This window comes from Myodes glareolus, chromosome 14 (assembly GCF_982192425.1).
Source record: "Myodes glareolus chromosome 14, mMyoGla1.1, whole genome shotgun sequence".
Lineage (NCBI taxonomy): Eukaryota > Metazoa > Chordata > Mammalia > Rodentia > Cricetidae > Myodes > Myodes glareolus.
The window spans coordinates 16,990,420-17,134,598 of record NC_142039.1 but is presented as its reverse complement, the minus strand read 5'-3'; the positions used below and the strand labels follow the sequence as shown (position 1 = coordinate 17,134,598).

General features: G+C 44.2%; 2 protein-coding genes and 1 long non-coding RNA gene across 5 annotated transcripts in view; 2 read left to right on the top strand and 1 right to left on the bottom strand.

The window, feature by feature from the left end:
* The window catches only part of Camk1d (calcium/calmodulin dependent protein kinase ID), a 407,618-nt gene extending 406,386 nt beyond the window's left edge, over positions 1-1,232 (top strand). For all 3 annotated transcript variants that reach the window (XM_087896387.1, XM_087896388.1, XM_087896386.1), the window contains exon 11: positions 1-1,232. This exon is cut by the window's left edge and continues 5,013 nt beyond it. The gene's annotated coding sequence lies outside the window, so the exon portion shown is untranslated.
* Positions 1,233-45,550: 44,318 nt separating this feature from the next.
* Ccdc3 (coiled-coil domain containing 3) lies at positions 45,551-143,428 on the bottom strand. The gene is made up of 3 exons (XM_085699087.2): positions 142,866-143,428; positions 139,569-139,740; positions 45,551-47,604 (listed from the first exon to the last, which is right to left on the bottom strand). Exons 1-3 carry the CDS (start codon positions 143,237-143,239, stop codon positions 47,332-47,334), a joined length of 819 nt encoding a protein of 272 aa, XP_085555213.1. The 5' UTR covers positions 143,240-143,428; the 3' UTR covers positions 45,551-47,331.
* LOC148119763 (uncharacterized) lies at positions 112,987-118,187 on the top strand. Its single transcript, XR_015734816.1, has 2 exons — positions 112,987-113,990; positions 116,896-118,187. It is a non-coding gene; the product is annotated as an uncharacterized LOC148119763 (long non-coding RNA).
* Positions 143,429-144,179: the final 751 nt, after the last annotated feature.

The following is a 144,179-nucleotide window of genomic DNA, read 5'->3' as shown; positions in this document are numbered from 1 at the left end:
GGCCTGCCCTCTGCCAGCAGCCAAAGTCTTCACAATCAGCAGGGAAGACTTAGCCCTGTGTAGACTTCCCTGTAAGCCCAGTGGGAGCAGCTCAGCTTGCGGCTTTAGGGGCTCCACTTTTGCAAACCCAAAGGCTGTGCATTTGGAAGCCAAACATTCAGTTCAGCATGTGGCTCCAAAGTCTGGTTTCGTGGACAAAGCAAACTGTGGAATGGCTTCTCTGTGTCTGTTTTTCTCTAAGCCAAAGGGACAAACAATTGCATTGACTCCTTGTACTAAAGCCGCTTCTGCATTCTCCATACCTGTTTTTAACCTTCTTGTCTCTGGGGAATTTGTTATATAATTATCATGTCCTCTGATGATTTATCAAACTATGTTACTTACAGGTGATTTTATTTTTCTTATGGATGGAGAGACATGTTCGAGACTTTAGTCAAAGACATTACTCAAAAGTCCCAAATACTAATTAACTAGCTTCTCAATGGGAAAAATCTTCATTTGAACAGACAAGGGTTCTGAGGCCCTCTGGGATAACCCTGCACCTTGGAGAACAAAGCCCTGGGGGGCAGAGCTGGAAGTTGGGTTACAAAAGAGATGAAGGAGGGACCAGAGCATTAGCTCAGATGTTTGTCCCACACCACAGAAGCTGTGATTCTCCCCGCAAGGCACTTGGCCATTTCTGAGCAACATAAGACACTGTCCAGTATCACATCAGCGTCTTGCGTTTGAAAGACTGCATGTTTCAGAGAGCATTTATCTTAGTCCAACATTCAAATGAGAAGATACCAAAGGTGCATTCTTTCCAGAACATCCATTGGAACAATGTCTAAATTGGCTTCTGTGGCAATCTATGATGTGATTGGCCTTCATCCAGCTCTCTCCCAACAGTGGGCATGTTTTCCCAACAGCTTCCACCGTCAAACCCAGGAGCAACCCAACTCACTATTACCAGGCTTGCAATTGGTTTGATTTTTTTCATACATGCTTGTCCAAAAAAAAAATTTTTTAAAAACGAGCAAAAGAAGGGAAACTGCATTTATCCATGCATGTAATAAACTCTGCAAGAAGTTTAACCCCCATAGGTTTGCGGCACTGCAAAATTGTTCATGGGTCTATGTAGCAAATGATTCTCTGCCTTGACAATCATGTATACATATCAATTTCTATCATAATGATAATGAGATTGATGACTTCTTGTTTTCCTCCAATAAAGAGAATTAATCACCTTTCGATGTAGGTGGTCTGCTTCCTGTGTCACGAATAGTGTATTATTGCATTTCAACATTTCCTTCTCCCTTTTTTCTCTGATTTGAGGGTGAGTGGGTGAGTTATTTACTTGTTGGTTGTTTGGCAGTGGTGTGGATGGAACTGAAGTCGTGCACACATTAAGCAAATCCTCTGTACTGCTGAGCTTTAAGTTTAGATTTAAGGGAAAGAGCCTGAGTTGAGAGTCTGAAAGCTCATGAGATCACAGAGATGTTTCCCATCACTTGCCCAACAAGCAATTGGAAGGAAGTAGCCATGAGGTGGAAGGGTTGTTGCCAGGTTCAATACTGTCTAGACAAGAAAGCTCTGCCCCCTCCCCCACCCCTTTTCTGCTGTAGAAGCTGGCTGGAGGGGTGCCCAGGAACTCAGGTCATATCAATTAGGTATTCATAAAATGTTTGGCAGAAAAGTCAACAATGATTTCCAGGAAGTCCTTCTGAGCAGAGGTAGCTTGGCAGTGCCAGGTTTGACCCATCTGTCCACATCCTTCTACATCCTCAGTCTGACTTGTCGTTATCATTGCCCAAAGGAAGATTCTTGTTTCAACAGAAGGCTGGCTGATAGCTGTTTTGGGATGGAGTGTTTTTTTTTGTTTTTGTTTTTGTTTTTTGTTTTGTTTTGTTTTGTTTTTTGAAAAGTGTTTGGAGAGAAAAATTACTTCATAGTCCATAGGATATACTATGGCAATCAGATCTGACATCAGATAAGTCTTCTAATCCAGTGGTTCTCAACCTTTGGATCACAACCCTTTCACAGGAGTTATATATCAAATATCCTGTATATCAGATATTTACATTATGATTCATGACAATAGCAAAATTAAAATTAGAAATTAGCCATGAAAATAATTTTGTGTTTGGGGGTCACCACAACATGAGGAACTGTATTAAAGTATGCAGCTTTAGGAAGGTTGAGAACCACTGCTCTAATCCCAATAGTAAATGGTTTTGTAGAGTTGGAAAAAATAAATTGAGCTTGTGTTATAAAAATATAGAATTTTGGTACTAGAAAGATGGCTCAGAGGTTAAGAGCACTTGTTATTTTTTTAGAGGACACAGTTTGATTCTTAGCACCCACACGGTAGTGCAAGGTCCTCCATTACTCCAGTTGAGGGTATCTGGCACCCTTGTCTGGTTTCCGAGAGCATCAGTACAAGGACATACATGCAGGCAAAACACACAGTACAAGGACGTACATGCAGGCAAAATGCCATACACATAAAATATTTAATAAAAAGAAATATAGAATTGCCCTGCACAGCTAGGACCACATGACGATACCGTGGCCTTAGTGAGAAAAAAGCTCTGGGCCAAGAAGACATAGAGAGTGTACTACTGTGTGGCCCTTGTTAGTTTGTTCTCACTTTCTTATCCCTGCTGAAGAGCTATATAAATGCGAAGGAACCTTTGTGAGTGAATAGGTGATGATACAGAAAACTTTATGGGATAAAAAAATTTAGGCATACTATAGTTTTTGTTACTGCTGTTGTGTTTGTTTGTTTGTTGTTTGAGACAGGGTCTCACTATATAGCTCTGGCTGGCCTGGAACTCTCCCTGCAGACCAGGCCTCTGCCTACTGAGTGCTGAAATTAAAGGTGAGAAGAGTATACTATTTTTGAAGGACTAATATTATATTTATTATTTATTTGTGTGCTGCACACACACACACACACTCATGTGCACGTGCCATGCCATACCATGTGTGGAAGTCACAGGGCATCTTTCAGCAGTCACTTTATTTCATGGGGCATGGGGATCAAACTCAATTCACCAAGCTTGGTGGCATGCACTTTTACCCACTGAGTCATCTCGTCAGTCCAAAGGTAGGACTCATGAACTGACCATCACTGAAGTCTAGTGCAGTGGATGTATAGGAATATACAACTAACCACTATGGAAGGCCAGTGTGTCCTAAGCCTGTGAAGCTGAAATATTCAAACTCCAGCCCGTGTCACTTCAGCCATGTTGAGGAGCAATCCAACACTTCTCTTCTCCAGAGCCAAGCTCCCCGTGATGCCAAAGAGGTTCAGCACATACAAAAGTCCACATCAAAGTTCCTGGTTTAATTTCATTTTTTCCTTCAGGCAAATGTCAGGCCTGTGAATTCTTACATGAATAAAAACCTATTTAAGAGCTGACTTTAAAAACAATCACAAGAAATGAACAAAAAACTCCTACAGAGTTGGCAAGAAGTGGGTACAAATGGCGTGCTCCCAAAGCCTCCTGGATTCTCTGCTCCCAAGGGGGAGCATGGCTACAGCAAATACTTTGCTTCATGGACAATGATTGTTAAATCAGTGTCCTTAATCACCTTTCGGGTTGAACCATTTTTCCTGTGTGGTTGTGGTCTTCATGTGTGAATATACTTGGTCTGCCCAGAAATCTCCAACAGGATCTAGCAAGAATGTGCCACACCTCATCTTCTTACATATTTCAGCACAAAGCCAAGCTCATATCCCAAGAGGAATAAGAGATAGTTTGCCCCAGACCAAATATATATGAGTGATCATGGTCAGGAACATAGATTTAGGTCGCCCCAAATACCATGTTCCAATGTGGTAATAGTTTCATGAAGCTATTATAGTAACAGAACAGAGTTATAAATCCTAGCTCTTTAAAAATGCATTGGTGGACTAATTGTCATTGCTGAACCTTCATCCAGTAACTGATGGAAGCAGATGCAGAGATTCACCACTAAGCACTGGGCCAAGTTCCCAGAGCCCAGCCAAAGATAGGAAGAAGGGACTACATGAGCAAAGGGGTCAAATCATAATGGGAAACTCAGAGAGACAGCTGACCCAAGCTAGTGGGAGCTCACTGACTCTGGACTGATAGTTGGGGAACCCGCATAGGACTGAACTAGGCCCTCTAAATGTAGGTGATAGTTCTGTGGCTTGGATATTCTTGGGGTCACTGGCAGTGGGACCAGGATTTATCCCCAGTGCATGAATTGGCATATTGGAGCTCCTTCCCTATGAAGGGTTACCTTGCTCAACTATGATACAGTTGGCAGGGAGGTTGTTTCTGCCTCAACTTTGTAGACTCACCATGGGAGGCCTCACCCTTTCCAAGAAGTGAATGGGGGTTGGGGGAAAATGGGGAAGGAGAGGGAGGAAGGATGGGAGGAGGAGCTGTAGTTGGTATGTTAAATTAAAAAAAAAAAACTTTTAAATAAAAAATTTAAGAAATTACATAGGTGGAAGCATCAGGTCACTGGGTTACAGAAAAGTGAGAAACACATTATATACATCAGATGCTATGCTAGTGACATTCTTAGCCTTTAGTTGACAGAAACTAGGCGTTGCTTGTGCATTCCGGTAGACACAATGGTAGTCAAACATAGACGATGGGCAGTAACATCTATTAAATGTCTATTACAAGGGGTAAAGGTTGCCCCCAATAATTTGGTGATGGAACTGCAACATATTTTTGTGTTGAAATATGTAAGAAGATGAGGCTTGACACATTCTTGCTAGATCCTGTTGGCGATCTCTGGGCAGACCAATGTATATTCAAATATTCCAGCTCTTCATAATCACAGACAATCAGCCAATGAAACTTGAGAATTTCTAATGCAGATTCACATTTTTTTACCCTGAAAACTTTAGTTCACACACACTTGTAAAACTTATGGGAGCACCAAGAATATATGTTGCCTGGTATTACAGAGAGAGACAGGCACACACACACACACACACACACACACAGACAGAGAGACAGAGATACAGAGAGAAAGAGGAGAGAATATTAATGAATCGTGTAATATATTCCAACCAAAGGACATAATGCAGACTGGTTCCCAGTCTTTCCAGTGCACCCATCTTGAAAAGGTATTGGCTTGAGTGAGCCCAGCGGAACTTGATGCATTAGGCCATAGGTGAGCTGTGGGCCAAGATTCACAAGGCTGGAAAAAGCTCAAAATCTAGCCAGGTTCCAGGGCAGGGCTGGGGTTGGGGTTACCTAGCCTCTTTTGTTCAAGATGTGAGCGCTGAAGTGGGCACTAGCCTTCCCAAGGCTCTCACCGAGGAGCTGGTACACAGAAAAACACTTTACAGCTCTCATTTGGCATCACACTGTTCAAAAATAGCCAGGCCTCTTTCCCTCACTTCACCGACACAAAGCCCAAGGAAACTAGCCTTTCACTCAGGTCTCTATGCAGCTGGGAAGTTGGATGTAGGGGCACTCAGAACCCACAATCCTCCAGTGAGGTGACCTATTTCTTCTCTAAGGCCCCCTCAGTGCTTTGTAAACAAATCCTGCCCTGAACTTTCAGTCACTTGCACATGTGTTCATTCTACACTTTTGAGCACCTACTGTATTCGCTGGACTCCTTCTGTTGTCAGCACAATCCTCTAAGCAGAACAACCCCCATCTTTGTAAAATCAGCATTGTGTGCTTCGATAAGGTCATCACAGCTGGGTTTGTTGACTGCCAGCATTCCCTACCATGGAGATAGTCATTGGACCCTCACTTGACTAGCCAGCTGCTCCTCATAGCCAGCTGTATGCACTTTTACCCTAATTGTGTGTGACTTTGCCGTCTTGGGGAAGGGCCAGCCTCTCCTGAGAAGAACTGTATGGATTATGAGCTCATCTTAATGTGGTTGCATGGGCAACTTGGACTCGTTCCAGAGAAACTTCATGGACCAGAAAAGAAAGGCATCTTTAATTCACAGGTTAGTACCTGTTTGCCGCCACTTCTTTGTTTCTTCCTTCTGCCTCACAGCCTGCCTCTCTTTCTTTCCTTTTTTTCTTTTCTTTCTTTCTTTTTTCCTTTCTTTCTTTTCTCTTTTTCTTTCTATCTGTCTTTCTTTGTTTCTTTATCTTTCTTTCTTTCTTTTTCCTTCTTTCCTTCCTTCCCATCTTCCCTCCTTACTAAGATTTAATTATCTGTATTTTGTATGTTCATTTGCACCATGAATATGCAGTGCCCATGGAGATCAGAAGATGGTATCAGTCCTCCAAGAAGTAGAGTTACCTGTGGTTGGAAGCTGCCATGAGAGTCCTGGAAACTGATTTGGGCCCTCTGCAGGAGCAGTAAGTGTGCTAGTGTGCTAGCCACTGAGCAGTTTCTCCAGCCCCTATTTTTTTAAGAAGATGTTCTCATGCATGTGTGTATGTGTATCTGTGTGTGTGTGTGTGTGTGTGTGTGTGTGTGTGTGTGTGGAGAGAGAGAGAGAGAGAGAGAGAGAGAGAGAGAGAGATCCTCTCTCTGAGTTAGAGTTACAGGTAGTTGTGAGAAGTGGGTGTCTAATCCCTTAAACTGGAGTTATAGGCAGATGTGAGTGCTGAGAACCATACTCGGTTCTCTCCAAGAACAGTACATGCTCTTAATCTCTGAGCCATCTCCCTCCTCTCCCCCCAATAATCTTTTTTTTTGCTTCAGCATTTCTTCTTCTTCTTCTTCTTCTTCTTCTTCTTCTTCTTCTTCTTCTTCTTCTTCTTCTTCTTCTTCTTCTTCTTCTTCTTCTTCTTTCTCCTCCTCCTCCTCCTTCTTCTCCTTCTTCTCTTTGAAATGCTGGGGTTTGACTCTAGAACTTCACATCACATATGCTAAGCAAGACCTCTACACACAGCTCTATCACCGGTCTCCTGTTTTTCTGTTTTAAGATGGAAGCTCACTAAGTTACCCAGGCTGTTCTTGATCTCACTCTGTAACCATGACTGAACCTGACATTGCCATCCTCCTGCCTCAGCCTCCCAAGTAGCCGGGGTAACAACCGCCCACCACAAGTCCAGCGCTGTATTTGTTCTCTTGCACATGTGTATCTAACCCTCCGTCCCTTGCTGGGCAGGCTCTTTGTTCCGCACACAGAGGGCTGAGTCAAGCACACTTAAGATTCTGAGCTGCCGGCCCAATCTGGCACTAATCATGCAGAAGAGTCCAGCAGCTACCTGTCTAATGAGGACCAGTAGTCCCCAACATAGCCTTGGAAGACAGTTAAGGTTTGTGGGTACCTGGCTCAAGGCATTTATCACCTGTCACTCCAGGAAGAACAAGTGTCCTCGAGACTAGGCCTTGCTAAGGACTTCCCAGAGGAGAGCCTGCTGCTCCCTTGGCAATGCTGCTGAGAGCAACTGTGATCTTCTCACTCACCATCGTCTGGGATCCAACTGAAAAGATGGTGGGTTGGTTAGCAGCTAGAGTGAGGCTGGAAGGCTTGTGTATCCAATATGCTCTCAGATAGTGATGTTGCTGCTACTCCCTGGAGAAGACGGAGCATATTCCAGGGAGCCTCTTCTGATGGCTCTCATGCCGAACCACAGAACCAAGTTACCTAAGGGGGCTGCTGGAGAAGTCTAAGGCCCAGTCATGAAAATCAGGGTTTCTGGCTATTTTCAAATGCAGCCAGGGTGGGACCATGGCTAATTGAGATGCAAGATAGGGCAGTTGCCTGGAAATGCCAGGGGCTCCAACTGTGCAAATCTAGACTATCAATGATACCCAGTCTTTCTCTAAAAGAGTCAGGATACATCCTAGCCAGCTATTGTTTCATCAGTAGAGCGATGTACATGCGATACGTGTATGTGTGTGTGTGTGTGTATGTGTACATACATATGCATATATATATATATATATATATATATATACATCCCACATGTAGAGGCTGTCTGGGAAATAGGTCCTGGCCTGATGAAGAATGGGCTACTGCTCAAGGTCAATGTCAGGCTAGTCTGAGTAGGGGTGAGCCCGATCTCATGCACATGCAGTGGGCTTACAGCATCAAAAGTACTTGACCATGAATATCATCCTGTCCTCCCCCCAGCCACACATGGCAAGTGGGACAACCACTATTCCTGTCTCAGGCATGAGGAAGCTGGGTCTCAGAGGAAGTGACATGTCAGGACCAGAGTTAGGCCTATCTGGCCGTTCTTCACAGAGGCCAGTGCAGTGTCCCCAACCCTACCCGACATATTTGAAGGTGACAGTAGAAACCCTAGAAGCCTAAAAGGAAAACTTAGAGAAAAGCAAGCTTCCACCAAGGCCCATTGAGTAGATGCAATACAGCCCATGAGCAGCTTAAAGCAGCAAGAGAAGGCGGCTGGCGGGTGTTTCTCTACTGTTTCCTCACCTCCTCTCGTGACAGGTTTTCTAGATCAACTCTCTGGCCGCCCACAAGCCCAGCATGAGCAGGTTAGAAACTTGGTGTTCTCTGTGCATCCCTCCACCTTTTCAGGTGAGACCACTCCCGTGCACAGCCATTTCCTATATGCAGGTGCTGCTTCAAGTACTAAAGATGCAGCAAAGAGCAATGTGCATGTGTGCGCGCGCGCGCACACACACACACACACACACACACACATACACACAAGCACAGATACACAGGGACACAGACAAATACACACACATAAACACACACAAAGAAAGACACGCTCATGTTCATGCTCGCACATGCACAGACACACACTCATGCTGTCACATATGAGTGCACACATCTGCCACACAGAACTATACACACAGACAGACACACACCTCTTCCTTGACTTTTCAGTACACCCTACCCTGTTTTATTTCAGAACTTTCAGTCCTTCAGGATTTGTCAGAATGTTTGGCACCATTAGAAACGCTAGATTTTCAAGCCTACCATTCAATACAAAGATTTCAGATTGGGGAGCCATCAAGTAAACATCCTGGACTCCAGAGACAAGGCTGCATGAAGCAACTTTTCCAGCATCGGATAGTCCATAAATCTTCCACGTTGCATACCACACAGAAGCCTAAATCAGTGTGCACTGGAGATTTCTGTTTAAATACCGTCTGGGATCACTGAGTGGCCAGACATTATCTAGTCCCGTCTCATCAGCAGCCAAGAGCGCCATATTTCTCATGGAGCCTTCCTCCAGCTCAGCCACTGAGAGAGGGTCTTGGAGCCCAAGGGATCCCATAGTTCTGGTCCTTGGTGTGCTACTAGCCAGCCACATGATCTTGGATGATTCATTCCAGCCTTTGTCTTTGTTTCCCATTTATACCTGATGCATTTGACAAGGAAACCTCTGGGGCATCTTTCAGTTCTTTAAAACTCTCCCACTATCACACAGAGAGAGCTCAAGCATTTCAGTAAAACGCCATAGGGTTCCAGTGCCCCTCGTGGATGCTGCCTTTGCCTGGGAAAAGGGAGGGGTTGCCAACTCAGGTGTAAATGGTTCAAATCCCAGGTAATATGGAAAATGTTGACAATTGAACCTGCAAATTTCAGGGTGTTTTGTCTTTTCCCTCTCCAAATCTGGATCCCAGCCCAGAGCAGGGAAGCCCAGGAGGTAAAATGGTTTGAGTCGTTGTGAAGTGCACATTTCCTGCTGCTTCTCTCCAAGTCTGTGTTAAATTAACAAGCTCAAATGGGAACATTAACAAAGATGACTCAGGCTCAGAGAATGTTGGGGGCACGACACTGGTTTTAAATAACAGCAGAAACAGGGCTTTTCTTGTCTGTTTGTTGACAAAAGGCAGCAAGAGATCATTAATCTAGTTCACTGGTCTCTAAACAATTGTTTTTTTAGTGTGTATGAGTGTTTTGCCCACATGTATGTGTGTGCACCACATGTGTGCCTGGTACCCACAGAGGTCAAAAGACTGTATTGGATCCCCTAGAACTGGAGCCACCATGTGGATTCTGGGAACTGTACCCGGCTCCTCATTGTCTAATAGTTCTGATGATGTATCCTGATGATAAATATTTTGAGCATACTCCAAATATATGAATATTTATATGTTTGATTATTATAGATGTATACTACTCTGGTGATTAGCATATGAAACATGCACAAAGAGAATTAAAATGACAAGATCAAGAAAAAATTAAATTTCCCAGAGATAAAACTTGATTAAGTTTTTATCTCCATGCAAGCTGGAAGGTTCTATTTTTTGTTCTTTTAATCTGTTTTAAAAGTTCGTTATAAAGCAACTTGAAATTATGATTCCATGTCTAATTTATCTAAATTCTTTGTTTTAACTGAAAAAGCTATGGGGTGTAAAAAATATATAGACCTAAATGGAAGGAGTGTACTGTTAGGATGGCTTATAATTAGGATTGTAACCCAGTGCGATTTGAACATGTAAAAGGCTGGAAGCAGAAAATGCTGTGGTGGTTTGAAAGAGAATGGCTCAAACGTTTATATACTTGGTCCCCAGTCCATAGAACTGTTGGGGAAGAATTAGAAGGTGTGTCTTTCTTGCAGTAGGGGTGTCATCAAGGTAGGCTCTGAGATTTTAAAAGATTTATACCATTCCCAGTGTACTCTCTCCCTATGGTTTGAGATACAATCTCTCAGCTGTTTCTGCTGCCATGACTTCACTCCTCCATCCTGAACGCTAACCCTCAGGAATTGTCAACCCAGCTGAACACTTTATCAGTTGCCTTGGCTGTGATGTTTTATCATAGCAATAGAAAAGTCACCAAGACAACTACCACCAGTCTTTTCTGTCCTGCCTACTGAGGATGTCTCTAAGTTATGCTGTTAAGCATATGTATACAATATTCTGTCTGTGTGTCTGCCTGCATGCCAGAAGAGGGCACCAGACCCCATTACAGATGGTTGTGAGCCACCATGTGGTTGCTGGGAATTGGACTCAGGACCCTTGGAAGAGCAGGCAATGCTCTTAACCTCTAAGCCATTTTTCCAGCCCCCTGCTGTTAAGCATATGTAATCTAATCAATATACAAAGAATCCCTCCTAAAGACACTATTCTCTAAATGTGTAAATATTAAGCCTAATGTTTCTATAAAGTCTAAGTAAAGACAAAAAATATTAATTCTCAGTATAATAGAGGCTGTCACATATAGGCTAAGGGCTTTCTCTTGGCTAAATCACTCCAAAGAGGCTGGAATTTCTTACTGCTATAAGAATGGTCTGAATCTCTTAGAGAATGTAGTGCCTTTCTGTAGAGCTCAGCCCATCTTCTATTGAAGTTAGATGATCAAGAAAGCACAGTGCAAAATCTTCTCAGATAATTGTGCATTTTATTTATCAAAGTGGAATCCATACAGAGTGAAGTGGTGTGAATGGTGGCAAATGTTATGTTAACCATAGGGCTTTATGGTGAGGCAGGCGTTAGAAAATTCTGAGCTGTGTTAGTTTGAATAAGAACGGCCCCCCCATAGGATAACCTATTTGTGCTTAGTCACCAGGGTAGCACTGGTGGAAAGGAGTCTAAGGATTAGGAGGTGTAGCCTTGTTGGAGGAAGTGTGTCTCTGGGGGTGGGCTTTCAGTTTTCTAAAACCCATGAGAGGTGCAGGCGCTCCCTGTGTCTCTGTCTCTGTCTCGCTCAGTCTCTGTCTCTCTCTCCCTCTCTCTCGGTTTGGGGATCAGGATAAAGCTCTCAGCTACCTCTCCAGCACCACACCTCCTGCCGCCATGCTCTCTGCCATGATGATAATGAACTGTGCCTCTGAAAATGTAAGCAAACCCCCAGCTAAACGTTTTCTTATGTAAGAGTAGCCATGGCCATGGTGTCTTTTCATAGCGCTAGAACACTGACTAAGACAAAAGTCTTTAAATAGTTCCAGTTTGCATACTGATTGATGCTTGTGACCTTCTAATGTAAAGGGCAAATACAGAGAAATGTAAATAAAGCACTTACTACATTGAGAACCATTGGCATCTCAGGGCAACTGAGGCACTAGCACCTCCCTTCTTGAAGGGCTTCCTAAAGTCAACAGGTTCAATGATAACTGAGCTTCTTGTTCTAGTGTTGATTGATTGGGTGTGTCTGGGGTGGGGCCTGAGTGTTTGCCTTCCAGAAAGCCCCCAAGAGTCATAGATACTGCTATTCTAAGACCTTAGACCCAAGGTTTCAAGGCAGCATGTATGTATTTCCCACAGGAGCTCGAGTCTTCTTGAAGTTTAATGACACCGCCAACAGGTGTAGAATCCAGAGAGAGGCTGGCAACAGTGAGCTACAGACAAACCGCAGGAACTATGAGTTGCCACAAATTATCACCAGCTCAGCCATCCAACCAACAACACCTCAGTGTTAGTTCCAGCCAAATCAGAGCATTAGTCAATCCCTCCCCTACAAGGACAGTCAGAGAAGCAGTGGTCATGGGCACCACAGCGCCCCCTGTAGGCAGGAGGGAACTCCAGAGGCGATATACAAAGCCCAGTGGACCGTCTGGCTCAAGTGATAACTGAATAAATGCAGGAGTCGTGGGGTGAAGTGTCCCCTCTTCTGTTGGTACACACCCTACCCCTGTGACTCTTCCTGGAAGGGAAATTCCCTTTGTGTCTTGGCCTTCTGTGGCTGACAAGTAGATCACAGTGCTGGAAAGGATTCATTCCAACTTCATCCTGCCCAGAGAAGGTAAGAACCAAGGGCCGCGGGAGGCAGCCAAGGCTTTCTCTATGGTTGACTGGGGCTCCTCCCAGTTTACTTGGTTAAGGGAGTCCTCCTTGGTGATCTTTGGCCACCCCAGTAAAACTATGAAGAAGTTCACATGCTATGTTGTTTCAAACACGTGTGTGTGTGTGTGTGTGTGTGTGTGTGTGTGTGTGTGTGTGTGTGTGTATGAGATGAGATAAGATCAGCCTGCCCTCTACAGGGTCTGCCCTTATAGAATTCCCCTACATCAGTAGTTCTCAATCTTCCTAATGCTGCGACCCTTTAATACAGTTCCTCATGTTCTGGTGACCACCAACATAAACTTATTTTTATCGCTACTTCGTCACTGTAATTAATAAATCATAATGTAAATACCTGGTATTTCCAATGGTCTTAGCTGACTCCTGTGGAAGGGTCATTTGACTCCCAAAGGGGTCGCGACCTTCAGGTAAGAATCACTGCCCTGAATAGGAACACCGAAAGGCCCTGGGATAGAGAAGCTGCGGGAGTTAAGTCTGGTTAAAGCTGGGGGGTTGTTCTAACCCTTGTCATCTAAACGTGTACAGGAAGAATGAGATGACAGTGAAACCATTCCGAAGGTAGCTGTGGATTGGCTCCTGGTATCTTTGAAAGCATCCTCCTGAGGATTCACACTGGCACTGACTAGCTAGGGGACTATGTTAGGAAGGGACTAGGGGAATGTCTCCATTTAGGATAAGCAGCAGTTTGCCCTTGCTTCCTCTTCACCCTAGTTACTTTGCTACCCGACTGATCTCTAGAGAGTAACTCGGAAGGACATGGAAACTAAGGCAGCGACTTCTTGGCACTCCAATGGTGCACCCTTGGTGTATGCGGTCAGGAGTAAGTCAACTATTAGAAGAAACGATGAATCACGAATTAATGAGTCAGGGAGGGGAAGGATGATAGTGCCCCCCAGCTGGTCAGCCTCATTGCTGATCACAGACCCCTGATGAATACATGTGATTCCCACTGGATGCCTTCATTCATGACCCCTTCCCCAATAACCGAAGACCTGAGGCACCATTTGTCCTAGCTCAGGTTCATGCCCCGTCTACTCAAATTCTGCTCTTTCTCTGGCTGCTCATTCAAGCCTTTAAAATTTAAAGATTTCTTTTAATTTATTTATTGAGGGCAGCGTGTGTCATGGCACAAGTGTGAAGGTCAAATGACAACTTCTGTCCATTCTCCTGCTCCATATATGGGCTCTGATCTCTTTATCTCCTGGTATCTGGGAGCTTGATGATGTTCATTTCCATGGTGGCCTGGGTGGAGCTGCCTTTGGAGGCATAGACATGTTATCTCGTGAAGGTTGTTCATAATTACCAATATGAATCAAATTGTACCCAACTATGTTAAAAAAAAAAAAAAAGAATTGGGAACTGGAAGCATAAGACCAATCAGTTGTAGGTACCCAGGTTTCTTTGCAGGGCCGTTTTACCTCTGGCTCCCTGGCTTTTCTGCTCTTGCACCGGCCTGAGGGTTTAGCTTAGAAAGAACTTGGCCCTCTTTTGTTATGGTAATTCCACCTGTAAACAAGGTTCCAGCCGCCTCAGGGCCTCAGGCTCCTGCCACCGCTGCTGCTCCTGGCCTTGGGCGCCAGCACCTGTCATCCTCTTCCACTGCTCCTGATGGGAGGGGGCTTTGCCCTTTTGCCCCCTAGCCCCCTAGTATATATACCCGACTTGAGTTTAATAAAGTTGCCATTTACTCTTTGGTGAATGAGCAAGGTGTCTTTGTATCTGTGTGTTTCAACCCTTAGGATATTCATCCATTCTCATGGGCTTGGTTCGGGAAAGCGCGCGCCTGTTCCAAGGTCTGGGTATTCACAGGAAAGTGCAGGCAACAATCAGTGAGGTGAACTGGGATATGCCTGGACCCATGAATAAAGTGAGTCTGAGAACTTGGAGGAACAGATGTTCACATGTATGGCTCTCAGCCCCCTGGAATGTGAATGTGTTTGGCACCCCTGGAAAGGAAATGCTACTAGCTTGCCTATGCATCATTAAGTCCCACCCACCCCGAACATACATGCTTTCTGCCTTCAGTGTCAGACATGCCAGGGCCCCCAGCAGTCTCAGGTTAGCTTCAAGGGCAGAGAGCCAATTTTAATCAGTCGTAGTTCCAGGTGCTTCCTTTCAGGCAGCCAGCTGTTGGTTTCTGCTACATCTTGGACTCTAGGGGGAGGACAGAAATGTTATAGACATAATCAGGAAGTAGCAGTGTCCCCTCAAAGTGGAGGACGAGCTACAGCAGAGGCTGCGGGGGTAGGAAGGTTAGGTGAGCCTGGCTTGAGGTGGGGAAGGGACCACTACCTTCCCAAGGCACTGGAACTGTGGTAGGGATTTTGAGAGTCTGGGGAGAGTCCACTATACGGGGGATGAAGTCCAGAGTAGAATCTCAGAATTAGGACATGGAGCCAACAGGGCTGGGTTCTAGCAGAATCCACAGAAGTGGGGAACTGGCTTTCTATGTAGAGTGATAGCAAGAAAGAGACTGCTTGCAGCCATCCTAGAAATCCATCTAATGCATATGTATTCCCTGCCTCCTGCTAAGTTTCTTCATGGGGATTCTTTGGTGCTGGGAGCATGGGCTGAGCTCAGCTGCAGGAAACTCAGTCTCACTGCCCGTTGCTGTGTTTATTCTGGCCACTATCACTAAGAGCCTGAGTGGCCTCTGTGTCTGCTTCCTTATGGCCGAGATACCTGCTCATGATATGGCCCTGTGGAAGCATGCCTGAAGTTGAAGTTCACTGGGAACCAGCAAGGTGGCCCAGCTGTCAGCCTGTTTCTGAGCTAATTCCCCTTTGGGGGTGATTTGCTTGCTCTTGGTAGTTGAAGAAGGCTTTTTAAAAAAATCTTATCTCCTTTGGCTTGACTGAGGTGTCTTAAGGGACTAGCTGCACACTGAACTCTCCTGATTGGGTCTTCTATTTTCATTTGTCTGGAGTATTATGTGTATAAGGGAGAGGATTGTGAGCAAACATACGCCTACTATGTCCTCCAGAGGGGAGGTATGCTTCCTGCCCATCTCAAACACATGCCCATCTATTCAATCTAAGTTACCAGTTACTGTGGTGTGTGTGTGTGTGTGTGTGTGTGTGTGTGTGTGTGTGTGAAGTTGGAAACATCTCAAGGCTCTTTCAGAGGATCTGCATAGGTGGTCAGAGATCTAACAGGAGACCATGGACTCCTTGCCTAGGCTCTGCCTTCCTGCATGTAGAAGAGATGAAGATGTCACTCATTCTGTCTTATGAATGAATGGCCAGTTCTGTTCCCAATTTCTGACCACAGAAATCTATAGGATATGCCCCATATGGTTAAACTTTCTGCTCCCATGTTTCTCCATTGACTTCTAGATTGTTTGACTGGAGCATACATTTCTACAAAGGCGGGAGGTTCCTTCTTCTACTCCACAGGGTCCTCCTTTGTTGGATATTTTGTTACTAGAAGGATGACAAAGGAGTCTGTATTGTTCCCAGTTACTATTTATCAGCATTCTGTTCAATATAGCTCTCAAACAGGGACTATATTCAGTCACAGCCTTTATACAACAAATTGCCTGTTTCCCACTTTAAGAAACTGACTTGAGAGAATAAAGTGAAAGCCTGGGTTAGGGTGTGTATTTTGGGTTTATGGAGCTCTCCTGGTAAATCGTTCCCTACTTCCCACTGATCTCCCTCCAATGCACAGTGGCTCTGAAATGACCTCCTGTTGTTTGGAATATCAAGTAGAAGTCTGCACAGGATACCTGAGGGTTGGTTTCAGCACATCCTTACACCTACACCTTAGTGCGCCACAGTTATGTTAGACACAATGTAATAGAAACATCAACCAGCCGCAAGTTGTAACATTTAGAAGTACTCTCAGGCAAGAACAAAAAAGAGCTCCAGAAAGGGAAATTCTAAAAGTAAAGAATGCAGTTCCCACTCCGAAGATAGCTTAGATTGGTTCTAACATCGGGGGATGAAACTGAAGCAGAATTTACAGTTTGTTATCTTTTGGTGCCCGGGAGCTTGATGATGTTCATTTCCATGGTGGCCTGGGTAGAGCTGCCTTTGGAGGCATAGACATGTTATCTCGTGAAGGTTGTTTATCTCATAATTACCAATATGAATCAAATTGTACCCGACTATGTAAAAAAAAAAAAAGAATTGGGAGCTGGAAGCATAAGACCAAGAAAAATCAGTGAGGTGAACTGGGATGTGTCTGGACTCATGAACAAAGTGAGCCTGAGAACTTGGAGGAACAGATGTCTACAGTGTATGGCTCTCAGCCCCCTGGAATGTGGAGTCTCACTCATGGACTCTCTGCTTCAGCGTTCTGATAATCATCTACCATAAAACAGCTTTCCCAATCTTGAGTTTTTCCACACCCTTTCTGTCTCACTAGCAACTCAAAATAAGCCACAGCTCTAAAGGATCGGTGGGCAAAGAACAGAGCCCTTTGTTTGCCTGTTTAGACTCTTGGATGTCCCAACCCTTGGTTCTTGAAACAACTGAGTCAAATCACTGGAGAATAGACCTCCTCTGAGTCCACATCTTGCCCACTCGCATATGAAATCAATATTTTTCAGTCAAGCTTCCATGTGGCAGGTTTATGGGATGATATTAACCTCTTATTAAACCCAGTTTTTTTTTTCAGACTTATACTTTAAATAATACTAATTCACAATGAAATTTTTTTAGTAACCAAACTCCCTTTCTGTCTAGGGCAGTCCTGAAGACATAAGGAAGTGTGTCTCTCTCACGGGCTTACAAGTATTGTTACCAGAGTTCTAGAGGTTAGAGGTCAGACTCAAGGAGTTCCAACATTTTAGGTCCAGTCACCCTGTCCAAAGAAAGCAAACAAAACCAATGATGAAAACACAGGAAGGGCTTTATCTTAGTTACCGTTCTGTTGCTATGAAGAGACACCATGACTATGGCATTTGTACGAGAGAAAGCATTTAATTAGGGCTGCCTTACAGTTTCAGAGGCTTAGTTCACTATTATCATGGTGGGCAGTATGGTGGCAGGCATGGTGCTGGAGACATAGTTGAGAGCTACATCCTGATTCACAGGCAGAGAGAGAGAGAGAGAGAGAGAGAGAGAGAGAGAGAGAGAGAGAGAGCATCAGCTGGTGCCTGGACCTGACATGGGCTTTTAAGACCTCCAGCAAGGCCACACCTCCTAATCCTTCTAATCCTATCAAACAGTTCTACTTCCTGGTGTCCAAGCACTCAAATATATGAGCCTACAGGGGACATTCTTATTCAAACCACCACAGGTGTTAATCAAAATGCCCATTTGGGGAGGATGGAAACTAAGCATTTAAGTACATCTTCAGGGTACTAAAGGTACCATAGAAGGTACCATAGAGGAAAATTGGGGTGTAGGATGAGAAGCATGCAAAATCAAGTAGTCTTCTCCAGAATATGTTCTGGTTGATTAATATCTCAATCCTGTTTATACAAAATGACCCCAAAGAGAGCCTTATTGTTTGGTGGGGGGGGGGGGGTCGAGGATGGGGAGATTCCCATGAGATGATGGCTCCCAGCTGAAGGAATCACAGTGGTGTGATGACCTGTCTGTGAAGTCCTACTGTTCCTGGGGTCCGAGGGGGTTTAGGACAATGACTGGAGACACTCAGAAAGCTTTCTTAGACTCTGCTAAAATTGGCATAAAATGTCTCAGCTATTTTTACCTTTGTGCCTTCAACCTTGAAGGGGAATGGGTGAAGTCAGGTTGTCACTAATTTCTGTATCAACATCGCGATTGACATGGCTACAAGCACTTAATCTAGAGTTCCAGTCATAGCAAAGGAGACACGTGGCATAAAGGCCTAGATGCCAGGCTTCCGTCCTGCTGTTAGTCACCGTGGGCACCCATGTGAGGAGTCAGACGCTTTTTTTTTAATAAGCAAAATAGCTTCTGTGTGCCTGTTTGAAATTACCTGAAGAAGTCAACTCCAAGTCCAAAATTTCCCCATGGAAACTGAAATTTGTTAAATTTTATAATGAGTCCACGATCATTTTAGTATACATGATATTAAAATTACTTACAAGCCAGGAGGTGATGGCCCACACCTTTAATCCCAGTACTTGGGAGGCAGAGGCAAGCGAATCTCTGTGAGTTTGAAACCAGCCTGGTCTACAGAGTGAGTTCCCATACAGCTAAGGCTACACAGAGAAACTATGTCTTGAAAAAAAACAAAAATAAAGAACAAAATTGTTTCCCACCAGGAAAACAGAATGAGTAAAAGTGACACCTTATCTTACAGTCATAAATCTATGTAAACATGCAGATTGAAATTCACAATGGAGACACAGTTGTGACTGGTAATTACTACAGGCTAGTCCTCAGCATACTGCCAAGGAGGAGGCAAGGAGTTCCATTTGGGTGGAAGTTGACAAGAAGGCAAGGCTTCTAATCCTCTCCATCCCTGCCTCTTGAAAAGTATTCACCAAGAACAGTAAATATGAATGACTCATAAGATTCTTAATTTTAATGTCAATTCAATGATTTTCATTATCAATGGAGAACATCAAACACTTCACATTTCTTACAACCAGCTGTCTTTCACAAGTGACATCCCATTTTTTCTTTATTATTAAAGGAATGTTTTTATGTTTAGATGTTGACATTTTGCTTTATTTTATTTTGTTCATTCATTTTTTGCCTTGAAACTTTTGAGAGCATTTATCCTTGAAAAAAAAATAATCTTTTTACTATGCCAATATAGTAAATCATATGGTTATTTCAAATGTGTTATTAGTGGTGGGTTGATAAAATCATTCTTTGGGAGAAAAAAAAATCATCTGCCATGTGTGTTTGTCAATTTCTGTTCCATATCTGGCTGATGTTGAGCATTCAACAGAACTTCACCATGGCAGAGCTAGGAATAGTTGAACACGGGAGGGGGTTATGATTTGGTATAAGCCTGTTTTTACAGAATGCAACACACCACTGATTTAATACACGCAAAAAGAACACATACAAGAATACATTTTTTTAAAAAAAAATCACATAGTACTAGACAGGTCCAAAATAGAACATTACCTGCAGTGAGGCCACTGCATACCCTCTACCATTTTGGATCCCTCTCCCTCTCATTAGAGTTAGCCACTGTCCTCAGATTTAGGATACACTTACCTTTCTATTGCTTATGTTTGTCCCGTACAAGTATGCACATTCTTGTTTAAATTGGTCTGTTGTGAACTCTGTACTGATGAAATCGTGCTCTGTGACTTCTTCTGCTATTTTGTAAAACGTAACATCATCAAGTTTCTCTGTGCTGTTGCCTGTAGCTCTCGTTCATTCACTTTCACTGCTGAATAGTATTGCAACCTGGGAATATTCCCAGGAATGTACTGGAGCCAGCTCTCCCAGATTGAGAACTGATGGTTAAATGTTCATGGGTTCTATAATCTAATTGATGGAATATTGAGAGCTTGAAATTGGTCCTGGAGGGAGTATTTACACCACGGAAATTGGCAGATGCTATGAATTAGAGCTTTTGTCTCTGGTGTTAAACATCTTGACAGTTTACCAGTAACTATGTTAACATTTTTGTCTCTTCTACAGTACATGGGAGTTTGGTTTAGTTCCAATTTCTATCTATGAACATCCTATTCCATGTGTGCTGGTAGAATGGGTTCCAATTTCTAAGGGATGCATATATGTCCCTTTAGACGTTAAACTTTAGACTTTCACTAGACAACTGGTTGTAAACTTATACTTCATTATGTCTCAAATATCAAAGTTGTGTTTTCCCAATTCCTAAAGATATTGAACATTTTTACTTGGGTTGTTTGCCCATCAGTCTTTTCTAACCTTATTTTATAATGATGTAAATCTATAAAATAAGATGCACTCAGAGAGTAAGTTTTTAATTGCTTACTTCCTCCACAGTCTTACTATTACTATTTCCTATATAGGTACTATTTTAGGTGTTAAATATTATGAATAAAAAAGTCAAAAGTCACCATCCTTGTTTTAATGTGATGTGTTTATGGTTCTATATAAACATGGAATAACACAGAGACCATTTGGGGAGGTAGTAGTACATGCCTCTAATAACTAGACTTGAGAAATAGAGATAGGAGAATCAGGAACTCAAAGCCATCCTCAGCTGCACAATGAGTTTGAGGCAGCCTGGGTTACCTGAGACCCTACATCCAAATAGGCAAAGCCAATGTCACAAACATGAAATAGAAACTATAACAAACCTAAAGATTTGCTTTGTAGAGATATTTTACTCACGTTTCATGTCACGTCTTTGGTTTTATGGGATTAATTAGGAAGCTTGTTTTTATTTTCTCGATATGTGGATTATAGAGTAAGAAGATGAAGCAGGGTGGAAGGAGACAGACTGGTCTACCTGCCAGAGAAGGTGTTGTGTAGTTCTCAACATGGGAATCACCAGAGCTCCCCATTTCACCCAAACTGAAAATCACCATCAGAACCTATAGAGGAAGCACACCACCCAGCTGGCAAACCCTCCTACAAACAGATAGAATGTATAGGGCAACATAACCTATCAGTGACTGCATCTTGACTCTGGCAGCCCAGACCTACAACTCCTAGCTTGAAAAGGAGTTCCAATAAATGCTTATTGGAACTAAAGAGCGCTTGGGATATGAGATAGATGCCAGAATTCTGTGCATCATTTAGTCACCTGGGAATAAAATGCACAGCAGAAAGTATAATTCCTACTTCAGATGCTGCCTCTGACACAGCTCCTCTGTTCTTTTTTGAGCAGCTCCCAATTCCCAAGGCCCGTATCTCATGCCTTAGTGTAGCTGCCAGCGGGGAGGGGAGAGAGGCCATCTGGAGACAGACAGCTCAGTGAGGGAGGGATCTGGGGCCATCTTGGCGTGGTGCCTGTTTCTATATCATCTCTCCTGTGCCTGCCTTGTTGCACCAGAAGTCCCTCCACTTAGAAACTAAGTGGTAGATGGGGAAGTCGCTACTTTGGAGACCTCTCCAATTGGAGCATGTTGCTCTGGTGGAGCAGCTGGATCTCATTAGAAAGAAGGAAGACCGGCCACAGGCCTTGCCTTGGTTAACAAGGTTTCTATGGCCGTGAGAAGACACCATGGCCAAAAGCAACATGGGAAGCAAAGAGCTTATTTCAATTTTACTGCTGTAGTCCATCACCCAGGAAGTCAACCAGAGGCAGGAGCTGATGCCGAGACCTTGGAGCGCTGCCTACTGGCTTGCTCGGCATGCTTTCTTAGACAGCCCAGAAGCACCTGCCCAGTGGTGGCACCTCCCCATTGGGCTGGACTCTTCACAGCAGACACTAATTAAGAAAACGCACCGCAGACTTGCCTACAAGGAAATCTTATGGAGGCCTTTTTTTTTTTTTCAACTGAGAGTCCCTCTTCCCAAATGACTGTGACTTGTGTCAAATTAACAATAAACCAACCAGGGCAGGCTTTCAGGGAACTCAACAGACACCAACAATCATTTTGTTGCCTTTCTTCGTATATTGCTTTCTGACATACACAGTATCTAAGTGGATGTACTACAGAGAACAACTTCTTGCTCTTTATCCTTCTCTTTCTAATCTGTTTAAAGCCTCTTAACAAATCCTGGTTCTTGGTTCCTCTTACTGCTCTATCTATGTATGTCTGGGAATCCATATCTAGCTCCATCTTAGAAGAGCTGTAACTGATGATTCTCAACAACCACAAGAGCTTCCTGTTACCTCCCAGCCTGAGAATCCCCAGAACCTATAGAGGAAGCATACCTCGCAGCTGGCAAGCGTTCCAACAAACAGAATACATTCTATCAGCGATTGTGTCTTGACTCTGGCAGCTCAGACCTCTAACTCCTAGCTGGAAAAGGAGCCTTCTATAAATGCCTATTCAAATTGAAGAGCATTTGGGGTATGAGATGGAAGCCAGAATTCTGAGACATCATTCGGTCACCACTCCTGGTGGTACACCCCAATAGACAGACCTCCCCACTACATGGTGGAATCCTTCCTGTAGACTGAGAGCAGGCCTCCCTGTACTGGAAGACAATGACACACACACAGTAGAGAAGGAGAGGATGGGGAAGAGGAGGATGAAGGAGAGAGAGAGAGAGAGAGAGAGAGAGAGTAAGAGACAGTGAGCCCCATCCTTTACCTTTCACCTTGTATGATAAAGAAGAGGTCCCCAGGTTGATGGGTGTGGTGATGTAGAACAGAGCTGAAGCCATCTTTGAGAAAGTCACCAAGATGATCTAGCATGTTCAAAGTGAATCAGAAGATGGGACCAGCATCAGAACATAACCTTTCAGGAGCTCTTAGGGGAATGGGTGTGTCAATTCATGGATTTTCATAGGGTTTTCCATTCTGGAAGCTTTCTGAAAGGAAAGGCTATGTTATTTTATTTCTATGAATGGACAGCCCTGGGACACTTAGAGGTATCCAAAATATAGAACTCTTCCTCAGAATAAGGCTACATTTTTATTATTCATATATCAGGTGGCACAAATCTTTGGGGGATTATTTTTTCCTCTGCTAAAGATTGAGTCCAAGGCCTTTTGCACACTAGGCTAACACTCTACCACTAAGATGTATCTCCATCTCTTTTATCACTTCTTGTTTATAGACAGGGTCTCACAAAGTTGTCCAGGATGGCCTTGAGCTTGCTCTGAAATCTAAACAAAACTTGAACTTGTGATCCTCTTGCTTCAGCCTCCAGAGTAGCTGATATTACAGGCCCAATGAAGATTTTATACATTGAGATGTTGCAAGTGAGCATGATCAGCTTCTGTGTAGTAAAGGGCATGATGGGTAAAGGAAACCTCAGCAGACCCCTGTCCACGGAGTACCCCTGTCCACTGCGGACCCCTGTCCTCTGCAGACTCCTGTCTACTAGACACCATGCTCTCAACATACAAATGTCCTTTCCTTGGCTTTCAATGCTGCCATTGACTCCTTTCAAGTCATTGGTCCTATGTCACTTCATGATTGCAACCACTGGAAACTGGCTTAGTCTTTGGTGCCTTGCTTCTCTTTGCATCAGCCTAAAAGTGTCCCCTCTGCAGTCACCTTGCAGTTACTTCACTGCCAAGAGATCAGGACTTGACTTTTCCCCTGTGGCTCTTCTCCCAGTTGTATTCTCTCCTAAGGAGAGAGCTTGGCTCGTCACACAGCAAGGGCTGTCAAGTGGACACTACTGGGAGTTTCTGCCACAATCGAAATACAGCACTTGAATGTGGACATCGAGGAAGAATAGAGCAGTGGGACTTGGTGAGGGCAAGGTCATCATGTAACATGAGCTCTTAATAACAAAGCCTGGAGTCAGATATAGGGGGAAATGCTGAGAGATCCGAGAGACAAAGAGGCAAAACCAGGGCCACCTTACCTCTCAACTTCCCAGCCAAAAAGAGACTGAGTTCCTGTCTCCTTCCACCTTACCACTTCATCTCTCTGCTCACCATATCACTTCCTGTCTATCTGTACAGACCGCCAGACTTCTATGGTTAGCTAGTAGCTAGTTCCACCCTCTGGTCTTCAGGCAAGTTTTGTTTGTACAAAAAAGATATCAGCACACCATCAGACACCTGGGGGAGAAAGGAAGGAGGTGCCATCTCTGTCCTGAGGTCATGGTATATAACATAATATTAGACAGGGTACTCCTACTTTTCTATCAGAGGTCCACAGTTAAAAGGCTCAAAGTGTCTGTTCCCATCTTGCTGGACCATTGCCAAGAAGAGGCCTTGCTGAAGCTTGCGTGTGAAATGTCCTCCATGGCTTATGTGTTGAGAGACTAGAATTTCCAACCCGGGAGGGCTAGTTGAGAAACTTCTGAAAACTTTGGGATGTAGGAGCTTAGTTGGTAGAAGTTGAAGGTTGGCATTGAAGGTCACAGTCCCTTTCTCATTCTCGGTTCTCTTTCTAGCATAAGGGGAGCATTCCCCTCCTCCAAAGAATTCCATCACCCTTGCAGTCTGCTCTCCCATGGTCCCAGAGTCAACAGACGAGGACTTGGGGCTGATATCTCTTCGAAACCCTGAGCTAAAATACATCTTTCTCTTTTTAATTTATTCTTCCAGGTGGTTTGGTCACAATAACTGCATCACTCAAAGGCTGAGGCTTTCGTCCACTCCCTTCACTTCAGATTTCATCCCAAATAAAAGAAAAATGACTAGGGGAGAAGCCATGGCTGTGGTCAGTATCGTGGGGAAAACAGTAATCCTGGTGACAGACTGACTGTCGGGGCCAGCGGGAGAGGTGCCTCCCCTTTGTGGGGGCCAAGGGATAAAGAAGGGGGAACAATGGGAAGCCTTTGCCTTGGGCTGCATCAGGACCTTCCCTGGTTCAGCTAATCTGACCAGCAGGAAGCACCAGACTGAACAGAGATGGTGTTTGGCAAAAGCAGCTACGAGTCTGGTGGGCCATGGGGAGCAGAGCTAGTTCACAGCCAGCTTGAAGCTGAGAACAGACAGAAGAACCTCAAACCTTAGCATCTGCCAAGCTTGGCAGGTTCTCAGTGCTGCTGGCAGCCCCCACTGGAAATCTGTTTACCCCAAGAACGAGGCATTCGACAAGCCTTGCCGTGGAAGGCAGCCACAAGTCTCAGTTTAAATGCTGCGGTTAGAGGAAGACACGAAGCTGATCCAGCAGAACTGGAGGGTGCTGGGGCAATGGAGAATCCAAGACAGACATTTGGGTCTGGGGTAAAACCTGTTCAGTTTACACAGAAGTTATTCCAGGGAGAAGCCATCTGCAGTTAGAGTTTTAGGGAGGTAGTTGCGGGCTTAAAATTATGCTTGAAACTAGAAATTTGATCTTTCTTTGCTTTTTCCCCCCTAGTTTTCTCTTTATTTGAATAACATATAGTCTATGTAGAGAAATTTCTGGAGAGGCAAGTTCTTGGTTGTTGTTTTCTATTCCAGTGATTTAAACTAGTGCCTTATGTGAGCTGTCCTCTACTACTGATATTGTGAGTCAGGACATTGCACAGGCTGGCTTCAAGTTTGCTCTGTAGGCCAGAAATGTCTTGAATGTATAATCATCCTGTGTCATCCTCCCAAGCAACTGAGATTGGTGTATGCCATTGTGTCCAGTTAGGTGCATATAATTTCTCAGTGTTTTTCTTAGAAATGTCTGTTTCTGCTACATGAGTGGGGAGAGTAAATATATAATATATTTTTAGACAAAGCCAATAGCATATACAAGGCATATATATGTAGTATATATGTACATATAGAAAATATTGTGTGTGTGTGTGTGTGTGTGTGTGTGTGTGTGTGTGTGTGTGTGTAATTGGGAAGGAAGGTCTGCTTGTTGGTTCCCGGCCACCCAGCTAGCTTATACCCAAAATAATCACACAGAAGCTGTATTAATTAAATCACTGCTTGGCCCATTAGTTTTAGCTTCTTATTAGCTAACTCTTATATTAACCTAACTCATTTCTAGTAATCTGTATATCACCACGTGGCTGTGGCTTACCAGGTAAAGTTCACAGCATCTATCTCCAGTGTCTCCATGGCTTCTCTCTGACTCCACTCTTCTTTCTCCCAGCATACAGCCTAGCTTTCCCTGCCTACCTAAGTTCTGCCTTGCTATCGGTCCAAAGCAGTTTCTTTATTCATTAATGGTAATCAGAGAACACAGAGGGGACTCCCACATTACCTCCCCTTTTCTGTTTAAATAAAAAGGAAGGTTTTAACTTTAACATAGTAAAATTACATATAACAAAACAGTTACCAAGCAAGAATTACAGTTACAATATTTATATCTACTTTATATTTTATCATAACTAAGGAAAACTACAACTATAACTATAAATTCTTCAACTCCATCAAAGACTCCAGAAGGATATAATATTACCTAAGTAAATAGGAAGTACATTTTAAGCAACTTCCAAAATTCTAGAATCGACAGAGACATCTCGCTACCTGGACAGTCCTCCCAAAGTTCTTCTGTACCATTGGGGCTTCCATCTTCAGCCTACAGGCCCATAGTATCCAATAGACTTTTCCACAAAGCAGGAAATTTCAAAGATAGTTCTGCCTATACTGGCAGTTTGTCCATCACTTTCTTCTGTGTCCTGTAGAATGTCTAGAAGACTGTTTCATGAAGCAGGAACCCTGAAGGATCATTTATCTGTGGGTCCTGCATGTCCAGTTTATCAAGCAGTTCAGGCAAGAGCAGTTTCTTGCCCAGATAGCTAACCAACTCCATAAGGAGCCTCTTCAATGCCCATCTTTCTCTTGAAGTAGGTTGTGGTGCCAGGAGCAGATGTGTCTCATTGTCATCAAAAGTCCTAATTTCTTAAATCATTTCAAATGCCATATTCTGAAGGTCTCTGAAAGATTTGAAGAATACATATCTAACTGAACTATATCTCTATACCTCTAGAAAATCTAACTAACTAATCTAACTAAGCTTGACTATTACAGATAATTATCTATTAACCTATATTTCTTAATTATACATTACATTTTCAAATGAGCTGCACAAACACAATACCTTAATCAAGAGCAGAAATATACATATAACAAAATTGACCTTAAATTTGTATTTAAACAAAGATTCATACCAATGCAAATCTCTACAGCATATCCCCCTTTAAATATAAACAAACATTTGTAAACAATATTTGGGAATTTGGGCGTAGTATTCTAGACTACTTCCTGCTGATTTTGGGTGCTGTTAGTCAGGTCTTTTATGGTGTATCCTGTGTGCTAGGTTCATCTCAGTCAGCAGTTGGGCGAAGTAATTTTTTGAGGGTATTTACAGTGACCTTTAAAGAGGTTATGGTCTATCAAATCATGTTAGTCTGGAAACAATCCACAGGTTCTCATCCTCTGTGGAAACAAAAGAAGAACCTCTTTTCCAAAGCAGCATATCCTTAGATCAAATTTTGAAGACAAAATACCTTTAAAGTATATATGTTGATTACTTAGCTCCTTCACAGTCAAAAATTCAAAGAAAACACAATAATACACAAGATCCAGACTCTCTGTGAATTTTCCATCTTTATGTGGCTCATTTTTATTTACTCAGTTTAATCTAAAACTCTCTATAATATGTCTCTTTAAAGACTTTATTTTTTTAATAAACCATTTACTTTATAACTCTCTATACTCATTTTATTCTTTCTTTTAAGCTTACATACATTTATCCAACACTGTGACCCATTTAGAGGTCTTTATGTCTGAATCTGTCCTGTGCATCTGTAATTATTTACTGTTCAGGAGCGTGCTTCTTAAATCTTAAGCTGCAGCATTACTAGGTCAAATATGGTATTCCCTGCTTGCCCCACCCAGTCCAGCATGGCAGAGCCACTCATGCCTCTGAGAGCCATGCACACCGCCCCACTTTAAGGCACACAGCCAGTCCACATTGCCATCAAGCAGACACAGCACGCTGCTCACAAACTTCATCGAAATGCGCCATCTCTTGAAAGAGCCAGAGGTCACACTGGCAGCATGGCCCAGAAACCTGGCATTTCAAAATGGCACAGCTTTTCTGCTACCACTGAGTCAGAAAAACTTCCCTTAAAGGGGCCATGCCTCTGCTTGTTTCTAGCAAACAGAGCCCATCCAAAAAAAAAAATGTTGCTAGCAAATCATGCTTAACTTTGTTCTTTTGTTTCTAGAATTAACTTTTAAGCTTTCTCAGGTTTCATGTGGATGTTGTTACCCACCTCTGTTGAAGGGAGATTCTACTTGTTGGTTCCCATACACCTGGCTACCTTAGACCCAACATAATCACACAGAAACTGTATTAATTAAATCACTGCTTGGCCCATTAGCTCTAGGTTCTTATAAGCTAACTCTTACATATTAATTTAACCCATTTCTATGAATCTGTGTATCACCACGTAGCAGTGGCTTACTGGCATAGTTTCAGCATGTCTGACTCTTGCAGCAGTTCAATGGCTTCTCGCTGACTCCACCCTTCTTTCTCTCAGCATTCTGTTTAGTTTTCCCCACTTAGTTCTGTTCCCCTATAGCTCTGCTACAGGCCCAAAGCAGTTCCTTTATTCATTAACCAATAAAAGCAACACATATACAGAAGGTCCTCCCATACCATATATACAAATATATGTACATATAGAATATATTATTTATGTAAGTATATACATCACACACACACACACACATGTAATCTGTATTAGTTACATTTTGTATCTCTGTGACCAAATATTTGACAAAAGCAGCCTAAGGAAGGACGGGTTTATGCTGGTGCATAGACTAGAATGTATAGTGGAGACGCTGTTGTGTCTGGGATCAGCTTAGTCCAGGGTGGTATTAGCTGGCACTGGGACCCTGGGACCTGCTTTTCTCAGATCTCTAAGAACCAGGAAGCTGAGTTCCAAATGAGAGTCAGGACTTAGCAGTAACCTCTAGCCTTGCTTCTGTATTAAGTATGAGAGAGATAGACCTCATCTCCCAAGAGTTCACAACCTTTCAAAACAGTACCAAAACACCTTAGCCCATGGGAGACATTTAACATTCAAAACCTAAGGTATTGCTTCATGCAATAATAGAGAAGAACCCCAGCTGCAGGCTGCAAGTTGAGGACAATCTGTGATATGGTTTAAAATCTCAAGCATTGATGGAAGAGATTTCTAGATCTTAAAGACTGAGAACCAGGAATGTCAGGAAATTGACAACCCAGCTAAAGGCAGACAAACTTGGAATGCCTCCTTCCTTTTGAATGGCTCCTGCTCACATTGAGAGAACATTTGCTTTTCTCAGTCTCACCAAGTCAAATGCTATCTCTTCTATAAACACCCTCACAGACACCTCAGAAACAACACCATGGCTACCCTATACCTACAGTCCAGTCCGGTTGACACATAAAATTTAACATCACAATAAATAATAGATTGTGATCACAGTATGCTGGTAAACTAACAATCCATAGACTTTGTGGGGGGATAAAAGCCACAGTTTGCAGCTTTTGCTGGCTTCTGTGGTGTAAATTTTCTCACCATGTTGCTTTCAAGCTTTAAGCTCCCAAGGAAGTCAATACAGTGTTCAGTGTAGAAGACCACGATTATAGCTTACAAAGCATTCAATTTGTGCTGGTGAGACCATGTACTGAGAAGTCTGGAGGCCACTGGAGGCTAGGTTGTGCTGGTGTGCTGACTTCTACAGAAACCATGAAGGAGCGCTTTGGTTTACTACCATAGAAAGCACCGTCATTCTAGACACTTAAGTCAAGGACAGAATGTCAGTAAAACTAAGTTCTCGTTTCATGTCTAAACAAAGCTGGAGTCTCATTTTCTAAAACACAATTTGATTGGTTTTTCTGTCACTTGTAACCAAGAAGTCATGATTGAGATAGTTTCATACACATGTGTGTGCATATAGATATGCTATGTATATACATACATTCTGTCCCTATTAATCTGGCAGGTGTCTGTCATATAGAAAATGCTTAGTGTTCTCTCTTTCTGTTCACCCCTCAATGTTCTTTCCGTGTTGCCATCAGCAGCTCACCAGTTCTTTAGGAAAGGATTCAAATAGCTAACTGAGAAAATGTTTGTGTTGGGCGGGAGGCACCTCGGAGCTGGGTGTTAAGTGATTGTCCCCAGCGTCCAAGGAACAAGCATTGAGAATGCTACATCTCTACATGATTGTGACACGGAGATCTCTACCTGCCTGATTTGTGTATTGCAATGCCTGGGTACCTAGGGAGAGCTCCCCAAACAGCCACTGCTTTTAGTAGTCCAGTAAACGTGATGACTGAGACGATCCTTCAGAATCAGAATGTTAGCTCAGTTATTTCCTAGCTATGTGGATGGGGTCAAGTTAACCTTTATTTTTCTCTTCTGTAAAACAGGATTCTAAGCTGGGCAGTGGTGGTGCACACCTTTAATCCCAGGACTTGGGAGGCAGCAGCCGGGTCTCTGTAAGTTTGAGGCCAGCCTGGTCTACAAGAGCTAGTTCCAGGACAGGTTCCAAAGCTACAGAGAAACCCTGTCTTGAAAAACCAAAACAATAAAACAAAAACAAAAAACAGGATTCTATTTTGTTTTTATATGATATGCGCTCTGGGCCAGCTGAAAAGTTTCAAAACGATGACAGAGGAAAAACTAGCCAGAGCCTGGTGCACATATACAGTTGCCCAGGGCCTCATCCTGGTGAGGCCTCCTCCAAATGGGCCCTGAAGCGTCAAAGTCACTGGGAGTAATTTTACATTTATGTGATATGTAGCTTCCAACCTGAGTAGTTCCCTTCTTTAATGGTCCTGAACATCTTTTAAACAACGTGGGAATTATAGCCATGATTATTCTACTTTATTCTTTCTCCACCCACAGTTCCCTTTAAAGGAAAGATCTCCTTAGGAATATCAACAAGGCCAGTTGCCCCAGATTCAGACTGTTAAACTTTTAATTTAGTTCTGCTGTGAGAAGGACCAAATGTCTCCCAGAAGCTCTCTGATGGCTGAGCAAGTGTTAATCTTTGGAGAAACTTTTTTCTTCTCTACATGCCTTGATGTTTGCTGTTCATGAAATATTGCACTTTTGAATTAAGTCATTGCAGGCTAATTCTGACCAGAAGGGGCCTCCTAGAAAGTCGTGTCCTGTGTCTTCCCTTTACTGCTGAGTTTCTCTGTATAATGTAGAGTCCAGTTCTGCTGGGGGTTCCATGTCTTCTGTGAGAAGAACTTGGACTTTAGGAGTGTGCTCTTTCTTCTCTGCTATGTTTTCTTTACTTTCAAGGATAGTTAAACAAATGGTAGATAAGGCTTCCTGGTTCTTACACAAGCTTCCCAACTTAGGTTCATTGAAATTGTCTTACGGAAATAGTGGAGATCAGTAAAGAGGGGTAAGAAGAAGATAAATATGATTTTTGATGAATCTGAAGTCATCACATTGGGCACAAGTCATCTGAAAATCCTCCCTGGGAATGGACCCCATATAAGACCAATCTGAGACCCCATGGCCAAGCACCTATAAGTAGCCATGCATATTAGAGGCTCTTTATATACGTGGTCTCACAGTCCCTGATACAATACAGGGTAGCTATTATTTCTCTCTCACAGATTTTATTCTAGGGTTTAGTATGACTTGGATAAATGTCCCCCTAAAGTACACATGTTCAAGGCTTTGTCATTGAGAGGAACCATTGAAATGTGGGATCTAATGAGAGGGCCTTAGATTAGCAGAGGTGTATATTTGATTGGAGTGAAAGATTCTAGTCCATTTGTCTTAACTCCTTTGCTAGTGCTGTGCTAATGTACCATAACCAAACCAACTTATAGAAGAAAGAGTTTATTGGGCTTACAGTTTCACAGAGTGAACCTATGGACATCACAATGGGAATATGGCAACAGTCAGGCAGACATGGCCCTAGAACAGTAACTGAGAGCTTACGTTTGATCCATAAGCACAATGTAAAGAGAAAACTAATTGGGAATGGTATAGGCTATTGTAACATCAAAGTCACACACCTCCCTCAGTGATACACCTCCTATACAACAAGGCCACACCTCCTTACCCTTCCCAAACAATTCCACCAACTGGGAGCCAAGCATTCAAATATGTGGACCTATGGGGGCCATTCTTATTATTCAAGCTACCACAACCTTCTTCCTCACTTTGATTCCTGGCTTATGAAATGAATGACTTTTCAAACTTCGCCACATGCTTCTGTGGCATTATTGAGCTACCTCATTAGAAACCTAATGCTATTAGGGTCATAGGACCTTGGATTAGAAGCTCCAAAACAATAAAGTATAAATAAAATGTCCCATAGACCATATATTTGAGTGCTTTGTCACCAGGAAGTGGAGTATTGGAAGGATTAGGAGGTGGCCTTGTTGGAGAAACCATGTCACTGGAGGTGAGCTTTGAGGTTTCAGAAGCTCATGCTAGGTCCCTTCTCCCTCTCCATCTGCCTGCAGGTTAGGGTGTTGCTCTCAGCTACGGCTCCAGTGCTAAGAATGCCACCATGGCCCCACCAGGATGGTAATGGACCTCTGAAACTTTAAGCCAGTCCCCAATTAAATGTTTCCCTTTATAAGAGTTACTTCGGTTATGGTGTCTCTGTCACAGCCAAACAACAGTGACTAAGACACCAAGACAATCTTCTTTCTCTTTATAAATTAATTATCTCAGGATTCTGTCAGAGTAATAGAAAGCTGAACAGCACAAAGGCTGCCAGCCCCCAAATCTTGCCCTTTCTGTACTGTCCTTGTCGACTTCTCCTCCAGCCCCGAGATGACAGCTGGAAGACAGGGCTGCTCAGAAAACCATCATTTCTGCAAGTGGAAGTCACACAACTGCTCATTTTACCGTATTTATCACTTGACGGCTTGGCTAAAGTCAAGGGGGGTGGGGTCGTGGAATAAGCAAATCTCTGGGAGAAAATCTCAGCTCTGACACGTCTCGGTGTATGATCTTGGGATGATAGTAATGACTGCCTGTACTAAATTGTGCCCCTCCTTTCGGATCTGTCTTACGTTGAAGCTCTGTTCCTCACAGAGCGCTGCTGTGAGGGACTTTGGCAGATAATTAGTGTGACATGGGTGAGCTGTGACTGACTTTATTAGAAGGAAGAGGTGACAGTAGACATCTCCACTCTCTGCACTTGCCTTTAGGAAAAGCCACGCCGGGACTCCGTGAGAAGCTGACTCTCTGTGAGCTGGAACTAATGCCACCCGCCCCAGAAATCAAGCTTTCAGTGCCTTGATCTGGGCTTCCCAGCATCCCAAACTGTGGAGAAATCAGTTTCTATTGTTCAAGTCTCACAGTCTGTGATCTCTTGTTATGGCAACCCAAGTAAACTAACATAATCAAGAATGCCTTTGTCAACAGTTTACATGCATCAACTATTCAATGTTTATTACAATAGTTTATTACAGTCACACGTGCATTACAAATGAGAAGTCTGAAGTTTGGAGAAGACACATACCTTAATAATAAAAGTTGTATACACACACACATACTCGCACACGTGCACGCATGCACACACACAGTGAAGCACACGTGGAAAGGCTGTCCTGGCACGAGAGACTGGGGTTATGGCACATAGAGAGGCAGAAGGATGCTTCCTGGGGTGAAAGAAATATTCCGTATCTTGTTTTACATCTTGGTGGTGTCTCTACAGGTGTCAAAATTCATCAAACTATGCACTAAAATAAGGGTTATATAATTTATAACTCAAAATGATTACAAAGTTAAACCACTTTTTTCAATGAATAAAAGAGACACAAAGCTGAACCAGAACACTTGACTCTCGCTTCCATAGTCACCACATTTTCACTGTGTGATAGTGTTTATGTCATACAGCCTTCAGGTCTTCAGGTCTCTCAGGTTCCAGTTTCGCATCTGGAAAATGGCTCTCACGCTTTCTTTTTTTTTCTCTTTTGAGTTTCTGAAAGAAGATTCATGTAGCTCAGGCTAGCCTCAACCTTGCTAGGTAGCTGAGGATGGCCTTGAACTCTTGATCCACCTACCTCTATCTCCCAAGCTATTTTCTTTATATATATATATATATATATATATAAATATATATATATATATATATAAGCATTACAAAAATAGTTCATTTATGCATTCCTGTAATGAGTATGCAATGAGCACCTGCTGCATGTCATGTCTGATCAGGTAGACAGTGGGGAACTGCCATCTGGGAAATATAGGAAAAAACAAAACCATCAGAGCCCCTGGACCCTGGAGCTGATTGTCTGGGGAGGGAGGGAGAAGATGCTCTGAGTTAAAGGAAAGTAATGTAGTCGGCTGGGTGGCAACCAGAAACTCTCAGAGGAAGATTCCCAAGTTTTAAAGTAGGAAGAAAAGGAATCCCTGTGAAGATCAAATGGAGAAGGGCTCCAAGCAGAAGGAATATTGGGTGCAAAGGTTTTGAGGTGGCAACAAGTTGGGGTGTTCGCCTGGTATGCATGAGACCCTGGGTTCTAATCCCTATGTCACAAAAAGGATGTTAATAAAAAAGGTGGACAAAGCACAGGACACGGTCATCAGGCGGCACAGAGGCAGGCACTCGCTGGATCCTGGGTGCTGCTTGCTTCAGTCACGGAGTGCCATGGTTGATGTAACAGGTTCATGGGCCAGAAACAGATGGAGCCACTCCAGCTTCCCACCGAGCTCCTGAAACGGAAGACTTCTGTAAGCCTTGTGAGTTGTTCTCATGAGGGATGTCATGGCTAGCAAGCTGAAAATTTCTGGGGCAATTTGCCAGCTGTCTGGTTTTAAATCTCGTCCCTTCGGTGGAAAATGAAATTGAGAACAAATTTCAGAATTCTAATTGGAATCTGTCCCCTACAGGGAGAAGTCTATTTTTATGTTCTAATACAATACCCTAGAGAATTCTGGGAACCCAGCCTGTGTCCACATTCCGTGCCAGGGGCTAAAGTGAGGAGGAGGCACTAGCTTGCCTCGCAAGGAGGAAGCCTGCAGTACCCCTCAGGTCTCCATTTCTCACCGAGGTTTAGCCTCCCAATAGAAAGAGCAGACACCCTGGATCCAGCTGAGAAGGAAGAGAGGTGAATGAAAGAAAAACTATACACGGAAGTTGAAGCAGGGAAGACTTTTGTTCTTTTGCCATTATGAGCTTCCATCTATTCTGAAGAAAACTGATTAATGTGTGAGACTTAGTCTGTGGGGGGTGTTGAGAGGAAACCCTAGCACAGTGCTCACTTGGTATAGCAGGTGAGTTTGTGGGTTGAGAGAAATGATGTATTCCGGGAGATGCAAGGAGGTCATGTTAGATGTTTGGCTCTTTGGGAAGAGAAAAACCTGTCTTCCCTGCACCCAACAGTGTGATAAAGTGCTAGAAACATTTGGACGCATTCATCATGTTTCAGAAGGAAAAGCCGAGGAGAGGCGGGCTAGTCAATTCCAGCTGGAGGTTAAGGGAAATGGTGTCTCCCCGAGCCCGAAGCCTTATCAGTACTTGATTATTAGAGTCACAAAATGAAAGTCCAACTCCCTGGTACTTGGTGTCTGACACCGAAATGATTTAAATGAGTTGAACTCGGAGAGTTGCCTTCAGAGGTATAGAATACATCTTTGTGAAATGTGTCTTGAGTTTCTCGTGTGCTCCGACTTTTACCACCACTAGCACCTCAGAAACAAAGGGCAGGCTATCCGGCCCCCGCAAAGTTCCACGAGAAAAGGGGGAAGTTGTCAGTGCCGTGTGGTTGGAAAATGTACAACTGCAGCCAATTTTCAAAGAGAAGTAGGTTCTATGCAACAGGAGTTATGGTCGCGGCAGAATGTTTGAGTATTTTTCCTGAGTTGAAATTCAGTCCTAGCTTCTTAATTCCCACATGATACAAGCCCCAAGTGGACCATTAGTCATGTTCAGTCATGGTGTGAAGATGAGGCGGGACTTCTGGGTTCTCTGTCTCCTACTGATGATTGAGATGAAGGATGGATAACAAGAACATTCTGTAGTGGGTCGGGGAGATGGCTCCGTTGGAAAGTGCTTGTCTTGGGACCACGAGAACCTGAGCTGATTCCTAGAACCCATGGAGAAAACGTCCATGCATAGTGGTGCACACTGGTAATTCAGGCGCCGGAAGGCAGAGATGGGCAGATCCCTGGGGCTCACTAGCTAGCCAACTTAGCTTACTCAATAAGTACCATGCCATCAAAAGACTGTCAAGGAAGGAAGGAAAGAAAAAAGGAGGAAGGGAAAGGAAGGGAGAAGAAAGGAAGGAAAGGGGAGGGGAGGGGAGCGAAGGGAGGAAAAAAGAAAGGAAGGAAAGGGGTGAATGGCATCTGATTTATGACACCTGAACCTGTCCTCTGACCTCTACACAATGGCCACTTGTATGTACATGCATCTGCACACGTGTGTGTGCCCCTACACGTGTATATACACACAGAAGAAAATTCCATAATGATAGCAGGATGAATGTTCTATCCAATTACTAATGCTCTAGAGCAAAATAAGAAAAACATAGGAAGAATAGGATTTTTTTTTAAAAAAAAAAGCATTTCTCTCCAGTTGACATGCTGTGTTCCCCTCTGAAGTCCCCTGTGGTATATCATTCTTGGCAAACAGACAAATGGAATAGATCTGAAAGATTTATGCCTCTGGGACATTGAGCGAGTTACCTGAACGGGAGCTGTGGAAGAACCAGGCTTGTGCCATGCTTCTGAAAGCTTTCCACATGGCCTTGGGCTGGTTAACCCAGAGATTTGCAACAGCTTGCCTCTTCCAAGCTAAACACTGGGCTCTGAGTTATTAACTCCAACTAAAGTAACTGCCTTGAGGAATCCAAGGCAAAATGAAACTTACAAAGGAAAAGACCTTTAAATGCAGCATGCAAATAACACTGTGGGATTCGGGGAAAGCTCCTGTTTGGAAAGTATGCATGCATCTGAGAAAATTGTAATAAAATCATTCCTTTTGATATGTCTTAAAGGGCCATGCTGAAGGTAATATAAATTTGAAGATGGTTGGTTGGCTGATTGATTGACTTTAAACTTACTTATGGGAGGACAAGTACTGTGACATTAAATTACCTCCAGAGCCTCGCAGCAAAAACAAAGGCGTGGGGACGTCTGGAGTCTCAGTTTTATGCTGCTAGCTGGTGTGGAAGATGGATGACAAGAAAATAAATTGTGGCATGTCCCAAGGATAGCCCTTTGCCAATAAAGCATTCTTTCTATCACTGGAAATTTCTTCATGAAACTTGGGAAACCAGTAGATGGAAGGTGTCATGGACCACATGCTTGTGTCTCTTGAGATATCAGAGATTGACACCCTCATCCATTCCGTGGTGTTTCAATGAAAAGGTAGGTGCAGGGTGGAAGAACTGGCTCAGCCATTAAGGGCACTGACTGCTCTTGCAGAAGACCTGGGTTTGATTCCCAGCACCCATACTGCAGCTCATAAACATTTGTAACTCCAGTTCCAGGGGATCTGACCTCTTCTGCTGGCCTCCGTGGGTAGCAAGCATGCACATGATATACGTTCATACTTGCACACATACGTACATACATATGGGCAAAACACACATACATAAAAAAATGATTCTAAAAAGAAAAATGATGGAAGGAAGGAAGAAAAAAGAGATGGAGTATAGGGATAGGTGTCAGCAGAAAGTAGTTTCCAAACCAATAGCGTGTGAATTCGGTACCAGCTTCCAAATCAGTCACTGCTTTGATGTGAGACATCTACGTTCCAGAACTGTAAGAGATCAACGCTGTTTGCGGCATCCTGCTAGGGCTCTGTGTGATGCTATATAAGCTGTCTAAGACAGGACTATTTAAAGAAGGGGTGTACGTACAAATTGAATTTCATCAGTAGAATCCAGAGAATTAGGAATTTCCCCAAAATTTCTCTGTGTTTTCATTTGAGTTCTATAAACTCCCCTTTGGATGTTAGACTGGACCTCAGAGACAGTGGATGACTTAGTGTTCCCATGGCTTTTGAGCATCTCCAAGGGTGGCAGTTGTCCTTCATAAAATGCCCAAGCCAGGTGTGGGGGTGGTACACAAGTGTCTGGGGGAAGTGCTGTCCTTTCTGTAGGATGTGGTTTTTTACTACTGAGTTATTAGAGCACAGTTGGGCAGGCTCAGTCTAAGATGGTGCCTACACTTTCTCAGCTCCTGGCGTGTGTGTCCATGTGTGCTGTCTTTCCTTTGTATGTATGTGCTGAAGGAAGAGCTATGAATTGTTTCTAATCTGAAGTGTATTGCAGAGATGATGGGAGTTCACTTCCTCCCTAGATGTAAATCGCGTCTCGTTTGTATATGTTCTCCATTGCCCTCTAAGCTTGTATGTTTGATGTTTGAGAGGCCCATCTGGCAAGAGCATAAGGTCAGCTATTTAGCCAGAGAGGCTTTAGTTCAACACACTTCAAGAAACTAAATCATGTACATTTGTTAGTTTTATGTTGCTGTGACCAAGTTCTTCAACATAAACAGCATAAAGAAGGAAAGATTATTCTGACTCACGCTAAGAGTTCAGGCTATCATGGGGCCTGAGGACAGGCTTGGTGCAGCATCTCGGTCCACATCCTGGCAGATGAGGAAGCTGAGACAGTGACAGGCGGGCCCAGGGGTAATATTTCTCCAAGGACTGGCCTCAGTGACCAACTTATTCCAGCAATGCTCTACCTCCCAAAGATTCCAGAACCTTCTACCTGCTGGAGGCCAACTGTTCAAAATATGAGCCTATAAGGAATGGGGACATTTCAGATTCAGAAGATAAGATCTGCCAACAGTCATGTGAACTGAAATAGAACCTTCCCCAGAAGCCTTCAGACAATACCTTGACTTTGACTCCATCAAGGGCAGACCTTGGCAGAGAACACCACTGAGCTATCCCTAGACACTGAACTGTAGCTAAAAAGCAGCAAATAGTCATTCGTTTACACTACTGAGTTTCTGGCAATTTATTACACGGCCATGGGTAGCTAACATGTCAGTCTATAGTACTTATATTTAGATCATTTTAGAAATACTCAGAGCTTTTAAATACCCAGAGAGTTTCTTATCAAGAGGACCTCTAAATTATTATCTCCCAGAATGAAGTGTTTGTTCTGAAAACAAAAAACCTCATTCACCCTCAGCACAGTAATTTCTTGACCCTGGATGCTTATCACCCCCATGCAGAAGGTATTGTGTTATTCTCAGTGTGGAAGCTGGGCCCCTAAGCTGGTTAGGAAGGTACTTCTGTTTGCAGCGCCTAGGTGTCCCCAAGTGGGCAGCCAGGGTGGAGATCCCTTCACTTAGGGTCATATTACATCATTGTCTGGCACTTTGCTGGTGGTAGTTTTGTCCTCTTTTCCCGAGTCTGGAAATGTTGACATCCACTCCCAGGGTGCCCAGCTTCACAATTAAGACATGATTTTAATAATAACAAAAAAAAGCTCTGTTTCTGTGTCTGGTTTAAATTTTCCCATTTTTACTGGACAGGAAGACACAAAATGCCAAGTCATGTGGCTCATGCCCAGCCATCTGGCAACTAGAGATTCATCTCGCAGGGACAGGGGAGAGAGCCAACTCATGAACCCTTAATAGGAAGCAGAATTCGCTGAAAAACTCAGATAACTGAAGGTTCATTTCACTTCCTTTTAGGGGCCTCTTCCAGGATTCCTTAGTAAAAGCCAAAGAACTCCCCTGCCCCGCCAGATAAACCTAGGTAAACCCGCCTGGATAAACCAACTAGGCTTTTACCCTTTTGCCTTGTGAAGCCTCTGGTGACGACACCAACCAGATTTACAGATGCCAAGGGAAGAGCAGCAAGAACAGGATGTGAGAAGGAAAACAGGAGCTTTTGAAGTCTGCCCCACCCCTACCCTGAGAAAATTAGTGCCAAGGCAACCAAGAGGTGACTTTCAAATCTCCTCTATAGTTATACAAGATGGCAGCTGATGGCGCTTGCTTACCGGTGTTTGCACCATCCTTGCCTTTGGGAAAGCTGGGGGCTGGAGGGAGACTGAATAGTGATGCACAGAACAAGTAACTTCAGGTGGTGGCCACGCAGCCGCTGGGTGTAGGATTCTCAGGATCTGAATTTAAAACGCCCCCTCCCACAGGTGAATACGTTGGCTGTTGGTCCCATGGAGACTATGGAGGAAGCAGTTAACAGATTCCACCGGCAGAGGGAGGGTGAAGAAAGACTTCTGGCATTAAGGATTTGTGATACTTACTTCTTGCACAGTGGTATAAATTGCGAATACCACTACTGAACTGGGTTCTCACAAAACCTGCCTTCTTAACCATTTGTATTGTATCTTTTTTTTTTTAAATTTTTTTTTTTAAAAAAAATAATATTTAGCAAAACTTTCCAAATGGCTCGGCAAGACTATCCCAAGACTTCTAAATCACTACTCATTTCAAAACTAAAAATGTAGGTAACTATAACGGTTGCTATGGAGATTGAGAACAAGTTTGAAACACAAATGGGATTTTCTCCGTGATGGACAAAGAGAGACCAAAGGGGCAGGGATAGAGAATATATGATCTAGTCAAAGACACTGGGTTCTGGGAGGCGGCTTAGGGTGAACTATCTTGAGGGGGAGGTGCTAGTCTTGATTGTCAGCTTACTTAGATGTTGAAGCAGGGTGGAAACACATCTCTGGTTGTGTCTGTAAGGGGGTGTTTACCTTAGGTTAACTTCGTTGCAAAGACAGCTTCCCCCCACCCCCACCCCGTGCATGGAAGCCTTCTACCAGCTAGGGGCCGGAACTAAATAAAAGGAGAAAGCGTGTGCACTCCAGCAGGTCCTCATGTTACCTCCCAACTGCGGATGCCGTACAACCAGCTGCCTCCGGCTCCCGCTAACATGCCTTCCCTGGCATGGTGGGCTGTACCCCTGAACGGCCATGTCTTCCCTGGCATGCTGAGCTGTATCCCCAAAGTGCCATGTCTTCCATGACATGCTGGGCTGTACCCCCAAACTGCCATGCCTTCCCTGACATAGTGGACTGTACCCTCGAACTGCCATGTCTTCCCTGGCATGCTAGGCTGTCCCTCAAATTGTGAGCCAGAATGAGGTGTATTGCCTTAAGCCTCTCTTGCCAGGTATTTCATAACAGCAATAAGGAAAATGACAAATACAGAGGGAGACAAGGCAGAAGGAGCTGAGCGAATTGGTTTTTGTTGAGGTATAATACATATATACAACACATACATACATATATGTAATTGAGTTTTGTTTCACCTTCACAATATTGTGCAAACATCATTATTGATTGTAAAACTTTCTTTTCTGACATTGAGGATGACCCTGGAACTTCAGGCATGCTAACTGCCACAGCTATACCCACAGCATCCAGAACATTGTTATCCCTTGAAAGGAATGCTGAAGCCATTCTTTCTCCATTCATCCCAGCACCTGGCAATCATCAATCTACTTCCTGTCCTTTTTCCTTCTGGAACCAGAACTCATGTGTGTGCTGGTCTGCCTGAGGACACCTATAAATCTCTTAGGCCCTACTTACTTTCCCCATTATTTTTAATTTCTCTATTTGTGCCTGGACAACTAATCTCAATAGATTTATCTTTATTTTTCCTCTGCTTCTGTTACTAAATCCTCTTGCAGCATCTTGATTTCAATTATTGCACTTTTCAATTCTAGATTTCATACTAAATACTTCTTAATAATTTGATGTTTCTGTTCTGTCTAGCAGGATATTGACTTCTTGGTGTTTTTGCTGTTGTTGTTTTATTGTTTATCTACTTTAGTACTCGTAAATAATAGAAAATTCAGGTTTTTCTCTTACCTTTCCTGATATAAACGGTCTTAGACCCAAGGCTCAGGAAATCATTGTGGACATTTTGGCAATGTAGACAGAGTGTCTGCTTTAACTGCCTACTCAAGAGCTAGGAAAAGTAAGCTCAGAATGGGTTCAAAGACCAGCGAGACCTGCTTTGAGATGGAGTCACAGACCAGTAGACCTACTACTACTACACCACAGCACTAGAAACTCTTATCTATGAGCACTTTGGCTTCTGTCTCAGCGTCAGTTCAGCATAAGTAATGTAACACCACAGTGGCCGAAGGTTTCCATGCTCTGTCCACACTGACACTAAGAAGTACCCACAGCTCCCTTTGTACAAGTCTAGGAAAACTAAGACTATATTACAGTGTTACTATGGGACTTTGTTCCAACAGGGTCCGTGACCTCTGTTTATTCAGAATCAGTTTAAGTGCTATGACTCCCTGAAAGTAGAGACGAAAAGCAGACTTTTGCTTGCTAGATCTAGGTTCCTTGATGCTAGTTACAGTGATCAGTCTGATGTTTACTGGTTGGACCGTCGTTTTCATCTGTGCAATCTCACAACCACCCATTTGGCTCTGATTCCTTTTACAGATAACATGCTCCCTTTGTCTCTCGAAGCTCAGTACACTCTGTGTTTTCTGTGCCATAGGGAGTATTTCCCACCGGTTTCTCTCATCTGGAGATCAGAGGATGCCTACTGCTGCACTTCCCAGGGATGCCGGAACTCAACACTTTCAAAAGGAAATGTGTTCCAGATCTTAAACAAAAGTAAAATAACAATTTTTAAATCATAAATGGGTTTTAAGTACAAACTTAGCTACTTAGTAACACTAATCAATTTTTTGAAGATGTATCAATTTTTATTTCATCTATATGGAAGTTTCTTTTGCACGTAGTCTGTGCACCACATGTATGCAGTGCCCATGGAAGTCAATAGAGGGCACCAGATCCCCAGTTTGTGAGCCGCCATGAGGGTGCTGGGAATTGAACCTAGAACCTCTAAAAGAACAGCCAGTGCTCTTAACGGCTGAGCCACCTCTCCAGCCCCCGACACTAGTCACATTCTCAGAGCTAGCAGCTTCCACCATTCCCATTACAGAAGATGGTTCTGTTGGAAACCACTGGCCTAGACTTGCATAACTACACATATGACATTTGTTAATGGCAGTTTTGCTCTCATTAGAATTTCTCAGTTTAAGCATTGGTTGGTGAAAGCGAGTATAGCTGTTTAACAGTGGTCAGGGAGATGGGAAGAAGGTATAAAAAAGGAAGAAGAAAGTCTTGGTAATAAGTTGTGGATCATGTCAAGTGTTTCCTTTTGATGATTTCATAAATGGGGGAGATAAATGTGGGTAAAAGCGGCCTTGGCCATCTTCTTGCCAGTCCTCACAGGCTGAGGAGGCCATGAGAAGTAGAAAGTGCAAGTCAGCACTTACAGATTTCACTGGGGATTCAAGCGCAGGACCAAGATAATGATTTCAGGGAGTATCAGGGCCACCGTGGACCACTCTTGTGCTTGGGGCTGGCATGCTTCTTTCTGGCTTTTGTCATGGTGTGAATAAATCTGAGAACATCGAGAAGATAAAGACATGAGCTCCCAATAATAAAGGTCTGTGGTTAAAGGGAATGTTGGAATCAGACATTTTAGTCTGTTTTCTGCTGCTATAACAAAATACCTGATAAAATACCTGTGATTCATTAATAGAGGACTATTTATCACATGGTCTGGAGACTAGAAAGTCAAAGGACTTGGTACTATTATCTAGTGGCAATCATAACGGGTAGAGGGCATCACATATTGAGCAATGCAATAGTACCAGCTCAGGTCTCTCTCTTCCTGGATAGCTGCTAATACCATCTTGATAGGTATCATCTCATCAACTCCTAATTATCTCCCAAAAGTCCTACCTTCAACTTGAGAACCTGAGATTGTTTTCAACAGATATGAAGTCATCACAGGGAAAGGGCATCGTAAAGACCCTGCATGTGGCAGTAGAAGCAGGCTTCTCCCCTTGATGGAGGGAGTGGGGAAGGGTGCAAACCTACAGGGTGTGAGTAAAGAACTGAGGGAACACACCAGGGCTGTATTTTCTCTATAACCTGGAGGGACAGCCAACTACTTTGTGTGGAAGAAAGGGAGATGCTAAGATATTTTTTAAAAATCAAAAGACATAGGGTAGGTAGAAAAGAAGGGCCAAAGATTCATATGGGGATCAATAAGAAAATTATATGCAATCCTACCAAATAGTCTCTTTCCAACAAAGTTGATTATGTCATATCCATGCACAAAATTATTGACTTGTGACATTCATATGCATGTGTAGCACATGCATACAAGTATCATGTACTCTGATTATAGTCACCTTTCCCTCATTTCTCTTCTTGTCTGATAAACTTCCTTATTGCGACACACACTGAACCTTTCTGGCAAATGTTGATAATAAAAAGTAGAAGAATAAGAAGGGATTAAATGAGTATGAGGACTGTGCTGCATCCAGTTCTCCTGCCAATCTCAGGGTGAGGGGACAGGACTGTCCCGTTTACGGATGAGCAGGTACAGCGCGAAGAGAAGGTAGAAATGAGGACTTGTCTAACCACCCGCACAATTGTGCCCCTTGAACCGTTTATTACTTGAAACCTTAGATTCCTGTTGGAGAACAGCAATTGAGCTTTCTACTCTATAAAATTATGAAGACTATTAAGTGAAATAGTCTGTAAGAAGGAACCTAATAATGCTGGGGTGCTTAGTGTTTCTAGGGGGAGGGATGTGGGTTGGGGTCTTGCTACACAGCCCAGGCTGGCCTCAAACTTAGGATTCTCCTGCTTCTGCCTCCCAACTGTAGGATTACAGGTGTGTGCCACCACCACAATTAGGGTGCTTGATTTTTTTTAGCAAAAAGCAAACAAACAAACAAAAACCCCTCATAGACTATAAATTGTTGTTGATTCTGCCATTTGATTGAAAGTCGTTGTGATTTGAGTTTGCAATCTTTCTCTTCAAAGTTAGATAACTCTTGTGCTCCAGATGCCAGGATTCTAGTTACTTCTACCAGGTGGGGTCATAATGTTCAATATATCCCAGTGTTTAAAACAGTGTTCGAAAGGAGTAAATAACACAGCAGAGACGGAGTCCTGAATGGGAATCCGCCAAAGACATTGACTCTCGGCATACTGTGGAGCTATGGAAGTCTCATTCCTACACTTGCTACCATTCACACCTTGCCAGTGGGACATTCCTGGGGACTGTCGTTTAAAGATTCGAGAGTCTACCTGCTTCTTACTTACTGTGTGACTTTGGAAAAGACAGTTCATCTTCTGGTACCTTAAAGGGAAATGAGACACTAGCCTGCATTTCATGGAAGGTTCCAGAACAGAATGGAAAAAGGGTGTCATGTTCTGAGTGATGCTTGGAGCCATCCTTTTATGTAACATTAAACATTACACTCATATGAGTGACAGGTGGTCAGGGCTCTGGCAAGATGACAAGGCAGAAGATTATGGGACCTGGGGAAGTCTCCTTTAGCAAGACTTCGGTACATGTCTGAAGACATTGATTAATGATATCTCCTGTCCCGGGTGAGCGGCAGAGCAGGAGCACAGGCGTGCTGAGAGATGGGAACCCAAGGGGAGGGATACTCAGGTCACATCCATCAAGGGCGCAGGCGCGCAGGCTTGAACAGTCCTCAGTGTCCGGGGCTCACTCCCAGATGTCTCCCCAAAGTCTCTAAATCACTTTTCCAAGCCGAAGCTGGAAATCACGAAACCTCCCTGATCCAAAGACACGCTCATTGTCTCACTGCTGTTGGAACCACGGCGCATGTTTATTGGGAAAGCAGAACATAACGCATCTTGGCTTCCACAGTTCTCTGAGTCCTGGCTCTGTCATCTCTAAGCTTGCCATGCTCTTGGGAGGCAACAGAACCTCTTTATTTAGATGTTCCCAGGGAGAATTAATGAGAAGGCACACCTATGTAGCAAATTAGGAACAGCACTGTTAAAGGGGCTGAGGGTGGAGGAAGATTGGTCCCAGAATAGAAGTTCCCATCATGCCCAGTCCAGCCAAGGGCACTGTATGCTCAGACAATACAAGGTACTTCTCACAGAGGTGCCCTGTCTTCCAAAAAGCACAAGGATAGCAGTGTGACATGACAGCAATGGGCACTTTATCAGCCTCATGCGTCTGGAGTGGGCTTTGGGTGGTAGACACTAGAGAGCCAAAGGATTCTCTCTATTGAGAGGACAACATGGGAGGGCATTTGGTCTGGAGGGCCATCAGCAGGAGAGAAGAAGCAGCAGCCACTCAGCCGACTTCTGAATAGCACAGCTGAGACACGATCCATCTTAAGTGGGAAGGGCAGTGAGCGCGTTCTTATTGAACTGCCTCGAAGTTCTTTCCAAAGAGAGCTTTTTGTTAAAGAGTTGATTATAAGAAAGTGCACTGTTACACAAATACTTCTATCAGGGCATGCACAGACCTTTCGTGGGGAACCCGGAGGGGAGTATGTTTGTGTTTCTGGGATAGGTGTTTGGAGGTTGTGTGGAAGCTTGGGTTGGAATACCTAGACAACACCCTTTGGGATCCTGGGTGGGAAGACGGCCCTTACTGAATCCCACCAGGCAGGGAGATGAATTTGCAGAGCGGACAATCTCAGTGTGTTGGGGTTATTGACCATGAACTCAAAAGGCATGGCAGGCTGAGCAAACCAAGTTAAGACTCTACAGTGTCTGAGATAAATTCCAATTTGGGAACAAGGGTTGAAAACATCCTTACATGTCCATTAAAAGAGGCCTGGTTCAAACGTACAGTAGGGCCGAGTTTTATCTAACAAGCACAAGATACTAGCTTGACTCCCAGCGTCATGAAACAGCGTGTCCACAAAATCAATTACTCTTTAGACTAAAGCAGCCTGGGGTATCATGTCAGCCCTGGAGGACTGGGGTTGGATGACTGATATAATTTACCTTTACCAATTACCAGCCGCTCAGTTCCCTACTCAGTTCCCTTGCCTGTGATGAACTCATTAAGTCTTAACATGCCATGAGTGAAATTCTGACTGGAATCGGGGTCCCTACACATTTGCATGTGGGCACCCTGCTTCTAAAACTGTGGACAAATGCAGCAGGACATTCTGGAAGGCTCTGTAAAATGGTGTCTCTTCAAAATGCAGGCTTGTGCCAGCTCTGGTTGCTGAGACTCACACTGACTCTCTTCTGAAATAAAAAGAGTCCCGTGATATCTTCGTGTACGTTCTCCTCTAGAATGTTCTCTCCACAATGAAGAGACTCTTGAGGCTGAAGGCCAGACTCAAGATGGCCCAGAACTCGGGGATCCTACTGCTTTAAGGTATTTGTGCGGCACCAGGACAGAAAAAGGACACGCCCTACAATAAGGTCTGAAGCCGAGTGGCCAGTAAGGCCCAGCACCCAATGGGAAAGAAAGTAAGACTTGTCATTTTACCCAGTTAGACTCCACCAAATGCCTAATGGGTATCTCCTATACTGTTTGAAATGCGTGTACGGAACCCGCATTTATTCCCTCAGGGGACAGACAAGGCAGGCCTGCATCCTCCTGCACACGCTACCCGTGCAGGTAGGGGGCGCGCGGGGGCTCCCGGCGCAGGGCATTGAGGTGCTGTTGAGCCCCTGCGCCCGCCAGCTTCTCATTGAGTTTTTGATTGACCAGCTCCAGGTGGCGGCTGTTCTTCCGCGCCTGCCTCAGAGACCTCTTGACCTTCTTCACCCGCTCTCGGAGCTGCCTGTTGCGCTTCTCCAGGGTGGCCACCTTCTGCTGCAGCTTCTTGACGTGGTCCTCTTCCTCAAACAGGGCCTTCTGCACCGAGGAGCACATGAGCTGGGGGCAGAAACACAGCGCAGAGGGAGAGACAGATGAGTCTTGGAGCTATAACACGGGCAATGGCCGTCTCCCTCCACCCAGGAGTCCCACCTGACCTCACATACAAACAGAACCCCCACTTTCCTCTTCCTTATAAGATTTTGCCTTTAAATTATAGTCTAAGTATTTGTCACTGGCGGCAGGAAGGAATGAACTTCCTGTAACTCAGCAGGCCTATGCAAGGATATGAGATAGTTCCCAGGGGAGGAGCCATGATTGTCTCTTGAGCAATCGAACAGGTGCTTAACCTTGCTGGCGAAGATAAAAGCAATTTAAAGCCATGGCTTTATTTTCCACAGATTGGCGGATAGTAGGGGGGCCTCAGGCATATAGCTCTGCATTCAAGCTGCATCAAGCCCTCTTTTCACATCTTAGACTGAGTCAGGATTTGGGGCAACAGCACTCTACTGGACAATGTGTAGACCCTCATAAGGAGCAGTTGGACTCCGTCAAAGTAAAAACTGTGTCTCCTTTGGCCTAGTAATCCTGAGACTTCATCTCACAGAAATGTGTTCACACGTGCAAACTTCCAGGCATACAAACATACGTTAGCATTGTTATTTATTTTGTTTTGGGGGTGTTGATTAAACCCAGTGGTCTCAGAACACGCTAGACATGTGCCTGGCCCCTGAGCTGGGCGGAGTAATAGAAACCTGCAATCCCAGCGTTTGGGAGGCTGAAACAGAAGGGTCGCCATCAATCCAAGGCAAGAGTGGCTATTCAGGAAACTCTGTCTCCAAAAGGTATTTGGAAAAATGTAAAACCAAATAAAAAAAATTTCAAGGGTTGAAAGCATCTTTAAAGGTCCATCAAAAGAGATCTGGCGGGGCTGGAGAGATGGCTCAGCAGTTAAGAGCACTGGCTGTTCTTCTAAAAGACCCAAGTTCAAATCCCAGCACCCACAAGGCAGTTCACAACTGTCTGTAACTCCAGTTCCAGGGGATCTGGTACCTTCATACCAATGCACATAAAATAAAGTTAAATAAATTATTAAAAAATTTTAAAAAAAAGAGAGATCTGGCTCGGAAGTGTAGCAGGGTTGAGAGGGAAGCTTCATGGTAGACTTGCCTAGCACAAGATACTCAGTCTGACCCACAGCATCATGAGGAAGAAGAAGAAAGCAAATCATTAAATGATGGAAAAGCTTTATTGCTTGCATCTTTAACGGAATGCTGTGGCTCCATAGGAAGCCAGCTGAAGCCAGACCTCAGCCATGGTGTTAATACAGAAAGTGCAGCGCAGAATGATGTGGGCATTGGGATATGAAGGCCGTAGAATCTGGTCTCCACGTGTCCCCAGGCTTACACGTGTGTCTGCTCTCTCTGAGGGAATGCACAGGGAACCGGTGATGGCTGTATCCTGGTAGTAAAGGGGGCAGAAGTGTGTAAAGACTGAGCTTTTCCTTTCTGTGTACTTCGTGAGTCTTGTGCTATAAGCTAGATTCCACTCTCACAGGGAGATAAGAGGTCCTTCTCACCACTATCAGCTACCTGCTTCCTCCTGTCCTCCACTAGCGAGAGCTGTACTACAGACAAAGGTTTGAGCATCACTGTCCTCTGATTAGAAACAATCTTCTGTAGCTGCAGGATCTGTGTCTGTGGGTTCCTCCTCATCAGATTCAACCAACCACGTATCAAAAATAGAAAAATAAAATCCAGAAAATTCCCCCAAATCAAATTTTCATGTACCAGACTCTGAATCCACATGAATGGGCCTTAGGTGTCCCCAGTAGCCTGACACCCTCTCTCAGACCCTTAGGCTATCTATAACGCCTGTCTTTGAAGATATGGTCCCCTTGCTTCCGTTGTGCACTTCGTAAGGACACCTCTGCAAGTGCGGCTGGAGCAGGTACAGACGGTTTACCTGCTGTCATCAGAAACTGCTGGGGTGCAGCAACGGTTTACACCTGCAGTGTTAGGTATTCTGCACAATCCAGGAGTGGTCATAGGCAAACACTGCGGGTCTGTGCAACTACTGTGCCACCTTACACTGTACAGAAGGAACTTCGGCATCTGCAGATTTTGGCGTCTGAGGAAGGATCCCAGGACCAGTGTCCATCACATGTTGAGGGGGGACTGTGTTTATCTAGCCCCAGCCACCTGCACTGGAGTACATCAGTACAGTTAAATGCAGTTTTAAGGCCAGCTGCCCTGCTTTCTCCCTTTGCCCTTTCTGCTCCTAAATGCTCTCACATCGGGCAAGCTTCTTGAACTCAGTGTAGTGGACTCTGCATTGCTCCACTCTGGCTTTGGGACTGGAAGGTCTGTCCCCAGCTTCTTAGAGTGTTACAAGAGGACAGTCCTCCATTGTCTTTGCTGAACCCTGCCCTGGTTTGCCTCCCCTTTGCTGGGGGCATTTGTAGTTAATAACGAGGCGTGACACAGGATTAAGAAATCCAGGGCCCCTCATCTCTTGGAACATCTCTGAAGGAACATCTTAGCTTCACAGCGCCCCGTGAGCTAGACTAGGGCCCCAGGGAAGCTGGAATTACAGTTAGTTTCACCTTTCGCCGGGTCCTCGTTCCCTGCCCCCCCCCCACCTCTGCTTCTAATGCCAAGAGCATCCTCTAAAAATCACATCTCCTCTCCTCTCAAGCGCTCCCGCCCTTCAGGAAGCCTGACTGGCCACACAGAATTTTCTCATGTGTAGCATAAGATTAACCACGGGGTGGGAAGATTTAATGAGTTTTATTCAGACAATTCTTTGACTCATGGCTAGTACACAGTAAAAGTTCACTGACAGTCAGTAGTCCATGGTCAGACCCACCTACTCATCTCCAGTTTGTGCACCGCAGACCCGATCACAAACATGCTGGCTCCTGGTTCTTGCTCCAACACATTCCCCCCCCCCCCCCTTCACCTCAAAGTCTGTGCCATGGTTTCTCTTCTGCTAGGGTGCCATTCTCCCTGCACTTTTTCTTTTTTTTAAAGACGAGTCTCATGTAATGCAAGCTGGCTTCAGACTTACACTGCAGCCCAGGCTAGCCTTGAGTTCCTGATCTGCTGCCTCAGTGCCTGAGTGCTGGGATGCTAAGCCCCTGCCACCATGCCCAGCTGTCTGACAACCTCACAAGCCTTCTGTGGGTTCACTTTCATGTTGCTACCTATACCATACTCTCCTATAGTTATTCATACACGGGATGATGAGTTCAGTGCTCTTAGCAGATCACTATACTTCAAGACCTAACTCAACACTGGCCTTTGGGATTCTTGTTGCCTGGCTATTTTGGACATATATATATATATAAAAGTAATTGAGCCAGTGTTTCAAAATTACTTGTCATTTAATAGTTTGGGCTCCTGGAATGTCATGGCTGCAGGGAGACCACATATGCAATACTGCCCTCTCCTGGACAAAATGAGACAACCCCTACCACACACACATACATGCAGACACACTCAGAGGAAAGAGTGGGTAGAGGACCCTCCTTGAGGAACTCACTATTTCTATCATGCATGTGTGAGTAAGTAAGATCTATGTATTTTAAAATTCCATATAGTAGCTATAAAGCACTTTCAATCCACTTTTCTTATAGCATGGTCTAGGTATGTGTTATGGAAGATTCTTCAAGAACAGAATAAAAGAAGATAAAAAAAATACAAGAGATGGGGGAGGGAGGGAGAGAGAAAGAAGTCTTTCCGTTTCAATGGAATCCACTATTATGTACTTGACTATCACATCAAAAAGGAGTTGAAGGGATCAAGAGCGTGAGCAATCACCATGGACAAAGCTTTCCTGGATCACCAACATTCCTAGTCGGCATCCCTGCCCAGAGGGCAATAAACTCCCTATTCTGGAGAGTCCACGGCAAGAAGAGTTACAACTGTAACAAAATAACACAGCCAGCTACAACCGCCTTGACAATGACCTGAAGAAGCCAAGATGAGACCAAGAGGTACCAAGATGTGTCAGGGGTTAGTGGTGTATCATGACAATAGAGATAACAAGGTTAAATGTGTTCCTTAGTGAGCACATCACTGTGGTCCTCACAGCTTCTCCTTCCTCTGATAGGATCTAAGAGAGACGGCAAGGGACTCACAGAACTTGTCCAGTGTCGCCAGCAGCAAAGCCATAACCCAAGACTACTATCACAAAGGTCTCTCCTCCTCAGTTAATATGCCACGTGCACTGAGACAATGCCATGAAAGAACGCTATTATTTCATACATATAAAACCTAAAGTGGGCCTTCTGGATTCTGGCCATCAGCCCTCTACACACACACACACACACACACACACACACACACACACACACACACAGTGACACTTCTCCCCATTAAAAAGTGAGAACCCCTAGAGTAGAGCTATGCTTTTTAGATATATGTTTCTTTAAGAAAATCCTGTTTGGGAAATGCTTTCCAAATGAAATCAATCTCTTAAAATTTTCTGGGGGGAAGAAACCAAGCCACTCCATTTGCTCAATTAGCTTTGAGGGATTTTTCAGTAACCTGAGCTGCAGAGGGGAAATGCCGGGCTGGGCTGCAGCAGGTCCTTCAGATTCTCTTTGAAGAATTGAAAAGAAGGATCTTGGGGAAGAGGCCCGAAGCCAAAGATTCCCTGACTCTTCCTTGCAGAACCCCGTCACGTCCCCCAGGCTAACCTGGGGAAATGACTCTCTAGATGCCAAGCACCTCCACTTTGCCTGCAGCCAAATTTTATCTGGAAGTTTCCAAGTGGTGGAGAGGATCCCTGCTTCAGGGCAAGTAGGCAAACTGCCAGGAGGTGGAGGCTGCTTTCTTGTGTTTATCAACTAGGCTTATCTTTTAAGATGTCATTTTTTAAAGCTAAAGAAGTAACGAAATGATTGCAGATCAATTTTTGAAAAGATAAATAAGGGACCGAGCCTGGGCAGATGGTTTAGCTGGCACCCGTCAAACATGAAGGCCTGCTTCAGTTCCCAAGTAAAAACCTCACGGCAGATGTGCACACTTGTCACAGGAAAGCGAGCCACAGGATCATCCCTGAGTCTTGTTAGCCATCTAGCCTAGTCTACTTGGCAAGCCCCAGGTCTCACTAAGACTCAAAAGTGTGTGGGGCCAGCCAGGTGACTCAGCAGGTAAAGGCACCTGCCACCAAAAGCCTGGCAACCCGAGTTTAATCTCCAGGCCCCACACGGTGGAAGCAGAGAAGCAACTCCTGCAAATTGTCCTCTGACCTCTCCATGTGCACTATGGGGTGAATACTGTAGTTACACATCCATTATACAAATGTAAGAAATACATAACATATAGTAAGATGAAGAATAACTGAGGAAGGTATCTAATGTGGACCTCTGACCTCCACACACTTGTACACGTGTACACATGCCTCCCTCACACAAGCATGTATGCGTGTGTGTGTATATATATATATATAGTCACACAAAGAAATTAAAAAGTGGAAAATTTAAATTATCTGTGATTGCATATAGAGAAAGCCACTGCCGACATTTTACTGTATGCATTTCTAGGGTTGGGTTTATGGGTATAGGTAAGTGTATAAAGATTTTAAACAAAATTTGAATCATGTTGCCACTAGAATGGCTATTCTAATTTTTACTCTGGAATTTTATCATGAGTATTATTCAGATGTTGGTCTGGATACTGTTTTCACTGACTACCTCAATAGACATCAGTGTAGGTGGCACTGCGAGGTCCCCAGTAACTAGTCAGGGACCCTTTCTTCTAATAACCACAGACTGAGGAGAGGATAACGGGATTGCTGTTGATACATCCTTGAGGCCAAGTGATCTTAACGTGGCCATTTGGGTCACCCGCCTCCACTGACAGGTCTCTTGTCTGTACCTCAGTTGGATTTCTTCCTCTCTGATTGCCTCTCCTCCAGGAAGCCCAAGTTCTGTGAGAAGGTTCCACAGTCAAGAGGTTAAGGAAGGGTATCTATGTTATGGACTAGAATCACCCATCATTTCCAAACTTGTTCTGCTCAATTACACGCTTTCTTCTTCCCTCCCCTTCCTTCTCTTCCCCATCTTCCCAACCTCCTTTCTTCTCTTTTTCCTCCCTTCTTCCCCCTCACCTCTTCGTGTTTTCTCCCCAGCAAAAAAAAAAAAAAATTGCCATTCTGTATCTGAGCAGTGTGAGAGGTAGAAGTTTTCCTGGGTTACTTGGCAGCACGCTGGTAAGCTTTGTGTCTGGCCAAGCAAAAACAGTGCATTTGAGCATCACCATTTCATACTTGTGGGCATAACAAATGTGTCCTGAGAGTTCTTTCCTTCACAGCTGCTTTCAATTTAAACAACCACCTACAAGGACAAGACAACATGTACTTTCTGAAGTATAAAAAAACAAAAGGACTATCCAAAAGTAACAAGACAAATAGCTTGCCTTCTTAACACCTCATTCAAGTTCTTGGGATTCAAAATAAGAAGGAAGTGGAGGAGGATTACAAAAAAAAAAAAGGAGAGTAGTGGTAATCTAGCTATGACCTATCACAAAAATCTGGCCCCACATCAATAAAGTTTTATTGGAACACAGCTACAATTGTACGTTTTCATATTATCAGTGGCATTTACCACGCTACAATGACAGAGTTGAGTAGTTGTCACGAAGACCTTATGGTCCACAGGCTTAAGATGTTTACTATCTGGTTCTTCATAAGGCCGGGCAACAGGGGTCAGGAGGGACTCGACACAGATGTAGGTGAAAATGTGATAGTTAACCACTGGATGGGGTAGGAGGGAAGGTGGTCTACAGCCAAGGCATGAGGGAAGAGCAAAGAACAGATGAACAACTGAATCCGAGCCTGCCAGGGGCCTTGTATGCCTGCACCTCACCTCTCACTCATTTTCATACTGCCCTGAACACTGATGCAAGGTATCCGCAATCTTTGTCAGAAGGATCACTTCATTCCATCCCAGTGGATTGTGGTCGATTTTAAAAGTCCAGATGGAAAAGTAAACTTTATACAACTTGAAACCGTAGAAGGTCTAGAAACAGTAGACAGTAGAGGCCAGGATTGCTTCACCATGTGTGGTTCAGGGACTCAGCTGCCTGTGCCCAAATACCCACAGGTTCTCTTTGGCCCTTCTGTAATTCAACTGGAAATTTAGCCTTGCTGTAGCATCATATAACTCCCTTTAGAGAGACAGATGTGTGTGGAGGCAAGCAGGAAAGTCACATTAACTCAAAGTGATCCCCAAGCTGGGTGAAACCAACAGTTACTGGGGGAACACCCAAACCTCGGAAATGACAAGGAGAACAGTTCTTATGAGGACTCTCTGGAGGGAGAACTTGAGATGCCAATGACAGCACTTGACTTGGCAGTGGGTCCTTTGCTCCACCCAAAGTCAAAAGAGTCGCCTTCTCTGTGTTAGGAGCCCAACAGAAGCAAAAGCAGATGCCCCAGACAAGCGGTGGCTGGAAGGTGAGGTGCATGGGGAAGAGGAAGGTGGCTACAGGGTTAAGTCAAAGGCCATAGGAAAGAGTTTACATGTGGGTTCTCTCCCATTGGACAGAACTGCGTAGAGTCCCAGGCTCCCCACTTGGCCTGTCTGAGCTCATCCCAGGCCCCTTCCCCCATTATGCTTAGCTAAGGAAGGGGCCATCAAGCATCCCTGATAAAAGGGGATTTCACAGTGAGGCAAAACTGGAAGATTAAGGTAGCTAATATATCAAGTATTTGAGCTATGGCAGAGAGTAAACAGTACACTAAGCCTTTTTTATTCATGCATAGTTGACCCTCACTGATTGAAAGCTCTGATTAGCCACAGTAGGGTCTCTCAAACAAGCAGATCTTTGCACAGTATCCCTCACGCTTAGAAAAATCTCTCCTGACCCTCTCTCCCATCTTTGCACATGGGTAATATTCTTTGAGTTCCCCAAGTCTTCTTTCAGAGTCACCCCCTTCATGAGGCCTTGCTGGTTCCTCCAGGCAGAGCCCACGTGCATGCATTGTACCATTCTCTTCTGGTGTATCTGACTCTCCTGGGCTTTGAACCCCTTGAGTATAAGATCTTTGTATTCAGTCCTTAGTACATAGAGTACAAAAGACTAACGGGAGGAAAAGCTGCAAGTAGAAACAGAAACAAGCTCAAAGGTTTGAACATGAGCAACCAAGAAAATGATCTTTTGAGTGTCAAAACGGATCTACCAACATCCCTGTGAGTCCCTGATTTCCAAGAATAAGTTCAGTTTTGACCACTTAATCTGATTGTATCAGAATGAGCTTTTAGAAGACCTGAAATTAGTGAATTTTCTTTTTCTGGTCCCTCCCTGTCTTACTTGACTGGATTATTTTGTACATCCTCATGTCAAATCCTACAGAAGCAGAGCATGTTGCAAATGAGAAAAGTGTTTAAGGGGGGAGATGCTGAACTGCCTAAGACTCACTGCTCTAGTTAGCTTCAGCAGGCAACTTTACATAACACGGGGTCTTCTGAAGAAGCCTTCCACTGCAGAACTAGCCAGATCATATTGTTCCCATGCCTTCCTACTTTGATCCAATAGTTATTCATCATCTCTAGCTTTGTCCTATGACGAGAGTAAGCAGGCTTCTACGTATTCCCAGGGAGAAGCACATATTTTCTCTCTGCTGTGATGTGAAGAGGATTGGTAAGTGCTGGGTCATGGAATGCTGCTTCTGGCCCCAGCTGCTTTTCTAGACCCAGCAGGAGAAGGAAGTGCTGAAATCACAGATTCTTGGGAAAGAAGGCCACTCAGCTCTTTCCGCTGCGAGTGGAGAGGAGGCTCCCACCTGAACTGGGAAAGGGGTATTTTACATTTTTAGTGGCTTTCCAGGAACTCACCCCAAAAATTCAGCTTCATGGTAGATGGGACATGAATCTAGCTGCTGGAAGCCATCGGTGAACAGTTTTAGAAAGACATCTTCCAGCTCTTACTACCTCCTGAAATATCATAATCCTCCCTTAGCCAGTCATGTCAGCTAATGCTCTACCCATACAGAGGGTGTTCTACGCTACAGACTGGCTGATGTGGTGGACCCTTGAGAGGGAAAGTGTCATCCATGGACCTGGATTCTCAGGTTTGTAAAGACCTGATGGTTGATCTGGTGTATGTGTTTATGTACGTGTGTGCACGTGTGTGTGAGTGTGCATATGTGCATGCACGTAAAGCCTCTATAACACCTCATATTGCATGGGTGGAAGGGTCTGACGTAGCTTCTTCAAAACTACCAGATAACCTTGCTGCTATTGGAGTAAGACGGGCTTTCTTCATTCCTGCCCTGGTCCTTGGTGTACTGGCCCTGGATGAAAAGGCTGCACTGAGCCACCAGTGAAATCTTTAAGTTTTACATCTTGGACCACTGCTGATGCCTAAAATGATGCTCATGCTCTGACCTCACGACAGACACTCCTGATGCCAGGGTGTAACAGCAAGGCTATGGAAGGAGTCAGGCTGGACTGCAGACCAAGTGTCTACGGCACGAGCTCCACTGAGGAGCAGATTCTGGGGCAGAACCACGGGTCCTGCTCCGTCCCACTGAAGCCATTCGCCCACCCCACCGTTGATCTGATGCCAGTAGATAGCATTCAGCCTCCAGCTCTCCCACTGAGAGAGACAGCAGACTCTGCTTCTCCTCCCGTGGTTCCTGCATTTGCCTGGCACCCTCCTGGCTGGCTGGAAACCCCAGAGCTCCTGCCACCCACCGTACTGGCGCACGTTATGGGAATGTATGAGCTGAGAGCTTGCTCGTGTTTACTTCTCAGAGAACAGTGACTTTGTCCACATGGCTACATCCAGGGCCAGACTCAGCTGAGACTGTTTATCTGGAAGAATTTATCAAATTTAGACACAAGTTTTTATGCTCCTGAATTAAGACAGGTGGCCTTGGACCTGAAAGGGGCGAAGACCTATGTATGCCTCCTTAGGTTGGAAAGAGCAGGCAGTGGAATTTGTAAGACTTTGCTTCAAACGTGGGTTGGATACTTGCTGACTTCCTGAGTATTCTTCCTTTCCTCTTTCTTCTCCCCACCTTCTCCTCCCTACTCCTTGTCCCTCTCCTTCCCTTCCTTCCTTCTCCTTCTCCTACCTCTCTGTAGCATACGCATGCATTTGTGGCTATTTCCCCGTGTGTGGGCACATAGACATCAGAGGTCAATATTGCTCTCCACCTTACATTTGAGACAGTCTCTCTCAGTGAACTGAAGTTCAGTGGTTCAGCTGGGCTAGCTGCCAGCAAGTCTCAGAGATCCTCCTGTCTTCAGCCCCCCAGGATCAGAGTGTGCACCAACACGCCAGGTTCTTAGAGTGCTAGGGTTCAAGCTTGGGTCCTTGTGTCTACATAACACTCAGTTTACCAATGGAGTTATTAGCCAACCTTCCCCTGCCTTTCTTCAATCCGAGACTGTCCGGGGGAAAACAGAGCATCATGGAGAAGCCTGGAGGTCACTTACATGTTGACGTGGCTGTGGCAACACACTACCAGCCAGATTCAGTCAATAATTTTATGTCCCGGAATGAAATCTCAGTTGATAATTTATTTGGTAGAATTGTGATTGGAAAAGTTACAAATAACGGATGACTCAGAGACAGCGATAAATACTGCTGCCAATTCAAGGGCCTTCTTTCCGGGCCTGTGTTGGAGTCAGTCTTTGAAAACTGGAAAGCTTTAATAACAGGGAAAATTTCCATGTGGAAACCACTGGCTCAGAGGACTCTGCCCAGCGCGCAGCTTTGGCCAGATCCTTTGATGTGTACAAAGTGGGTATTGTCTGTCAGAGAAAAGTGAAAATGTAAATGAGTTTTAAAATGCCTTTGTTAACCTTCCTTCATATAAAATTCCAAGTTATTCCCCGTTCATCTTTAACAGTCACCGCTGTACCTTCCTTGCTGAGTAAAACGATCAGTTATCAAAGTATTGGAAACTGCTGGAAAACACAGGAAGTAAGTGATTTCACTATTCAAAGACAACTCTCATTTCTCTTAGTGTTTTTTTTAAACCTGGTTATAAATCAATTAGTATTTGTTGTTTATTTTTTTAAATGGTGCAGAGGTATAGCTCAGTCATAAATGACTTGCCCAGCAAATGTAATGCCTTGGGTTTGATCCCCAACATGCCAAAAAATATGAATTTTTATTAACAAATAAAATCATAAATATTTATGAATATTTGAAATATGTATATATTTTATAATGGCTAAATTAAGTTGTTAACATGCATGATCTCACATAATTTTAATAATGACAACATAAAACTTGGTATCAATTTTCTTCTTTAAAGATTTCTTCTGGTCATTTTTACCTATGCATACTTGTGTGGGTATGTGGCCACGAGCGCAGGTGCCCATGAAGGCTATAGGCATCAGAAGGGCCTGGAGCTAGAGTCATGGGTGGTTGTGAGCCACCCAGTGTGGATGCTGAGAACCAAACTCGGGTCCTCCGGAAGAACAGTAGCAGTTCTCATTTAACTTCCAGTCCCACTTAGAGCAAGTTTCAAATATATAATATACATGATATAATATGTATTTATAACTTTCGTAATATGTATGATATATTGATTAAGCATATCACATAATGGTCAATAGACCACTGAACTTTTATTCTTTCTATGTAACTGAAATTTTGTATCCTCCAAGCAGAGATCCCACCTTCCTCACCCTTGGCCTTTGGCACACACCGTCTTAGTCTCTGCTTCCAGGAGATTACTCATTTTATTTTATTTTATTCTATTCTATTTTATTTTATTTAGTTAAGGTTCTCTCCACATAGCCCTGGCTGTCCTGAGACTTACCACGTAGACCAGGCTCACTTTGAACTCACAGAGATTCACCCACTTCTGCCTCCCGTGTGCTAGAATTAAAGGCCTGTGCCACCACGCCCAGTGCTATCGTTCTTTTTAGATTTTTGTATGTAAGTACAGTCACAGGCCTGTTTTATTTCACCTTACATCAGTCCTTTCACACTCAGCTCGGTGATTGTAACTAACTTCATAGCTTGGTGATTGTAACTAACATAGCAGTGAGCGTGGAGCACAGATTCTCATTAATACACTTATTCCATGTCCTTCACACTCATACCATTTCATTTCAGATACGCAGTAGTGAGATTACTGGAACCTAGAATAGTTTTATTCTTGCCCCCCCCCTCCCCGGACCTTCCACACACTTTTCTACTACCTCAGTATTAATTTATAGCTAATTCTCACTAAGGGTACACCTCTTACTGCAGTACTTAATCTTCATTGTCAACTTGCCTTTAGAATTCCTTTGGAGAGTGACTTTGTCTGTGAATGCATATCCAGAGAATATTAACTGTGAAAGGAAGACCCCACACACACCACACACACATACCCTAAATAAGAACAGCACCATCCCATGGAATGGAAGACCAACAAAGGAGCAAGCCAGATGAGTGATCGTATTCCCAGTTCTCTGATTCCTTATCCATCCCGACGTGAGCAAGTAGGCTTTCATTCCTTCTATCTCTAACCACCATGGCTCCCCACCACTATGGACTGCACCCCAAACTATGAGTCAAAATAAACTCTTTCTCCCTTAACTTGCTTCCTGTTGGGTATTTGGTCATAATAATGAGAAAGTAACTAATAAACTTATCCTTCTCCTTTTTAAAAATTATAGCCATTCTAAAAGGTGCAAGGTAATACGATCACACTGGCTTTAATTAGGATTTCTCTAATGACTAGCGATGAGGAGAATTTTTTTTTTTTTTTTGAGAATGAGAGAGGTGCCTCAGCTCTCACCAACCTCTCTCTCATTCTCTCGGGAGAATTTCCGTTTCTGTGGAAACAATCACTGGAATGTTGCTAAGAAGTGCCTTGAGTCTGCAGGTCATCTCAGGTAGTGGAACATTTGAACAGTGTTCAGTCCTCTACTGCATGAACCTGGGATATCTCTATTTGCCTGTGCCATCTTTAATTTCTTTTTTCAATTTTGTAAATAGAAGAGCTCTTTTACCTCTTTGGTAAATTTATTTTTCAGAATTTTATTATTTCTTGTAGCTCTTGTAAATGGGATTGTTTTCTGTTTATTTTCAGGAAAGTTGGTGTATACTCTCCAGCTTTGCTGAATTTATTTATTAGTTCAAATAGACTTTTTTTGGAGTCTCCAGGCTTTATATATCTAAAATATAATCACTAACACAGAAAATGTAATGTTTTCCTTTCCAGTGACTTTTATTTCTTCTTTTGCCTGGCGGTTCTAGTTCTGACTTCAGTTCCATGCTGAATAGAAGTGGTGAGAATGACTTTTGTTCATCTTTATTGGTCTTGAAGGAAAAGCTTTGACCACTTCACCAATGAGTATTTGATGTTAGCTGTGGGTATGTTACACACACACACACACGTGCGCGCGCGCACACACACACACACACACATAATTTGTATGTAATGTGTTACAGCATCCAAAATAGTAGGTTTCCTTATATTATTTTCATACATACTTGTTTGGTCTGATCCTTCTCTCTCCCACATGGTACATATATATGAAAATTGGAAGTCATGATCCTTATACATGAGAGAGAAAAGAGAATATGCCGTGCTTGTCTTTCTGAACCTATGTTAGCTGAATATATTTTCTAGTTCAAACCATTTTTTTCTGCATATTGCAGAGTTTCATTTTTCTTTATGACTAAATGAAATGTCATTGTAGTTATATATCACATGTCCATTATCCATCTGTTGATGGACACCTAGGCTTATTCCATTTTCTTGCTGTAGTATGTGGCCTTTTTTATGTTGGGGTATGTTCTTTCTTTGCCTGATTTATTGAAAATTTTTATCATAAAAAGATACTAGATCTTGTCAACTTCTTTTCTGTACCAACTGAGATGACCACATGAGTTTTGCCCTTCCCTCTGTAAATAAACTACATCTCATTTATAGGTTTGTATATGCTAAACCACGCTTTCACCTCTGTGATAAATAATACTTGACCATGATCAGCTTCTTCCTTAACATCTGCATATTCAAGAGCATTCAAGTTTGATTCTACATACTTATAAAAGGTTAGAAATTACTCCTGGTCCATACCATCGAGGCCAGAAACAAATACTTGATATTATTTCAGTCTTCCAGAATAGTTAAACTTTTTGCCTCGCTTACGGATCCTGCAGAATGTGCTATGAGTACTTGCTACTCTTAGGTAGAATGTTCTATATATTTCTGTTTGATTCCTTTGACCTCAAATTTTTAAGTCTGTTTCCCTGTTGACTTTCTGTGGTGGTGGTGGTGGTGGTGGTGGTGGTGGTGGTGGTCGTGATCGTGGTTGTGGTGGTAGTGGTAGGGGGTTCCTAATTTACAGAATGGTTTGCTAAAGTTTGCTGAGATTCCTTAAAACTTGGAATTCTTTGTCAGTTAGTTCACATGTCTCCATCTCTTTAGAATCTGCTAGCTTGAGTTTTCTATTGTTCTTTGGTATTTTCATGTTTCCTGGTCTGTCTTGATTCCTGTAGTCATCTATGGTATCTACACAATTGTGGGAGTAGGCGCATAGTCCTGTCTTTGAAGACTGTTTTTGTCTGGCAAAGCCTTTAACCTCTAGCCAGTCCAGAAATTCTAGGAAATTCTAGGAAAGCTGATCATGTCTTAGATCTACTAGGGTGACTCCGTTAATTAAACTAGGCCCTTTAGGGACAATCTGAAGCCTAAGTCCATACATGCTAAACTGCCCCTGTGGTAGCAGTAAGTCTAGGTCTGCAGAGGCCAGTGTGGTGCTGAGACAGAGGCCTTGTGTGCTGGACACAGCTGCAACCCAAGTACACAGACGTGGACCTGTGTCCTATAAGCATGGCAACTGTCATGGATCCTGAGTCTTCAGGGACAGACTTGGAGCTTACATTTATAGGAATCAATCCATGGAGTCTGCTGGAGTGTCTGGTCCTTGAATCTAGGAAGTAGGCTTAGACGGTGCTATACTGCATCCACACCCATGGTTGGTTTGGTACCTACAGCCTAAGTCCTTAAGGGATGGCCTAGTAATGGGACATTCTAGTGTGTTAGCTATTTACTCACCGCTGTAGCAGAACACCCGATAGAAACACCTCAAGGGAAGAAAGACTTGTTTTGGCTCACAGTTTAGAGAACACAGTCCATCATGGCAGGACTATCTTCTGATGACTGGAGTGACAGGAGTTTGGGGGTGGCTGGTATAGCACGACAGCAGGCAGGAGGTGGGTCTGGCCTATAACTCCTGAGCTATGGCTCCAGGTCCGCCAGGGAGGTCCAGTATCCAAAATGTTACACAGCCTCCTAAAACAATGCCACCAGCGGGAAACCACATAGTCAAACACACACCTGTGTGAGATGCTTCACATTCGAATCAGACCAACTTGGATGAGCCCAGGTATGTTGGATGTGGCAGTAAGCACCCCTTACCAGTGTTTTCAAGTGTTAGACTTCACTGGGATAGGACTGAAGCCTGGAACCATGTGGGTCGAACCTCAGGTCTTAAGTGAAACTTGAGGTAGGGTCACAAGGACTGGCCAGTCAGTGGGCAAACGTGGAAGCTGAATTTAGGTGATAGCTATTAGTAACACAATGGTGGTGCTGGGCCTGGTGACAAGACCAGCTAGGAGGAGTCTGGGGCTACAGGTCTTTCCGTGGCTATCAGGATCTGAGGCAAAATGGGCCCTCATTTCCCCCATCTTCCCCTAAATAGAAAGGTGTCCCTCTGTGTGTGCCTCAGGCTGGGGAAGTAGTGTTATAAAGACTCTAAAAAATTACTTTCTACCCTATTCAGAATGCCTCTTCTTATTTCTATTCCATACCCAAGTATTCTTGGTTTATCTGCTTTTTGCTTTCCTAAGATAGTGGCTAAAATAATAGACCATGCTGGACTCATATTCACAGCGATCGTCTCGCCTCAGCTTCCCAGATGCTATAATTAGAGACATTAGCCACCATGTCTGACTCCATGTAGGCACTGTTAGCTCTCATTCGGTTTCCTTGGCTTTTGTGAAATTATATATTTTTATTTGTTTGTTTTTTTGAGATTGGGTTTCTCTATATAAGCCAGTGTAACTCTGGCTGTCCTGGAACTCTTTGTAGACAAGACTGACCTTGAACTCAGAGATCCACCTGCCTCTGCCTCCCAAGTGCTAGGATTCAAGGCACACACCACCAAGCCTGGTATGATATTATATTTTGTACATGAGGAGTTGTTCAAATTGATGTTTCTATGAGAGAGACAAATGCTAAACAGTCATATTGTTCTATCTTGTTTTAAAAGTATTCACCTCTCTGTCTCTCTTTCTGTGGGGTGGGGGTGGGGGTGGTGGTACCTACCGTATGTCTGTCTCTCTTTCTGTGTGTATGTGTGTGGGGTACCTATCATATGTCTGTCTCTCTGTGTGTATGTGTGTGGGGTACCTGTCATCTCTCTCTCTCTCTCTCTCTCTCTCTCTCTCTCTCTCTCTCTCTCTGTGTGTGTGTGTGTGTGTGTGTGTGTGTGTGTGTGTGTGTGTGAGACGGGGTACCTATCATATGTCTGTCTCTCTGTGTCTATGTGTGTGGGGGTACCTGTCATATGTCTCTCTCTCTCTCTCTCTCTCTCTCTCTCTCTCTCTCTCTCTCTGTGTGTGTGTGTGTGTGTGTGTGTGTGAGACGGGGTACCTATCATATGTCTAGTATTCGTCCTTGCCTCACACTTTTTTTGAGGCAGAGTCTCTTCTATTTGTTTCAGCAGTGTGCATTCCAGGCTACCTGGCCCATGAGTTTTAATGTGAGTTTTAAGAATCCAAACTCAGATAACCAAGATTGGTGGCAAGAACTTTTTTTACACCAAGCCATCTCCCTAGATCCTAATATGTATATATTCCTAAAACACAGTGGTGTCTTATTTGGAAGTGGTAACTTTGCTTTTTGAAGCTTTTGTGTGAACACATTATAACCCAATAGTTTGCATAGCCAAATGGCTACAATTATTTTATTTAAGATTAAGATTCCTTAATTTCCTTAAGCATATTATCTACATTAGATTTTCACGTTGTTTCTACGTTCTTTATTGCTTTAAGCTGTATTAAGAAATTTAACCTACTGCATTTTTCTTTATGAGAATTATTTTTTTAAATTGATATTTGAGGTGAGATAAGGTGGCACATGCCTTTAATCCCAGCACTTGGGAGGCAGAGGCAGGCGGATCTCTGTGAGTTCCAGGCCAGTCTGGACTGCATAATGAGATCCTGTCTCCAAAAATCCAAAAGTTGGCTAACCAATTAAAAAATAAAATTAGTATTTAAAGTGAAATTACTAGGAAGGATGCACATTTTTTTCAAGTTTTGCTTTATGTTATCCAAGTATTTACAGCAAATATCATTTTCATAAAAGGTTTGCTTGGTATGTGTTTATTTCTTTAACTCATGTACTGTTTATCGGGGTTCAGGATATGACATCTGTATATACGTAAACAGCAAACCAGTTATTTGCTTTATTTTCTTCAGCCCCCACTGTTTCCCTGCCCTCTTCATTGCCTCCTTCTTTAGGATTTTCTCTTTAGTGTTCCTACTAAGACCTAATGGGACCTACTTTGTCCCGTGTAACTGTGGGGTCATCTGCCAACACCATGTGGCTTTTATTAGTTATATAATATAACATATGATAGGAATTTCCGAAAGTTTTTTGGCCAAAAAACTTTAAATACAGAAGGATTCTATAAAGATCTTAAAATATAATCTGAAACTTATATGGTTCCACACATAATTTGAATGTATGAAAAACCACAGACTAATATTTGACTAGTACAAAGTTCTGATTGAAAATTTAATTCAAAATATATGCACCCTCCACTCAGTGCACCTAATATTAATGTTGTCCTAAACATACTCTTGCCTCAGTCTTCCCATACCACTAGTTAGGGACTACAGGCATGACATTGTAGGTTTCGTTGTGGATTTAACCTATGAATGTTGGGGTTTTACTCTTCTCATTATCTTATAGAAAATATGCACATATGTCTATAGAAGCAGTAATCAAAGATGATCCCTGCAAATTGGAAAAGGGAAAACTTTAATTCTCATCAATATGGGGACAGATAAATCATATGCACCAGTCTGCATAATACCTTGTGTAGTTTAAAAGATGAGGGGGAAAATAGCTCCAATGTCTCTTGCCAAGTGGAAAACAAAAACCCTTACCAACCTTCAGAATAATAATGATATTGGGGTAAGTGAGTGTTAGTGTCTGAAGAGGTGTATTAAGTTCTTTCCTTTCAACTCGACTCTCTCAGTAGAGATCAGGACTTCATTCAGGAGGAACTACTGAGAAGGAAGGGTCTTATGACTTAGTCTTGGGGCTAACAATGCTGCGGTTTTACCTGTAAAGCTTACATGTTATTATACATGGTATGCTCATGCTGGCTTCACTCACGTAAGTAGAATAAGTGTATTTTCAGAGTTGTGGTCTTGTGAGAGGTACTCTCCCTTGGGCTCCACTTCTGTTGTATTCACCCAGAAGCCTTAGCGCCTCTTGGTCCCTTGGTCCCTCTTGGTCCTGTGCATATGGACAGGAAAGACTTGCCACTCCTGCCTTGTGCCAGGGCGCTAGCACGAGGCAGCATTCAGCTCAGAGGGACAAGTGCTATAACTAAGTCCTCACTGGCAGGGATAACAAACTTCGCGGTTGTCATCTTTGTTAGAAAAGCTATGCTCAAGTAAGAAAGGAGGCTTGGCCAGGAATGGAGAGCAGCTGGGTGTCTGGTCACGAATGAGGTCTAGGCTTCTAACCACAAATCACAAATTCTAGCCAGCAGGTTAGGATGGGTCCAGAAAGGTATGTCTTATCAAGTGATAGAAGAGCATTGGATAAGCAGGATGAGACTTTGGAACACCCAGGGCACACATCTCAAAGCTAGCTGGAGAAGTAAGAGGATGTATTTTAATAGTATTGAGAACTGGTGAGATGAATCGGTGCTTAAGAGTGCATAATGCTCTCACGAAAGATCCAAGTTCAATTCCCAGCACCGCATTGGGTGGCACACAACTACCTGTAACACCAGCTCCAGGGTTTTTGACAATGTCTTATGGACTCTTTAGAAACTTGTGCATGCACGCACGTGCACACACACACACACACACACACACACACACACACACACAAATTATCTTTAAAAACAAGAACAAAAAAACAGGTATTGACCTGGGGCGGGAAGTTCCCCAGACTTGAGCTTTCTCTTCACAGCCTTTTAAAGCCAGAGATGTAATTTAATGAACATAAACTATGCCCCACTGTGTAAGGAGTTTGGGTAATTATTTTTATTAAATTTTGTCATCCAACCATTATCGCAGTTTGGGCCACGCTTCCTCGTTTTATAGGTTAGACAGATAAACTCTGGGAGCTTCTGTCCATATGGAGTCCTGTGATGGGAGACGGAGCTCAGACTTGCAGTCAGCCCGTCTGTCATAAAAGGTTGTGTCCTCATGCTCGTAAACTCCACAGTAGGCGGTGGAGATAAATAAAAATAAGGAGACCTCATTTATAAACCAGAGACTGGGAGGAGGGGCAATCCTAGTGACCTCAGCGCTCCCTGGCGCTCAGCAGTGCACACAAACATTCTCCTTGGGAACCAACTCCCCTTCCAACTACTCTCCAGAAAAACACTCACAAACTACACATTGTGGTCTTGGCCGGGGACATAGTGGCTTCACTCTCCCAACATTAAAACTGAAAACCACCCTTCCAGATGACTGACTTCCCCTCTGTTTGTATAAGCCCACTTGCAAGCAGTCTGGGCATTCAATTTTAAATGAATTAAGGAGGCAACTTAAGTGTGGAAGGATGACAGTCAGGGCTTTTAAAAACTCAGAGTTAATGAACATCAAATTCCACTGCGGTCTGACTCAGGGTGACCTTTTGACTCAAAAATGTGTGTGTCCTCTGGGCTGGAGCTGCCTCTGTGTTGTGTTTCTGCCCCCAAGTTTGTCTGAGCAGGACTATAAGAAGGGTCAGCTCCAGCCCCACATTCCTCTCAACTTGAACCAGGAAGTCCTGCCCACAGCCAGGGTCCACTGACTATGGGAAAGCCTGCGTTTATGTTTTTGTTGTTATTGTTGTTGATTTTTATCGTGAGGAAGCATTCCTAACAGAAAACTTATCTTCTTAAGCTACAGGGTTGCATACACGCACCCTGTTTGTACAGCCCACCTCTGGTACACTCTCCATCCTGCAAACCTTCACTGGTTTTATGTAGCGAAGGCCAGAGAGTGGGCTGCCTTAGCCGTGCTTCCGTGTGCAATGCATGGCATTCAGGATGCCCGTGTTGCCACACGGCCACAGTTGCCGTCCACCTCCCAGGCTTCAGCTTCCACTCTCCGGCCATTCTCACACTGCACTAATAATGCCTGGCACCCGCTCGACTTCTCCTTCCTTACAAACTGGCTTTTTCTTCCAGACTTGCTTTCTTACAGAAGTGCTGGGCTGTCTAATGGAGTTCAGTGTGGCCTCTGCCCGCAGAGCAAACACAGGCTCCCAAGTTCTCCCAGGCTTCTGGCCTCCTTTGAGACTTGGGTGAGATCTTCCTCCTCAGCAGGATCATGAGCTACCCACCCATGTTGGCCAGCAAGCCCCCTCCTATCTTTCATTTCTTAGTGTCAGGACCCCATACCGGGGCTAGAACTCACTTTGTACCCTTCTTAGCAGCTGTGTGTCCTTGGGCAGCTGACTTCCTAAAGCCTACTCTGTTTGACACAGAACGGAGTCTCCAATCATCGTCACTGTGATTGTGAGAGCCAAACAAGTTGTGGGCTGTGGAGATGGCTCGGTTGATAAAGCATTTGCCTCACAAGCAGTCTGAGTTAAGATCCCCAGAACCCATGCAAAAAGCCAGGCAAGTTAGCACACAAGGTAGAGGGATCTCTGGGGTTCATAGGCCAGTTAGCAAAATTCAAAGGCAGAAGGCACCAGAGAACCCATACTGGACATTGTCTTGGGAACTCCACATTTACTCACACCCACATGTATACACAAATGAACACGCACACACACATAAGCACACATACACAGACACACAATGGTTTGCAAATCCCATTGCTCCGCATTCTGGAAGCTGTCCTGACCGGAGGCCCTCCCCGCCAGCTCCTCTCTTTCTCAGTTTTTTTTCTCTTCAATGCCCTCTTCACCCTTCCCCAGCCCCTGTAAGCATTGCCTTTGGTGGGAAACCGGAATGTTTAAGTTATCCCAGGATGCGGTACAAAGCTGGAGCCAGGCTCGCTGCTGTCTGAATCCTAATGAGCTTCGGTGTCTCCCCTCTTCCCTGTGGCTGGCCCTGGCAGAAAGTGCTGACTTCGCTGTCATGTCTCGCAGTTTGGAATGTGCAGAAGATGCTTCCCCAGATGCCAATTTACAGGATGGAAAGACAGCCTGGGGCCTTCAGGACTCGGGAAAAAGGTCTCTTCTTCCAAGATTTGCCAAGTAATTCAGTTTACAAACGTACAACAGCATCCTTTCCCATCCCTCTCCTCTTGAGTGAGATTTTTAAGAGAGAGAGCAGAGAGAGAGAGAGAGAGAGAGAGAGAGAATCTCTTGATGGACTTGAAGACTAAATCCCTTGCTTTTTAAAGTTGGTCAGGGGGACGCAGGTCATCTGCACACTCTGAAAGCCTCACAACACAGGAAAGCAACTAGGTAGACAAAACCAAACTGGGGTAACCTTCCCCAGACACCCCATGAGTTTACCATATGTAAGTGTAATTTTCTAGAAGGGAAAAGTGTCTCCGTGTGTTCCCTGCTTGGGGAACACAGGCCAGGGCCCTCATATGATGCTGTCTGTCAGGTGCCTTAAAAGGAAACTGACGATGTTCCTCACTTCGCTCTGTTTCTTCTGTGTCGTCACTTTGATCCAAGCCCCTAAATCACAGCCAGACCTAACTATCGTCACATTCAAGCCCGTGTCTGCATCTTTATTCAGACGCGTCTTCTCAGCATGTCTTCCTCACTAACATGAACCAAATGGTCCCCTCTCTAAAGCCAATGTGATGCTACCTCACATAGCCATTCCTAGGTCCCTTGACGACGTATAACACACTGTCTCTAGCCTCCCCCATCCCCACCCCACTCCATGGTTCATAGACTCTCCATTCTCGAATCTGTCCAGCAGGGGGAAAATGAAAACCAACTGTGTTATATTTTGCTCTAGGCAGCATATGGGTTCCCTTTGGGATATGCGCTGTGGTCCTTGGCATCTTGTTTCACCTCTGTGTATCACCTCTGTGTACCACGAACAGTTCCATGGAGCAGCAGCTGTGTGTGATGGCCATCATTAGTACCTTCCCTCAGCGTCTGAAACTTTCTGGATACGTAGTGAACTTAGTTTGTGCTTTACAAGCCAGTGATGCTATTCCAAGCATACAGTCTTCAAATGGACATCACCGCCCCTGCTCTATCTCTACAAAAGTTAACGAAGGTACTTCAGTTCAACAACCCTCCAGCCCCCTGCTCCATTCAGGGGATGCACTTGGCAATATATACCAGGAGAAAAAGAATTAGTGAACCACCAGGGTTGAACATTTATACACTCATTTTTATGCATTGAAAGACGCGGTTTTAATGCTTAGAATCACGATGGCCCTTCATTTCTGCATTAAGTGCTGGTGTCATTAGCATAAGCTATATATATATATATATGTAACCTTCTAGGTGAAGCCCTGAGATTTTAAAGTTTTGGATTTTCTGGAAAGTTGTAAAGAAGATAAAGAATGAGACACTTCGCATTTCCGAGTCTGATCTTACCCTGCCATATGGCATGGTTTAAGACCCACAGTGCACAGTGTGGGTATGCCATTCCCACTTTTGAGCAGCAATGAACTTGCTATATTCTTCTGTTATGTTTTGGGAAATGCTATGCCCATGGGTTGAAGGAAAAATCCTAGAAAGCTCCGACGTGAAAACTCATTGCCAAAACAGAATTTATAACCGCGTTGCCATGGCAGCCAATCTGTCACATTCCACTTGGCCTAAGAATATCAAAACCCTGGTGGTTCTGAGAATAGCCCAAGTGGAGCAACCAGGTGCAGACTCCACAAGGGACCTAGGTCCACACCCATTTGTCAGCTCCTGATCCACTCTCTGTGGATCTCTCCAAACCCCAGCTTCTCCTTTTGAATGTTGTTCTAAGAGCACAGGCTTTCATACTCCAGCGCCCACACCACAGCTCTGCCTGCGCAAGAATATGTATGCAGTGCTCCAGAATATGTGGGCATCGCAAAGCTAAGAGCTCTGGGGAATGGTGCAGGCTTTGAGAGACTAACGTGAGAGGAGTCTCTCTTGCTGGACATTTTCAGTGGTACTGGTAGTGCTTCCGTGGTGAGCAGTCCTTGGGTCATAATGATGAAGCTAGCTGAAAGTTCTAGAAATATCTTTGAGCTGAGGGGAGGGACCACCATTGCTATTCCTGGGTAAACATGGCTTTGAAGGGCAGAGGGATTCTGAGTGAAGTACAAGGTACCAGGAGAATCCATGGGGGGACAGATATTTTAGAGAGGGATGGGAAACAAAGAACTTTAAAAAAAAATCTAGTCAGCCACTCTCTGCTTTGCTTGCATTTACCAATGCTGGTCTAAAACCATAATGAAGGGCCAGGGAGATAGCTCAGATGGAAAGTGCATGTCGTACGAGCATGTGGGCCTGAGTTTGGAGCCTTAACACTGCTGTAAAAGGCTAGGTATGGCAGCACAATTGCTTGTAATCCCAGCACTGGGGAGGTGGAGACAAGAGGATCTCTGGGGCTCAATGACCAGCCAGAGTAGCTGGCACGGGGAGCTTCAGGCTCCAGTGAAAGACCGTGACTCAAAGAGTAAGGTTACTCACTGGCCTCCACATACATGTGAACCCATACGCTTGCACAGATGCGCAGCCACACAAAAATGAAAGCAAGCATAATGAAGATCTCATTTTTGCTCCTTATAGCCTGCAGCCCATTATTATGACAACTGCAAACTCAGGACCCGCAGACTTCATTCAACACTGTGGGAATTAGCATGATGAACAAGACAGTTACACAACCAAACAATAAATACCTAGCTTGTGAAAAGAGTCTTTTAAGATATTTAGAAGCAAAGACTCCACAGAATTCTATTGTTCATATCAGCGGATATGAGATTTTCTCGGTACTGTTTTCTACTTTGACCAAGAAAATTAGTCTCATGTTTATTATTTGCTTAGTGTATATATATATATATATGTGTGTGTGTGTGTGTGTGTGTGTGTGTGTGTAAATGTGTGTGTGCCCATGGTGCACATGTGGAGATTAGAAGACAATGTCCAGAACTTCCAGAATTGGTTCTGTTTTTATACCACATGGGCCCCAGGAATCAGTACCCTTAGCCATCAATCTTGCTGGCCCAAGTAGACTCTTTACAAAAGTCTTGCAAGTTAGTGAAATAAACTTCTATAGTCAACTGCTATTGTCTTCAGGAGTTCTCGGCAGCATACCTTCCTTGCTTTGTCTAACAACTGGCTTATTTTTTTTGCTATGGTATTTCCAAGGAAATCCCAGCTTTCATCTGTCAATACTTTACTATATATCACTAGGTAATACATTTTTAAGACATAACCCACCATACTGCTATCACATTCAAATTAATAATCACTCAATATTAGCTAACACCCAAACAGTTGTTCCACAGATATTCTAATGCAGTTACACTTTGGTATCCCTTGACTCTGAACCAGTCCCCTATAGATGCTTGCATCTGCAGATGTTCAAATCCCTTATGTAAAATATTGGAGTATTTGCCTATAATCTATATACATCCTCATGTGTCCACTCAGTCATCTCTACACCATTTACAATACAATGGTACAATGGAAGTGTTATGTGTTATGTAAATAGTGGTGTTGGTATGATTCCTTAATGCTGTGGATTTTGTACTTGTGACAACTGTGGCCGAGGACTTGAAAGGCTAATCAGAGGACAGCACACAGAATCATAAATATAATCCAAGGAGTCTGCCCATGTTCAGTCCAGACTCGGTATTGTGAGTATTTCTGACTTGTGAGAGGTGAATCCACAGGTGGGTAGCCCTGTCATCGCGCCATGGGTCCTACACATGATTTATTGACATCACGATTGATGTCAGGCCATGGCTTGCACTCACACCTCAGCACCTGAGTCTCCTTTTTCCTTTTTTAAAAATGCGACTGATTGTCAGGTGGTGGCGGCACACGCCTTTAATCTTAGCACTTGGGAAGCAGAGGCAAGTGGATCTATGTGAGTTCAGGGGCAGCCTGGTGTACAGAGCAAGTTCTAGGACAGGCTCCAGAGCTACACAGAGAAACCCTGACTCAAAAAAAAAAAAAAAGTGACTGACTACTTAAGAGAAGCTGGGTCTTTCATGCTACAAGATGGCAGAATAGACTTATTGTTGACTCAGAAAGGATTCCCACAAGTGATTATAACCTGCACACAAGTAAAGAACAATAACTTGGAAGCTTAGGAAAGAATTCCCTAAAACACAGTCTTTATTTCAAAAACACTCCAGAGGGATTCAAAATCACTTTGAAGGGATTGCATCTCATTTTCTAATAAATACATGGAACCTGTTCGGGCCAACTTGAACCGAAGGGGACCCATGGGGCCTGTTAGAATCATCTGGAGCAGAAACTTCTTTTTCTGTTTTTTTCAATTTCAAGTGGAATTCATCTACATGTCAAAAGCACTAATAAGATATGGAGGCTTTATCCATCCCAGACTGCAGGGCCCCATCCACAAAGCTAACCACAATGGAGAGGGACTTCAGGGCCCCTCTCTAGGTACCTAAGAGATGAACATTGCCAAGTCATAAGCAACTCGCCTAAGTGTCTTCTGGAGACATGTTAGGGCATATGGGAAATGCCAAGAAATGCAGGTGTGTGCACACAGGGCTTCACTGTGTTCAGACCCAGTCGAGTGGACGGCATAGCAGCATAGTCCAAACAAAGCTGAGTGTAGACATGCCGAGGGTTTTGAGAAGGTAGTTGTGACAGCTGTGGCTGAGGATGCGGATGCCTAGTCAGATGGTATCACAGGGAAGAGCTCTTGATAACAAACATAAACTCTGATCTCTCAGAGAGCTCAGAAAGCTAAAGCTATGGAAAGAAAAAAAGCTCACAGGGGTCCAGGCACAGGAAGGAATTGCCATAAAGTGTATGAGACACAGAGAAGCAAACAGGAGGTCCTTTTTCTTAGTAGTTTTCTATTAAATCCTTCCTAGCCCCTTTTCTGAACTGTAGTTCTTGAGATCTTGATGTGTCCATCAGTGAGGTCCTGGTTTGCTCTCTTGCTGTGATAAACACCACACCTGAAGGCAGGTCGGGGTAGCAAGGTTTACTTGGCTTACGGGTTACAGTCCAACATGGAGGGAAGTCAGGGCAGGAAACCAGAGCTAGGAACTGAAGTAGAGACCGGGGAGGGATTATGCTTATTGGCTTGTTCTTAGGTTAATATTCAGCTACCTTCTTAAATAGCCCAGGTTCACCTTCCTAGGGATGGTACATCCAAAGTAGGTTTGTCATCAATCACCTATGGAGAAAATGTCCCACAGACATGCCCCCAGGCCAGACTAACGTTACTCTTCCAAGGCGTTCAAGTTGACAACCAAGATTAGATATCACACGAACTGAAGAAATGAACACAAGCCAACTCATTGCTAGTAAGTCATCATGCCCCTTGACAGAGCGGAACTCAACCATTAAAGCCATGATATCAGTAAGCTCCTTTCTACGGCTCTCTGTGGAGATGACTATCTAAAGGTGACTGATGCGTCAGCCCGGCTGTGAGAACTTGCATGATAGGTTTTGCAGAGGCCTCTGTTGAAGGAAGATGTGAAGAGCCCAGGTCTTCTGCTCTCACTACACCATCCCTCAGCAACTGTGACATGTCGGAGCAAGTCATTCTCAGTTGGCAAGAGGATCTTGCTCCAGGGAAGACACACATACTCTTCCAGAATCCACAGTGATGGGACAAGCAGATTTCCATCCCATGACCACTGCTGCAAAAGGGGTACTTGTGACTCCGGGGAGTAGAGCTCTAGCAGTCCCTGGGGGTGAAGATCGAAGCCCATTGGGGCCATCTGGCAGAAAGACAATACTAGAGGACAATGACAGATTTGCTTTCTGCTGAATTTCACTTTTAACCCTGACATGTTAATGCCTGTGTTCTGACAATCTGCCTCTGACTTTTCCTTAAGGTCAAAATGACCTTAAAGAGCCAAGGGCTGCTATCCCCAGGAGGCTGTGGGGATTCTGCAACCCTCCTGGTGAAGCCCACGTCCTGATGTTGACGGATGACAACGCTCACACAGACACCAGTTAAGGACCCTGGGGAACAGAGCTCATTCCCTCTGCCATAGATTTTCTGTTACTCTCAGCCACATGCTATCGATCCCCAGAGTGACCACCTTCACCCTGAGTGGCTCCCTAGAGCCAGTTTCTACGCCTTCTCCCATGGTCCATCAGGGTCCAAGTTGACTTAAGGTTGAGTCCATTTAAAATAACCCAACACTATTGGATCCTGAGGAATCCTTAACTTCTTGGTCATGCTTCTCATATTTAAATGTATGCAGTGATGCCAGTCTAATAGAATAAGGAGAATATTATATATGGAAATGAAAAGGACAGGCCTTTGAAAATTGTAAAAGCCATGAAAGCAAAATAAGGGCCTGGTGCTGTGGCTCTGTCGTGAAGAATACTTGCTGCTCTGACAAAGAACCTAGGTGCAGGTCTCTGGATCCACATGGCAGCTCACAACAACCAGCAACTACACCTTCAGGGGATCTGACACCCTCTCTGCCTTCCTCAGACACATGCATGCATATACACCATACATTCACAGACTCATACATACACCCGTATATAAAATAAATTAGAAATGAGGAAATTGAAGTGGCTGCAAGGAGACACAATATTCTTGGGGACACAAGAATAGAGAAAGGGGTTTCTAGTTTGAAGCAGACAGTGGGGAAAATGGAATCAGGGTCCCAGATTCTATTCCAAGTATCCCAGATCAAGTCTCAAGCTCTCTAAGTAGCTTGAGATGACCTTGAACTTGTGATGCTCCTGCCTCTACCTCTCCAGTTTTTCGATATTGAACATTATATCACAATGTCCAGGACTAGGAATGGAATCCTGGGCTTCAACATACTATACAAGGGCTCAACCAGCTAAGCTACATTCCCAACTCTGAAATTCCTGTGACCAGATGAACGAGCATTAGAAAACAGTTCACAAGCAGAATGTGGGAAACGACATTAATAGTTACCTTGCAGAGTGAAATGACAGCTCTTGAACAAATATAATAGGAGATAATTTCAGATTTTCCCAGTTTCCCATTGCGGCAGAAGTAGAATATGACATCAGTCAGTCCTCGCACTACACTCAATTTCAGCCAATCCATTTTTACCACGTACATCTCTAATCATTTCAGAAAGGAGCTCAGGGCAAGAAATTATAAGGTTTCTCCGTGGAACGATGTAACACTCCTCAGTTTCTTTTCTGTTTGGTGGTAAGAGGTCATTGACTTTCAATGGATCAGAGATCTTACACGTCTCTCACAAGACATTTAACAGATGAAGACATCTGACAGGGATGAGTCCAGTCACACAGCGTTTCCAGGGAACATGCTGCCTAATTTCTGCTGAGGAACATTGTGAACTCTGGGAAATGCTCTTCCCTGATGACTGGCATGGGAGTTCTCTGTTTAATGGTCCTCTGCTCTAGTAGTGGAGGTTAATATGGCATTTGGGGATGGGATGGTGTGTTCAAGTGTGCAGTAGAAACCTCTCTTGTGCATTTGACAACTGCTGTGGCAGAGGGTGCTACAGCTCAACTCACACTGTGTGCAAGAATAATGTCTCTCAGTTGGTGGATTCTGTTCCCCAGTGGACATTTGACAGCGCCCAGAGATTACTCGTCATGTCTTGGAGATGACGTTCCTGGCATCAGAAGGTTGAGATCTCAGGTGCTGTTTACCTTCTGAAGTGCCAGGCAGCCTCCTACGACAAACAATCTTCCATCCTGAGATTTTACTAGTTTTACTTTTCTTTTGAGCCAGTGTCGCATGTTCGCCAGGCTAATCTGGACTTTGCTCTGTAGCCAAGGCTGACCTTGACTTCTGAATCCTCCTGCCTCCCCCTTGCAATAGTGGGATTACAGCATCCACTACCACAGTAGGCTCATCTTTCTTGAGACATCAATAGTTCTGAGGGTGAGAAACCTATTCTGAAGCCATAGCTAGAGAACAAAACAAGGCGGAGAGAGCCCTTGAGGATGACGCGTGCCTCAGTAACTGGACTTGTGTAAGATGTGTCTGGCTTAGGTTACTTATGGACATGAGCAGAGATCGATTCAAAGCTCTGTTAAGTATGCCACCTGGAGGGAGGATGATCTGCCCGTCAATGCATAAATAAAGAATCACATTGGCTTCTAGCTATGAACAATGTAGGAAAGCCACAGTGGAATGCGACTCAATCCCCGCCTAGCTTCATTGCCTCCTTAATAGATGCTGGAGGCTGAAAAACTCTATTGTCAAGATTTCCCTGCAGTGGTTATATTGAAAAGGTTAGATTTAAAAGGCAAACAGTCTGGTGCAGATAAGCCAGCTGTTGCTCCCCCATGCAGCCGTGTTTGGCCTCCCGGCAGACGCTTTTTGGCAGAGATACCGGTTCCTTTAGTAGAACGTGTCTGTGGCATTCGGAGAGCTATCATGTCCCTCTAGCAGTTTTAGAAGAGTAAACTTCTCTATTTTCAACTCTTTTCTGCTTAAAATGCCTAGAATAACTTACCATTTCTTATAACAGACCGTGATGGGCTTAACCAGGAGAGCCATAAATCCACAGTCTAAGAGTTAGGTCGCGTGCAAGTGTTTTCTCTGTGCAGGAGCCCTCATTCTGGATTCCTTACCACCTAAGGGATTTGTGGACACTTTCCAGAGGCTAGCTTATTGAGCTACTCTAGTTTTGAAATTATCAGTTTTGAAAATATCTATTTTCTAGAGCAGCTTTGGGTTCATAGCAAAACTGAACAGAAAAAGTAGAGACAATTCTCATATACGTCCTGTCTACACATACGCACACAGTCCCCCATCATAGGCGTCCACTGACACATCCTTACCCAACATCTGTAGCTCGTGTTCGGGTTCAGTCTTGGTTTCCTATGTTGTGAGTCTTGGTAGATGTATAGGACCATTGAGGATCATGTTACCTATTTCTACGGACCTGAAAATCCTCCACACTCCTCCTATTCATTCCTCCTCCCTACTAATCCTGGAAACTAACAGCCTTTGGTCTTTTCCAGAATGTCAAATAGGACAGCTCAGGTTTTAACAGTTGTGAATTCACTATATCTACCTAAATGTTTGGTTTGAGTGTACCTAAGTTCTCCGCTTATTAGATAACAAGGAGCATGTTCCCAGATCTCCTGGCAAGAGTATGTTTATTTTGATAATTAAGCAGCTGCCAAAGCAGTTGTACCACGTTGCATTCCCGCCGACAGTGATTTTGAGTTTGTGTTGCTCACTACTTTCACGGCTATCTATGGCAATGACCATCTCTGTATGGGCTTATTTGTCTCTGGTAGGTTTTCAGATCTGCTGTCTATATTTAAATCATGTCACTTTCTTATTAATGTTTTGAGGGTTGTATCTTCTAGATAATTCTTTTTTCAGATATGTGGGCCACAAGTATTTCCTCCCAGTTCATGGCTCACCTTGGTTTCCTGACTTATCTATCTATCTATCTATCTATCTATCTATCTATCTATCTATCTATCTATCTATTTAGAATTTCCACCTCCTCCCCACCTTTCATTTCCCTCCCACTCCCATCACTCCCACTCCCACTCCCTTTCCAGTCCTAAGAGCAGTCAGGGTTCCCTGCCTCGTGGGAAGTCCAAGGTCCTCCCCCCTCCATCCAGGTCTAGGAAGGTGAGCATTCAAACAAACCAGGCTCCCACAAAGCCAGTCCATGCAGTAGAATCAAAACCCAATGCCATTGTCCTTGGCTTCTCAGTCAGGCCTCACTGACAGCCACATTCAGAGAGTCCCTGACATCTTTTGCAAGTAACTTATTTTCATTTTAAAGAAGCCCAGCTTATCTACTGTTTCTTTTACAAATCACATATCTGTGTATCTTTTATCTCCCTCTCTATTGCAGCAGTTAACCCTTTATTATTTTGAGGTATATTATGGTACAAAATAATGGGTTTCATTTTAGCTCAATATACTGTCCCCTTTTATCCTGTCTTCTGTGATGCCACCATGTTGGTCCTGTTTTCCCTCCCTTCAATTTTTGTCTTATCTTTTAAAGGGTAGATTCCACCGATGACATTAAACATGTTGTTTGTGGTTATGAGCCTGACTTAATTTAACGTGATGATCTGCTATTACATCCATGTTCCTGAAAAACGATGCACTTACTGATGATATATACACATACTACATATATATACCTATACCATATTTTCTTTATTCATCTTTTAATGGTGTCCATCAGCTAATTCCAAAGCGTGCCCACTATGGGAAACTGCTACAACAAATATGGATGTGCAGCTGCTGTGTGCTGCTAGAGTTCCCTCAGGTGTACAGAACGGCACGGCTGCACTGGCTTACACGTCTCCTTGCAGGGAAGGTCTTCCCTATCACACAGGATTCCCACATCCTTGTAAAGACTTGCTGTTCTCTTGACTGCTTGGTGGGCATCATTTACTCTGACTGGGATAAGATGCAATTTTGATTTATAATTTATGTATTTGATGGCTAAGGACACTGAACACTTTCAAACATTTATCGGCCATGTGTATTCTTTTAATACTTGCCTGATTCCATTACTTATTTATTGGATTGTTTGGGGGCTGTGGGGTTTGTCTAGGAATGGCCCACATAGGCTCATATATTTGAATGTTTGGTCATTAGGGAGCAGTGCTGCTTGACAGGATTAGGAGATGTGGCTTTGTTGGAGGAAGTATGTCACTGGGGGATGGGCTTTGGGGTTTCAGAAGCCCAAGTCAAGCCCAGTCTTTCTCTCTCTCTCTCTCTCTCTCTCTCTCTCTCTCTCTCTCTCTCCAAATCCAAATTTGGAACTCTCAGTTACCTCTCCAGCACCATGTCTGCCTGCCACCATGCTTCCTGCCATGATGACAATGGGCTAAACCTCGGAACTGTAAGTCACCCCTCATTAAATGCTTTCCTTTATAAGAGTTGCCATGGTCATGGTGTCTCTGTACAGCAATAGAAGCCCTAAGACACGAGGACTGGCATTAAAGACATCCACCACCAGGTAAGGTCATATGTGTTCCTTTCATTCTTTGTTCTATTTTGTGTTTTCTTCCATACTTTTTGTGAGCTTAATCTGAGCATGTCATATGATTTCATTTTCTTGCCTAACATATCAATTTTAAGTTTACAGGTATGAGGACATCAGAACAAAATAATTCTCAACCCCATCTCCTGTACTATTGCCTTTATTAATTTCACTGTAGATAACATATGTGTATGTGTGTGGGTACTCAACTGAGCACACTAAGAATAGGATCAACGCTTTTATTCTACCTCCATTTACTAATTCTCTGATATGTGTCCTTTTTTCATCAAAATACAAGTGTCTTCCCTACGCATTCTGAGGAAGTCCAATTTTCCTTCATTTTGAAGGCTAATTCCACAAGGCAGAAAATTCTTACTTGGTTGTTTCTTTAATCTCCTAAACATTTCACCCCACCATCTTCTTTCTTGCTCCCATGTTGATAAGGATGCTCTTTTGTGAGGAGAGAGAAAGTCTGGCTAGCTTTAAGATATGTTATTTGATTTTCTAAAATTTGGATATAATATGCCCAGGTGTTTTGGCATTCATCCGATCTAATGCTGCCCACACTTCCTGGGTCCATGGATTGGTGGTTAGCTTAGGAAATTCTCTGTGGTAATTGCTCCAAATATTTCTCCGAACTCCTCCTGCTGTCCCCTTATTTATGCTACACGTCTTGTAGTAACTCATGAGGACTGTGCTACTCTATAACCTCCTGCCTCTCTGCTCCTTGCTTTTCAATGGAAGCATCTATTGTCTTCTTCCCTTACTTATGACCAGTCTACCAATGACTCCATAAAAGGCCTCCTGTATTTAGTGATCTCCATCTCTTTTGCTTTGGGACGGGTTTCATCTTCTGCCTCTACCTGACCTGGAGCTCACAGCGGAAACACACGTCACCTGCCTTGATCTCCACAATTCATTTCAGATTCTTCAATGTTTCTACCCCTCCGTTTAAACTATCCATCTATCCTTATGTATCATCTGATTTTCCACTGAAGCATATTAATTATGGCTATTAAAAATTCCTGTCCTAAAGTCAATGTTCCTGCCATACTAGATTTCCATTGTGAAGCATGTTTATCTTTTTCACTTTTGCTATGTGAGGAAGGTTTTTGTTGAAAATCTGGCATAAGTAAAGAAAATGTGGCACTACCCAGACCTTAGTAACAAGGACAGTGGGTCAGATGACACTTTATGAGAAGCAGTATTGGGCCTCCATCTTTTAGAGAGCTTGTGACCTTCACACATACTTCTTAGTGTCCCCTTCTTATTAGATGAACTAGGATGGCTGGAGTGAGATGGAATTGGGTATTTTATGCAGAATATATGGAATATTATAGTCCAGTCCTTTCTTTTCTCCTCGGTTGGCTGGGCTCTGGTGACACAGATTTTCCTGATTGAAGACATCTGGTCCCTTTCAAAATGTTGCCTTTTGGGCTGGAGAGATGGCTGAGTGGTTAAGAGTTCTCACTGCTCTCCCCAAGAACCTAGGTGTGGTTCCAAGCACCCATGTTGAGTGGCTCATAACTGTGCTACTCTAAGCTCATAACTCATAACTGTAACTCCAAGTCCAGGGGACCAGACACCCTCTTCTGGCTTCAACATCCACCCACACAAATGTGGTGTACACACACACACACACACACACACACACACACACACACACACACTTTCCAGAGAAACAAAACAAGAGGGAACATGTTCAATATACCTGTAAGAATATAAAATGATACCTTTTTTTTTAACTCCCTATGTCAGAAATGAAGGGATCTTTATTTCAATATTCACTATGGGAACCTAACAGCAAACTCACAAAATGACTAGTGGAAAAAGTGCCCTGGAATTTTTGTCTCTCAGACTTGTGTGTTCTGAATCCATGGAATTTTTCTCAGCAGAGTACTGTCATTCTGACTCTGGTGCTGGCTTCTGTGAACATGTGTGCTCCAGTGAGCTATGAATCTTGCATTTAGCTTTCTCCAACTGTGGATGCAATAATTTGATCTGTGACCTTCTGCGGTGGATCTTAGAAGGGTTCTTGAATTTAATGTCTTTCCCCCCCAGTCCTTTATTTGTTGTTTGACTGGAATTGTAACCTCTATGTAAAGATGAATTGTAACTAAGCGTGGGTTACATCCCTATTAATCTCTGAAGTTAAAGATGAGTTTAATGTATTTTGTAGACACATAAGAATGCTCACACAGTCGTAGGAGGCATTTTCTCAATTGTAATTCCCTTTTCTCAGGTGACTTGAGATTCTGTCAAGTTGACAAAAAACTAGCCAGCATGTAATCTATAATTCTGAAAAGGGGTCCATAGGTTCACCAGACTCTGGAAGAGCTCCAATGGAAAGAAAATGTTAAAAAGCCAATGTGATAGGGATAGAGCATGGCACCCACTTGATAGTGAGCCACCATGCTAAGAGAGAACATGTATATTTTCCTCATCCAAATGGAAGACCACCTTTGGACCCTTGGATTGGGTCCTTTTCTGATATCCTTGCAACTTTGCCTCCGGGGTTTCAGTTAAGCTGTGGCATCAACAATTCCTCATCCGTGGTCATTATTCACCTTAGCTCCTTCTGTTGCCCATCCTTTTTCTTTCCTCCAATGCAAATGTTCTTGTATGTTCTTGTACTTTTACTACTGTGGCATCAACAGTTCCTCATCCGTGGCCATTATTCACATATTTGTTCCTTCTGCTGCCCATTCTTTTTCTTCCCTCCCATGCAAATGTTCTTGTACACTCTTATACTTTTACCCAGTCTCCCCAAATTCCTGGAACTTTGCAGGACACAAAGTGAGTCTCCAAACATCTTCAGCTTTGTGTGGAGCATGCTCCTTCCATCTACTTCCTTGAAATATGCCTGGCTCTTTTCCAAGAACAAAACTTTTTAGCCCATCGGGATTCAGGGCTGTGGGGAAGAGTTAGTAGTGTCCTTCTCCGACAACAGAGTTTTTACTCAATTCCTCCTGCACCCACATAAGCTTGATCTTTGGGACCTGGTCCATCTGCTTGCATTACAAGCTGCACCTCTTTATTCTGCCACGTACTGGCCTTCTGATTAGCAGCCCACACTTGTCAATGTTCTTATTATCCAGGCCCCACATTTTTCTCCCAAGCCTTTTTATCCTGCTGACCCTGACATAGCAACCATATGGATGGTGTACCCAAAGATCTCGTCTCCAGTGACCTTCATCCACATATTGCTTTAGGTCCCTTTTTCAGGTGATACCGGTACTGTTTAAGATGGAATACTGCATGCAATTAAACATTTTATCCATTCTGCCCATGGCGTTCTAGAGGAAGTGTGGTTTAGAATGAAGATCTGGGGTTTTTGATGCCAGGACGCTTAGGTACAAAAACCCAAGCGCTGTCATCAATTAGCTAGGAAATCATAAACAGGTTTACTTGGTTGTTCTATGCCCCTAGGTTTTAAGTCTCAACATTATCCTAAGAGTTATAGTTGAGCTGGTACGTGCAAAGCATTCAGCATAGCGTCTGAACATAAAGCATTCAGTATTCCAATGCCATCTTTCCAGATCCCTTATCCATCACTGTCGTTGCTACATTAACCTTCTGATGATTCTAGTCTCCTGATAGATTTTTCTCTAGAAGTTTCCGTGTGCTCATGTCTTCACTTCCTTTTGTGTTCAGACAAATTGTCTTTTACTGTGTTTGTTTGGAGAGTGAATCAATGACATTTTCAACTACTCTATCTTCTTGCCTTCTTGCCCTGCCAATACACCGGGTCACACCTAGCTAGAGATCTATCTTCAGTCCTACCCTTCGGGTGTCCATGGTTTCCACTATACACACTTTTTTCTGATGGTACCTCTGCCCAGCCATCCCTTTGCTTATCACAAGTCAATTCTTCCCATTCTTCACAGCGGTGCTGTCTTTCCTTTAATATCCCCCCACTACCATCTTTCTTCAGTCTTGCAAGATGACCTTGATACTGATAGTATACAAAAATAAAGAGGATCCTAATGAGAAACTTCCAACTCCACTCCTTATTCCTTGGACATATCTCCAGCCTGTACCCTGCACTCGGATGGAAAAGAAGTCCTTCTTTTGAGTTAGGTAAATCCTTGCTCCTGTGCTTTAACTTAAATCCAACTTGAAGCTACATGAAAGGGAAGTCCTATGTTTCACCACAGGTATTGTATTTAATAATTTGTAGAGATGGATGGGTTGACTTTGCCTAGATGTCAGCTGACCTGTACGAATAAAGTGGATACTCCGAGAAAGTCCTCCCATGAGAAGACCAAATAGAAAAATGGCACAGTGATCTTGATAAAGTCATCGTAACATCTTAGAGGGTGATGAAATCATAGCCTAGACAATTCTATTAAGAAAAAGCAAACCACCCAAGCCTGCTGACGCTCAGCTTAATCCCAGCTCTAGAATGGCTGAAGCAGGATACCTGCTGTGAGTTCAAAGCCAGTCTCAGCTACATAGCGTGATCCCGATTTGTTTCAATCCTTTTTATAACCAAGTACCTACTAGAAATAATAATTTCTTGACTCGTTCTAAAAATTTCCTAGACAACAAATTGTTAAGTATTTATTCATCAAAGGGTTAGAGGACTTCAAAGGAGGCACAGCTGGCCAGATGGATGGATGGAATGCCCACTGCAGGGCCTTCACTGTTTCTAATTGGACTCCTGTGTTGATAGTGGACCTGAATGCCTGAGACAGGCTGATTTTCCTGGCAAAGCACAAAAAGCTGATAGTGGAGATTTTAGGAAAGAAAATGGCTCTAAGTACATCAGACTATTTCAGTTATGGTGTCCTATCCCTCCGCTCCCCACCCCCACCAGCAATCCTCAGAAAGAAAAGGTATCTAGCAAAAGGATAGTTGAAATGGGTCTTTTTCCTCTATGCCTAGTTTACCTTTCTTCCTGGGAATGTGGCGTTATCATTGGGAAATGCAATGCGGGGATGGCTGCTCCAGGAGACTGTAATGGAAGGGTCTGGAAGAATGTCAGTTTCATGACCCTGTGGGATGTAAGTAAATATCACACAGTGGAGGAGCTTAGCTGGAACACCAGTGAAATCTAGTGATGGAAGAGCCGTCTATAGACACAGCCTTGGGGGATCCAAAGGCCCCCTAGTCAAAGGGAGATGAGGGTGGGTTTTTATCAGAAAGAAAGTTGGATGCAGCATCTCATGCATCTGAACCCAAGACCTCAGCTATGAACCAGTTGCGTGATTGCCTAGTCTCCGCCTCAAAGAGCCTTGCCTTTGAGCGAGATTCATTTCCTGTATTTGTTGGAAGAAATACGATAAATAATAAATAAAATAAAGGTGAGCTGTTTTCTCCTCTCTCTCGCCTTCTGCCTATAAGGAGCAGTGGCAGGCTCTCTCGCTGAAGTAATTGGCCATAGTAATTGCTAAGTCTTTTATTGCTTAAGGAAACTGAGCCCTCACTATTAAAGATCTAAGTTTTTCTATAACTAGAGTGTATTTATCTATGAACTCAGATTAAGTATTGCCTTACAGTGACCTTTGACCCTATATTAAGCAAATGCCTACAACCTCCCCGAATCAAACTCTGAATTAAAACCTTTTCACCTCATTCTTAGCTTTGAGTTTCCCAATAGTCCTCTATAACACTTGAATAATTATGTTCTCCCTTTTTCTAAGTGCACATGCCTATAATCTTAGCTCTTGGGAGGTGGTAGCAGAAGAATCAGGAGTTCTAGTTTATTCTTGGCTAAACAAGTTAGAGGCTAGGCTGGGGCACATCAGACTTTGTCTCCACAAACAAAACAGGGATGTTAAATTAATTAATCCTATCAAACATTAATAGTAAGTTTAGTGAACTTAATCATATGAGCTTGGTATTGATGTCCTCTGTTAACTGCATAAAATTCCCGGAATAATGCTAACACTGCTGGTTTAGCTATTGTCTTATTAGAGTTTCAATCGCTGTGATAAAAGACCATGACCAGCAACTTAGAGCCTACAGCCTGTAGTCTTATTACCTAGGGCAGCCAAGGCAGGAACTGAAGGCAGGAACTGCTGCACGGCAGCCGAATGCTGCCGACTAGATTGCTCAGCCTGCTTTTGTGTAATACCCTGGACCACCAGCCCAGGGGTAGCACTGCCCGTGGTGAGACAGGCCTCCTGCATCCATGAAGAAAATGTAGCACAGCTTTGCCCTTAAGCCAATATGGTGGAGACATTTTCTCAGTTGAGGTCCCCTCTTTCCAAACGGCCCTAGCTTGTGTCAAATTGACATAAAACTAGCCAGTACAGCTATTACTTTAAAAATGTTGTTGTGCAAACAGTGAAATTTCCATTTCATTTGCATTATAATGGTTTTTCCAATCAACACAATTTTAAGTGCCGTCTGTTACGCCAAGGCTTTTCTGACAGATACTGGACACAGCCATCCAGCACATGTTCACAGGACAGGCTATTAAAAGTGTAAGCTACTGAGAACCGGAAGACCACACTGCTGCAGTGTTTCCAGAACTCTAGTGAAGAATACCCGTACAACAAATGACTCAGAGCATGCTACCCTAAGCCAGCTGATGATAAACCCACTCTATAACCAACCCCGTGCGTCTTATGGAGAGCAGCAAATTGACGCTCACCATGGCATAAGTGCAGTGTTCAGCATAGATTGAGTATGAAAGGCCACCAACTGATGACCGCCAGTCTTTTCATGACATCAAACCTGGAGGTCGGGTCTCTAGGAAACCAGAGAAACATGGCCCTCCTACCAGGGTTCAAAGGGGCCCATACCAAACTCTTCTCAGCACCTATACTGATGCAAAGCTTCAGAAAAGCTCCAAGTCGTGGGTGGGCCTCATTTCTCAAGGAAGCCCTGTCCAGATTCTCAGAAGTGTGCCTCCATTGGAGGCCTCAAGGTTAAGCTGAGCAGCAGGGAGATTCCCCGGGGAGCAGGGGGGGGTGGGGGTCACTATTCCATGTCACTAAGATCATGACTTTTCTCACCTGAAACACTTGATCTGCTCCTTTCCCATTGCACTGTATTTTTGCTTATGCGTGGTTTGGATTCATAGCTAGCATTCAGTTGGGTTTCCTTAGAAGTTATGTTAAACTTAAATCTTAACCATGGGTCATGAGCACCAATCTTGCCACATAACTGAATGGGAAGCGTGAAAACTTTAGCAAGAAGCTTCTGAGAACACAGTGAATCCCAGGGGGCTCTCACAGTACTGACCCATGTCGCATTGCTGGACTTTGCTGCCGCCAGGCACATGTAACACTGTGCATGCTGTCATCACGGCATGAATGACCACCGCTAAAACACTTTGGCTCAGATTTGGAACTGCTGTACAGTTTTAGGCATAAATTAACTTAGTATTTTTAATGTGCAAATTTTTCTATTCTTATACTAGTATGATGGTTTGACTCTGGGAAATAAAGACTTATGTTTTCCTGCAGACATTCCTTGGTATGTAAGGATCAAAGTAGTTTATCTGTAGTTTATATTATTTTAGGATGTTTAAGTTTAAAAACTGCTACTTGAGTTTCACAAACAAAAACTGTTCACTGAAATCTGTCTCGGGATTAGGAAAAAATTTCCAGTGGTTTCTGAAATGGCCCCAAACATACTTCTGCCATTTTGTACTATATATTTTATATAAAGTGCCATTCTCGGCATTGAAGGTTATAAAATCAAAATATTGATCAACCCTAAAAATTATTGAAGATCTGTACATCCAGCAAGTATAACTATATATTATCTATAGTTTTCGAGACAGGGTTTCTCTGTGCTTTTGGTTCCTGTCCTGGAACTAGCTCTTGTAGACCAAGCTGGCCTCGAACTCACAGAGATCCGCCTGCCTCTGCCTCCTGAGTGCTGGGATTAAAGGCATGCACCACCACCGCCCAGCAACTATCTTATTAGTATAAAAGTAGCTTTCATTTTTATCAGATGGTGAAATCTACATGTATGCCAAAGAATTGGCAGTTGGTGGGTTATTTGTTTTGAGACAGGATCTTATTATATAATTCTGGCTTGCCCTGGAGTACTGGGATTAAATAATTGTTTTAAAAGAAATTTCTCTCTGGGTTTAAGGAGATGTTTGCTCCCATTTTTATATATCTATATGCCCAGGGTCATAACAAGAAAAATGCAAAAAGGCCTGCCACCAACAATGCCAGTGTGGTTCAAATCCCTCACCTGGCTCTCTTTACAGAGTCAGTCTTTTCGATTTATATACCAATTCTTGGTTTAAATTTAACAGTAGCTAAACCTATCCTGAAGACTTTACATTAAATTGTACCCCAAACAGATGAAGAAAACAACAGAAAAAGTAATTCAGCAACTGTAGACAAATTCATTATGTTCAGTTTTTGGCCTCCAGCCACACAATAATTTGAGAGTGAACCCTGGGTAGAGAGATACTAGTTTGGGCTGCCTTACTGGTGACTCCTAACATCCCAAAGGAATTGTGTGCGGAGCCCATCTAGGATATACTTTTATCTATGCAAGATTTATCAGCCAACCGTTTGTGCTGGCAACTCGTTCTCAGTAAATGAGGGGGAAGGAGGTCAATATGGATGAAGGGCTTTAATGTTATTAACCCTCCTAACAGCCCTTGAAGTAATCCCCTGTTGTACCATCTCTTCTCAGGTGTCTCCAGTGCTTGTACACAGGCATTCAGTGGGCACCAAATGTTGCTAGGAAACACAAGAGAAGATTATCAGATCGTTCAGCTGGCTTTGTGTCATGGCTTGTAGAGTCTGTACTGAAACCAAACCAGTCCATTAGGAAGGGGATGGAGAAGCCCTAATGGCCAAGATCTCAGTCAGTCTCTCAAGACAGAGAGACATACCAAAAGACTTTCACCAGGCACTTAAGTAACAAACTATAGACTTTGGAAGTGTAAAAACTTAGTGACAAATAGGTTAGTAGCCAATTACAGCCAGTCAACCAGTCACATGATGTCCAAATAAGCCAAATACCTAACAGCAGCCAATCAGGTGACGTTTCTACTTTGCTTCCTGCTCTGTTCAAGCTCACTGCTAACATTACTGGGTGGAGGGTTGTCGACCTCCTCTGATCCTGAGTGCTGCCCTAATCATGAGTCATTCCTTGCTCGAATCAACTTGTTTAATTTGTGTACAGTTTTTCTCTTAATAAGTACTATACATCACCATGGCCTCAAGACTCAAACTCCCTCTGTTACAGCAGGAGGGTAAGGTTTTCCCTCTTCCATTCTGTCAGTCTTTTCCCCTCAGCATATGCACTGCTTGGACTGGATCAACTTACTTCATCTTATATTACCACAAGGCTCCACTTTCCAGTAGTTCATGTATTGCCATCACCCCCCACTACGTTCATCCACTACCCCTTCCTAATCCATTAGGATAAAGGATATAAGGAGGAGAATATAAGCCACACAAAGAAAGCAGACGGCATAGGAAGCTCAACAGGAACCCAAAGATAGAGACCACGTCTCCTACGCTGATTCACCACTGATTTCTACTTACAAAGCTTATTTTTTTGTCAACCAGAAATTCTGCCTCTTGTCCACATTTCCAAAAGAAAAACAAGTCCTGTCTCCCATCCAGTTTCTGCTGTGCCGGCTGTAAAGGTAAAGACACGCCGCTCTCCAGGTGTTGGGAAGGACTGTTTAGCTTGTGAAAGGAATTTGCCAAGGGTTTGGTAAACAGAATTTAGAATTGTCTCCAATATACAGACTGTATGATGCTCTTCCTCAGGTTTATGCTTGAGCTGACGATGGGAGTTATCATCTGCTTGGACCTCCACAACAAACATTCTATGAACATCTGCCACTGGGTGCTAGAAATCCATAGGCTGCTGTGTCTGACTTTAGGATCCTACTCGGAAACATAGCACATCACTAGCCTTATCACCTATGGTATTCTATGTTCTTAAATAACCATATATAATGTCCTGTATCCTACTCTATAACGTAGCACACCACTAGCCCTATCACCTATAGTGTCCTGTGTGCTTAAATAAACTATGTATAATGTTCTGTATCCTACTCTATAACGTAGCACATCATTTAGCCTTATCACCTATGGTATATTCTTAAAATAAACTATATATAATGTCTGCGTGAACAGCAGCCCCAATTTGTGATTCGTTTCATTATGAGACTGACAAAGAACTCAGAACGTGACTGAGCAGATTATTAAGACTCAAGTTTATGGAAAATAATTGATTACCTCTTGTATGAAGAGTTAGGAAGAAAGTGTGGCTTGTATATTTATAATATTGTTTGTGTGTTTTTCAAACAGGATCTTGCAATATAGCAAAGCCTGCCCTTGAATCCAAAATTCTCCTGTCTCAGTTATCTGAGTCTGGACTACGGTCAGGTACCTTATGCCACCAAACCTAGCAATAATGCCTACATCTGTAGCATCTGTTCTAGAGTCCAGGCATGTGCTAGGACAGCTTCCTAACAGTACTGTAGTGAGCCTGCTATGATTGCCGCTGCGGTCACTACCTCCATTCGCTGGATAAGGAAACACAGTATTAGAAGACAGACTTCAGCTATTTCACCTACAATTGGCAAACCTAGCGTAGGAATCCATTTATTCTGGCTTCAGGATCCAACTTTTGGTCACTATGCTATACTAGTACTCTGGACTTGGGATAGACCAGGGCCTTACAAACATGAGAGATTCCATAGACAGATGTGCCCCGTAGGGAAAAGGGCAATACATATGCATCATAGGGAGGGGCTATGTTCAATTCCACAACACTTCTCCTACTCTCAAGACTTCTAGAACAATGTGTCTTTACCACCATTGTGAGTATCATTGTCAAGTAGGTTTTTTGTCCTTGGACCCTGGGTCTGATGATGCCTTGAGTTTCTGGAACTCTGATCGACCAATGACCATGTGAAGCCCTTGCTCCTGATTCTCTGGCAGTGCTGGGGATTGAACCTAGGGCATCATGCATGTAAGGCAAGTGCTCTACCACCAAACTACAGCTCAGATCTTAAGTCCCCTCTCTGAAGTTATAGGGATAGCTGGGGAGCATCTAACTGTGAGTGGATTTTAGCTCCCAAGGAGTACTGCTTAGCTAAACAACTGAAAAGCCTAAATGCTTGCTCTTATGGGAAGTGCTTAGCCTGTGAATGGACCTTAGCTAAATAACTAAGAAGCCTAACACTGCTGCCTGTGGGTTCCAAATGAGCTCTCCTGTCTCTCAGGGCAGTCTGAAGAGAGCCATCCAACACATGGCTGCCGAGAATAAAGACCTGCCTTGGGTCAGGTGGCCGTGGATGCTATGGCTGGAGAATATAAAGAAGTGGCAGGGGCAGCTTCTGCAAAGTGCTTCCTAAGGGGAAAGTGCAGGCTGGGGACATGGCCTGGGGGAGCATGAGGCCCTGGGTTCAACACCAGCATGGTAAGATGAGAACAAATGAATGTAAGGAAAGACCAAAACTCATACTAGCATGTATGGGTCTCTTTGAGCATTCTGTGGCATCCAAAAATGAACTGCCGCAAGTGTCTAGGGGGCAACCAGCTGGAGTGTGTGCTCAGAAGAGAGGCAGTTGGGTTCGTCCCAGTGTTCCCTTTTCAGTGTCTAGAATATTGTCTGTCAGAAAGTGGGTCCTCATAAAGTTTAAATAAATAACTGTATAAAGAAATGAACCAGAAAAATCCTCACTTCAAAAAATAATTATTTTTTGATTATCAATCTTATATTACCACAAGGCTCCACTTTCCAGTAGTCCATGTATTGCCATCACCCTCCACTACGTTCATCCACTACCCCTTCCTAATCCATTAGGATAAAGGATATAAGGAGGAGAATATAAGCCACACAAAGAAAGCAGATGGCATAGGAAGCTCAACAGGAACCCAAAGATAGAGACCACGTCTCCTATGATGATTCACCTCTGATTTCTACTTACAAAGCTATGAACAATTATATAATAATTGATCATATTATTGATCAATTATTATTGATCAATAATAATTCTTGAATTATTTAACAAAAAAGAATATATATTCTGGGAAATGCATTGTTAGACAATTTCAATGTCAACATTATAGAGAAGGCTTACTCAAAGCTAGAGGAGCTGGTCTTCTCTACAGGCTATGTGGTGGATAACATCATACCTGTGATTCTTCATGGACCACAGTATTATTATGCAGCTTATGATCTTATTTACAGACAAGGACAAGGTATCTAACACTACAAAGAAATCGCATTTCACCAAGGTGCAGCAAATGTGTTCACCAAAACTTACAGAACTAATCACAAACTAGATTAAGAATGCATCCACCTCTAGCTGGAAATTTTTTTTTTGATGATATATCATCTAGAGAGTTGTCTTAGTCAGAGCTTCTACTGCTGTGATCAAACACCACAGCCAAAAAGCAAGCTGGGGAGGAAAAAGCTTATTTGGCTTACACTTCAACATTGTTGTACATCACTGAAGAAAGTCAGGACAAAAGCTAAAACAGGGCAGGATCCTGGAGACAGGAGCTGATGCAGCGGTCATGGAGGGGAGCTGCTTATTGGCTTGCTTCCCATGACTTGCTCAGCCCACCCCTCTTATAGAACCTTGGACCATCAGTCCAGGGATGGCACCTCCTCCATTGATCACCAATTGAGAAAATGGCTTACAACCGGATCTTATCGAGGTATTTCCTGCCTCTGATGACTCTAACTTGTGTCAAGTTGACACACAAAATCAGACAGTACTAGTGTAAACACTGGACTGGTTGATGTGAGATTCCCCTCTGTACGCTGTGAATACCATTGGTTAATAAACGACTGCTTTGGACCTATAGCAGGGAAGAACTTAGGCAGGCATGGAAAACTAAACTGAATGCTGGGAGAAAGAAGAGTGAAGTCAGGGAGAAGCCATGGAACTGTGGCCAGAGACAGACATGCTGAAACTTTGCTAGTAGGCCATGAGTCTTGTGGTAAAATATAAAATAATTGAGATGGGTTAAATTAATATGTAAGAGTTAGCCAATAGGAAGCTAAAGTGAATGGGCCAAGTAGTGTTTTAATTAATACAGTTTCTGTGTAATTATTTCGGGGCCAGACAGTCGGGAAACACACTAGCAGCCTCCTTACAACAACAGGTCTAGGACATTGTCCCTCTCCGAGTCCCTTCATTCCCTTCTGTCATCACTTTCCTCTTCATTCTCACATTTCCAGTTTGTCTGCCAGTTTGAGACAGGGTTGTACACAGCCCAGTCTGGCCTCAGACTCACTATGTAGCTGAGATTGGCCTTGAACTCCTGATTCTTTTGTCTCTACCTGCCAAACACTAGAATTCTAAAGGAATACAACTTAGATTCCTGTCTGTTAGTTTTAATATGAAATGTCCTGCATGGGCTCATTTGTTAAATGCTTGCTCTCTATTTGATAGCAGTGAAGTTCTGGGAACTTTAGTATGTGAGGCCAACTTGAAGGAAGAAGGCCATGTCGTGAGTGGGGGAAGTCCATGAGGATATCGTGACTCTGGTCCTTTCTGTTATGTTCTCTGTTTCCTGTCCTCCATGAAGTTAACAGCTGTTCTTGGCCATGTGCTCCCACAGCTGCCATAGGGTTAGGGCCAAGAGAGCCTGAACTGAACCCCCTAAAACCATAAACCAAAGTAATTAATTCAGCCCCTTGAGCTATGTCAGGAATTTTGTCACAGAAACAGGAAAAGGTGACTAACACACTCTCAGAAAATGTCACCTCTAGCTTCTCCACAGTATGCTAGGACAGACTGATGGATGTAAGACATAGGCATGGTCAAAGGGAGCGCTCACATTCGTGTGTTTGTAAGCACATCCCAGACGCGGTCATTTCATCCATGCTTCAGGGACTTGAAGTCTTGCATTTTTGTCAAACCACCATCCCCGCAGTCAAAACAAAACAAAATAAAATAAAAGTAAATAACTAATAAAAATTAAAAAATAAAAAAAAATCCTTTCATAGCCCATCACTGACAGCTTTCAGAAGATAACAGGTGGTTGCTAAGACAGCTAAACATAAATTCTTTCCACCACTTCTGTGGACCAGAGATATGGCTCAGATGAAAGTTAAAGACCTCTTCCAATCCCACAGGGAAAGTGGGTACACAGAACCCAGTTGTTCGCCCCAGGGGCTACTCCATGACACAAAACTTTGATTTTGTTTTCTCAGATGGAAATGGGGTGGGGTTAGACTAGACAGAGAGAGGTCTTGTGCTTCTGAGAGGCCTTCCCCCACCTCCAAGATAAGAATGTGGTTCAAAACTGTTTGCTAAAACAGAGCTGTTATTTCATTTGCTTAGAGCAACCCCCATGGAACCAGAGTTCCTCTTTGCTTCAGTTCCAATCACTGGCCTGGCTCATGTCTCTTTGGAAGCCTACTCGCCATGGCCAGGGCGTATGAGAAGTCCTAACTGGCCAGGCCTAGATTTTAGGGGTACAATTAACCCAATGACAAAGAATGATCTTAAAAAAAAAGAGTCAGAGTGAGAAAGGGTGCTCTAAGAAAGGTCAGGGTACCATGACCAACAACACAAGGTAGACAGAAAGCAGTCAGTGTTCCTAAGTGAGGGAAAGAATTACACGGAGACCATAACCACTGGATGACTGACGCTGGCGTCATCGCTGGGTTCGAGAAAGCCGTTCCTCCTATCTCACTGCCATTATTTCATTAGAGTAGGAATATGGGCTGGCAAAATGGCTAGGCTGGTAAAAGTACTCGCCACACACAAGCCTGGCAATCAGAGTTCAATCGCACGAAGTCACAGTGGAAGAAGAGAATCAACTAGTGAAACTTAAGTTGCCTTCTGACCTTCACACAGGTGCTATGGCCCATGCAAAACCCGATCTTTAAATGGTAGGGATATGCCTTAACATTCCTCAGCACAGTGCCTGACTTAGAGCTGACCCCATGCTTATTACCAATTCTTGCATACAGGGTCATGACCAGCCAAGCATGGCATGGATGGAGCAGAGTTCAGAGATTATAAAGGACACCACAGTAACCTTGGACTTTTTGCAGTCTAGGCTGGGATTCTTAATGTATATCTTTTACAGTGGGTGAGAAATGAGGCAAGGGGTAGAACAGATGTGCCTAACAATGGGAAAGATGCCTGGAAAGACTCCCTTAGCAACCTGGGCATCCTTGGAGGTGCTTGCAGAATACCTCCGTCCAGAAATAGTTCTATACACAACTGTTTCGAGCATGAACGTAGAGCCTCACAGATACTAACCCAGACTCAGCCTGATCTTGGGGGTGTGGAAAAGTTACTCAACTCATACCAAGCCTCAGTTTCCTTATCTGTGAGGAGAGAATGCTAATAGCATGCATGCCACAAGGGTCCCAAGAAGATCTCTCATCTCAAGGCACCATTGCCTGCTACCAGATAGGCACTTCCCAAGTCTGTGCAAGGAAAGGGAAAAGCAGGTGACTGCCCAAGATCAGTTATTTTCTCAAATAAGACAAATAAAAATGGGACCCAAATAGCCTTAAAGTAAACAAGAAAACAACTCCATCAGTCTTACTGTACTGTGGTCACAGTGTAATGTTGCCCAGGTATTTATAGAAATGCTCATCATGCATCTTAAAAGGATTGTGCACAGACACTTTTGAGTGTATTTTTTTTCTGTGCCTTATTCCATGCAGCATAGTCCACTGTACAAATGGAACCTATCTCTATGTGTCTTCAGCCTGGATAGTGGGAATGTGAGACCTGTTAAGATTGGTTTCCAAAGGAAGGTTTTGCAAGGAAGAGAAAGTCAACAAAGCTCAGGCCTGTCTGGGGGACTCAGAAAGGAATAGCCATGCTTATGTAATAAGATGAAAAAGGCAGGTTTCACCTGCCACAATCCTCCCTTGCTGATTCAGGTTTGTGATAATCAACTCCTTCATGAAGCTTCCAAACAGCCTGTTGCAATCTGAACTTCAAAGAAAACTGGAAATGTCAGGAAATCCCCTTTGAACCTTTCCCCAATGGGTAGGAGTGGGAAGAAATCTAAATCGAAGATAAAGAGATGAGTATTTAGATGTGCATATGCCAAGTGCCAAGCAGAGAGATTGGTGCGTGTTGAGTTTTATTAGGGTGGTTATAAATAAGACAACAACACTCGGAGAAGAATGCAAAGTCAGACTTGAGCAACAGCAACAACAACAAATGCCAGAAAGCTCAAGAGCTGGCTCGGAGATTAAGGGCACTTGCTGCTCTTGCAAAGGACCCGAATTCGGTTCCCAGCACCCACATCAGGTGGTGGGTGGCTTCCAAAGTCTATGAATTCCAATTCCAGGGGATCTGATACCCTCTCTTCTGGCCTCCGTGGCCTCCTGCACACCACACAGACATCCACACGGGAAACAGATCTTTGCAGAGAGAAAGGAGGCCAAGAAGAATGAAAACAGAAGCTGCTGGGTTTGCTGCCAGGGAGAGGGTGTCACTATTTCTCCATTCCTTCTTTGGTTTCCCCAACCGGGAGGATTTCATATCACAAATTTCACCCTCAAATGTGCACCCTCCTGTTAGAGCAAGTCTTTAAAAAATACATGGAAATCAGGAATTCCCAGAAGTCTCTGGCTGATACATTCCTGTGAAGTGATTTTATGCTCAGAACTGCATTTTCTTCCTTTCTTTCAAGGACCTGAATACTACTCTGAATGCTACTGCTAGATTTTAAAATGCAACATGAAGTGGCCGGAACAAAAAAATATAAGTCCCAACTTATGCAAAAAAAAAATATCAGCTACAACAGGGACTCACTTCAAGAGTCAGACAGCGAGGGAAAAACTCAAAATTCATTCAGGATTTACAGTGCGCAGTTTTCCTTCAGTATCAGACACAGACTGGGAAGGTTATTTTTAGTTGAAGCTAAAAGCTTTTAAAAAGCCAACCTTCATCTTTTCCTTTTATGGCTGGGGCTGCTGCTACCCTTGTGTGGTTTCTGACAAGGGTTATGTGAGTGCATTGCATGGAGACATGGGGAGATGAGCGAACCTGTCTAGAGCATGCTCTTTCCCATCTCCCTGTGGAACTGAAGGAACCTGTCACAGTGCGCTCTTTCCCACCCTTTTCTTCCCTAACTCAAAGTCCTAACTTTGTATTTGATGAAAATATTTGATGAAAAGACGTCAACTGCTTTAGAAATGACCTCTGCAACATCCACCGCTTTTAGCTAGTGGGAGAAAGTTGCTGGGAGAAAGCAAAAGCCCCTGGGTACCACCCCTTCTCTTTCCTTTCTGCGTATGCAGGTACACGTAGGTACACACACGTACACACATGATTATGGAAGCCAGAGGACCACTGCAGATGTCACTCCTCAAGTGTCACCCTCTTGGGGGCTTTTCTAAGACTGGGTCTTTAATAAGCCGGGAACTTGTATGCTAGGCTGGCAGACTAGGCAGCCACCTGTCCCCACCTCCTCCTGGGCTGGGATTATAGGTGCATGCCACCTCGCTCAGATTTCTCACATGGGTTCTGGGGATCCAGTTCCAGTCTCTGTGCTTTCAAGGCAAGCACTTTGCCAACTGAGTCACCTTCACATCCTTCAGTTTAACATACCTGGGAACTCGAGTGTGCTCGGCAAGAGTCATTTCCCTGGCTTTCACTGGGCAGTCCCATTTCCTGTTTAGGAGGCTGATCTGGGTAGCTCTCATGTAAGTAGGATGCCCAAACACAGGCCAGCTGTTCAAGCCATCCTTCCTGTCTAACTACTGAGACAGACAGAAAACCAGGTTTTCTCCTTTGTTTACCTTTAACATCCATCTTTCTTGCTCTTGTGTCCAATCAAGTAGCCCTAGCCATAATGTTGCCTTGGTTTTGGCTACTGAGATTCACCACACCCATCCTTTACTCATAATAATAAATAATAGCTAGTAACAGCAAGCACACTTAAACAGCACTTCCCACGTCTTAAGAACTGTTGAAGAGTGATGTAGGCTAACTCATTATCTTATGCTTTATGTCATCTACCCATCAAATGGTCCGGTGGGGCTTAATACGTGTAGTGACTGATCCAAAATCTATTCCACCCTCTTAAGGCTCTTACGTGCAAATGGGCTATCCTTGCAGATGGGTCCTTATTGGCCTGAGAAAGGCAAGAAGGTTCTTTAGGGTCAAAAAGTTGGCAACTCTGACCAATAACAGATTTTTAGAAAGATTACAGTTTAGGAAAAGACAGGTTGTTCGGGGGAAGTTTTCACTTGCTGCTCTTCATTGAAGTCACAAAGAAGAGAGAATGTCTTTCTTCTTTGGGTCTTGTTGCTGTAGAGCCAATGCCTGGCACTGCTACAGCCCTTTTGCAACCACGAGGAAAGCTAGCTTGAAGACAGAACACCACAGGGAACACCAAGTCAAATGGGGCAGCAATGAATTGTCTCTCAAGGCCAGGTCCTCCTAGACCTGGCACTGCTGGGACTTTTGCATTAAAGTGGTGATTCACTCCCCAGTTGTTCTAAATTAGCTGATCCCAGATCTCTCTACTTGCTGGCAAGAGCATCCTCAATAACACAATTAGCTCATCATTAAAAAAGAAAAAGACTTTTCATTTCTGTCTCTCCAGATTCCCTTCTTAGTCCTGCTGCAGCCTGCCTGCAGAAGCCCCTCCTTCTCCCAACCCATTTCCACCCCTGGCGACTTTCCTCTTGGTGCAGGCCCAGGGTCCCCCTAGCTCTTTCCCCTCTCAGCCTTCCCATCTCCGTTCCTCTGTGTCATCGGCCAGTCCTACAGAAATATTTTCTTCCAGGGATGTCCAGTGACCACACTGGGCTGAGCCACGGATCAGCGCCCCACTCAACCCTCATCAGAGAAGCTTCTTCTTGCAGAAGATGGAGATCAACACAGAGACCCACCACTGGACAATGTGCAAAGGAGAGATGTTGGAGCACTCAGTCCTAAATGGAATGTATCCATCAAACCCCTCCCCTTAATCTCAGCAGAAAAGGAGGTGGAAAGATTTTAAGAGCCTGAGGTGATGGGTCTTCCAGGCACAATAGGACTGATGCACATATGAACTCACAGAGTCTGCGGCAGGATGCACAGAGCCTGCGAAAGTTCAAGACTGGGTCCCAGCACTGAGAGGAGGAACTAGTTCCGCCCCAACCAGGAAGCTATTGCAATTGACATCTGTTGGCAAAGAGAAAATCAGTTCTCTTCCATGGAGTATTCCAGGGCAGGCTCCACAGGAATAAGTGGCCAACACAAAATAAACAGTGGTATTTTTGTAGACTTTTTGTTTAATTTTGTTTTGTTTTGGAATACGTTTGTCTTATTGGTCTTTTGCTTATTTGTTTTAATTCTCATGTGTAGGGGTTTGTTTTGTGGTTCTGTTTATTTTAACAGAGAAAGAAAGAACAAAGTTACATGTGTAAAAAGTGGAAAACATTTGGAAGGTGTTCAGGAAGGGAATAACATGATCAAAATATATTGCATTGTGATGCTAAATATTATATATTTGAAAATTTCAGAAGGAGGCCAGGTGTAACTGTGCACACCTTTAACACCAGCACTCGACAGGCAGAGTCAGGTAGATCTCTGAGTTTGAGGCTGCACAGAGAAACCCTGTCTTGAAAGAAAAATACCAAAAAATTGCAGAAAGAATAGGTTTTAAATTTTCTCACCACAAAAAAAAGGAATGTGAGGGAGCATATGTTCATTACTGATTTAGATATTCTAAATATATATACATATATATGAAGATAAGTTATAAACAATAAATACAAATTTTAGTAGTCAATTCAATTAAAAGGCCATCTATTAACAGACTACTAACCCAAACAATTCTAGAGCACTTGGCCAAGTTATGGTTATCCTTAAAACCTTGTGCACCTATGAGTCCATCATTTACCTTGGGCATCTGTCTGCTTACAGGTAAAATGTCAAGGCTGACTACTATCTAGGCTACAGAGTTACAAGATTTTGAAGGGCAGAACTGAAGTTTTCCACACACTGTCTGATGTAGTGGTTCCTAACCCAAATTGCAGCTCTCAGGAGGCTGAGGCAAGCACATCATGAATATGAGGTCAGCCTGCTGTCCCAAAAAAATATAGGAGGGAGGAGTGGAGAAAGGGAGAGGTGAAGGCAGTAAACAGAAAGGAGAGACAAGAGAGAGGGAGGACGCCGGAGACAAAACTGCTGTCCTGACGGTACTGACCCCAGTCATTTATTCATAGGTCTTGGTACCGGCAACAACAGCAGCCCAGGCCATAGGGGAAGTCACAAGGGTGGATGGAAGGGGCAGCAGCTATACAGAAAGGTCACACAACGGGAGCAGGACTAAGCAATGGAAAAAGACCAGGGAACAGACAACATACTGACCTCAGTCCTAAAAGGTGACTTTAGGAATGGTGCTGGTCCTGTGTGTTCAGAGAAACGTGTGAGAGTCAACTACGCTCAACTCTGGAAGCCTCCAATATGACTAGGGCAGGACAGGTCCCGGAATCACCAGGGGGTGTTATTTTCTCCATATTAAGGACAAGGAGTAAGTTCCCCTTTGCTCACTATACATGTTTCCCAGTTTCTAGCTGGCTTGAACGTTCAGGGGACCCTAGCCAAGATCTCATCAGGCCTATTACCCTCTAGTTCTAGTTCCCCTCAAGTTGTATGAGGTGCTACAGAAGGCTCTAGAGCACGGCATCTCTGTGACCATGAGTGGGTAAATGAGAATGATGGCCTCCGTGGTGGGACAGGCTAAGAAAGAAAATCAGAGAACCCCAGAAAGCAGGCAGCTTTTCAGATGGCCAAGTGTGATTAATAGCCCTTTAGTAGCAGTAGATAAGGGGCAATGGACAGAGCATCACCCAAAACAGCTAAGCCACCACAGTGAAGAGCCCATCCCAGGCCAACAACGCAGCTCAGGAAAAGGAGCTTGCCGCCAAGCCTGATGAACTGAGTTCGATCCCCAGGATCCACATGGTAGAATGATCTCCACATGTACACCTTGGCATGTAACCCCATGCCCACCTCCCACACGGCTAAATAAATAAATGTGAAAGACATATCTTTTTTTCAAAAGTTCATCCCATTAAGAACACAGAACCAAAGTCACAGCTTCCTGTCTGGAGTTTCCATTTGTAAGACGGGCTCTTTGGGAGCCCTGTCCAGCTGGTTGGCGTGTCCCGGGCGAGGCATAACTCACGGGTCAGAGGTTTCCACTGCCCCGCTGGCGGGGACTGCCCACATCCCTCCCCTCCTGTTTTTCCTCTTAGAATGTGTTTTCGCTGTTGTTATCTCCAGGAGCAGAGGGAGGGGATGGAGCCAGCTGAAGGTAGGTTGACCCAGGTGGAATGTGACTATTTTTTCCACCTAAATTCAGCCTCACACCAGCCCCCAAAAGGCAGGGGCTGGATGAGGTGGCATGGCAAGAGAATTGCTCCCCAGTGGGAACAGGAGGTACTGGGAAGCTGAGGGTGTGGAGCAGAGGTCTGGTGGGGTTCATGGTGTGAGTCACGGGAGAGACCGGAGCTGAGCTCACATCCAGGAAAACCTGGACGAAGCTGTACCCCAGGCCAAAATGACACCCCATCCTTCCACAGAGAAAGAAGGGATGGGTGAATCAAGTTCTGAATCTAGAAAAGTGAATAAACAAAGTGATGTACAACTGTTCTCCGCGGCGACCTAGCAAAGGCCGTGCCTATATCAAGCACAATGCTTTGGTCCTGCCCCCCTTGTCCCGGATCTCCAGTACTTAAGGTCCAATGAGAACACTCTCTCCCCTGCTGCTGAAACAACAGGGCTATTCTTAGGGAGTGAGATCTGATTTCTGCCTGGCCTGTGCCCCATTCAATACACTAGTTTCAAGGAGAGTGGGTGAGCAGGGTTCGGTGGATACAGCGCCATCAGGACTTTGCTCTGTACTTCTTGAACAACATAGAAAATGGGGGATGAAAAGGAAATAAGGATTCTTAGAAATCTTTAATTTTATGCGGGAAGAAGTTGCTTTGCTGACCTGGAACAGCAAACAGAACCACAATCAGATGCTAAGTAATTCTATATCCACGCATTGCATCCACCACATACGGGATCATTGCTGTATACAGTGTCTCCTAACCTGTCCGCTGTTCCAGCAAACACCACAGCACACATATATACACATGCGTTGTTCTGGACAAGGGCATGGAAGAGGACATAATTTAAGACGAAAACCATGCATTTTGCTTAGGCTATAAAAGCAGACCACATGGGAAATCCGTGGCATAGTAAGGTTCATTACATTGTTCTCTGAAAGGCAGGCTGAACTTAAACATGAAAAGTTCACAGCCATAAGTAATCCCCAGGCATGTTGTGAACTTAGTTGCAAAGCCTGGGGAAAGTTCAGTCTCTTTAGAGTCAAGAGATATTTTCAGAAAACTGTCACCACAGCCAGGACCTCCCTATGGGTTCTTCCACCTGCTGTGTGTATGTGTGTGTGTGGGAGGGGGGGTCCCTGATCAGTCCCTTTCCCAAGTTTACTTTGGGGTTGTGGTTTAGATCAAAACACTCATCCTTTCTTCCCAAGGCCCCTGATCCAACAGCAGGCAATGGCCACTCCTTCTAATAAATATTCTCCCAACGGTGTCTTCTCAACCTCTTTCCATCTCAGAGAACATAAGGAAGGTGCCCTATCATGCACTGCACCCCACTCCTCACCCTTCCCAAAAGCATGCCTCAGGCCAAAGCATGAAAACAAGCTCACAGTTCATCTCCAGGCTTGCCCCAAACCCAGCTTCTAAATTGGCAGAACATTCTGGAGCTCTGCTCAGCCCTGCCTCTACCTGCCAGGCATTAATTCAGTCTCATAAGTTTCAGAAGTCCTTCAGGAAAGGGGATTTTTCAAAAGCAGAAACCAATCTACCCCTGTTGATTTTCCAAGCAGAGAAGGGGCAGATGGATGAACATGGAACCAATCTTCCTATGGTCTCAGAATTAGTAAAGTTCCCCTTCCCACAGACGGGCAAGCTTGCAGAAGAGGCTCTCAATAGTCTAGTGTCCAGCAGCCAGGAATAAAGTCCTAATGGTTTTTCTTATCTGGGGAAACTCGTCCCATTCGTTAGCATGGAAGCAGATACAGTATGCAATTAGTCATTTTTACAGAAAAGGCTCAATGCGTATAACTTTTACCATCTGTCAGTCAAGTTAGCAAGAATGAACTAACCCCCTTCTATTTGCAGGTGTAAGATCTACTACTTTCAGTGAGTTGGAACTAGCCAGGCCACAGCTCTGGCCCCAGGATATTCCCTCCCTCAGTCCACACCATCTTCAGGACAGGAGTGGCCAATCCCAGCGGTTACATTTTTGTATTTTGCCTCTAACTTTCTGTGACTCCTTGGATCAGAATCAGATGCTTGGGCAATGACAGTTGGTCCTGCTCACTACTGGAGCTCAGCACAGCAGCCCCGGTATGGTAGGAAGCAACCTCTGTATCTCTAAGAATCCGGTTTCTGCAGTATTTGCCCTGGAGTGAGTGGGTAGGGAGTGGGCAGGGGTGGCAGTAGACACAGGGAAGGTCAGCCTGTGGGCAGATAGTCATAAGAACAGCAAGATGAACGCAAACAGATATTCAGGAGCTGGGTGGGAACTGAGCAGCCACTCATTCATGTACAGAGCATTTGCTGAGCACTTACTACGTGCAAGTCTCACGAGAAACAATATGAAGGAAAAAATGCTCCTTTCTTCCAAAGGCCACAGCAGTTGGGCTTGCCAAGATGGCTCTGCTGCCAAACCCAATGGCCTGAGTTTGATCCAGAGCCTACATGGTGGAAGAAGAGAACTGAGTCCCATAAGTTGTACTAATATCCACATATATGTGTGTGCACGCACACACACAAAGGAAATGTAATAAAGGCTTTGACAAGGAGCACTGGAGTCATGAAGGATAGTGTGGGCTGGCAAAGGAAAGGCCTGCTATGGGGAGCAGGATGATCCAGAATTCTAAGACACAGAATTCCATCACAAGAGGCTTATCAAAGCAAAACTCCACAGTCACCAATGACAGTATCTTGTGGAGTGTTTTTTTTTCTACATCTGGTCCCTGGGCTTGCTTTCATTCATAACATCACAACACAAATAGACAAAAACAGATACATGGGCCTGCGCAGAGTCCTGTCTCGTATGCAAAATAATTCAGTCCTCACTGAAAACCAGACTAGAGAGGAGGGGAAATGAATCGGTGGGACAAAAGGAATGCTTTAGGCAGAGGGACTGTTCCCAGAGACAGTAATTGTAGATGCATGCCATTCTGTATCTGCCCCACACCAAACATCACACCAAACATGGACCTAATGTAAGGGATGGAGCCTGAGTGATAATGATGTATGTGATTGTAGCTTAACAGATCCTTAAACCAATGTCACACCAGGTAGGGATGCTGACAGTCAGGGAGGCTGGGCGTATGTAAAGACAGTAGGTGTGTGGGAGTCGCCTGCATCTCTATTCCATTTTGCAACGCTATAATAAACAGAATCTAATTTTAGTATGGTGTACTAATGTGCAGGTGCTTAAGAGTGTGTGCATGTGCTTACGGAGGCTAGAGGTCAATGTCTGATGTTTTCCTTTAATTACTCTTGAGTTTTGTTTTGTTGAAAGGACACACACACGCGCATACACACACACGTGCATACCATGCATACACACACTCTACTCCCAACCCCTGAACCTAAAACTCATCGGCTAAACCCGTGAGTTTCAGGGACGCTCTTGTCTCCACCTCCTCAGCAGTGGGTTGACAAGAACACACCACCACATCCGGCTTTTCGCAAGGGTCGCAGGGTCCTTATCAGGTTCTGAAGGGAGCAGGTAGAAGCACCTTGGCCTAAGCACTGCCAATTTGACTTCAGCCTCCATTTTACCTGTATGGTGAAACAAAGTTCAGGTTCCCAAGCCCTACGGGAGCTGAGAACTCTCCAATGGCTGCCCACCCTCCTCCCTGAACCATAGAAACAGTTGTTAGGCATCTCTAGTTCTCTAGAAACCCAATGGATGTTCCAAACAACAGAAGGAACAAATGAATCTGATTGGTTGAACTGAAAGGTTTGCACTGTATGTTGGTTGGCAATGATGGAACCCACAAGGAACGTCCCTAATCTTTGATTCCTGATTGGTGAAAACTGTGGCTGTATCTTGGCAACAAGTGTGGTTTTAGGCTTCTGATTGCTGACACTCTTCCTGACCACTTGGGACTATATTAGGAGAAACAAGCTCCCAAGAGTCCTTGTCCTGCAGCCCTGACACTTGTGTGGTGAAGTATTAAAGTCCATGCCTGCCTCTCTTTTTGGAAACAATGTCTCACTAGCCTAGGCTGGCCTCCAGTGGCTAGGTAGTCAAGGATGACCTTGAACCTATGGACCTCCCAAGCACTAGTTGTGTAGCACTGTTACCAGTTTGTGCAGCCCTGGGGGTCAAACCCAGAGCCTCGGTCATGCTAGGCAAGACCTCAACCAGCCCAGATACAGCCTCAGCCCCCAAAATTATTGTTTACAAAACCACCAATACCACTCAACCACAGAAGGAGTAAGAGGTGTGGGCTCTGAGTCAGCCCACTCACCCACACTCTGCCTCCACCAAAGCATCTCCACAGCGGCCCAGTGCTCTGACCTGGACAAAGAATCTCTCACACCAACACAGGCCGCTGCACAATGTGGGAAGCTTTTGAGCTCCCATGCCTACCACCGTCTGGGTCCACATTTTGAAGGGGCATCTGCTTCGAAGTTCAAATTCTGCCCTCAGCAAGCTCTACCCCGTTCTGCAATGGTAGGTAAGTGGTTCATAAGACAACAAGGCAGGCCACTTGGGAGTCACCAAACCCAAGAGTCCTCTTTCTCTTGTGGGCAACTTCCTCCTCTGTGTGTCAATGTCTGGGTGGAGGTCTGAACAGAAATCTCACTTAGGTCTCAAAACTCAGAAAAGGGCTCATTCTTGTATCCGAAAGCCAAAGTTAAGGCTCAGCAAAGCTGAAGAACATGAGTGCATTTGCAGAGTTCATAACAAACGGGCTAAGATGCCACCCCAGGTCTGTCCCAGTCTAAAAACTCGAGACATCATCCACCTTGAGAGAATAAGAAGTTGCCATTTCTGAGTATTGCCTTGGTGTCCCTGATGCTCACTGACACTGTCATACATAAAGCTCTCTTTATTATTTTGATTGTGTGTGTGTGTGTGTGTGTCTGTGTGCATGTGTGCCACAGCATGTATGTGAAGGTCAGATGACGACTTGTCAGAATCTGTTCTCTCTTTCTACCATGTGTACCCTGGGAGTCTAACTCAGGTCCTCAGGCCATCTTGCCAGCCATCCATACAGATCTTAAAAGAAGAGCATAAACTGCCACCGCTAGACCTAGGCACTGGTTGCAGTACCGGCAAGCAGAGCATCTAAAACCACTTTTGTCAGCAAGTCCCTCCAAAGAGTGTTACACCCCCGGCAACAGAGAAATCCATTTACAACATAGATTGTCTAGAGGCTAAAGAAATGACCTCCACAGAGGGCTCCAATTAATTAGTGTTTCTTATAACATAAACTCCAGGCTCCCCTGGGGCTTCTCCAGTAAGACTCCACAAACAGTTTTTAAACACTGGACCATGTATTGGTGCCTCCCCCAGCAGTGTAACTATTTCATCATAAACAGACACACATGATGGGTCTATTGTTCATCAACAGAATTGGATGTAAAAGGATGAAAGTCTTGTCCCTTAGCCACTTCAGATAAATACTCACTGGGGTCATGCTTGGAATAAATGTGGGTTTAATCTTCTTCTGGAGCCACAGGGCAGATGAACAGGTTAGGACCTGGGCTTCTGCATAGTGGCGTCTGGATGGCGTCAGCTCTCTGGTTTAAGGAACTGCATACACCATCCAGACAAAAGCCATTGCCAGTCTCTTGCCTAAAATGTGTATCCCATTCTCATTTCAAGATGAAAGGTTCAAGGTTTTCAAATGATGTTCAGGGAAGTAATGAATGTTTTTAATACTGCTCTTTAACACACACCCGGAATTATTCTATACAATCAGCTATGTGGCAGAGCCTTCAGTAATGTGACAGTAAGGACGAGGTAGTGAAGGAACAGAAAGAAACCTGGCCTGGCAAGGGTACGGTGTGTGTGTGTCGTTGTCAGTGGTCTATTGCAGAGACACTACAACCATGGCGACTCTTATAAAGGAAAACATTTAACTGGGGCTGGCTTACAGCTTAGGGGTTTAGTCCATTATCATCGTGGTGGGAAACATGGCAGCACCAGGCAGACAGTGCTGGAGAAGGAGCTTGAGAGTCCTACATCCGGATCCACACACAGCAGGCAGAGAGAAACACTGGGCCTGGCTTGAGCATTTAAAAACCCCAAAGCCCACACCCAGGGACACATTTCCTGCAAGACCACACCTCCTACTCACTGTCAAGTAGCACCGCTCCCTAATGACCAAGCCTCCAGTGTGTCTGAGCCTGTGTGGGTCATTCCTAGTCAAATCATCCCAGGGGAGCAACATGCCAGGAGCAGAAGATACTAGCGAGGAAAGAGAGAAAGTCAGTCCCCAGAAATGGAGGAAGCTGAGAGCTGGGGCAGCAATCCAGGGTCTGTAGGGAGGGAAAGAAATAATGGAGGGAAAAAGGAAGGGAGAGGTGGGGGACGGGGGAGAGAACCAAGAAGTCACTTGGTACTGATCTCTGGGCCCACTACAGCCATTTTCCTGAAAATGGAACCCACCCTTCTCTCCCTGTCTCTCTCCAGCCCCAGGGCCAGGGCAGGGAAGGGAGGCCTTTTCCCAGAGTAGACAAAAACACTCAGAGCACATCTGCAGCCCCCATCTCATCTGGCACAGTTTCAGGGGTATTTTGGTTCCCCGCGGTTTCGGTTGCATTTCTGCACATAGTCAGGTACATATGTGTGCTTGTTCCTAGAGGGGGTCAGAGAGACAATGTGGGCTCTCTTCACTCACGCGCCATACCCCTTGGTTTTGTTTTGTGAGAGAAGGTCTCTCACTGACCTGGGGCTCATACAGTAGGCTGGGCTAGCCGGCCTTTGAGCCCCAAGGACCCACCCGTCTCTGTCTCCCCAGCACTCAGCTGACAAGTACGTGACACCACAACTGGCCTTCTCTTATGTGACCCTTGGAGTTCACACTCTGGTGATCCAGGTTGTGAGAGGAGCAGCTTGCGTGCTGTGCCATCTCCCTGGTAACTTTCGATGTTATTGTTTTTGCTTGATTACAAAGCTATGGCAAAAACCAACAACATCAAAAACACTTTACACTGTTGAAGCCCCGTGTCAGTCTCTGTGTTACAGCCCACACAGCTGGCCCACAGGCTAACAGTGTGGCTGTGGAGAGAGCCATCTCAGTCTCTGTGTTACAGCCAACACAGCTGACCCACAGGCTAACAGTGTGGCTGTGGAGAGAGCCATCTCAGTCTCTGTGTTACAGTCAACACAGCTAGACGGCAGGCTAACAGTGTGGCTGTGGAGAGAGCTGCCTCAGTCTCTGTGTTACAACCAACACAGCTGGACCATAGGCTAACAGTGTGGCTGTGGAGAGAGCCATCTCAGTCTCTGTGTTACAGTCAACACAGCTGGCCCACAGACTAACAGTGTGGCTGTGGAGAGAGCCATCTCAGTCTCTGTGTTACAGTCAACACAGCTGGACCACAGGCTAACAGTGTGGCTGTGGAGAGAGCCATCGTCTTACATCCTACCTTCTGCCTTCCCCGGCCGTTCTTTGTCTCTCTCCTCACAAAATCCTTCTGTGATGTATTACAGAGTTGGGACAGACAGCCTTCAATCTCTGGCAGACTTCATCCCACATCTGTGCAAAATTAACAGACTGGCCTCACGAGTTCCAGGTCATCCCTGGGGCCCTGAGGCCCTGGAACATGACTGCCAGCAGCAGCTAGGCTTTGTTCAGCCCCCTCCCCCCAGGGGGATGCATGGCTCTGCCGGGTGTCACAGCTGATTTAACTAAAAGCAAGATGAGACACAGTCAGGGGATCTGAAGCCTGGCAGCATCCCAGAGAGTCTGGCCAGCCAGAGTCAAGGCTGCCTGGGGGGGACAGAAGGAGATCTCCCTGAGTACCAGGTTCACAGACAGCATTTGTAACCACTGTCATCTGGCTACCTCAGAGATGTCCCTGCAGGCCTATGATAAAAGCAATGTATGCTGGGAAAGCTGAAACTAAGCCCTGGGTAAGGTAGTGTCAGCTCAAAAAGCCTCCAAGGAGGAAGGGGACCTGGAAGAAAGATAAAACCAGGACCTTGAGCCAGAAAAGTGGCTCGGTGTCTAACAGCAATGGAAGCCTGGAGACCCTAACTTTATCCCCGAAACCCATGAGGTAGCAGGAGATGTGACACCACAGAGTTGTCCTCTGATCTCCACTTACACAATAATAATACATATTTTTAAAAAAATTAAAGTAGGTTCTTGGGACTGGACAGATGGCTCCGTTTATGGTTAAGAATGAGGATTTCTCTTCCAGAGGACCAGAGTTGGGTTCCCAGCATGCACAAACTAGCCTTCACTCATGCTAGGGCCTGAAACCCCACCTTCCTCTGGCCTCACTGGACACCTTCACTCACGTACACACACACACACACACACACACACACACACACACACACACACACAGCAAAACACACAGAGAAACACACACATATATGTATGTATACATATATGTATATGTATATGTATGTGCATATGTGCTAGTTGGGTTTTGTCAACTGGACACAAACCTAGACACATCTTGGAAGAGGGGATCTTAATTAAGGAATTGCCTCCATCGGATTGGCAAGCCCAGGGGGCATTCTCTAGACTGGTGATTGATGAGGGACCTGCTCACTGCGGGTGATGCGACCCTTGGGCAGGTCATCCTGTACTGAAGAAGAAAACAGGCTGGGCAAGTCCTCGAGAGCAGCCCAGTGAGCAGCATGCCTCATAGAAATCTCTGCTTCACCCCCTGCCTCCAGTTGTCTGCCTTGATTATCTACTATCTTTTCCTCCCCATGTTGTTTCTGGTCGTGACGTTTTATCATAGCAATAGAAAGCAAACTAAGAAAGCATATTGATAAATAAATAAATAAATAAATAAATAAATAAATAAGGAAGTCCTTGTTCCTATCTCCAGAGAAACTAGCTAAGCCAAGACGTCTCCAGGAGGGTTCAGATTTTGACCAATTTTCCGCTCCCCGAACAGAACAAGATCAAGGATCATTTCTTATTTACAAGCATAACCTAGAGCTATCTTCTGAGCCTTGCATTCTCCCTGTAGTCCCGGAGGAGACAATCGACACCTCCAGTGCCGGTGTCCTGTGGGGATGATGAACACAGACGGAGAACTGGATGAAATCAGACACTGAGGGAGACTTTGGGAAGAGAGGCGGAACTTCTACTCCAAGCCTGCAAGGCTCGGGGACTGTTCCTGCCAACCCACCATTGCTGCTACTGTCTTAGCACATTTCCGCATGAGTCACTCCAGAGAGTGGTGCTCTGGGTGGGAGTACACGGGCCCCTGGCTTGTGGAGTGCCTGGCTGAGGGCAAGTCCTCCATGGAGGACTACACTCATCTCGGATTCCCTCCCCTTCCATCCAAGTATGTCATTCACAGAGGTTCTCAGAAAGCCTTGGGGGACTGACTATTCATTCAGCAATAGAAAAAAAAGCAAAGGAAGAAATGGGGCCACACAGGAGTGTCCTCCAGGCACCCCAGGTGGGAATGTCTCCTGGGACTCCTTAGTGTGCACACAAGTGTCATAACTGAGGGCATCTCTAGACAGAGCTAGGGCTAGATGGCTCCTTTTTTTTTTTTAAACAAATCTCATTTTCCCCAAGTTTATGACCCACTATGACCTATTTTTGCTAGTGGAAAAACTGAGTCAGGCAGGAATGCCAAAGGACACACAGATACACATAAATAAATATTTTAAATAAATCTTGCTAGGTGGGGAGGCATGTGTCTTGAATTCCAGCAATCAGATCTCTATGAGTTTGGGACCAGCCTGGTCTACATGGTGAGCTCCTGACCAGCCAAAGTTGCATCGTAAAATTAATAATAACAGTAGTTAATAATAATTAACAGTAATAAGTAATTCTTTAATAGACTGTTCTACTATTCATAGCAGCTCTATTCACAATAGCTGACACTAGCAACTGCACAACTGTCCTTTAGTGTCATAGGTTAAACAAAAGTGACACATTCACCACGGGATGAGAAGCAACGAGAAGAAACCTAACAACTTGGATAAATCTCGCGGTTAGTGAAAGGCTGGGTGAGCAAACACAATGTCTCACAGTGTGTCGTGCTCGGCCAGAGTTATGCACCATCTGAAATAAACCTGTAGGCAGGAGGGGTGGGGAGGTGACTCAGAGGTCAGAATGCTTGCTCTGTATGTGGGAAAACCTGAGTTCCAATCCCCAGAACTCGTGTCAAAATCCAGGTCTGATGCTGGGTGAAGGAGGAGGTATAGGTAGCATGAAGAAGTGTGTAGAAATAGATACTTCCACATTTTGGTGGTGATGGTGGTGCAGTGGGAGCTATATGGGTGACAAAATTACACACACACACACACACACACACACACACACACACCTGTATAACTAGGAACATCTGGATAAGCTCTGTGGATGTGGCCAAAGTCATTACTAGGTTTGATACTGTATTACCATGACACTTGATACCTACAACAGCGGATCATGTGTGAGGGGTATGCAGAACCTGTCTTTGCGACAGCCTCTGAATCTATACTTACTTAAAAAATGGTTTATGAAGTAACCATTGATAGCATTACTCAGCAGTTAGAAGTCATAGCTGTATTTAAATAAAACACTGAATGCCAAGGAAAAAAGGGATGTGGGGTGAGGGTACCTATGTCCTGGGGTGCAGCTCAGCAGTAGAGCACTTCTGTAATATATGTGAGGCCCTGGGTTCCTTTGCCAGCACCCGGAAGAGCACTTGATGCTACAGCTGAAGGAAGACCACTGGAGGCCTGTCCTTAGGGGCTGTATCTTGTCCTCTGTCCCTGCTTCCGGTCTCCCATGAAGTCAGCTGCTTTGCCCACGGCATGCCCCTACCATGGTGACCCTGCATCACAGATGGAGCCAAGTGATCACTGACTGACACTTCTGAAACCAGGGGCCCCAAGAAACCGGTCCTTCTTCAAATTCTTCCTCTCTGCTCTTTGTCATGGTGATGGAAAAACCGCCAAGCTGTTTTCATCCTGACAATTACCACGGTCTTTTCTACCTGGTTTTCTTTTCAATCTAATTTTTGTATGGCTGGCCATGAGTCACTCAGATTTCAGTTTTATATGTTTTTTAAACATGTATGGGGGGGGGGGGTGATAGGCGCATGCCACAACCTGTGTGGAGTTCAGAAGACAACTTGGGAGTTGCTTCTCTTCCACCATGCGGGTTCCAGGAATCAAGGCTTGACGGCCAGCACCTTTGCTCTCTATCAGCACTCAGGAGGCTGGGGCAAGAGGATGGAGACAGGTGTGAGGCCAACCTGGGCTACATAGTGAGCTCCAAGCCAGTCTGGGTTACACAGCAAGAGTCTGGCTCAAAAAGGCGAAAACCATGTGTCAGGTTAAAATCAAAAATAAAGAAAATAGAAACACCCGAAACACAAGATAAGCAGATAGATGTGCACATAATTGTAAGAGTTTGCTGAAAGGATCTCAGATTTCATACTGAAAGAGAGCTTTGTATTTTAGAAAGAAAATTATTATTTTCTAAATGATACCAACATATAGTATCATTTTTTTCACTGTTGGGTTTTTAGGGTTTATTTTTAGTGTGTGTGTGTGTGTGTGTGTGTGTGTGTGTGTGTGCGTGCGTGCAGTGTGCATGTGTCTGTGTGCTACATATACAAGTGCAGGTCCCAGAGACCCCAGGAGAGGGCATTGGGTCTCCTAAAGCTGGAGCTGTGAGTGACTGAGTCAGACATGGGTGCTGAGAGCCAAACTTTGTTCCTCAGAAGCTGTGGTACTCTTAACCTCTGAGCCTCCTCTCTAGCCCCAGTTCAGCGGGTTCTGAACACTGGTCAACAGCACAGTGAGTCAACTATTTCCCACGTAGCCCAAATCAAGGCACACCAAATCCTAAGAGTGATCTTTACATTCTTCGCCACACTCTGACAGCAGAAAAGTGAGCCAATTTTACTTCAAGTCCTGGATGAAAGATTAAAAGTTGTTCATTTCTCTAAAGACCTGAACACACACTTTAATACCCTGTGTGAGGAAGCAGGACTTGCACACAGTCCTTCTTTTTTTAAAAAAAAAGAATTTATTAGATTTATTTGTTTTATTATGTATACAACATTCCTTCCATATATGCTTGCAGGCCAGAAGAGGACACCAGATCTCATTATAGATGGCTGTGAGCCACCATGTGGATGCTGGGAATTGAACTCAGGACCTCTGGAAGAGCAGTCAGTGCTCTTAACCTGTGAGCCATCTCTCCAGCCCCGCACACAGTCCTTCTGATGCTCCTCAATGCAGTGTCGTCTCACGACCAAGGGCTCACGTGATGAAGCTTGGATGGAGTCAAGGTGGAGGACGCTTTGTCATGAAGCTCTATTTTTACTTGAAAGAAAGAGTGACAAACTCTATTCGCTCCGTTGAAAGAATGAATAAAGCAAGCCTGCCACTTCAAAGAAAACAATGACTGTAGGTACACAGGTTCCCCATTTTTCCCGAGGTGCTATGCAGGGCTGTTCTGCTTCCTGGTTCCACTGCAGCAGCTTGAGGGTGTAGCATAGAACTGCCCTCTCCTGTTATGTTAATTTCACCTATGGCCCAAAGGTGTAGCTCAGAGAGAACTCTTCTATCATGGTAATTCCACCTGCAAGCAAGGTTCTCGCCCACAGGCAAGGTTCCTGGGTCAGCTTTTCTCTGAGCCTGAGCACGCCCACCTGGCTTCCTCTTTTCTCTGTTCAGCTGCTCTCCGACCTTGGGTGCGGCCCCCTGACTTTTCTCTTTCCTTGATCCTGATGGGGGGCTGGTGTCTTTTTGCCCCACAGTATATATATCCGACTTATGCTTAATAAAGCTGCCATTTGCCACTTGCTCTTTGGCAGATGAGCCGGTCTCTTTGTGTGTGTCGTCTGTTCAAACCCCTAGGACATGCGTCCGTTCTCGTGGGCTCGAGTCAGGAAAGCGCGCGCCTGTTTCGAGGTTCGGGTGTCCACAGAAAAGTGCGGAAGCTTACAGATGGCGTCCCTGGGTAGGCTTTGAATAAGGACTGAAGAACAGCGTTCTGCCGTCTGTGGATCTACCACGAGAAACCCAAAGAGGTAGGGGTTCCCCCACGATCCGGAATCTGGCCAGTGTTGTGATGTGCAGTTGTGCACGTGTGATAAGGGGGTATTGAATGAGTTTGATTTTTAGAAGTATGGGTGCCGAAAGGTCTGATCCAGAGCTGAAGGCCAGTGGGCAAATCAGCTGCTAAAATTTGTAATGAGACTAGGTGCCAGGATTAAGATGACACAGCTCAAGAGACTGTTTAGACTATTTTAAAACTCAGTCCCTGACTCTCACATGCAGGGAACTTTAATTTTTGCCTAAGAAAACAGGCGGGGTGCAGCTAGCTCCCTGCTAAAATCTGTTCCCAAGGTTACAGGACTCAGGACCCAGCTTAAGCAAGCACGCTAGCAATAGCCGATGGCTATGTAATTGCGGGCCTCGGGCTGAGAAAATATTCAAAGGTGTGTCTAACAATTTTATTAAAATTTTCTGAGTAACTAAAGGCAAAAGAGCAAAAGAGAGAGAGTTTTGACAAAATAAGAGAGCGCAGCAGCCTTGAGCCCCAAGCCGTAGATGGAGCTGGGTATTACCCACAGCTGATGAGCTGCATGCTAGGCGGAATGTGATCCACCTGCGCGGAGGCCAACAGACCGTACAGGGTCCGTACACGGGACTCTGGCAGGCTGCGCGACCGCGGCTGGCAACTCTAGGAGTCCCAGGAAACTGGCGGCCAAGGCGTGGAACACCGCGGTGCCAAAATGTGCCTGCCACAAGTGGGCGGGCTAAGGGCAGGTTTATGTCGGAGGCTGTATGTAACGTTATGTGAGGCTCGGAGCGGAGCCAACAGAGCAAAGGCTGCGCATGCCCATGACTAAGGCCGAGCCAGACACAAATGCCTTTAAACTGACAGAGGCCACGAGCCTACAGTTTTCTGGCAGGCAGTTGCTACCTTTGGGTTAGCTCAGAAAGCGTGCCATAGCTGGGGAGCTGCTTCAGCAGGTTGCCCATGTTCTAGATAACAAAGACGAACCAATAGCCTGGGGCAACGGCAAACAACGTTGAGGCTGCTAGGTCAAGGATTTTCCATCTCAATAGAAAGCTAAGAAATGGGTTAAATCTAGCCGTCAAAGCCACGGGTCTTCATATTGCTTAGTAAATTAAAGGCTTATGTGGTCAAAAAAGAAAATATACGGTAAAGAGAGATTCTAAGAGGAAGAAAACCTCAAACTGGTTTACAATGTGTTTAAAATATATACAGGCTAAAAGTTAAAGTTCTTTAAGAAAGAGAGTAGTTGGATGTGGTGGTACACAACTTTAATCACAATGCCTGGGAGGCAGAGACAGATCTCTGTGAGTTCTGGGTGTTGTAGCACACGCCTTTAATCCTAGCATTGGGGAAGCAGAGACTGTGGGACTCTATGAGTTCACGGACAGCCTGGTCTACAGAGTTATTCCAGGACAAAGATGTACGTTTGAGGAGCTTATCTACAAAGAATCATAACTTCCCTCTGCTCCTGGAGTTGGATGAGGAAGTTTGAGTGCAGGTGATTATTCCTTGATCCCTGCTGGGGTCAGGTGACAGTCCCTACTGGGGCAGATGAAGGTTGTATACACGTGATCAGTCCTTGATCCCTGCTGGGGTCAGGTGAGAGTCCCTCCGTGGCTCCCCATTTGGTGCCATGGTAAAAAGCTAGCCCCAGCAGAGCAATAAGCAAGCTGCTGTTTCTCCTCAACTTCATGCTCTATGGATTTCATTCAACCTGGACACCCTCCGCCGAGACTCGTAGACGAGATCGGAAAGATGAGGATAGTGGACTGGGTCATCCTGTAGCCGGCCAGGATGTATTGGGGATTAAGATATAATTAAATAAGAGATACTCAAGATAATTAAGAGATAAGAGATAATTTAAAAATGGGGAATACCCCGGGTAAATCAGAGTTAAAGAGGTTGTTGTAAGAAACAGTTGTCTGGTTTTAAATCTAATGTTTTCCTTTCTAAGGAAAGGTTGCTTACACATTTTTAGAGGGCTCCAAGCTAGGAGCGGGACAACTGGTTTTCTCAAATTTTTGGAACAATAGCTCAACTATACCAGATTCAAAACAATCTATTTAGGACCTAAAGAGGTATAGCTAAATTTTGAGATGGTATGTTGCCTAATTTTCTAAAATTCCAGACTGTGCCAATTTACATTTCCACCAATCGTGGAAAGGTTTCTCTTAAGTATAAACTGTGAACAATGTTTGATCTTGGTCATGTCATTTAAAATAAGATAGTCTCAAAAGTTATTTTGATTTACATTTCTCCTATGATTAAAGATGTCATATTAAGGATTTTTAAATATCTTTCAGTCATTTTTAAGTCTGTCTATTGAGTTTTCAGTTTAGATCTGTTACGTATATTTTATTTCATTAATTGTTCTTTGGAGGACTGTTTCTGGAGTCCTAATGTTTTCTGTATGGATTGATGACTGACAAGATTTCCACATCTGTAGCCAGATATGTCGATCCTATTAATTATTTCTCAAAATGTTGGCGGGAGACAATGTGCCCCCATAAGGATAACAATTTTAATAATCCTATCCAGTTATGTAAGTGCTCACGTACTGGATCAGATAATAATTTTCTGCCCCTGGGAAAGTTCCAGGCGGAGTTGATCCTAAAAGATATTTTGGGGCTGATGGTTCAGCCCAGTTCAAGACCTGCTACAATTGTGCAGGCCAATAAAAAAGGATGTTTTGGGGTTCGCTATGCAGCCCAATATTTAGGCCGGTTGCAATGGCACAGGCCAATGAAATTTGCTCTTGGAGCAGAGACCTGTAGGTCTCTAAGTTCAAGACCAGCCAACGTCAATACTGGCTGAGCTAAGTTTTCTGAGTATTTGTTACTCCCAATATGTAATATGGTCCAGTTCATGTATTAATTTGGGGTAGAGGAGCGGTTTATGTGTTTCTACAGGATGCAAAGCAATCCATTTGGGTCCCTGAACGTCTGGTGTGGACCGTGGATTCCTCTATTCAGAGACCTGAGGACAAGGCGAGATCAAGAGACTCCGCGGGAGTGGCAGAGGCGGCGAGGAAGATGGCAGATTCCTGAGAGATGATCCAGCGCCTGCCTTTGCCCCTTTCCCAGCTTCCTATCTTTGCTCTGCCTTAATCTGCCTGTTTAGCCAAGGCTGCTCTACCCCCTGAGGGGAAGCAGCTACTTCCCCTACCCTAGATTGCAGCATTGAGTACTCGCAGCGGGAACCCTGCAGGTCAGACAGAAATACCATGGACATTCAAATTAATTTAAATTCTCGATTGGATGCTGTAGTGAATCTTTACAAACTGGGTGTGGATTTTGACCTCTGCTGGTCGCTGGTTAGGATTTTGCTGCTTTTCTCGGACCCCGGAATACAAAATTGCTAATTGGCTTTAATTTAGTATGGTTAGTCATTCCAGGGGTCCCACTTGCCGGTGCCGTAGCCTTACTCAAAAGGGCTCTGTTCAGAGCAAAACGTTTCAGACACTGTGCAAGCACAGTCTCTTCCAGGATTGCTCATGTGTATGCTGGAACATTTTCTCCTGGCCAATGGCTTCAGGTCCGCCACGGCCTGGCCCTAGTAGGCATTCACCTCGGAGTATCTTTCAGCATAAATATGGCTGGATTCAATGTATGACTAGTAAGCAATGACGGGTTTATTGCACGGGGGGGCGGTCTCGCCTAAGACAGGGGGTGCATTTGGACCTGAACACATTCCCGTAGACGGGTTTAGAGATCTAACCCAACGACCGACATGCCTAAGACAGCTGCTAGTCATCATATTTTATATATATTTAAAGGGAGACTTGTAGGTACACAGGTTCCCCATTTTTCCCGAGGTGCTATGCAGGGCTGTTCTGCTTCCTGGTTCCACTGCAGCAGCTTGAGGGTGTAGCATAGAACTGCCCTCTCCTGTTATGTTAATTTCACCTATGGCCCAAAGGTGTAGCTCAGAGAGAACTCTTCTATCATGGTAATTCCACCTGCAAGCAAGGTTCTCGCCCACAGGCAAGGTTCCTGGGTCAGCTTTTCTCTGAGCCTGAGCACGCCCACCTGGCTTCCTCTTTTCTCTGTTCAGCTGCTCTCCGACCTTGGGTGCGGCCCCCTGACTTTTCTCTTTCCTTGATCCTGATGGGGGGCTGGTGTCTTTTTGCCCCACAGTATATATATCCGACTTATGCTTAATAAAGCTGCCATTTGCCACTTGCTCTTTGGCAGATGAGCCGGTTTCTTTGTGTGTGTGTCGTCTGTTCAAACCCCTAGGACATGCGTCCGTTCTCGTGGGCTCGAGTCAGGAAAGCGCGCGCCTGTTTCGAGGTTCGGGTGTCCACAGAAAAGTGCGGAAGCTTACAAATGACTGCATTTGGGGCCGCCAGTAACAACATTTGAGCCGTCCACCAGAGCTCAGAATTCTAAGACTACTGCCACTGTAAGCCTGAGAGCTTCCCAATACTTAGGACGTGCCAGGTGAAACTGGCAATCATAATTAACAAATGGCTTCTTAAATAATGTCATCAAGTATCTGTGAATCTGTATAAATCTGACCTAATACTTTCTGCATCTCATGTTACAAATTCATACGTAGGGGCTGGGGATCTGTCTCAGTGAGTCACAGTGTTTGCTATACAAGCGTGAGAGCCTGAGTTTGAATCCATAGCACTCACTTAAAAATCTGGGTGTGGCCACACATGCATCTGTAACTCTACCATTGGGCTCACTAAGGCTTGCTGGCTGCCAACATGGTTCCAGATTCAGTGAAAGACTATGTCATTGCTCATACGCTCCCTCCTTCCACTCTTCAACTGGACCTTGGGGGCTCAGTCCAGTGCTCCAGTGTGGGTCTCTGTCTCTGTTTCCATCTGTTGTTAGACAAAGGTTCTATGATGATATTTAAAATAATCATCAGTCTGACTACAGGGCAAGGCCAGTTCAGGTACCCTCTCTATTGCTTAGGGTCTTAGCTTGGGTCATCCTTGTGAATTCCTGGGAATTTTTCTAGAGCCAGGTTTCTTACTAACCCCAAAATGGCTTCCTCAATCAAGATATTGGAGGAGGTGGTGGAGGGAAGGTGTGTGGAGGGAGTGGGAGGGAAGTGAGAGGAGGGGAGGAAGTGAGAATTTGGACTGGTATTTTTTAAAGTAATAAAATATAATAATAATAATAATAATAATAATAATAATAAAGGTGTATGACTCCCAAGTGCTGAGAAAAAAAAAGGTTTTTGTCACAAGGGAATAAGGTAGTGAGTGGTAGAGCAAGATACTTAGTATCCTCCTCTGGCCTCAGGTGCTCTAAAGAACACACTTATACACACACTCATACACATACTCTCTCTCTCTCTCTCTCTCTCTCTCTCACACACACACACACACACACACACACACACACGCATGGGACATAAGAGAAAGAGAACGAGGAGGGGTGGAAAGAAAGAAAGAGGAGAAGAAAAATATCCCAAACACAAGATAAACACAAGATAAATTTTCACAAAGTTCATTAAAAAGATCTCAGGTTTCTTAGGGAGTTTGCCATGAGACTGTCTCCTAGGAACATCAGATCTATACCCACAAAGTTCACCAACCTGACTGTCCAAACATGAGCCAAACAAGGACAACAAGAGACACACCAAAGTGGATGGGGAAAGCCCAGGAGGACCTTACACAACACAAAGAACTACAGGCAACTTAGGAATACTGAGAATAGGAGAAATAGCCTGCCCCGGGGAAGAGCACACCAACTGGTTACCAATACCAAATGATCAGCCCTGAAAGCACACAGACAAGTAACTTAGTATGAACTCAACATATAAGGATTATATTTGCATATACATATATGCATGTAATAACAATTAATGAACAAAGAGGTCATAAATTTGAAAGAGGGGAAGGAGGGAAGATTTAGAGGAAAGAAAGGGAAGGGAGATATGATGCATTACTGTATTATAATCTCACATTTTTTAAATGTAAATATATAGTAAGTATATATTAAATATATAAATTAAAATATATTAAATATATTTATAATTAAGAAAATTTTGAGATTATAATATAAAACATGACAAGAAAGAAAAAGAAAACATCTCAGAATTCACACTGGAAAATAACTTAGGTAGACCAGCTGCCAGTGAACCTTTCCCATTCCCTTGGTTCATCAGGCAGAAACCTCCTACCCAGTCACAGGCCACATCAGCCAGAAGACCAGGTAGGCTGCCCACCTGGAGACCTCGTCCACAATCTCAGTGATCCCCCCTCCAACACTATCCTCAATTCCCCTCCCCCTCCTTCTCTGCCAAATCCTAGCCCCCAACTCCAGAGACTCCCTGCTGGACCAGAGGCCACACTGGCCACCAGAACTGCTGGTAGGGTTCTGCCCATAGACCTCGCTGCTCTCTCAGCACCCCTCCCCCTGCCGCAACACCATCCCCAATCCACCCTCCCATTCTCACTGCTGTGTACTAGCCTCAACCTCGGGCAGAGATTCCCTGCTGGATCAGAGGTCAGGCAAGCCGCCAGAATCCCAGGTAGGCTGCCGCCTCCTACACTCTCAATGCACCCATTATTCTTAATCCTCCCTCCCCTCCTCTTTGCCACTCCCCAGCCCCCTACTCAGGCAGAGACCCCTTGATGGACGAGTTACCAGAAGTCCGGCCCCCAACTCAGATGGAGACCCCTGTTCAACCACAGGTCACACAGGTCAGAAGACCAGAGAGGAAACAAAGCAAACAACCAAGACAAACCCACAAATCGCCTACAAACTCTTGGAAACTGAACAACTAAACTCTCTATTCAATGACTACTGGGTCAAGACTAAAATAAAGAAATAAATTAAGGCTTCCTAGAATTCAATGAAAATGAATGTACAATATAGCAAGACTTACAGGACACACTGAAAGTGGTGCCAAGAGAAAGGTTCATCGCACTAAATGCCTAAGAAATTGGAGAGTTCTCATTCTGGCAACTTAACAGCACACTTGAAAACTCGAGAACAAAAAGAAGTAAGCACACCCAGGAGGAGTGGATGGCAGGAAATAATCAATGGAATAGGAACAAAGAGAGTAATACAAAGAGTTGGTTCTTTGAGAAAAATCAACAAGATAGACAATCCCTTACCAAACTAACTAAAAGACAGAGAATGTCCAAACTAACAAAATCAGAAATGAAAAGGGAGTCATAACAACAGACATGGAGGAAATCCAAAGAATCATTAGGTCATATTTTAAAAACCTATACTGTACCAAATTGGAAAATATAAAAGAAATGAAAATTTTTCTTGATAGATACCACTTACCAAAGCTGAATTAAGATCAGATCAACTTAAATGAACCTATAATGACTAAAGAAATTGAAGCAATCATTAAAAGAGTCACAACCAAAAGAAGCCCAGGTCAAGATGGTTTTAACACAGAATTCTACCAGACTTTCAAAGAAGAATTAAGACAAATATTCCTCAAATTATCCCACAAAATAGAACCAGAAGAAGCACTGATAAATTCATTTTATGAGGACACAGTCACCCTGATACTCAAACCGCAGAAAGATTCAGCAAAGAGAATTACATACCAGTTTCCCTTATGAACATAGATGTAAAAATACTCAACAAAATATTGGCAAACCAAATACAAGAACACATCAAAAAGATTATCCACCATGATCAAGTAGGTTCCATCACAGAGATGCATGGATGGTTCAACATATGAAAATCAATCAATGTAATCCATCACATAAACAAACTGAAAGAAAAAACCCAGGATCATCTCATTAGATGCCAAAAAAAAACTCTTTAACAAACCTAATACCTCTTCATGATAAAAGTCTTGATGAGATTAGAGATACAAAGAACATACCTAAACATAATAAAGATAATTTACAGCAAACTTATAGCCAAAATCAAATTAAATAGAAATTCAAAGCAATTCCACTAAAATCAAGAACAGGACCAGGTTGACCTTCTCTTCGGTGTCTATTCAATATAGTACTTAAAGTTCTCGCTGAAGCAATAAGATGACTGAAGAAGATTAAGAGGATACAAATTGGAAAGGAAGAAGTCCAAGTATTATTTTCTGCAGATAATGATAGTATACATAAGCAACCCCCAAAATTCTACCAGGGAACTTCTACAACTGATAAACACCTTCAGTGAAGTGGCTAGATACTCAAAAACATCAGTAGCCCTCCTATATACAAATGACAAACAGACTGAAAAGAAATTAGGGAAACAACACCCTTCTTAATAACCATAAATAATATAAAATATCTTGGGGTAACTATTAACCAAGCAAGTGAAAAACATGTATTACAATAACTTAAAGTCTTTGAGGAAAGAAATTGAAAAAGGTATCAGAAGATGGAAAGGTCATCCTGTTCATGGATCAGCAGATTTAATATAGTAAAAGTGACAATCTTATCAAAAACAATCTACAGATACAAGTCAATCTCATCAAAATTCCAACCCAAGTCTTTACAGACCTTGAAAGGACAAGATCTTCATTTGGGAAAAAAAAATCCAGACTAGCTTAAAAAAAAATTCCTGAAAAATAAAATAACTTCCAGAGGCATCACCATCCCTGATTTCAGGTTGTACTACAGAGATGTAGTAATAAAAACCACATGGTATTGGCAGAAAAACAAACACATTGATCAATGGAATTAAATTGAAGACCTAGACATAAATCTATATACCTATGGACAAGACACATGATTTTTTTATAAAGCCAGAAATACACAATGGAAAAAAGAAAGTGTCTTCAACAAATGGTGCTGGTCTAATTGGATGTCTGCTTGTAGAAGAATGCAAATAGATCCATATCTATTTGCATTATACAAAACTCAAGTCCAAGGGATTCAAAGACCTCAACACAAAACCAGACATACTGAACCAGACAGAAGAAAAAGTAGGAACTAGCCTTGAACACACTGGCAGAAGAGACAACTGCCCAAACAGAACACCCATAGAGTAGGCCCTAAGATCAACAGTTCACAAACTGGGACCTCATGAAACTGAAAAGTTTCTGTAAAGCTAAGGACACCCTCAACAGAACAAAATGGCAGCCCACGAAATAGGAAAAGATTTTCACTAACTCCACATCCAATAGAGGACTAATATCTAAAATATATAAACTCAAGAAACTAGGTATCAACAAGCCAAATAGTCCAATTAAAAATGGGGTACATATCTAAACAGAGAATTCTCAATAGGGAACTCTCAAAAGGCTGAGAAACACTTAAAGAAATGTCCACCATCCTTTGCCTTCAGTGAAATGTAAATCAAAATGACTTTGAGAATCCATCTAAGATCAGTAGATCTTAGCTACTTGGCTAAAATCAGTAACAGTAGTGATAGTCCATGCTGGAGAGGATGTAGAGCAACAGAAACACTTCCATTGCTGGTGGGTGTGCAAACTTGTACAGCCACTATGGAAGTCAATGTGGCAGTTCCTCAGAAAATTGGGAATCAGTCTACCTCAAGACCCACCCTTTGGCATATAACCGAAAGGTGTTCCATCCTACCACAAGCACACTTGCTCAACTATGTTCATAGCAGTTTTATTCTTAAAAGCCAGAACCTGGAAACAACCTAGATGTACCTTAACTGAAGAATGAAGAAAATGTGATACATCTACACAATGGATTTTTATATTACTCAGCTGTTAAAAAGAAAAGGCATCATAAAATTAGCAGGCAAATGGATCAAACTTGAAAAAAAAATCATCCTGAGTGGGGTAACCCAGACTGTGGAAGAGAAACATGATACGTACTCACTTATATGTGGGCATTAGCTGTTAAGTAAATGATAGTCATACCACAACTCACAGACCCAGAAAGGTTAAGTAATAAGGAGGCTCCAGAGGGGTAGGGACACATGGCTATCCCTAGAAAGGGGAAGCAAAAGAGATTTTGTTGGTGCACTGGGGGTGGGTGGGGATGGGATCATGAGGGATCAGGCAGGGGACTTATGAATGGAGGGAGAAAGTATGTGAAGAGACAACAGAATTGGGGGAGTATTTGGGGATTATGTGAAAACCCAGCACAGTGGAAACTTCCTGGAACCTAAGAAGGTGACCGTAGTAAGGACTACTAATAATGGAGGATACAGAGCACAGAGCCTGAACCAACCATCTTCTATAACTAGGCAAGGTTTCTAGTGGGGGGCTGGGACACTAACCCAGCCACAAAAATCTTTGGCCTACAACCTGTCCTGTCTGCAAGATATGCTGGGGCAATGATGGCTCATAGCTTATAGGAGTGACCAACCAATGACAGGTCTAACTTGAGGCCCAAGCCAGGAGAGGGAGCCCATACCTGACACAGCCTTGATGGCCAGAAATCAGAAACTCAATGGTGCAGAGACCTAGGATAGAACCAAACACACAACTGGAAAAAAATAAAAATAAAAAGTCAATGAAATGATTCCTAATGATATTCTGCTATACTCATAGATGGGTGCCTAGTCCAGTCATCAGCAGAGAGACTTCCTCTATCAGCTGATGGGAGTAGATGCAGAGACCACAGCCAAACATTAGGCAGAGCTTAGGGATCTTTGAGGAAGAGGAAAAGAAAGAATTGTAGAAGATGGAGGAGTCAGGATCAAAAGAAGAACATGGCCCACAAAATCAACCAAGCAGGGCTCTTAGGGACCCACAGAGACTGAAGTGGCAACCATGGAATCAACATGGGTCTTCATTAGGTCCTCTGCAAATATATTGCAGTCATTTAGCTTGGGGTTTTGTGGAATTACTAACAGTGAGAGTTGGGGTATCTCTGACTCTTTTGCCTACTCTTGAGACTCTTATCCTCCTACTGGGTTCATCTAGCCTTGGTATGAGAGTTTGTGCCTAGTCTTACTGCATCTTGTTATATCATGTTCAGTTGATATGCCTGGGAGGCCTGCTCTTTTCTGAAGGGAGACAGAGAAGCAGTGGGTCTGGGAGAGGGAAGAGAGGGGAGTACGAGCAGAGGGAGGAGAGAAGGCAATAGGGATGTATTGTATGGGAGAAGAATAAAAGAAAAAATAATTTTAAGTAACTTCTCTTTCATGTTTTGACCTTTGGTTTTGGACTGCTAGCCTCTAGAATGTGAAAAATAAATTTCTCTTATTTAACCTACTAGACACCAGTACTTTGCTACATCAAAGCGGATAAGGTGGTAAGAAAGAAAATGGCACCCATAAGGAGTGGCACTATTAGGAGGTGTGGCCTTGTTGGAGTAGTGTAGCATTGTTGGAGGAAGTGTGTCACTGTGGGGGTAGTCTTTGGGGTCTCATATATGCTCAAGCTATGCCCAGTACATAGACTCCTTCTGCTGCCTGCAGATCAAGACGTAGAACTCTCAGTTCCTTCTCCAGCACCATGTCTGCCTGCACGCCATGTCCTACCATGATGATACTGGGCTAAGCCTGTAAAAATTAAATGCTTTCCTTTGTAAGAGTTGTCATGGTCATGGAGTCTCTTCACAGCAACAGAAACCCTAACTAAGCAGATGAACACATGCAGCTAACAAGGGGGAAATTGTCAGTTCTACCCAATCTCACCCAGAAAATTCAAGAGGAAGAAATACTTTCTAGCCATTTTGTGAGGCAATGCTACGCTTATATTCTTTGTTAACTATAAGGAAGCAAATCTTTAGATCCCATTTCTTAATCTAAATAGCAATAGGTAGATAGCAGTAAAAACAAGTGGATGGATACAACTCAGTGAAGCTTAGCAACCTTGAGGCCCTTGATTCTATCTCCAATTTTTTCATATGTGCGTGCGCGTGCGCACACACACACACACACACACCCATACACACGCACACACATACACACACACACGTGCGCGCACACACATGTGCACACACACACACACGTGCGTGCACACATACACCAACAAAATGTTAGAGAACTGAATCAAGCAAGATATAAAAACCACGGTTTATTTATCAATGTGTGCTTTGGCATTTATTTTATGACTTTGTGCTTTACCCTTTGCTAATTAAAAGTTTCTGAGAAAAACAAACCGTGGTGGTTTGATTGTGAATGGCCTCCACGGGCTCACATATTTGAATAGAACTTTGGGGGAAGGATTAGGAGATATGGCCTCCTTGGAGGTTTGAAAATCCCATGCCATTCCCAGGTAGCGCTCTCTGCCTCATGGTCGTGTCTCAAGATGTGATTTCTGGGCGCTGCTCCAGTGTTGTGCCTGCTGGCTCTCTGCCAGGCTCCCACCATGCTTGTCATGGGCTCATCCTATGATCAACTGTAAGTCCCAAACAAACCCTCCCTTCTATAAGTTGCCTTGGTCATGGTGTCTTATCACAGCACTAGGAAAGTCGCTAAGACAGAAACTTCCTTATGCCCTGGGCCCCAGTAAAGGTCTTAGACCACAAGTACTTCACTTTTCTTTCCGTCATACCTAGTGGCTGAGAGCAGGCTTCCAGCACAATTTCCCCTTCCCTTTGGCCCTGTGAGGTGAGCTGTCCTCTTTTCCCTGGGAGGTTTAAGTAATTAACTGCATGTGACCCATCATGCATCGTGTTTAGCTGCCTTCTCTATACTCACTTGACTGACACACCTGATACCTTTTCACTCAGCCAGGGATCTCCTCAGACAATGTCTATCAGCTACCTTCATGTCACCATGACCGAGACACCTGACCGAAGCAGTCTAACAAAGGAAACGTTGGCTGCGCCCACCGTTTCAAAGGGATTTCAATCCATTATGGTGGGGAAGGTGTGGCAGAGTGGCTCTGTTCACGACAGCTCAAGTGTAAGGTGGTGGTTGTCCATCCCAGCAGACAGGAAGTAGGGAATACAGTGTGGGTATAAATCTTCAAAAGGTCACCTAGTGACATACTTCGGCCAGCCAGGTCCCCTTCCTAAGGGCTCCATGGTCTCCACAGGAGAATAATAAGCCGGATTCCAAGCATTAACAACATGAATGGAAGACATATCAGATTCAAATCTCTTTTTATTTTTTATTTAATTTTTGGGGGTTTTTTGTTGTTGTTATTATTTTGTTTGTTTTTTTGAGACAGGGTTTCTCTGTAGCTTTGGTGGCTGTCTTGGAACTAGCTCTTGTCAAACGCACAGAGATCTGCCTGACTCTGCCTCCCGAGTGCTGGGGTTAAAGGCGAGCACCACCACTGCCCAGCCAGATTCAAATCTTAACAAAGTTGGTCATAGAAGGAATAAATCTAACTGAGCATGGTGGCACGCACTTTTAATCCCAGCACTTCGGAGGTAGAGGCAGGTGGATCTCTGAGTCTGAAGCCAGCCTGTTCTACAGAGCAAGTTCCAGGGCAACCAGGACTACACAGAAAAACCCTGTTTCAGGGGGTAAGGGAATAAACTAGACACGTGTTAAACAAGAGCCACAGGGGGCATCTGTCATAATACATAAGTTCCCTGTGAGCGGGACATGTGGTCACAGGTCAGACACTTAGACTCTGAGTCATCCTCCAAAGGACGAGATATTTCATAAAAGGCACATTGTAAATGCTGACAGCCAGTCTTGGAGCCCTGTCGGGACAGGGTGAGAATTGACAGCCACTCTTCTAAGGCAGAGATAAAGACTAGCTGTTTAAAATAATTTATTTAATTGTTATTTTGTGTGCATTGATGTTCTGCCTCCGTGCACATCTGTGTGAGGGTGTCAGACCTTGGAGTTATAGACAGTTAGCTGTGAGCTGCCATGTGGATGCTGGGAATTGAACCCAGGTCCTTTGGAAGAGCAGTCAGTGTTCTTAACTGCTGAGCCATCTCTCCAGCCCTCAAGACAAACCTTTCAGTCCCAATTATCTCTCAGATTTGACCATTTCTCTCCACTGCTGTTATCTCTAGCCCAAGTCCAACACTGATCCAGTATCTCTACAGCAAGCGTCCCTCATCTCGCTGAACCACCGGGAATCCCCCTGACCTCTCCAACCCACTCTTGGTCCACTCTTGTCGGTTTAGCTCCCATTACCCTTTCCTTCAAAGGGGCAAAGATTTCCCACTGCTATTGGACAAAGTTGGAATCCTCCATGGATCCATCAAGTCCAGACTTGGCCCAGCTCCTGCCAGAACTCAAGCCTCATCTTCCTCACCCGTATCCATCACAGCACCACAAGGCTCTTTCTCCCCTGTATGCCCTGCTAGCACAGAATCTGTATGCACAGATTCTTCTATTTTGAACTGCTGGCACCCACTTTAGCCTGAATGCCTCTTTACACACTCACCCTTATCTCAGGTGTCAGTTCCTTTGAGAAGGGGTTCTTGTCTCTCAAGCCCAGGTAACATAAGGCCCGGTAGTTGCTTAATTTCTTAAGTCAGAACAACTGTTTCCATTTAAAATTGTACAATGATCATTTGATTGTGACATTTTGATCAATGTGATCTTTTGATTGTGTCCATTGCCAATCAATTATGACATCAGGGCCTTTGGATTTTGCCGAACGTTGAAACTGTAGCATCTCCTACAGTAGCTGCTTCATGGGAGGTACCCAAATATTTGCTAAAGATGAGACACAGGGATGAGTCACGTAAACTTGTTATGTATAATGATGTCAGCACCATTTGTAATGATGTTGTATTAGGAACGACCCAAAAACCCAACAGCAGGAGACTTCATTAAAAATGACATATCATGATACATCCGTACAATGGAATATTGTGTAGCTATTGAAGCCATTTTCAGAGTCATTGATACGGAAAGATCCTCGGAGTCTCTATGTGAATAATGCACAGCACAGCTGAGTGTACACAGCACCCCACCACTCTATCAAAGCAGCAGTAAATAACATGTGTTAAACTGTATTTGCGGCATCTAAACACTCGTTGAATGTTTGTACAAGAAACTAATAACTGTGGCTGTTTGTCTGGGGGTAGGTAGGAACTGGGAATGAGTGTCAAAGAGGAAGCTTTTCTACCGGTATTACTGTCTACTTTCAGATTTGGACTTACAAGAACATGTTATCTGCTTACAGTTTGGTTAACATATTCTTCAACGTGCTCCTGCCCAGAAGTTAGTAAATGCTGATGAATGGAATTCACCTTTATCCATTCCCATCACCAATGTGTACTCCCTTTACTCTTCTCACCAGTCAAGGGAGTTGGGTGGGGATTAGCAGACACCAATCCCAGCAGGCCTTAGGAGTTACAGTTCCCCGGGGAGTAACAGAAAACCTTTTTTAGTTGTATACATGTATGTGTTGGGGAAGGAGGGGGAAACATGAGCATGGGTGCCCATGCAGGCTATAAGCAAGCCCTGAACCCCTGGAGCTGGGGTTACAGGTGGCTGTGAACTGCCTGACATGGATGCTGAGAACTGAGCTCTGGTCCCTTGAAAGAGAGGTAATGTGGTCTTCACCACTGAGCATTTATCTCTCCAGCCCCAGATAGCTGGTTTGCTGATTTGTAAAAAATTCCATGTTTGAAGACTTTGAAATGACTACAGCCATGACGAACCCCTGAACTGTCCTTTATAGTTTACAAAGTGCATCGGACGCGCACTCTAGTGTAGCAGCCTTAGTTTCTGTGGGTCTCATTTCCTAGGTGAGCAAACTTCAGTTATGAGAAACAAAAGGACCTGCCCAGGGTCATTCCTCCCGACACAGCAGAGCCCTCCGGATCTGAGGAGGAGTTGACATTCCTTCTGAAGCAGCTGGAGTGAGAGAGCTCCTTCCCAACTCCAAACAAGGAGAGGAGACCATGGCGGCAGCCTGACCTTCACAGGTTTTATTTTAATCCCATGACATTTTATGACAGACTGATGTAAGTGGGGTCAGGCTAGGTCTTGAGCCTAGGGGATAGTACTGGCAGAAGAGAGAAAATATCCAACTCCTGTTTTGACTGTTACACTTGCCCAAGCAGGAGAAAAAGGGAGAAAGGAAAAATGTTCTTGGCTGGAATGCAGAGGATCCTGCCAGTAAAGACTCTGGTTGCCAAAGACACCCCTCCCCCAGCCCCATTAACACCGTGACACCAAAGGACAGGCACTGAACACTTGAGGACAGGACTGATGCCTTGGCAACTTTTGAAAGCAAAATTGTGTTTCTATGAACTAAGGGGTGGGTGAGATATTTAAAAGTGAAGTACTGGGAAGGAACCAGAGTGTGGGAGGGTTTTACTCCTAACAACTGAGTTGGATGGCACCCTGGGGGTGTGCTGCACAAAAGCATCCCCGTGTAAGATTTTCCTACTGTCCCAGCCCTTCCCCTCCAGATCACCTCCCCAAGTCAAAAGACCTGTCCATGAAGAGAATGAAGTGTGTCCTTCCTGGGTGGAGTCTAGGTCTCCTGTCCAGGCAACAAGGAAGTTGGAGAGCAACACCATCGACGACAAAAAGCATAAGCGCTTGCTACACACCTACAAGATTCATTCCCTAAGCCACTGTGAGAACAACAAAGTTCAGGGCCACCCACAACTTCCCTGGGAACACAGGAGTGAGGGACTCATGAGTTCTCATTAACAAAAGCTTCTCCTCCCTCTGCCAGCACTCATTCCTACTTGGGGGAAAGGTGACTAAACAGCAGTTTTGAGCCTTCCTTGGGTTGAGAAGAAACGGGTAAGTTTTCTGAGACTATAGGCATGCTTACCCTGGAGGGAAAAGATAGCTGGAGGCTTGCCTGCCCATAGGAAAAGGCAAGTGAGTGCTATAGTTTGTTTGCTTGTCTGTTTGGTTTTGTTGTTTGTTTTGGTTTGTTTTTGAAGGAGGAAGGAACTGTCATTAGGTCTTCCGGCAACTCTTTGTCCACACACAATCATTTGAATCGCTCCACATCACAGAAAAGACTGCAAGCTTTACCATAAAATTTTTTAAAGTAAATATAAAGTTAAATTTGTGTGTTTCTGTGTGTGTGTGTGTGTGTGTGTGTGTGTGTGTGTGTGTGTATGTGTGTTACAGTTTGCTTATAGGGGTCTGAAGATGACTGTTGTGGGATATTTGTATACTGTGTGAAGATGTATCACTGTGATTGGTTTTATAAAGAGCTAGGCAGGCAAAGGTTAGGTGGAATTTCTGGGCTCAGAGAGGACTCTGGGGAAAAGAAAGGTGGAGTTGCCAGCCAGGCACAGAGAGGAAACAAGAGGTACAAGATGGAAGAGAGATAATGTCATGTGGCAGGACATAGATTAATACAAATGAGTTCATTTAAGTCAAAAGAGCTAGTTAGGAATAAGCCTAAGCTATATAGGCTGAGCTTTCATAATTAATAAGAAGTGTCAATGTCATCATTTGGGAGCTGGCTAGTGGGACATGGCCTCTTAAAGGAGCCATGCCTTTAAGAGGCCATGCTGTACAGCTGAGCACTTGAGCGGCCAGAAGTGGGTACAAACTCCTGCTTCAAGCAAATATAACAAATTACCAGAACTGGGGCAGGTAAATATGGGTCTGTGCTCTTACCCACAGACACGAGACTGGGCTCTGTGGAACGGAGCGGGGCAGAGTCAACCACCAGTGGACCATATGCTAAGCAGAGCTACACAGCATAGCCTAGTAGTTTAATATCTAGCTCACATGGTCAGAGGAGGCTGCAGACTTGCAAAAAAAAAAAAAAAAAGAAAAGAAAAAGAAAGAAAGAAAAGCTAGGTGCAGGCTGGCATGACCTCTGAACAGGTTACAGTGTGTTTTAAAATGTGCCTAGGTGCCAAAGAAAGAAAAAGAAAATGGGTATAGATAGTCATAGAAAAATTAGTTTAAAAATAATGAAGTCTTTAAAGAAAAATTAATATAAAAATAAGCCACATAAAGATGAAAATACACAGGGCATCTGGAAACTGTATGGTGTTTTCTTGACTTTGAATTTTTTGATTGCTGATGAACCAATGACAGTTGCTAAGAAACAATGAATTATGAAAGGAATTGCTAAATTAAATCAGCCTATATACTTTAAAGATTCTTGACTTCACAATGGAAGTTTGGAAATGTGTTGCACTGGGGGAAAGGTTGTGCTTTTGTTTCCAGAGGAAACAAAAAGTTATAGATTCCTTAAAAGCTAATAGAGAACAGATTTTAGTGGGGAAGACCTCCTGAGGATCTTGGCTACAGATGTGAGGGAGAAAATCAGGAATGACTACAAGACAGGTAATGTGCCTGCTGATCCTTCTGTGTGGGAACAGCTCTGAGACTGGATGAGACATGATAAATCTTGTTGGTTACAGAGTCTTTATGACTTATTACATGCCATCCTTTCATAGAGCATGAATAGGGGCTTGGCTATACAGTCCAAACAAACTTATAAAGCTGGCAGGTGTCTTTTATCTGCTCAAATATGAAACAGAAAATCATCTTTAGTTAACTTGTACACACTGCATATTCCAAATTTGTGCTAATGCAGAGACATATGTTACCTTTAAAAGTTTTCTGTGTCTTCAGAACATAAGGACCAGATTCCAATGAAGACAAGAAACTCGGGTAATCCAGCCTCACAGAATGCCTCTGTTGCAGTTTCCTCGAAATTCTGCATATAGAACAACTTCAAAGCTGCTAGCTGAGATGGTCCAGCCTCACAGACTACTCCAGCCAAGTTCTACACTTTTCTATCACACAAAGACTAAACAAAAAATAATACAGCTAGCTTTCCCAGAATTTGATCATTATTCCAATTTTCTCAGGGACCCCTTAACGATACTGTTGTTCCAAGACAACAGGAAATAATTTTAAGGACATGACAGCCACATTCCCAAGAGGTGGGTTGGATGATTTTGGTCATTCAGTGGGCTATGGATGTTTGTCATCATTTAGGAGAGTTGGCTACAAGTTGTTATTGGTCATAGTCGGAAAGGAAATTAAACCAAGGTTATTAAATTCAGGAATCTCATCATGAAAAGAGAAAGTGCAATATAGAATGATGGGGTAAAGGGGCAAATTGTTGGGTCTACTTTTGAACAACCACTAGTCTCAAATATTTTTATGTTGGTATGGATTTTTATATATTGATACACATCAAAGAACCTTCATATAGAGTTTTATTTCAATGTAGCAAAGTTAGTCATTTGGGCAAGAAACTGCCCTTGCCTCAACTGCTTACAGTTGCAGTCCAAACTGAACAAGTCAGACACAAAAGGAGTCAACTGCTGAACTTTGCCAAGACAAGGTAGGAAGTCCTTCAAAATTCCTGCATCACAGAAAAGTCTGTCAGATATTCTAGTCCTGTAGGTTAAAGATGGATGCAGAACACTGCAGAGGAATCTTGGGTGACTGTCCAGGCATTCAGCTGTCTTTGTGGTTCCTACAGTTTTGGAATTTGTTTGCTCTGCACTTACTGTTTACTCAGGTAATGGTATATCCTTCTTGGGTCTCTGGTAGGGGTTGAAGATGAGATAGTTTTAGTTTTCCTTGTTACCAAATTCAGAAAAGAAACTCACAAAAGAGGTATAAAGTGTGTAAAGTTGGGAAAGATAAAAACTTAAATTGTTTATCCAAGAAAATGTTTTGAGGTCTAAAAAGGTAGTTTTAGGATGGTAATACAAGTTAGGACAGAAAGTGAATTAGATATAAAACTTTGGACTCATCAAGATAAGATAGATAATAGAATATTTTTTCCAAATTTTCCAAATACAAATGAACTGGGCATTGTGAATAAAATTCTTACTTGATAATTGTTCTTATTATATATAATTTTGCTGTATTAGAGTTAAAACCTTTCTGTTTTATTTAAACGAAAAGGGGAAAATGTTGTGAGATATTTGTGCACTGCATGAAAATGTGTCACTGTGATTAGTTTAATGAAGAGTTGAACGGCCAATAGCTAGGCAGGAAGAGGTTAGGTAGGACTTGTGGGGACAGAGAGAACCTTGGGAAAAGAAAGGCAGAGTCATCAGCCAGGCATGGAGATAAAACAAGAGGTACAAAATGGAAGAGAGGTAATGCCACATGGCAAAATGTAGATTAATATAAAAGGGTTAATTTAAGTTTCAAGAGCTAGTTAGGAACAAGCCTAAGCTATAGGCCAAACTTTCATAATTATTAAGAAGCCTCTGTGTCACTATCTGGGGCTGGTGGGACAGAAAAAAACTCACTACAGATGGCCTTCAAGTGTCAGCTTTTCCCTCCCACATTGTTTGAGACAGGGCCTATCTGCACTGAGCATTCCACTCTAGCTGACTGAAGAGTCTGTAAGAATTCTGTTTCTGCCTCCCATTTCTCATTAGGTGTGTGCTGGTATTGCAGATACCTGCCCTACTGCATCCAGCTTGTATGCGGGTTCTGGGGGTCCCAACTCAGGCCATTAGGTTTGTGTAATATTGAGATGAGATCATGTCCTTCTCTGTTACTCTATGTGGTATAAAACCGTGGTTTATCAATGTGCGGGTTGCCCTATGAGACTCCATTTTCAAGCAGATTTTTTTTACTCTATTTTGAGAAAGTATGACTGCAACCCCTGGTAACCCACAAATCGTACACCTGCCAAGTACCACCTATTCAACTGACTGATAAATGACTGGAAATAAAGAGGGAGCCACCTTATACATTTATTGGAGTGAGTTGAGAGTGTGGGGGCATATGAGTATATCAAAATCCTATCAGGGAAACCAAACCTAAGAACTTATTAGACAAACCAGGCAAAAACAAAAAGTTATAACAGAGTATAACTCCCATAAAGTGGTAGATACCTAACATTTTGATTGTACGTTGTCACACCAACCTATCACCTGATGGCTAGTATGTACATGGAAGATCAACAAGCAGAGAACTCCCCAACTGTCCCTGGAGCTTCAGCTCCACCAGGGTCCCCTCTGTTGACTCAGCCTACATATCTGCCTGCACATACACCCATGTGAACCCGAACCTGAAACAGCACATGCTGGTTTTTGTCAACTTGCCACAAATTCAAGTCATTTAGATAGAAAGAACCTTCATTTAGAATATGTTATGAACAGATCGCCTGCAGGCAGGTCTGTGAGGTATTCTCTTGATTAGTGATTGATGAAGGAGGGCCCAGGCCACTGTGGGGGAAAGCCATACTGGAGCAGGTGGTCTTGAGTGGTTAAAGAGGTCAGGCTGAGTAAGTCATGAGGAGCACGGCACTGAGCACCGTTCCTCGTCTGTGGCCTCTGCTGCAGTTCCTGCCTCCAGGTTCCTGCCCTGACCTTTCTTCGTGCTGAACTGTGAGCTATAGGATGAAATAAACACTTTGATCTCCAAGTTGTTTTGGTCATGGTCTTTACTGCAGCAATGTAAACCAAATTACAAATTAGGTTAATGCAGTTTCCTGCTCTTGGACCTGGGTTCAGGCATTCACGACATGAGTGAACCCTGTAGCCTTGCTCTCCAACCCTGACTTCAGCCACCTCCCAGCTGATCTGGCTTGCATCTCATCAATATAGACTCCAACTTACATCTGAAATTTTTCATACTCTCCTGCAGCCTCTTTAGTTTGTATCCTTTTTGTAAACTGCATATGTGCATATATACTTATTGTGTGTGATGTGTGATGTGGGCGTTAATTAAGATTGGAATAAAAGAACCTACATTTACCTCAGCCAGATTACCAGGATAATCTTTCAAGTTGCTGTCATTGCAACCTCTGGGCCTTGAGAATGTCTTGTTCCCAGTAAACTGTGACATTGTAGAAAGACACAAACATGTTCCTCAGTGTCTCTGACTAGCATGCTCACAACAGGCAGCACGTGCTTTTGCCCACACAGCCATCCCCCCAGCCCTTAGGGAAAATGGTAAAAGAATGAACTGTTAGGGGTGGTGGCACATGGCTTCAACTCCAGCACTTAGGAGGCTGACCTGGGAGGATTGAGAATTTGAGACTTCCTGGGCTATAGGGCAAGTTAAAGATCAGTCAGAGGATACACAACGTGAGACCCTAGTGCTCACACACATGCAGGTGCTTACACACACACACACACACACATGATAGATAGATAGATAGATAGATAGATAGATAGACAGACAGACAGACAGACAGACAGACAGACAGATAATCTGATGTGGTCCCTTTCAAAGAGGGCAGGGAGTGAAAATGGAATGAACGAATGGGTCTGGGAAATTGAGAGTGCCCCAAATCAAACCTTTAAATTTACTACCCATCAGAACAGCATTTTGGGATGATTATCATCCCCCTCTTCAGATTTTGGGACTTCATCCATGTGTCATTCCTCCACACGCCATTACCCAAGAGGTCAGGGTGACTAAAGAGAAAAGGCAGTCTCCCCAAGATCAGCGTCCGACCCACGGAAACAGGCCTGCTCCACACTGACATCACTCCCCATGGTCCTATTGTTCTCGTCCCCTGTTTTAATGCTGGAAAATGTAATTCCAAACAAATGTGAGCAAAGGACTAATAAGTTATGCAGCTGAAGAGGTTTAGAGCTAAAGCCCCTTAAGCTGTTTTTGGAATAATATTTGATCTCTTGACATAAATCTAGTGCTATTGTGGGTTCTATACATATGCAAAGCCCCCACAAAATAAGCCAGAACTAAACTGATTACATTCCCAATCGAATAGGTGAAACTCAAGTTTGGGATTCTGAGGCTGTGATGTGCTCCATCCAATGCAATGTGGAAGAGTGAACAGTAAAGACAGGAAGGGAGAAGCAAGGGCGGGAGATGGCTCCATGGGTAAAAGAGCTTGTTCATATGCAGGAGGACCTGAGTTCGAATCTCCAGTACCGGTGTAAGCAACTAAGCAGGGTCATGCAATCCCTAACTCCCAGTGCTGTGAAGGGCAGCTATAGGAAAACCATTCAGGCTTGCTGGCTGCCAGTCTAATTCCAAGTTCAATGAGAGATGCTGCCTCAAGTGAATAATGCAGAGGACAAACAAAGCAAGACATTCAAGCATACATACGTGCACACACATACACACACACTCGCACGCACACAGGCAAACAGGACTAGAGAGAACTCAGTTGGTAAGGTGCTTATGAACGCAGCAAGACCCAAATTCTATCCCCAAGAACCCACATAGAAAAGCCAGGCGTGGTGGCACAGCCCTCTAATCCCAGCACAGTAGAGGCAGAGATGGCAGGGACCTTTGGAGCTGGATGGCCAACAGACCTGGCCTGTTGAGTGACATCCAGATCAATAATAGACCCTTGTCTGGAAATAAAAAAAAGAGCCCAGCAGATGGTGGTACCCACAGTGGTTTAAAGGAGAATGGTTCCCCACTGGCTCACGTTTGAATACTTGGTTCCCAGCTGGTGGAATGGTTTAAAGGATCAAGAGGTGTGGTTTTTGTTGGAGGAAGTGCATCACTAGGGGTAGGCTTGGAGGGTTCAAAAGACTGGCACCATTTCCAGTTCTCTCAGTCTCCTGCTTTCGTATCAAGGTAACCATCAGCTGTTCTTCCCACCATTCTTTGTCTCACCATAGAGGACTGTAACCCTCTGGAACCGGAAACTCAATTAAACGCTTTCTTTCGTAAATTGCCTCAGTCATGGTGTGTCAACATAGCAAGAGAAAACTAACACTGGGACTAAGGAACAAAACCAGAAGTCTTCTGGCCTCCACGTATCTGCACACACATATGCAAACACATCAGTACACACAGGTATCTGCACACACAATCAGGGAAGAGGGAAAGAGAAGGAAACGAAGTTCTCAGTACAGTGCTGTAACAAGACGCAGGGCAAAGTCTCAGAAAGCGGGAAAGACAGGCAAGGAGACCCTAGACTGCATGAGATATCTCAGGCAGGAAGCTCTTGACAGTGGGAACAGATGAATATATAACTTTGACCAGACAACTCTGTGAGAGTAAGAGAGAGGTTCTGGGGGCTGGGGCCCTGGGATTGAAGATGATGATGTTTCTAGAACAAGGCAGCTACCCTAGACTAAGCCACAAGCAAAGACAAATAATGCCTCTCAAACTCTCTACACTCAACGAGAAAGGAAGAAGCCACCAGATACAACCAGGGTGATTCTTTAAACCATAAAATAGGGTCATTGCTTGATTTGACATCCACATCAGAAGTCGGTCACATAACTAACTGCAAATCTATTTTGGATAGAGGGTGATGGACCCGGCAGTACACAGGCCTGATCTGATTTAATCTTTCTATATTATCTGCGCCATTGTGGTACCTCCATTGTTTGGGGAAAGTGATAAGCCCTAAAATGTCCCCCTAACTGGCATTTAGCTCAGATTGGAAGAGTTCTTTATATTTCCACACTCAAAGTAATCTTAACCTTTACTACAGCCACTTGGTCTACCCTGTAAGTCTTAAAGGGAATATCACTTTTAAAATCATGGAGTTTAAAACTCATGGGGGCTGGAGAGGTGGCTCAGCAAGGAAGAGCTCTGGCTGCTCTTCCAGAGGACCTGGGTTTGATCCCAAGGACCAACACGGCAGCTCACAACCATCCATAACTCCGGTTCCTGGGGATCAACAACCTCTTATAACTTCCCCAGGCACAAAGCATGTGTGAGGTGTACATGTATACACGCAGGCCAAAAAAACCCACACACGTAAAATAAATCCAAAAGAAAAATTTAAGCATGGAGTGTTAGCTCTGGTAGAAATCTCTTATTTCTTTTCCTTTTCCTCCAAGACAATTCTTCAGAGCAGTGGTTCTCAGCTTTCCTAATGGTATGACTGTCATGGTCTGCTCTGTCCCTTTAAGAGACAAGCCACACCCACTCTCTCCTCCATCTACAGAAGCAAGTTGATCTTCAGCTTCCAGCCTGAATCCCTTCTCTTTTCTGCCTCTCCCCTCAAGAGGCAGCTTCTGCCTAGCTCCATTCTCCTACTTCTCCCCTTCGCACCCCGCCCCCATCTCTCTCTGTGTTTCTCTCTACTCTTTCCTCCTCTTCCCTTACCCCTTCTCTCCTTCCCTTCCATAACCCATTAAATAAATATCCAACCTCACTCTGCATGGTGTGCCCATCCATGTCTCTGTCTCTCGCCTGCCACGTGGCTCCCTGTTGGGGATCAGCTGCCTTCTGAGACCTGCCGCGTGGTCTCGTGGTGTGCCCATCTGTCTGTCTCTCCCCGTGGAACTCGCTGCCTCTTGTGGCCCACTGTAGCCACTTGGGAACTGCACTGTCCCTGCCTAAGACTGGCTGCTATCAGGACCCACTGCCTGCCCCAACTCAGGGACCTGCGGTGTGGTCTCATGACCTGCTGCCTGCTTGCAGCGACTCGGGAACCTGCAGCATTTTACTTAATCCATTACAGTGACCCTTTAATACAGTTCTTCATGTTATGGTGACCCCCCCACCATAAAATTATTTCACTGGTCCTCCCTAACTGTAATTTTGCTAGCATTATGAATAATAATGTAAATATCTGATATACACCCAAAGGGATGGTGACTCACAGATTGACAACCATTGCCTTAGAGCAGTATAGCCATAATGGCTTACAGGCATTGAACACTTAACTCTTGAACACTATGCCAAGAGATTTGCATATTTAAATCAAATGAGTGCAGCATGGGTGTGACTTCCCTCTCCTTTTTGCAGAAGGGGAACCTGAGACACATGTACCTCCTTCCCATCTTGCTCCTACTTTGTGAAGAACTCCTTATCAACCACTAAATCCCAGGCATCCAGTGCCTAAGAGCAGCATTCTTTCTCAGCCGGGAGGGAGATGGGGGGATGCATAATTTAAAGAGGACTCTCAACACCATTGATCATGACGTTCCTGGAAGATATGGCTACACTCTTGTTTTGTCGAGGCCCAGGCTCCAGCCTGCTCTTACCCTGTTGTCTTCCTGGATCTCCCAGTCGCTCGAGGTCATCAGCTGCTGCCCTTGGGAGCAATTAGCAAACTGGAAGAGACTGGAAAACATCCTTCTGTTTTCCTGTGTGTCTGGGAAGATGGCATCTTGGAAATTGACTCCATGAGGCAAGAGATTGTAATTTTCATCCATCCTAAAGGGGGTGGGGTCAAAGCAGAGAGACAAGGGAGGTTATTGGAGGTGGGTCAGCTTCAGTCCGGTTTACAAAGGACAGAGATGACCTTGCTAACTTCATCATGAAATCTGCAATGGTTTCCAGGAAGAGACCCCACAGTTAGCACTTTTGTTTTCCACTTTTCGTTAGTTGAGTCTATCTTTAAGGTTTTCTGAAGAATGGAGTCTAGACAAAGGGGAAGGGAGAGATGTGCGTTCATGCCTGTGTCTATTTCCCAAGTGCCCCAGGATTTTCCTTCTCCTATGGTTCCTTACTTCCTGGTGAGAAGGCAGCCAGTTATAATGTGACCTGGATTCAAGTCTCGCTGTTACATTCAAAGTTTTTTCTTTAAGTACCATCGTCTTCCAGTCTGCTACAAGAGGATTATAGCAGAACCTACTTTTCTAGTATTACCATGGGGACTGCACTGGAAAAATGTAAACAGGGCTGGAGATGTGATGTGGCTCAGTGAGTATGGGCACTTTCTGATCAAGTGTGAGGACCCAAAATTGAATTCCTAGCACCCACATAAAAAGATAGTCATGGCTGTTCCTGCCGGTAACATCAGCACTGGAAGACAGAGACAGGCAGATCCTGAGAACCTACTAGCCCAGCCTAGCCCAAACAGTGAGCTTCCAGGTCAGTGAGAGACCCTGACTCAATGCAATAAAGTGGAGGGCGATAGAGGAAGGCACCAACATCTTCCTCTGGTCTTTGCATGTGCACACACTCCTATGCATGTACCACATACACATATACACTCATCCAACACACACAAATAGAATGAAGTACTTGGCACAGAGTGCATGCAAGTATACAAATAACAGTCGATGTTTTTACATGCTCTGGTGTAAAGTGCTTGCTAGAAATAGAAATCAGGGCTGGGGAGATGGCTCAGGGGTTAAGAGCACTGGCTGCTCTTCCAGAGGTCCCAAGTTCAATTCTCAGCAACCACATGCAGCTCACAACCATCTGTAATGAGATCTTGTGCCCTCTTCTGGCATGTAGGCACATACGCAAAACACTCATATATAAAATATAAAATGTAAATAAATAAATAAAGCAAACTTAACCAAAGAAGGAAATAATTTTTTTAAAAAAGTAAGAAAAAAATAGAAATCAGAAAAAAGGGGTGAGAATTTTAATGCAAGTGTTGCAGTTTGAATTTGGAATGTTCCTCCTCCTCTCAGTTTTATGTGCTCAACCTTGGTACCCAACTGGGGTGGGAGGCTGCGGAAGTTTCCAAAGGAAATAAGTCACTGGGAGGATGCCTTTGGGTCTACATCCTACCACAGCCCCTTCCTGTATTCATTCTCTGCTTCCTGTTTGCCATGAGGTGAACAGCCTTCGCCCCATGCACCACCACAGCCACCTGCCCAAGTGTACAGAGCCACACAGTAAAGGAATGAGCCCTCTGAAATGAGCCGAAATAAATGCCCCATTCCTTTCCATTTGCCAGCCACAGTGAGTGAGCAAGAGACAGGGGGAGAAGCCAGATCAACTGAGGAGGGATGCATTGTATGAAGTTGTTAACCTACTTCAAGGCAAGAGAGCCCTATGAAAGACAACCTGTCACCATATCGTGTGACTGCTGGTCTGTCTTAACTTTCTGTAATTGAGTCATCGCAAACGATGACAGCATTGACGGTCCACGGCACAGTCACTGAACCCCTTTGTGATTTAAAAAGAAAATGAAAAAAAGCAAAAAAAAAAATCCAACATCGTCTAGTCAGTTCTTGAGCTTTTTAATCCAGTGGAAAATAAAGCGCTGTCAAGTTGTGTTACAGTTGGGCTCTCAGTGTTTTCCCTAAATAAAAACATGAAAAGACTGAGTTGGATTTCTGGATCAAGAAAGGCGCTCACACAGCCCTGGCTGACTTTATTTAGAAACTATACTTTCCAGACAATTAAAAAAAAAAAAATCAACCTAATCTGGCTAAGCTCCTCAAGCCAACACAGAGCAGAACACGCATTCTAAACTTAGCCCGCCTTCAATATGGAAAGCACATGTGGCTCTGAGCTTCAGGACATCCCTCTGCGGAACTTACTGTTTTCTTTCTCAGAGCTTCCAAAATCTGAATCTGAAGCCCCTGCTCAGAATCATTCCCCAGAGCCTTGGAGCTGTTTTACAATTGGCAAAACTGCGACGGTCGCTGATCATACAGCTTTGGATTGAATCACCAACTGTTCGAAAACCTGGCTAAGATTCTATGCCCGTGTCTCTCGCCATTGTTCTATAGCCATCTTAATTGATTTATAATCATGAACTTGAGGAGTCACCTACTGTTTTCTACCTGCGATTTGGGCAGAATTCGGTAGTCAATAAAAATGAACTGAATTTGGGGACATACATTTCCTGCTGATCTTAGGCCAACCTCCGTGGAACTTCACAAGGCTGATTTTGTATACAAGGGACCACCTGCCTGGTGCCCCTCTGCAGTGACCTGGAGTTTTTACCTTTCCCCTAAGGCTCTGCCAATGTGAGCTACCTGGCAGGCGGTATGCGAGAGGAACAAGACAGTAACGCTGCCTTCTGGCACTGAAGTGTGTAGAAAAGAGAGAGCGGATGCACGTTAAACAACAGGACTTTCCCGGGAGTGCTCCCATCAGTATCTGTCTCTCTCTTTTAGCCAGATGGGAAATGGAGGAGGGGAACGGTGTGAGAGTCGGAGTCTGAGAGAAGTGTTTGGCTCAAAACTCACGCTTGAGAAGTTCAAAGCCAAGATCCCAACAACTGATTCCAAAGGCCATCTTCCTCAATACATCAAATGGACGGTTGGAAAGCACTTTTCGAGCTGCGTGTGGTAGCTTGAGCCGGTAATCCCAGCACTCAGAGGCTGAGGCAGGAAGATCACCGAAGTAAAAAAACAAAACCCTGTCTCATAAACAAAGCTACTTTAACCTTTTTGCCCCTAGCACCCTCCTGTGCGCATGACTCCAAAATCGTCTCCGAATCTCATCCTCAGCCAAGGGAGGTCAGTATCTTCATTGAGGACACAGCAAGAGAGAATGCAAAGAGTCTAAGGTATGTTCTATTTTGGCAAAAAGCGGGCCCCGGGCTGTCCTGGCCTGCTGCAGGTAGCCCGCAGAGGGGCCAGGCTCACCTGACAAAGAAGAAATAGGAGTAGTCCTGGACCACCGTGTGCGAGTGACAGGAGAAGTAGCCAAGACCTGTAAGATTGAGCCGGGAGCCGGCGGGCACCTCCAGCATACTGCCCCACGCCTGGTCACACAGCATCTCCACCTCGGCGGAATAGAAGAGCCCTCCCTCTTCAGCTTGGTACTGCCACGGCAGGTAGTTGTAGAGGCCGGGCACCTCAGGGTGCAGCGCCAGCACCTTGGCATACACGATGGTCTCGGCCAGCTCTGCTCGGCAGCCCTCGCTCAGGGGTCGCCACTCCGACGGCAGCTGGCAGGCGTGCGCGGGCGCCGGGCGGGCGGCGAGGCAGAGCGCGGCGAGCAGCAGCGGGAGCGGCATGCCGGCAGCTACGCTCTAGCCCGGGCGCATGGCCCGCTCGGGTGCCGGGGAAGGCGGGGAGCCGGGGAGCCCGCAGCGCCTGCCCGACCCCGGGAACTACGGCCTGAGCGCTCGGCTGCGCGAGCTCCGAGGAGCTGGTTGCTCTGTGGCCAGATCACCATGTCCCGGCCTTCGCCCCTCCACGCTTAAGAAGGGTCGCGAGGACGCGACGGGACGGGCGGGGACTGGGGCGTGGACGGCGGCAGGGGCGGGGAGTAGGCTCTGCAACCCGGCCTTGCAGGGCTCCCGGAGGAGGGTACCGACCCAGGCGTCCTGGGACTCCCGGGTGGCGGCGGGACAAGTGAACTGAGTCTTGACCACACGACTCAGTTGGCTTGTAGTGCATCTCTACGGAATAGATCAGAACTTGCCCGACGTAAACAGCTGCTCCCTGTGCAAGTGTCCCAAGGCTACGGCTCTCAATTTACAGGATGGGGTTCTCTGGGTTAAGTCTTTACTTTTCTCTGCAAGTGGTTTAAAATCAAAGTACAAAGAAACCAAATCTGATTTTGTCTTTCCGGAACTTCATGTGGAATAATATCGCCTCCTCTCTTCTCTTTCTTTCTCTCTTCCCCCTCCCTTTCTCTCCTCCCTTCTCCCCTTCATCTCCCATATCCTCTCCCTCTTCCCCTCCCTCTTCTCCCCTCTGCCTCCTTGTCCCTCTCATCTTTCTCTATCACACACACACACATACACACACACACACACACACACACACACACACACACTGATTTTTCTGTAACAATGGTATCCAAAGAGTCCCCTAAAGATCTGAAAAGCCATTGTTCCAGGATTTTGTTTTTTAAGTTAACTGATTTATACAACCCCAGATTCTGAAAGTTCTACACTTGGGAAGCAAATTCATCAATAATTTAAATTTAAATCAGCTTTTCTCTAGTTA

Excerpts from the sequence above, each read along its gene's own strand:
- Ccdc3 (XM_085699087.2), bottom strand. The coding sequence starts at position 143,239 with ATGCCGCTCCCGCTGCTGCTCGCCGCGCTCTGCCTCGCCGCCCGCCCG. Across the intron at positions 139,741-142,865 it reads TCCTATTTCTTCTTTGTCAG|GATGGATGAAAATTACAATC; the intron begins GTGAGCCTGGCC and ends CACCCCCTTTAG. Across the intron at positions 47,605-139,568 it reads AGATCCAGGAAGACAACAGG|CTCATGTGCTCCTCGGTGCA; the intron begins GTAAGAGCAGGC and ends TTCTGCCCCCAG.